The 104,488-nt window shown below is 38.6% G+C and overlaps 6 protein-coding genes across 9 annotated transcripts; all 6 read left to right on the top strand.

Annotated features, from left to right (window-relative positions):
* The first annotated feature begins 24,248 nt into the window (after window positions 1-24,248).
* On the top strand, window positions 24,249-47,166 carry LOC143360918 (uncharacterized). The gene is made up of 4 exons (XM_076800115.1): window positions 24,249-24,941; window positions 37,404-38,491; window positions 39,544-41,124; window positions 44,534-47,166. Exons 1-4 carry the CDS (start codon window positions 24,927-24,929, stop codon window positions 44,655-44,657), a joined length of 2,808 nt encoding a protein of 935 aa, XP_076656230.1. The 5' UTR covers window positions 24,249-24,926; the 3' UTR covers window positions 44,658-47,166.
* A 2,888-nt stretch (window positions 47,167-50,054) lies between these two features.
* On the top strand, window positions 50,055-63,977 carry LOC143361007 (uncharacterized). The gene is made up of 14 exons (XM_076800247.1): window positions 50,055-50,391; window positions 52,254-52,722; window positions 53,307-53,406; window positions 53,485-53,607; window positions 54,415-54,660; window positions 54,912-54,962; window positions 55,436-55,598; window positions 55,706-55,975; window positions 56,311-56,577; window positions 59,264-59,756; window positions 63,187-63,286; window positions 63,345-63,467; window positions 63,688-63,843; window positions 63,914-63,977. Exons 1-14 carry the CDS (start codon window positions 50,121-50,123, stop codon window positions 63,974-63,976), a joined length of 2,895 nt encoding a protein of 964 aa, XP_076656362.1. The 5' UTR covers window positions 50,055-50,120; the 3' UTR covers window position 63,977.
* A 555-nt stretch (window positions 63,978-64,532) lies between these two features.
* On the top strand, window positions 64,533-88,791 carry LOC143361008 (uncharacterized). The gene is given in 26 exon segments (XM_076800248.1): window positions 64,533-64,668; window positions 64,783-65,057; window positions 66,849-67,326; window positions 68,360-68,459; window positions 68,532-68,654; window positions 68,743-68,898; window positions 68,990-69,050; window positions 69,354-69,367; window positions 69,549-69,650; window positions 69,835-70,021; window positions 70,210-70,473; window positions 70,540-70,790; window positions 70,835-70,912; window positions 71,265-71,319; window positions 71,613-71,715; window positions 71,834-71,898; window positions 72,207-72,420; window positions 72,929-73,188; window positions 73,536-73,591; window positions 73,736-74,033; window positions 74,369-74,635; window positions 75,853-76,345; window positions 77,209-77,308; window positions 77,367-77,489; window positions 77,710-77,865; window positions 88,545-88,791. Coding segments are annotated over 25 exon segments (4,338 nt in total). The 5' UTR covers window positions 64,533-64,668; window positions 64,783-64,786; the 3' UTR covers window positions 88,608-88,791.
* Window positions 88,792-91,249: 2,458 nt separating this feature from the next.
* On the top strand, window positions 91,250-97,709 carry LOC143360925 (odorant receptor 13a-like). 4 transcript variants are annotated; one of them, XR_013083373.1, is made up of 8 exons: window positions 91,250-91,388; window positions 91,469-91,732; window positions 91,799-92,249; window positions 92,552-92,651; window positions 92,711-92,833; window positions 94,454-94,609; window positions 94,962-95,075; window positions 97,600-97,709. XR_013083373.1 is itself a non-coding variant. In XM_076800127.1 (7 exons), the coding sequence occupies exons 1-7, from the start codon at window positions 91,373-91,375 to the stop codon at window positions 95,016-95,018; spliced, it is 1,167 nt and encodes a 388-aa protein (XP_076656242.1). In that variant the 5' UTR covers window positions 91,250-91,372; the 3' UTR covers window positions 95,019-95,112. The 4 variants fall into 4 exon arrangements, 3 of the variants coding, with proteins under 3 accessions (XP_076656242.1, XP_076656244.1, XP_076656243.1); XM_076800127.1 differs by lacking the exon at window positions 97,600-97,709 and having other exon boundaries at window positions 94,962-95,112; XM_076800129.1 differs by lacking the exons at window positions 94,962-95,075; window positions 97,600-97,709 and having other exon boundaries at window positions 92,711-92,887; window positions 94,454-94,534.
* Window positions 97,168-99,941, top strand: LOC143360929 (uncharacterized). Its single transcript, XM_076800134.1, has 4 exons — window positions 97,168-97,736; window positions 98,993-99,104; window positions 99,331-99,484; window positions 99,612-99,941. The coding sequence occupies exons 1-4, from the start codon at window positions 97,560-97,562 to the stop codon at window positions 99,748-99,750; spliced, it is 582 nt and encodes a 193-aa protein (XP_076656249.1). The 5' UTR covers window positions 97,168-97,559; the 3' UTR covers window positions 99,751-99,941.
* Window positions 99,942-100,365: 424 nt separating this feature from the next.
* Prosalpha7 (proteasome alpha7 subunit) lies at window positions 100,366-102,025 on the top strand. The gene is made up of 4 exons (XM_076799926.1): window positions 100,366-100,537; window positions 100,618-100,700; window positions 101,145-101,536; window positions 101,609-102,025. Exons 1-4 carry the CDS (start codon window positions 100,517-100,519, stop codon window positions 101,875-101,877), a joined length of 765 nt encoding a protein of 254 aa, XP_076656041.1. The 5' UTR covers window positions 100,366-100,516; the 3' UTR covers window positions 101,878-102,025.
* Window positions 102,026-104,488: the final 2,463 nt, after the last annotated feature.

The following is a 104,488-nucleotide window of genomic DNA, read 5'->3' on the forward strand; positions in this document are numbered from 1 at the left end:
AGCGTCGTCAAGGTCGACAATGTCACGTGAGTATTCTCTTAATAGTTTGATGTATCGTTTCAAATCGCAGAGCTAAACGTCCCAGTGGCTGATCATGTCCCGGTATCCGGAGAGTAATACAAATTTCATTTATTTTTTACCTTACCTGTTAATATAATTAAAAACAAAAATTAGTAGCATAAAGTAGAAACACTCATTAATATAAATTAAAATAATCACTATATAAAATTAAAAATTATCAGTTAGAAATTATTATTTTGAAACATGTGTCATATCTATAACAAATCTTGAAGAATTTCTTAAGCTTATACTAAGAAATCTCGCCAATTTATTAAGGGAATGTTTCACTATATCTGATATTTTATGTTACGAAAATGCATTAATGTAATAATATGTACCTTAATATGTAAATCAATTATTCGAACGTGCAAGAAAATTAATTTTTTTACTACAAAATTATAAGATTTACATATCGAGACAACAGTTTCCTCAACGGGACCGTTATGTGATAACAATAATTGACCGATCAGCACGTGGCTTCACGTAGCATAGGTGAGTTTTCTTTTAGAAATATTGACGATTGAATTATGTTATACAGGATAGTGCGCCTAAATAAAGCCACCTAAATATCTCCTTTATTTTTGATGACATAACAAATGTTTTTCATGCAATATAAATGGTGTCACAAGGTGAATGCTATGCAAATGTTATTCGATTCTCAAGGTCGTTTTTTCTGGATTTTTCGAGGAAATCGACACTTTTTTTCTTATAAATGCATATTTTTTCCTTGTATATTCTAGTTGAAATATTCATTTCCATCGATATCACTGACATCAGTAGCGGTCACAGATTTATCACTGATATGGTCACAGTTTTAGTTTACTTATGCTTTTTCATGTCAATATTACCATTTTCGCGAAAGGTTTTCACAACTTCTGCATATGTACGACGCGATGGAAAGTTGCGGTCGGGAAATTTTTGTCTGTAAATTCCAAAACCATATCAATTCTCTCTTGCTTCAAGAAACTTATCATATCAGTTTATCATTACACTGAGGAAATATTTCAAAGTGATAATTTCCTCTAGATGTTTGTAGAGTACATTGTATTTACTTTCTTGTCCACATGTTCTCGTTCGTCGCTGCTAAGGTCGATTATATCAATGGAAATGAATTTCGTATCAAATTTCAATTTTGGAAGTCAGAGTTCACTTCAAGGTCATGTTACTAATATCTTTGAATGCGCTTTAATGTCAACTAGAATATACAAGGAAAAAATATGCATTTATAAGAAAAAAAGTGTCGATTACCTCGAAAAATCTGGAAAAAACGACCTTGAGAAAAAAATAACATTTGTATAGCATTCATCTTGTGACACCATTTACATTGCATGAAAAACATTTGTTATGTCATAAAAAATGAAGATATTAAGGTGGCTACATTTAAGTGGACCACTCTGTATAGTAAATTATAATAAATAGTGTCTATTTCTGACATCTGTGTATTCTTGAAATAAGTATATGTACAATATTTTGTACATAACCTTCAAATTTTTAATTCATATAAAATTAAACTTCATCCTTTTTCTTGTATAAATTAAGCATGGCAGAAACGAATAAACAAAAATATACTCAGGACCAATTAAAACAATCTTTTGAAGCTATATTGGAAGAGGTAACACGTAATGTTGTACATATTATGTGTTCGGTTAATGGGACAATGTAATTCAGATACTGGGACATAAACCTAACTTAAAAAGGTTGTCCGGTACCTGGGACATTGCACCTTTTCGTATAATCGTTAAAATAGATACGCCTAACATGATTTAGAGATTTGACTGTCGTAACTTTCAGTAATTACATTGTATTTGCTTCCAAATTAAACAAAACTGGTTTCATTTTATGGTAGTTTTACACGTTAAATAAAGAAATACCGTACCGCTATTCTTTAAGCGTCCGGATATTGGGACGTTTACCTCGTTTCTGTTATAAACGCATAAATTCCGCGGTTCTACTTACGATTAGACTTTGTCAACTGTGCAGCGTAATTCTGCAAAAGAACGAATTCTATCAACTGGTCTGACGAGTTGCCCCTTCAACAAGGTTTCGACGCTTATAGTCTCCTGCAGTTCAAGTCGTATGGCCCGGTGGGTCACGCGCGTACGCTTTGACCCGGAATCTACACGACTTGAATTTTGAATTTTGGTTTTGATTTCAGCCAGCCCAACATCGTCCTATCGAAATGGAGGGTCGCTGACCTGCCAGTGGAGCACAAGCAGGCACGAATTGCCGAGGAACAGTCGAACTCGAACGCCTGCGAGGAGAGATCAATCTGCGAGCTGATTTCTGCCGGTGGCGGGCCTGGATCGAGCGTGTTGCAGACCCTTCTATGGAACCTGGCCACCAGGTAATTCCGACTAGAAATTCTGGAATTGCAATTGGTCATTGCAGAAACCCTCCTTTAAGGATTCGGATCCCGGGAAAGTATCTCGCGGGGCGTAAATGATTCCGCACAGGTTACTTTCACGGCTTGTCTAGTTCGTATCTTCGGGGGAGTTTTCGTCGACTGCGAACGTCTGTTTATGCAAATGCATATCTTTGTAGAAAGCAATGGAACGTATTTTACGATTTCGGGAGTCTAAAAATGTATTCTCTAGTCTGCTGTCTTCACACGATGCACAGTGTGGTATTTGCCCCGAAAGTGCGGTCAAAGCGATTTCAATATTCGCTCAATATTTAAACTGCTATAACTTTGCTAAAATTTATCCAAATCTGATGAAAAAAAAACAAGCATTTTAAAGCTTGAGATTTCTACTTTTTGTGATATATACCTTCTTTACTAAAATAGGTGTTCTGAGTGCCAAATCTGTCCTTAAATCTGTCCTTAGATTATAGTCAATATTTTTACGTTATTCCTCTATTTTATGTACACTATCGAAGATATTTAATATTAGTGATGAAGAATAGATAGTATATGAGTACGTACCATTTACTACAAAACCCTCTATTTCTATTAATTTTCATCGAAACACAAGTGAAATTTTCTTAAAAGTATACCATACACTTAGCTAAAAAAGCTTCTGTAAAACAAAAATTTATTTAATTTATGTAAATAAGTTAAAAATTACTGATAGGTGAATTCTTTGAGAAAGGTAAGAGTGTTATTAGAATTTTAAACTTCCGACAAATCACAGTGCTTTATGGATACATGAATGAGAAAACAAATATTGATAGATTGTTCCTCAGATATTCCAGTAACTCAAGAATCAAAAGTTTTATAATTCACGTAGAATTTTTAAAATTGACTTTTGACCGCATTTTCGGTTCCTATACCTTACTGTGCGATGCTGCGCACATTTAACAGAACACTACTATGCACTATGACTGCAGATTGTATGCATTTATCGATCGATAACCGCTCGAATTTCAACAACCTTGTGTAAATGGCCTGTTTTTGAAGAATTTTTTTGAAAAATGTAAGGCGTAGATTGATTTAAAACTTGAGGTATCATTTATTAACGTCATAATGTAAACAAAATATTTTTTATTTTTAATCGTTAATATCAATCGTGCAATGGCGGCTTGAAAACGGCATCCCGGAAATGCGCCGTGCAGCGTACAGGGCACAAGAATGATCTGAAACAAAAAATCAAGATGGAATCGTTAGTTTATGCAAATACGCACAACATGAAATTCTTTTTTTATTAAAATCTACAAAATTGCAAAAATGACGATGTTAAAAAAAACGGATTTTCTGATATGAAAAATTGTTGATAACAATGTTTTAAATAAAAAATTAAAAAATTGGGGCTCGTCATGTTGTGGCCAATGATTTATAGAATATGTATACCAAGTTTCATGAAGATCGAGTAATCAGTTTTTGAGCTACGATGCACGGCGTGCGAAATTTTGCATTTCGAGAAAAATGCGTTTAAAGTTTGAGTAACAGAAAAATCGTGAAAAAATCTTATTTTATTTTCACTTACCACGTGTTTTTGCTAATCTACGATTCCAGGACCGTATAACAAATCTTGCTCTTCCTCAAAAAGTTGCACTTCAGCCATTTTTTCTTCTTTTCGAGAAGCACGAGCCTCTCCGACGAGAGCAATACAACCGTCCACTTTATTTTGAAAATAACATACAAGAACGTCTCTGATCACTTTCTAACTTTTTTTATCGTATTCCTGCGGAAATTTCCTATCGATATAAACAACAAAAAGTGCTCAAAAATTTCATTTTACACAAGGTTCCCCCTTTAAGTTGAAAATAATGTAACATTTAATGTAATATTTTTTCTGTTTCAAGTAACACCTATACAATTTTACAATAAATGCATAGAATCAGCAATTTAATTACGTCTTCGTGGCAGTGGCGGATTTAAGGGAGGGGGCTGCAGGGGCTATATCCCAAGGCGGCAAAATACAGGGACGGAAAATCTTCGGAAAAATACCAAAGGCATAAGTCACAACGATAAAAACAAATGAATAAAAATGTTGTCCAATTTAAAAATAAAAATAGTTTGAATGACCGTTGTATGAAATTACAAGAAATCACTTGAAGCCTACGGGAGGGGAATGGAGAAAGCAAGTGCAATCTTTACTCGATATATGTCCCAAATATCTAGCCGATAAAAGTCCCAGAACTATCCTCTGTGCCCCGTATCAAAGAATATTGTCTTCTAACCGATATATGTCCCTGGGTAGACCCGTGTTGTATATCGAGTAAACACTGCACCTGACTCCCCCACATCTGAAAAATAGGTTGAACAAAATTAGGGTAGTGCTAATGATTTCGTGATTTGTGCTATTGATAAACCTATTGGGAAGAAAGCGTGAAAGAGATCGAGCGAGGGAGTTGGCTTCTTCAATGAGAGCTGTGGTGTAGAGGTAGCCCCTAGGCGGCAAAAGTAATCCGCCACTGGTTCGTGGATCCTCTGTCCAAGAACAGACAATGGCCGAGTATTTCTCAATGACATTTTTAATTTGCAATTTAGAACGTCGACTCGGGTGGCCCGGGAGAACGGACTTCAAGAGGTGTTCGAGGCGGTGAAGAGGAAGGACTGCGCGAAATTAGTTTGCCGGGTTTAATTTCTTTGGTAATTAGAAATCGCGGCGAACCAAGAGGACGAGAGAAAAAAGTGAAACGTCGCGGCGCGCGTCCGATGAAATCGAGGTTGAGGATCCCCCCGGAAGAGACGGAGTTTCGGTGGGATTTCGAGCGTTAGAATAAAGAAGCATGGTGCTTCCGGTCGGAAGTTCGCGGCGTTTAGGAAAGTAACCATGAAAGAAAAATCGAGAGAAAAGGATGCGAATGGCCCGCCGGGAGGAGGGGGGGGGGGGACGATGAAGAGATTATTCGGGAATTCTTCGAACGAGCTCCATGTGTCTGGCCGGCGCAAGTGAAAGTAGTCGAGGAAGAAGTGGGTCGTTGTTATTCTATGCCGCCTCGACCCAGGAATTTATGTCTCCGCGATGAGATACGGGTTATCTGTGACTGCAACGAGCTTTCACGTGCATCCCGTGTGCTCTCGAACTCCCGGCGAGATATCGATTCTCCCGTGGAAATCCGTCTCCCTACTCTAGAGCACCCGACGTCCCCGTTGTTCCCGTTTCGAGCGATTTCAACGCTGGAAAAGCGAGCCGTTTGAAATCGAAATTGATAAATCGCCGTACAGAACTTTCCCTCTAATCGCTTAACACCGTCTCTGGAACAGCTTCCAACGAACAATATTTGTACGGCAAACTTGTCGATGCAGCTATAAATTCGCAACGGACGTTTCCACCGCAGATGTACACCATATTTACTGTGACTTTAACGATGGAAAATCGCTCGTTACGACTATTTTACGTTATTTATTTACAGATTGATTATTTATTGTCGATACGATTGTCGTAACCTACATATAAGCTTCGTTGCGAGTACAAGGATTATGTTTTAACCAGATAGCTGTTGCGACCTCTTTGAAAAATGTGTACCTAAATTGCGTCGGCGAGAATTAAACGATGACGAGTATACATACTGTGTGTGCGTGTGGCTGTTATAATTTGGAATCAAGTTGTAGACAGACGTGGACAAAATTTGGAGAAGAAATATTTAAAATACTATTTTAAATAGTATAATTTAATGTGGTTCAAATCAAATACTGCTTTAAATAGAACGAACAATTTTGGCAAATAAAATATTTTTATTTTGATGACCAGATATATAAAATAAAATATTTTATTGTTGTATTTCAAATATTTCCTTACAATGAAAATAAGTTGAGCAAATAGTTAATATTATAAATTATAATTTTTAATATAAGTAACTATAATACTTAACAAAGTATTATTTGTAGCTTAATTACGAATATTTGCATGTAACATGCTGATAAACAGACGACAATGTCGTAATAACCTTATGCGTAACAAAATATCAGAAAAGTGTAAGTTACTATCAACTATCTGAAATACTATTTTACACAGTCCTACAAAATAAGACTCACAATTTTCAATATTTTCCAAATAAAATACTATTTTTAAATAGTATTTCAAAAACTTTCTCTTATAAATAAAATAATTTATTTGCATGATTGTAGGTATGCTTTAAAAATAAAATAAACTATTTACTATTTTCTATTTCAAATACTATTAGATCCAGCACTGGTTGTAGAACATTGTCGCGAAGGAAAAAGTTATTTCAAAATGACCTTAGGAATCACCTCTTTCAAGGATGTACAACATTTTTGGAACACCCTGTATATGAACCCGTAATGGCTCCAAAAAAGGTAACAATACATTTACAAAAAAAAAATTCATACTATATACAGTTTTTTCATAATAATTATTTATATATTTTTATTTGTTCATTTTATTTCGTCTTGGCCTCAGAGTATTTCAAACACAGGGCCGGCCCAAGGCACAATGCAGGTGATGCACAGCATCAGGGCGCCTTACAAGATTATTTTTTTAAGTAAAATATAAGCAGTTTTTAAGATTTTTAAATGTCAACCTATCAATAATGTCAAAATGAATATTTTAAATAAGCTAGTTTGAAAATAAATTTAAAACACGTGCCAGTTAAATAAGGCTTTCATTCGCCAAATTACAGAGGAAATAAATTTGAACTCTTTAAAAGAAAGATTTAGTCAACTTAAAAATCACAATGATTATTTTCAAATTTTTTACGATGTCAAAGTGATAAAAAATATGGACAAAGAAATTTCAAGAAAACATTGTAACGACGCTAGAAGTATGCTTAAGGATGGTACAGACAAGTGTACAAGTGCATTAGAATTATTTGATGAATTGAAGGTTTTAGGTGACCGTAGATTTTAATATTTATTCAGACACAATTGACATATTAAATTTTATTGGTGCCAACAATTTGCAGTGTGTATTTGGAAATGTAACGAATCAGGTTCTACGAATTTTTGTAACTTTGCCTGTAACAGTAGTTTCCTTACAGTTTTTTCATAATTATTATTTATATATTTTTATTTGTTCCTTTCATTTCGTTTCGACCTCCAAATATTTCAAACATCTTGAAGTTTACGAATATATTTTAGTGTTCACAAAAATTGCAATTTAAACAGCAAATTGCAACTACTTTGTACGCATGACGAGTATACTCGTCATAACACAAAATATTTCCATTTCTTCATGACCAGTATACTCATAAAAAACAGCTAACTGGTTAAGTCTAATTATAAAGACTCATTTCTTCCGACTTAGAATATTTCCCTTCTATATATTTTTTTCATGTTATTCGTACAAAAATGGTGGAATTTACTCGTACAATACTAAAATGTTTAGTAATTTATTAAATGCAAACAAATTTAATAATGCAAAAAAAAATATTTTGAATAATGATATAGCAATTTTTATTGATGCCTTACAGTCGCCATTCGGGTTAAGAGGGAGCCACGCGTAGATTATAGAATCGATTGAACGTAATTCTGTACTTCATTGATAAGTGAAAGAGTATACAGAGTATATTTCGTTTATCTGAAAATGGAAATATCTCCTGACGCATTTGAGTTACGAAAAAAGTGTACAAAAATTGTTCGGTATGAAGGTAACAATCTTGTGGTGTAATTTTTTTCAGGACTCAAATGGGTGTGGGAGAAATTTCAGTCAAATTAATTTTTTTAAACGGAACCATATATTTTTTTTTTGTCATAACACGACACCATTTTCCAAGACGAATTCAACGACATATCACATTATGTTATTTACTGTCGCAGAACATTAGAAATTATATTATAAATTTGTAACTCCTTAAGTAGGTAATGGTAGTAAATATCTGATTGTCGGCTATTAGCTGTAAACAAAGATCGACCTTCTTATGTCTCCTTAAGTTTCTTAAATTACCGAAATAAATAAACATAAAATTTATAGTTCATATCCTTAGCAATTTTAGTATTGCATTTTCTCACCTAAAATGAATGAGACTCGAGACAAATAATGTAACTCTTCAAAACAAATGACAAAAAGGTCGATCTTTGTTTACAGTGTGCATCTGATGAATCCGTCGATTAACCTACATCCGTTTTCCCACGATCTATCCTCTGTAGGATCCAATCAGGATTGCTTTCAACATTCGTTTCGACGGCCATCGAGTGCGAAGGATTTTGAGATACGTTCTTTCCGAAACGCAATTCGTCGTCGGGCTAGATACTTGGAATTTCACTAAATTCATTACGGAGTTGCTCAACGCAAAAGAAAAGGACGAGCCGGAGGAGCAGGAGAAAAGAAAGTCCAGCAATTATACCCGTTTATCTCTCCCGTTAGAGGCAGCCTGTTCTCTCCTCTAATAAACACACTTTCGGAGTTTGTGTTCGCGTTACGCGAGATCGAACCGTTTCAATGGCAACGAAAGTGAGCCACTTTTTATCAACCGGGTCCCACTTTGACGGGAGAGTGTACCGGGCCACGGTCCCGAGATCGTTATGGTCGTTATGATCGATCGAAGTCGTAAAAAGGAAGCAACAACAGGTCTCCGGTTTCCGGTCAAGCCATACGAACAAACGTTTCAACCCTTTTCACCATGAATTTTGCTACCAGCTTCTTAAACTGGTCATTTAAAAATGTCCATCAAAGTAAGTGAGACTCTGGCCATTGAAACGTCTCTAAAAACGTGAAAAAATTTTTTTCCTGGCTGAATCTACAACAGTGTTTACTCGATATGTATCCACAACACGGGTCCAGCCAGGGACATACCCAGTAAACAACTTGCTATGAATTTGTCACCAAAATTTGTCTACAAATTCCTATCCATCTATTTCCGCATTAGGCTCGGTATTTGAGTGGAAAGTTTGCAGCCAAAATTCCATGCCAAATCAAGACCAAATCAAAGCCAAACCTTGGCTTCGTTATAGAGGGCAGGTCGGTCGCACTAAGAGCGAAACTAACCTTGTTTTAACGGAATCACATTATTGAAAATATATGAAACTTAAAATTGTATAATTTAGAAGTTTAAATAAAATTCTATTTTTCTTCCTACAGCAAGGTTTAATCCGATTTTTCCCGATATATACTCGCAGAGCAAGGACTCAGTGCGACCGACATGCCCTCTATAATGAAGCGAAGGTTTGGTCTCAATTTGGCATGGAATTTTGCCTGCAAACTTTGCACTCAAACTCCGATCCATCTGTTGTAATTGTCGACAAGTTTTGGTGCCAAATTCATACAAAATCGGGACCAAATTCTGCTCCAAGCAGGGTTTGGTACCAAATAGACAAGCCTTTTGCTCGCAAAGTGTGATAGGTAATTTTGGGAGAGACGCACCATAGGATGAGATGCACTAGTTTTTATTGTGGCAATAATGGACGATTCTCAACTCTTTTTCTGTTATCATTTATAACATTTTAACATTTGTAAATAATCTCAAAAGGAAGAACGCGCACATTATATTATTTACGTGCAACGGAAGTATAAAAACTTCTTAGTGCTCCAAGCTTCTGATGAAATATTTTTGTAAGTGGTCAGTACAAATGTTATTACCTTATTATGGTATAGTTTTAATTATCAGTATCGACTTAAATGATGACAACGGTTTCTCTTTTACGATTTTCATCATATTTTGACAAAATTTTTTGTACTGATTTTTGGTTTTGTATAGGTGCGTCTATCCCTCAATTTAGGGGGAGACGCATCATTAATGTATGTAAGTGTACTAGGTAGTTGTTTTTATAAAAACTGAAGCATCTCTTTTTTAATTAGTTAGAAAGCGATAACTTAAACCTGAGACTTGTTCTTTGCCACACCATTTGTTAACATCTTGCGCTTGAATTAATTCAAGTTAATTAATTGTAACTGTAATTATGTAAGTAAAAACAAGATGCTTCGTTTTTGACAAAAATGACTGGCTAGTAGATTCCAATAATTATTGTATTGATTGTTTAGAAGATTGAACCACATCTCAAGTCGATAGGATTTTTTGTTTAGAATGCCTGAAATGGCTCCATGAAATATGTACTATGTATTCTCCTTTGTGTAATATGTGGTAGGGAAAAAAAGAATACGGTAAGAGGAGTGCATCTAACCCCAGGCCCTAGGGAGAGATGCGCTTTTTCGAACTTTTTTAAACAGCATATTAATGTATTGAAATAAAAGTTTTACGCATTTAACTTTATGTATTATTCAAGAGATTTAAATAAATAATTAAACTATGCCTGCCTATACGTTCAATTATTTTCAATCAAATTTTTATAAACGGAAAACAAAATGTGCTGCATCTCTCCCGGATATACCCAACAAACATTGTGCAAAATTTGCTCGAAACAGCATTTCGCTAATTTGGTAGAGGGTACATAGATACCATGGAATTTCGTTTGCTGCCTAAATTCACTCTGAGGAGTGTACGATGGGGATGCACAATGATCTCGATTATATGTTCCTATCCATCTGTTTTCTCATTAGGCTCGGTATTTGATTGCAAAGTTTGCAGCCAAAACTCCATGCCAAATTGAGGCGAAACCTTGGCTTCGTTATAGAGGGCAGGTCGGTCGCACTAAGACCGGACCTAACCTTGCTCTAAGAGCAAATATTGGGCAAAATCGGAGTAAACCTTTCTGTAGGAGGGAAAACGGAATTAATTGATTGAAAATACGTGAAACTTCAAATTATATAATTTAGAAGTTTAAATAACATTCCGTTTTCCCTCCTACAACAAGGTTCACACCGATTTTGCCCGATATACTCTTACTTAGAGCAATGGTAGGTCTGCTCTTAAGACTTCGTGCAATCGACCTGCCCCCTATAACGAAGCGAAGGTTTGGTCTCAATTTGGCATGGAATTTTGCCTGCAAACTTTGCACTCAAATTCCGATCCACCTGTATTCGCATTTGTCTAGGCATTTGTCGACAAGCTTTGGTGCCAAATTCATACAAAATTGGCACCAAATTCTGCTCCAAGCAGGTTTTTGTACCACATGGACAAGCCTTTTGCTCGCAAAGTATGTGCATTTGGCTAATTGGGTATATCGTCTAGAAGATACTATTCTTTGATACACTGCTGAACGTAGAAAAGGACAGTGAAGCTTCTTGGCCTCTGACGAGTATACTCCGTGGCAATGGGGATAGTTCTGCGACTTTTATCGGTTAGATATTTGAGATATATTTGGAGTAGAGATTGTACTAGTTGGCCCGGACCCGGAGGGTGTAAAAACGCTACATACGAAGATACGGGAATGAAATACTGTCAGCAGAAAATTTTACCCTGTTTTTGTAGCGGTTATACACCTTCAGGATCCGGATCAATTAATATAACCACGACCCTTATGGTGGTACCGTAAAGTTGATTGCGTTCTTTTCGTTTAAAGCGCGGTAAAACGACTAGAAAAAATCATAGGTCATTTTTTAGACTGTCGTTGGAAACAATCTCGCTTGGATCTTCGAATCCATGTTAGGTACGTAGTCGCAAGCAATTTTTTTTAACGTTTTTAGAGCGAAATTACAGTTCGATCTGCTTCCGACGCGATAAAACCGCGGTGAGAACACGGACGAGAGATTCCTAACGACGATTAGGGTTTCTGGGACGCTCGCTCCGCTATTTTTTTACGTTGCCGTAAATGCGAAACAATTCCGCGATTCCGCGGATTCCTTACACGCTGAGCGGCCATTTTGTTTGATCGTCCATGAGACGAAAATCGATATTTCTAATTAAAAGAAGTTAAGTATTCATAACTTCATAGTTATATTAAGAACTAGCGGATGAGTCAAAATAACTTGCTTCTAATTTTTTCTTTTAGAAATATTGAAATTATAAATATGTTTCCATGAGAAAATTTTTTAATAAACTTCTTTTTAATAAAGAAATGCAGTTTTGTTGTTACGATATTATAAGGCAATGTATGCCAGTTGCAGTATAACGTTACAGTATTTTAACACTAAACCTACCGAGCCTTCAAAGTGACTGATACATGGTGACTTATAAAAATTACGGGATTGAATTTATTTCGATTTTGTGCGGTTCGTATTATAATACATGCTCTGCTAAATATACAGGGTGGCCCACATAACTCTGAACAGCTCAATATCTCGAAAACTATGCCATCGATTTTAAAGTTCTTAGTCTTAAATTGCATGGAACTGAAGGGCCTTTCTGACTACATAAACGTGAAGTGGCCTCCCTTCCCCTTTAACGGGGGAGGGGAGGTACCTTTGTAATTTTAAATGGAACCCCCTATAAAATGTTACATATTTAGATTCTACCGGAAAAAACAAGTCAATTTTGTCTGAAACATTTTTTTGTCAGATACTTCCATGATGAGATATAACAGTTTGAAGTTTCGAGTTGTAGGTACTTGAAGCGCTCGGAAATAGCGTTATCGAATTATACGCGCTTGAGTCCTTTGCTTATTCGTGAAGAAATCAAATGTACTTTAAATGAAATGTTCAAAATGTCCACCACGGGCTTGTAAACATTTATTTACTCGAAACATCAAAGTTGTTCTAACATTTTTTAACATTTCGGGAGTCACTGAAGCGCAAGCGTCACGTATTCTTTGTTTCATATCCTCTTTTGTCGTCGGTGGTTCAAACATAACTTTGTCCTTTACATATCCCCATAAGAAAAAATCTAATGGTGTTAGATCGGGGGATCGAGGAGGCCATTGACGAGGTCCCCCACGACTTATCCATTTGTTCCCAAATTTTTCGTTCAAAAATTGCCTGGTGATGATTACAAAATGTGGAGGAGCGCCGTCTTGTTGGAACCACATTTCTCTTCTAACGTGCAGTGGCACATCTTCCAAAAGCGCAGGCAAATGATTTTTTAAGAAATCACAATAACTTGCAGATGTTACAGTTTCTTGAAAAAAATAAGGTCCAATCACAAAATCTCCTATTAGGCCACACCAAACATTTAAAGACCATCGATGTTGAAAGGGAACACATCGCATCCAATTTGGGTTTTCCACGGCCCAATAATGCAGATTATGTCTATTTACATGCCCTGAATTCAGAAAAGTGGCCTCATCGGAAAAAAGTATTTTGTACAAAAAGTCGTTTTCCACAACACCCTGCAGCCACTCACAAAATCTTACGCGGTGATCGTAATCTGCTATCGAAAGCTCTTGTGATAAAACCATGTGATATGGATGATACTTTTGCCGTTTCAAAATTCGTTGAATTGATGAACGACTAATATGTGATGTTTGTGCAAGTGTACGTTGACTAATATGAGGATTTAATGTAATTGCAGCAAGAATACTGGCACTATTATTTTCATTAGTGACAGCTTTACTAAGCCGCTTTTCTAAATTATGAAATGTTTCTAAATTATGAAGCGCGTATAATTCCATAACGCTATTTCCGAGCGCTTCAAGTACCTACAACTCGAAACTTCAAACTGTTATATCTCATCATGGAAGTATCTGACAAAAAAATGCTTCAGACAAAATTGACTTGTTTTTTCCGGTAGAATCTAAGTATGTAACATTTTATAGGGGGTTCCATTTAAAATTACAAAGGTACCTCCCCTCCCCCGTTAAAGGGGAAGGGAGGCCACTTCACGTTTATGTAGTCAGAAAGGCCCTTCAGTTCCATGCAATTTAAGACTAAGAACTTTAAAATCGATGGCATAGTTTTCGAGATATTGAGCTGTTCAGAGTTATGTGGGCCACCCTGTATATATGTAATCATTTAATCAGATAAAAAATCTGTAATCGGTAATTTTGCCCGGCGGTGGTAGGATTAGTGTTAAGAGAAGAAATTTAATATATTTCTGTATTCTCGCGTTCGAACGCAGATTTTTCAGAATTCAAATTTAAACACTCTCTAGATCAAACAATTCAAATTCAAATTCGAATTCTCATATTTGAATTTAAATTGTGGATTTAACTCTCGATCTACGCTCGAATGGAGAAAGAACCTATTAAAAATCAAATAAATCATTCGGGTGTCATTTTTAGCACCGAAATTAAAAAACGAACACATAAATACGAATTCGTGTCTGACTTTGGTCTCTTCTTTTGCCAACAGGTTTACATATTTTCGACTCGGATGTTTTTCCCAAGATGAATCCTGAAGGATCCACGAATCATCGGATATTTTAAAGTCTCTCCTTGAATCCCGTTTGCCTCGAGAAGAATGACCGCGAAGAAACGTCGACTGTGGTATTCGCACTGTCTCCCTGGTCTTTTACAAGAATCTTAATTATCCTTTCCATGCTTTGTTCGCGTATTTTTTATAATTTTCTTTCCCTTTTTACCTACATAGTTTCTAACTTACGTATGGTTCGAATCGGGTTACAGATTCGTTACGTTTCCTTGTACCATCCAATCGGAGCTTGCGTAACGAAGAGATATCACACCTGTCCGAAGAAATATCGAATTTGCATTCCACATAGACGAATGACTAGAAACACCTGTTCCACGTCCAAAGAATGCCAGTTTACGGATGTAGTGCCTGAGGTGGGACATTTCCTATTCAAATGAGACAGAACTCACGTCGACGTTCACATAATTGAGAAGAAACTCCGTGTCCTGTTTAGCCGAAAGCGGAGAGGAACCACAAGGAAATAGGGCGTCGCTATACATAGCAACAGCAAACGTATTAAAGTACATATTTGGGTGGCTCCGCGGTGTTGATACTTTCACTTTCCTCGAGCTTTCTACGCAGACGGGTAGAAGGAGACTTCTGAATTAGCTGAAAAAGATGACACACGTGTGCTATCGTTAACATCTCAAAGATACAATCGCGGCCATTGTGTATCTCCTTCGTACACTCCTCAGAGTGAATTTAGATAGTAAACGAAATTGTATGGTATCTATGTATCCTCAACCCAGTTAATCAAATGCTGTTTCGAGCAGGGAACTGTTATAACCAAAAAGAAGAAAAGTCATGGAATAACAACTATTTCATCGACTAAAATCGTATTGGTTGCAAATAAGGATTATAAGTAACCGAAAATTTTTTCTCTTGTCGGTAAATGTTGTCGTTGAGAAAAATTCATTTCCAACACTTATAACAGTTATCAATGGGAGAAATTTATTTCGATCGCTAATAACAGTCATCGATGGGAGAAGTTCACTTCAATCGCTCATAACCGTTATTGATGAAGGAAATTTGTAATAGTTATTATGAAATAGTACAACCTTAAAATGTTAGACAATCAATTATTATTTAGTAGACAATCAATTATTAGTGACAAGCTCGAGTTTTTCCAAATTTTATCCTAACAAATTACACCGAAAATTATCTAACGTTAATTTTCGAGCGGAAAAGGTTCGTTCAACGCTAACCTGAGTTGCGGGCACAGCGTAAATTATGCACGCTAGTTTTGATAAATACGGGAGTCTATATTTCCGATTTTCCCAGTTGAAAACATGTTGAACAAATTTTGAAAAATTTTTTTTTCAGATTTTGTGTTGTTCTTATGGTCTGCTGACTCATTTTGTTGTAAGAAACCTTTTCAATAAATTGTATAGGCTTGCTCTATCCGAAAAAGAGTAGACAACTCAGTAGTTAAATAAAATGAAATCAAATGAATTTTCTCATCAATAATTATTATGAACAAGTGAAAAGAAATTCGATCATCGATAACTGTTATGAGCGATCGAAGTAAATTTCTCTCATTGATAACTGTTATAAGTGATCCAAATGAATTTCTCTTCTCGATAACTGCTTCGAGGAATCGAAACAGTTCTTCTTGATCGATAACAATTATCGAGGTGGACACTTATAACTGTTATTTGTAACCAAAAAGTATAAAAATCGATATTGTTTAATCACTACGTTCTTCGAATTTTTTTCTTTATACTTTGTGTAGATTATTTTAAATTTCAATAATAATCAACTTTTTAATAATGATTTTTATCGTAGAAAATTTTAGAATAACTGTTATTTTTGGTCCCTGGTTTCGAGCTAAATTTTGCGCAATGTTTGCAGGGTAATTCCGGGAGAGATGCAGCACATATAGTTTTCTGTTTATAAAAATTTTATTGAAAACAAATGAAAGTATAGGCAGGCATAGTTTACATAAAGTTAAATGTGTAAAACTTTTATTTCAATATATTAATATGCTATTTAAAAAAGTTCGAAAAAGTGAATCTCTCCCTAGGGCCTCATGCACTCCTAATTAGGGATAGACGCACTCCTTTCGTTTATACCTTCTTCTCCAACTAAAATGGTGCCATTTGAGGCATTCTAACAAGATATCCAATCTACTTGGGTTATGGTTCAATAGTAATGCATTTATGACAAAAGTGAGTAAGCACAATTTGAAGCAGACGATATATTAAGAAGATTTATGGGCACCAGTGTATTGGTTTTAGCTTAATAAAAGAAGTAAAAGAAGAAAGAAATTTTTATTTCGCTCCTGTGTCTTGCAATCAATGCAAATATTTTTTAGTTTGCATAAAGATCCGCAGTCTAATAATAACATTTGTACTGACCACTTACAAAAATATTTTATCCGAAGTTTGGAGCACTAAGAAGTTTTTATACTTGTGTTACACGTAAATAATACAAAGAGATTATTTACAAATGTTAAAAAGGAATACAGTTGAGGATCGTTCACAATTAGTACAATAAAAATTGGTTCATTGAACCCCATGGTGCTTCTCTCCCGGAATAACCTATCACACTTTGTGAACAAAAGGTTGGTCCATTTGGTACCAAACCATGTTTGGAGCAGACTTTGGTCCCTATTTTGAATGAATTTGGCACCAAAACTTCTCGACAAATTCCTAGCCAAATGCGGAAACAGATGGATCGGAATTTGAGTGCAAAGTTTGCAGGCAAAATTCCATGCCAAATTGGGACCAAACGTTAGCTTCGTGATAGAGGGCATGTCGGTCGCACTAAGTCCTTGCTCTACGAGTACATATTGGGAAAAATCGGAGTAAACCTTTCTGTAGGAGGAAAAATAGAATTTCATTTAAACTTCTAAATTATATAATTTTAAGTTTCATATATTTTCAATAATTTAATTCCGTTTTCCTTCCTACAAGCAAAGTTTACTCTTAGAACAAGGTTAGGTTCGCTCTTAGTACGACCGACCTGCCCTCTATAATTGCCTCTAAATCTGCCAAGGTTTGGCTTCGATTTGGTCTTGATTTGTAATGGAATTTTGACTGCAAACCGTGTACTCAAATACCGAGCCTAATGCGGAAATAGATGGATAGGAATTTGTAGACAAATTTTGGTGGCAAATTCATAGAAAATTGTTTACTGTGTACGTATATCCCCAAAGTTTCGCAATCGATTTTCTTTTAAAGTATTCTGAATTTTTTTTCCGTTTTTAAGTATTTCGAATCGATGAATTTATGGAAGCGCAGTTGGATTTGCAGTTCGTTTCAAGAGAGGACAGATTATGGTGATGGTGGATACTTACATACGTGGGTCGTGTTCGCTATGAGGACGCGTAGGTTCGTCTTCGAGGTATGTCAAGGAAAACGAGTGTGCAACAGAAGACCGACGACCGATATTGGAAAACGTCAAGAGGCCTTCGTCGGATCGCATCGAACACAATGGGACGTGTACGCGTTCATAATTCTTAATGACGAACGAGGTCGCCGAATTCTATCGAAGGCCACGAATCGATTGGCAAGACGACATGTTAGACAGACAGTCTACACTGAACTTTGCCGGTACCATTGACGATCCTTTCACCGACGATTCAGCGAAACAAAAATCAGATCTGCATCCAATCTTTTAACCCTTAGCACTCGAATGGCGACTGTAAGGCGCCACTAGAAATTGCTGTATCATTATTCATAATATTTTTTACATTGTTAAACGTGTTTGTATTTAATAAATTACTAAACACTTCGGTATCGTACGAGTATATTGCACCATTTTCGTATGTATAACATGAAAAATATATATATATAGAAGGGAAATATTCTAGGGCAGAAGAAATGTTTCGTTTTGGAGTGAAAATAGCTTCGAGCGCAAAGGGTTAAATCAGATTTTGAAAATGTTTGTAATACGGTTCCTGCAACCTCGTCGTTTCATATTCCAACGTAAACGAATGCATCGCCTGTTGTCCTTCACGCGTCCGATAATTATACCGACGATTAATTCCAGTCCATTTCATCGTTAACACTCTACTTGCGCGCGACAATCGTGATCTCGAACTTCGCGAAAAAAGAAAGTCAAATTAATTTCCTGCACGTTGTTATTCAAATTAATAACGCATGGCATGACCAACAACTTCTCTTCGTTCAATTTCGTTCGTATTTCACGAGAGGAATACAACATGAAGCGTCGCGCGCACTGTAACAGAAAAAAATGGCCGGTCGGAACTGCTGTAAAAATGAAATCGCTACCTACAACGCAACGGTGACAACGCACGAGTCTCAAACGGAATAATCGAAGGGGGCAACCAAAGATTTCGCCTTGGGCATGAGGTTACGCAGGTGTGCATCGTCTTTGGACTTTCACTGGCGGGTCTCTGAACCCGTCCAGCCAACTTAACGACGTCTCTTCCGGTCCGACTTGCCCGGGTCGTTGTTCGTGAACTTGAAAACCAGATTTCGGCCGGGGTTGCTGGCGAAAAAGTTTCGCCTCGCGCACACCGATCCCTTTTCCATTAACACTAGCTTTACGGAGCACTAAAAATGACTATTTTCCATTTCCTTATAAAAATAACATAAATATATCTATCAAAATCTGTAGCCATTTTTTTTTTAATGATATATACCTAGAGAAATCAATTTGTTAAATAATTCCTCATGGATCCATGTTTGCAATCTCAATATTCGTGAATTAAAAATATTAGAATCCGTCATTTTGACGGGTCCCGTAAATCTAGTGTTAAGGGGGGAATCTTGTGTAAATGGCTTGTTTTTGAAGAATTTTTTTGAAAAATATAATGCGTAGATTAATTGAAAATTTCAGGTATCATTTATTAATGTTGTAATGTGAAATCAATATTTTTTAGAAATTTTAATTGTTAATATTAATGGTGCAATGGCGGCTGAAAAATGGCATCCCGGAAGCGCGCCGTGCAGCGTACAATGCACAAAAATAATCCGAAACAAAAATATCAAAATGGAATCGTTAGTTTATGACAAAAACGCACAACATGACATTCTCCTTTTATTAAAATTTGAAAACGGATTTTCTGTCATGAAAAATTGTTAATAACAATGTTTTAAATAAGAAATTAAAAAATCGGAGCTCGTCATGTTGTGGCCAATTGTTTATAGAATATATATATACCAAGTTTCATAAAGATCGAGTAATCAGATTTTGAGTTACGTTGCACGGAGTGCGAAATTTTGAGTTTTGAGAAAAATGCGTTTAAAGTTTGAGTAACAGAAAAATCGTGAAACAATTTTAATTCATTTTAACTTACCGCGGTTTTTTGCTAATCTGCGATTCCAGGGCCGTAGAACAGATCTTCCTCTTCCTCAAAAAGTTGTTCTTCAGTCATGTTTTCTTCTTTTTATATACAACCGTTCACTTTATTTTGAAAATAACGTACACGAACATCTCTGATCACTTTCTAACAGGGACTAAAAATAACAGTTATTATTACATTTTCTACGATAAAAATCATTAATAAAAAGTTGATTCTTATTGAAATTTAAGATAATCTACACAAAGTATAAAGACAAAAATTCGAACAAAATGATTAAAAAATATCGATTTTTATACTTTTTGGTTACAAATAACAGTTATTAGCGTCCAAAAAATTGGATTCCCCTCGATAACTGTTATCGATGAAGAAAAACTGTTTCGATTGCTCGAAGCAGTTATCGAGGAGAGAAATTCATTTCGATCGCTCATAACAGTTATCAATGACCGAATTTCTTTTCACTTGTTTATAATAATTATTGATGAGAAAATTCATTTCATTTCATTTTATTTAATTATTGAGTCGTCTACTCTTTTTCAGATAGAGCAAGCCTGTACAATTCATTGAAAAAGTTTCGTACAACAAGACCAATCAACAGACCATAAGAACAACACAAAATCTGAAAAGAAAATTTTTCAAAATTTTTTCGACATGTTTTCAACTGGGAAAATCAGAAATATAGACTCCCATATTCATCAAAACTAGCGTGCATAATTTACGCTGTGCCCGCAACTCAGATTAGCGTTGAACGAACCTTTTCTGCTCTAAAATTAACGTTAGATAATTTTCGGTGTAATTTGTTAGGAGAAAATTTGGACAAACTCGAGCTTGTCACATTAAATTTTGATTCTAGCAATTAATTTTATGAATAAAAAATGTATTAAATAATTGATTGTCTACAATTTGAAAGTTGTACTATTTAATAATAACTATTATAAATTTCCTTCATCAATAACGGTTATGAGCGATCGAAATGAACGTCTCCCATCGGTGACTGTTATTAGCGATCGAAATAAATTTCTCCCATTGATAACTGTTATAAGTGTTCGAAACGAATTTTTCTCAACGATAACATTTACCAACAACAGAAAACATTTTCGGTTACTTATAATCCTTATTTGCAACCAATACGATTTCAGTCGATGAAATATTTGTTATTCCATGACTTTGTTTCTTTTTGTTTATAACTGTTATGGTCCCTGCTTTTTAACATTTTTTATCGTATTTCTGAGGAAATTTTTTATGGATTTAAACAAAAAAAGTGCTCAAAAAATTCATTTTACACAAGGTTCCCCGCTTAACACGTTTACGGTTTTCAACCGGAGCCTGTAGACATCCTTCGCAGACTGAATCCATAATAGATTCAGGGTGACGTTGCAAAGAGGATGCTTCGGATCTTCCAATCCGTGGTAGATTCGTTCGCGAACAATGTTGTTTCAAAGATTCTACAGACTGCACACTTTTTACAGATTGACACGCAAGCCGGATGGAACCGTTTTCTTCTCCTTTTTTCTTGTGCGCTAACACGGTGAAAGTGGCCGGGGAACACGATCATCGGAATCGGTTGAAAACGCGATTTTTCATCGCACCGTCGGGTTTCTTCGTCCACGGCAATCTAGATTCGTGTCGGTGGCCTTAATAATGCTCGCCGCGATCATCACGGAAGAGGATTCCCCAAAGTAGTCTTCTAAACGCGAGAAACGGATTCTGGTTCGCGAATCGCGAAGTGCAGCCAGTCGAATTTGATCGACGCGCGACGACGCAACGATGGTCTATTTACCTACTCAATACAGGTGGAATTAATTCGAGATTTTTCGGTTCACGAAATAACTTCGAATTGATGTTCTTGACAAGCTTATACGCTCCTGATAAGGAATCGGAAGGTTTTGAGTTTCGTTTGTTTTTTAAACAATTGCAATTTTTAACTGTTTCTCGTCTATTAAAAATACGCATCAGCCTGTCTCGATTTTGTCTCAGGTTCAGATACTAAATTTGTTACTTAGCGAAATCTATCTATTGAAATTTAGTAGGGATTCTTATAATACAGCTATTTCTGTTATTTTTTGTAAATTTGGAATTTCCAATTTCATATTTGACATGTTAGGTAGCGATACTGTTAGGTAGCGATAGTAGATTCTATTTCTTATGTAGGCTCATGATAAAAACGTTATAACTTTTTTGGTATGAGTAGGTATATTAAAATTTTTTCAGTAAATTCATTTTATTTGGTAAACATCATAGTTATGATTAAGTGAAAATTTATCAGCAGCGGCTTGCAGCTGTAAACGTGGAACAATTTTTTGTTTCAGAGAATCATTTGGTAATAAGTAAACGGTACCTATTTCATGACTTTTAATTCTTAATTATTTATTCATATTAAGTTATTATTTAGTAACATTTCATTATTATATTATTTAAAAATATTATATTTGGTATTAAACAATTATTTATTAATATATAAGTTCATCAATACTAGCGTGCATAATTCACACTGTGCTCGCAACTCAGGTTAGTGTTGAACGAACCTTCTCTGCTCTAAAATTAACGTTAGATGATTTGCGGTGTAATTTGTCAGGAGAAAATTTGAAAAAACTCATGTTTGTCACATTAAACTTTGATTGTAGCAATTAATTTTACGAATAAAAAATTTATGAAATAATTGATTGTCTACTATTTGAAAGTTGTACTATTTAATAATAACTATTACAAATTTCCTTCATCAATAACTGTAATGAGCGATCGAAATGAACGTCTCGCATCGGTGACTGTTATAAGTGATCGAAATGAATGTACCTCATCTATAACTGTTATGAGCGATCGAAATAAATTTCTCTTATCGATAACTGTTATGAACGATCGAAATAAATTTCTCTCATCGACAACTGTTATAAGCGACCGAAATAAACTTCTCCCATCGATAACTGTTATGAGCGACCGAAATAAACTTCTCCCATCGATAACTGTTATTAGCGATCGAAATAAATTTCTCTTATCGATAACTGTTATGAACGATCGAAATAAATTTCTCTCATCGACAACTGTTATAAGCGACCGAAATAAACTTCTCGCATCGATAACTGTTATTAGCGATCGAAATAAATTTCTTCCATCGATAACTGTTATTAGCGATCGAAATAAATTTCTCTTTTCGATAACTGTTATGAACGATCAAAATAAATTTCTCTCATCGACAACTGTTATAAGCGACCGAAATAAACTTCTCCCATCGATAACTGTTATGAGCGACCGAAATAAACTTCTCCCATCGATAACTGTTATTAGCGATCGAAATAAATTTCTCTTATCGATAACTGTTATGAACGATCCAAATAAATTTCTCACATCGACAACTGTTATAAGCGACCGAAATAAACTTCTCGCATCGATAACTGTTATTAGCGATCGAAATAAATTTCTTCCATCGACAACTGTTATTAGCGATCGAAATAAATTTCTCTTATCGATAACTGTTATGAACAATCGAAATAAATTTCTCTCATCGACAACTGTTATAAGCGACCGAAATAAACTTCTCGCATCGATAACTGTTATTAGCGATCGAAATAAATTTCTCTCATCGACAATTGTTATAAGGGACCGAAATAAACTTGTCGTATCGATAACTGTTATTAGCGACCGAAATAAACTTCTCCCATCGATAACTGTTATAAGCGACCGAAATAAACTTCTCTCATCGACAACTGTTATAAGCGACCGAAATAAATTTCTCTCATCGACAACTGTTATAAGCGACCGAAATATACGTCACCCATCGATAACTGTTATTAGCGATCGAAATAAATTTCTCTCATCGACAACTGTTATAAGCGACCGAAATAAACTTCTCTCATCGGTAACTGTTATTAGCGATCGAAATAAATTTCTCCCATCGACAACTGTTATAAGCGAGCGAAATAAACTTCTCGCATCGATAACTGTTATTAACGATCGAAATAAACTTCTCTCATCGACAATTGTTATAAGCGACCGAATTAAACTTGTCGTATCGATAACTGTTATTAGCGATCGCAATAAATTTCTCTTATCGATAACTGTTACGAACCACCGAAATAAATTTCTCTCATCGACAACTGTTATAAGCGACCGAAATAAACGGCACCCATCTATAACTGTTACGAACCATCGAAATAAATTTCTCTCATCGACAACTGTTATAAGCGACCGAAATAAACTTCTCTCATCGACAACTGTTATAAGCGACCGAAATATACGTCACCCATCGATAACTGTTATTAGCGATCGAAATAAATTTCTCTCATCGACAACTGTTATAAGCGACCGAAATAAACTTCTCCCATCGATAACTGTTATTAGCGACCGAAATAAACTTCTCCCATCAATAACTGTTATTAGCGATCGAAATGAATTTCTCTCATTGATAACTGTTATAAGTGATCGAAATGAATTTCTCTGAACGATAACATTTGCCAACAGGAGAACAAATTTTCGGTTACTTATAATCATTATTTGTAACCAATACGATCTTAACCGATGAAATACTTGTTATTCCATGACTTTTTTCTTTTTGATTATAACAGTTATGGTCCACGTTAAAAAGGAATGGTGCCTTTCTGACTCGTCGGATGAAAAGTAAGAAACCCGAGTGGTTGAAATTCGATCGATTGGCCTCGAGGGGGTTCCGGACAGTTTCGGAAAAGTTTTTCGGTTTGATCGTCGGGGGCGACGACGCGACGGTGTACGTCTGCGACGGAAGAAGGCGAAGGCGAACGCGGGAAGTAGGTCGGTGAGAAGTGTCGGTCCTTCGTCGGAGACACGAGGAGCCGCTGACTGAGCGCCTTCGTCAGTCTCGCGAAGATATTCCGGGAGTCAACAGGTGCGTAGGAGCAGGCCTCCTCTTTCTGCTCTGCTTCTGCCTTCAGCTTTTGTTCTTCTCATTCTGGTTCTTATTCTCCCTCTTCCTTGGTGTCTCTCTTCTTCTCGAACGTGATATCGACCGACCGTGGATTTCGTTGGACCCGTGCGTACCATGCGGATCTGAGGTGACTACCCTCTTCCCTTCATCTTACATCTCCTCACTTCCGGTTCTTCCGACCCTCTACATTACCGTTGGACCCGACCAGCTTGGAGAACACCGGCGAAGATCAGGAAACACGAAAATGGACAAATTCAAGGTATTTATCAATCTGACACGTTCACGATATTCTTCTCTTTGTTCAGTGCTATATTGCAGATTATAACATCTACTCTTCTATATTCTCGTAGCTTTTATATTCTTTCGATTCGTAACGATTAGACTGAAGATCTTCAGTGCGAAATGATCACGGTCCCTTAACCCTTTGAGGACGAATGCCGATATACCGAAGACAGTACATCCGGTTCCCGAAGCTGCGAACATATATAATTTAATTATGTACATGACAAGAGATCAGCAGTTCATTTTTCCTATTTGTGCCGGTGATTTTTGAAAGTGGTGTAAGTAAAAATTCCAAGCTAATTGATTTTTTTTGCTTGTTATGTATTGCGTCCGGTTGATTCGACTAATAATTGTTATAGTGAATTGAAAAATTATATGTATATTACATATTGGGTACTCCCTCTGTTCCATAATAATGGTAGCAATAGAAAATAAATATAGAACGCAACATTTATCATAAAAAAACTAGGTTAAATGAAACAATAAATTAAAAATATTACTCCTAATTTTTATTCTGAGTGCTCAGATAGTTTCTGGATTTTTCAATAATTTCGTTACTGCATTTTAAACTTGTAGGTAGGATCCCTTGGCTGCGAAGCTTTGCTTTCCCTATAATAGTGAGCTTGAAATTATTGGAACCATCGTTCTTCAAACTCTCTTTTTTTCATCTTACTTTTACAATGGATTGATATTCAACTGAAATAGAACAACTAATTCGTAATAATTAGGTTAACCTAAAAATTGAAAGATGTGTCAAAACAAATGACACACGTCATGAAACATTGATTTTGATTGAAGGCTTCGCAATTTTGCGCTATTAACATAACTTACAGCTGCATTCGCCAATAATTCCCGTTTAAATACTCACTGGCAACTATTATTATGGGACAGAAGGAGTATTAAATATCTCGAAGAAATGGGACACGACTTACTTCACTTTCATAATCACCGGTACATTTTTTTTTTTAAATTTTAAACAATCCGGTTCTTTAATGAAAATATTCTTAAAATGTTTATTCTAACAACTTTGAAACCGATGCAGAAACGTACATTCTTCCGACGGTTTTGCTCTTTCCGTGTTGCATCCACTTACTCTTTAGACAATTGTTAGACAATTGCGGAACAGACGATCCTGTTCTATTATCATTTTTACTGCGTTTCGGGTGTTAGACAAGAACGTCGCCGCGCAAACTTCTAATTAGCCCGTGCAAGGACAATGTACAGCAAGAGAGTTCCAGTTTAAAACTTTGATTACGATTTGCTTCGCGTGACTCCAAGTGAAATGAATACATACCTAGGGCTGTTATCAATAATTCATGTTTGGAGAAAGTGTACGCTCAAGCAGAATACGAGAGCTCTTTCGAAAAATCGAAAAGCCTGCTAATTGTTCGCTCGCTTATCGGAAGCACGATTTTCTTCGACATCGAATCGACGGACAATAATAGCTACAAGCTTCGTCGCGTGGGATGGAAGATAATTCTCTAATTGCATCGACGATGCGCGTTCCATTGTGTCGATTCATTTCCGTGCGATCGGCTCCGTTGTTCTTGCGAGAAAGCCCGCTTTCTCGACATCGGTGAATGAGAATCATTGATTTACAATTGATTGCGTCTGTTGCTCGAATGTCCCAGGAAATGTTTACGACGTTGCATTTTAACGCTAAACCTGCCGTACGTTGAAAGGAACTATGGTGTGCGTTGCATTGTAAAAATAATAGTTGTGCTTATTCAGAGTCCGCACAATTTCAATACGAGCTCGAGTAGGGTAATTTATATAATTACTACCAGACTGCGAATTTTTATGCAAAATAAACGTTTTATGTATTATTTGCAAGACACAAGAGCTAAATCAATGTCTATTTTTTTCCCCTAATAAATTGCTAGAGTTAAGAGAGCAATACAACAGTGATTCTAAATTCGTTAAATGTCTTTACTGTTTTGTATTTGATCTACAGCGTTTACTCGATAAGTGTCCGGAAACACGGGTCTAGCCAGGGACATATATCGGCCAAGAGATACTATTCTTTGAGAGGCTCCCCAGTTCATTCTGGGACTTTTATCGCCTAGGCAGTTGGGAAATATATAAAGTAAACACCGTACTCGGTTTTGTCTCAAAAATGCATAAAATCGGCAGTCTGATTATTACTTATGAGCACATGTTTATATGCAGTTTCGATATTTGTAACAACTGGTATGTTTATTGTTAAAGAAACATGTTTAACAGTATGTAAAAATACGTAGGCGGGGTTAAAGGGTTCTGTAATTCTTTCGATCTTCGGTGGAAGAGATATCGAGATCGATCGAAAATGTCTAAAGCTCGCACATTTGGCTAACGATCTCGTACCCGATCGATGATCGGTCAGCCTAGATCGATCTCTATCGGAGCCCCTCGTGCCAACCGGTCGCGGTTCTCTAAGCGAGTCGTTCGAGCATGAAATCGGGGGTGATTTGTGCATTATCGAGCTTATGAGAACATGGAAAATTGCAACATCGCCCGGACTAATGAACGGCGTATGCGATTAACGTGCGTTTCGTTCGTAGGAAGTACACAACGGCCTGGCCCCGTTCCGTGTCACACTGTATTTCCGCTCCAGAAAGCCCGCGGACGTTAATTTCGTGGCGATTAATGTGTATCCATCTTTTCCTCCATCTCTGTTTTTTTTTTCATGCTTGTTCGTGATTTTTTTTCCGCCGGCCGTTCGCGGTTTTGCGCGACAGCCTAATTAGAACGCACCGGAAGCGAATCTTCCAGTTATGATCTAACGGGCAAACTTAGGTCTGTCTGAAGATGAAACATTTCAGCGGGTAAACATCTATGTGGCTGTTGTATACTGTTTACTCGATTCATGTCCGAAACGCGGGTCTAGCCAGGGACATATATCGGATAGAAAGTACTATTCATCGTTCATTACGCAAGGAAATATCATCGGAATTATATCATATTTGGTGTCATGTTTATTAGAAAATTGCCACGAATATGTTGGTGAGAGGCCCATAAAACAATAATGAAAAATAAAGAAGTTTTGTTATTGGACTAGTAGTGGTCTCACACCCTACCTGTATTATGATCATACTCCTCAGCGACCGAGGACACTCGAGCTTCGCTGTACTTTTCTTATTCGACTTTGACATATAAAACATAGGACGAATATGTTTCAACACTCCGTATTTACACTCCTCGGCGGCGAGCATCGTTGTCCTTTTCTACGTTCACCACTGCATCAAAGAATAGTAGGATCTCGTCGACGGTATTTGTCGCTGGGACTTTGACTAATAAAATGTAGGACGAACGTATTTACACTCCTCGGCGACCGAGGACTCGGCGGCGAGCATCGTTGTACTTTTCTACGTTCACCACTGCATCAGAGAATAGTAGGATCTCGTCGACGGTATCTGCCGCTTTGACTTTGACTAATAAAATGTAGGACGAACGTATTTACACTCCTCGGCGACCGAGGCCTCGGCGGCGAGCATCGTTGTACTTTTCTACGTTCACCACTGCATGCATCAAAGAATAGTAGGATTTCGTCGACGGTATTTGTCGCTGTGACTTTGACTAATAAAATGTAGGACGAACGTATTTAGACTCCTCGACGACCGAGGACTCGGCGGCGAGCATCGTTGTCCTTTTCTACGTTCCACACTGCATCAAAGAATAGTAGGATCTCGTCGACGGTATCTGCCGCTTTGACTTTGACTAATAAAATGTAGGACGAACGTATTTACACTCCTCGGCGACCGAGGACTCGGCGGCGAGCATCGTTGTACTTTTCTACGTTCGGCACTGTATCAAAGAATTTTAGGATCTCGTCGACGGTATTTGTCGCTTTGACTTTGACTAATAAAATGTAGGACGAACTTATTTACACTCCTCGACGACCGAGGCTTCGGCGGTGAGCATCGTTGTACTTTTCTACGTTCACCACTGCATCAAAGAATAGTTGGATCTCATCGACGGTGTCTGCCGCTTTGACTTTGACTAATAAAATGTAGGACGAACGTATTTACACTCCTCGGCGACCGAGGCCTCGGCGGCGGGCATCGTTGTACTTTTCTACGTTCCGCACTGCATCAAAGAATAGTAGGATCTCATCGACGGTGTCTGCCGCTTTGACTTTGACTAATAAAATGTAGGACGAACGTATTTACACTCCTCGGCGACCGAGGCCTCGGCGGCGAGCATCGTTGTACTTTTCTACGTTCACCATTGCATCAAAGAATAGTAGGATCTCGTCGACGGTATTTGTCGCTGTGACTTTGGCTAATAAAATATAGAACGAATGTATTTACTCTTCTCGGCGATAAACGACATCAAGGCCGCCGTTGCTGACATATACCGAGAATTCACCGTAAGTCCGGCTTAGACTTACAGAATAGTACTGGCTAATTGTTGTCGATTCCGTCTGCAGTATTTGGAGAAAATTTTGTTCTACAATAATTGAATTATTTATCCTCGATATTCTCTGCTGTTCCGTGGAGTTGATATACAGTAAGGAGCATAACTGAACCATTAACCACAACTTTTGTGTAAATCATTATTTATTGCAAGGAATATAGGAGAATAACAAAAAATAAATATTATAATTATTTTATCATAGTTAGAAGTAACTGAAGAAATTTTTTTCAATAACTAATGTCTCCTCGTTTAGCAGTGACGAACAAAATAGATTGACTCGGTTTTGCACCGGTCCGTAGAAGAAATGTGTACGTGGAATGTTCTAGTAGTATGTTTACATCTAGCACTTTGGTATGTGTGTTTACAAAATATTCTACATCTTAACACTCAGTTCTTCGCAGTCAGTCGAACGGAAAAGCACGCAAGTGAAATAAGAATAAATATGAAATCAATTGCTCCAAATTGTTTAAAAAAAGTAATTTCTCTTTTGAATAACGGCGTAAGACGGCGAAAAATTGCAGTGTTAATCAATCGACAGTGCAGAGAATAAGAAAAAAATACTGTAAGGCTATGTTATTAAATGTTGGAGGAAGACCAAAGAAATTATCACCGCAGGATGAACGAAGGATTATACGGTTTGTCTCATCTGATGAAGCCTCAAGTGCCAATATGGCTGCAAAATTATTAAAAGAGGATACGAATATACAAATAAGTCAGTGGACAGCACGAAGAACCCTCAAACGAGGTGAGATTAGATGCATTAAGAAAGAAAAGAAGCCAATATTATCGAAACAAAATATTAAACTCCGTTTGGAATTTGCTGAAAAATATCGAAACTGGACAGCTACTGACTGGGAACGGGTTATTTGGTCCGACGAGAGCAAAATTAACAGAATTTGTTCAGATGGCATGTCTTGGTGCTGGATTCGTAAAAACGAAAGACTTAAACCACGATATGTGAAACAAACGTCAAAGCATGGAGGTCTAATGTATTGGGGGTGTCTAACATCATTTGGTGTTGGATCACTGCACCGAATTAATGGCATCATGAATCAATACATGTACAAGGATATTTTACAAGATCATCTTATAGATGCTGTTGAAAATATGCCTTTTGAAGAAAAAAATGTAATTTTCATGCATGACAGAGACCCTAAGCAAACTGCTAAAAGTGTAAAACATTGGCTCAGTACTAATAAATTTCCTGTTCTGGATTGGCCTGCACAGAGCCCCGACCTCAACCCCATAGAGAATCTATGGGGTTTACTAAAAAGACGGCTTCGGGATTCATGTGACTCCCAACCAACTTCAATCACAGATTTGTATGACAGAATTCAAGTACAGTGGGGAAAAATATCTCCGGATTATTGTAAAAAATTAGTAGAAAGTATGCCAAAGCGAATTAGTGCAGTTTCACAAGCAAAAGGTCTGTGGACGAAATATTAAAAATAAATAACATATTAAATATTGCCAAGTATTGAACGTGGTGCAAAACCGAGTCGATCCATTTGTTTTGTCATTGCTAAACGAGGAGACATTAACCCTTTGCACTCGAAGCCATTTTAACTCTAAAACGAAACATTTCTTCCGACCTAGAATATTTCCCTTGTATATATATTTTGTCGTGCTATACATACGAAAATGGTGCAATTTACTCGTACAGTAATGAACGGTTTAGTAATTTATTAAATACAAACAAATTTAATAATGTAAAAAATATTTTGAATAATGATACAGCAACTTTTCGTGGCGCCTTACAGTCGCGATTCGAGTGCTAAGGGTTAGTTATTGAAAAAAATTTCTTCAGTTACTTCTAACTATGATAAAAATAATTATAATCTTTATCTTTTGTTATTCTTCTATATTCCTAGCAATAAATAATAATTCACACAAAAGTTGTGGTTATTGGTTCAGTTGTGCTCCTTACTGTATTCGGCGAACGGAGTGCCCGAGCGATTCAAAAGAATGCTCGGATGCTAAAGTTCAGGAGCGATTGTTTTCAACTGTGAAGCATCCGTTGCATTCCTCTGTTGTTCGTTTGCTCGTGTCTCGGCAAAAGGGTAAGAATTTCCGCGAGATCGCGAGTTAAGGTCAAGAGACGAGAGTGCCACGGCTGCTCTTTAGCGGTCGCAGTGCAGAATTTCTGCCGAGGATCGCCGATCGAAAGTCACCGGATTGGAAAAAGTGGATCGTCCCGTGGCGGACGCGTGCTGTCCATACCCGTACCCATAGACGAGCGAGCGTGGATCGTGCGCGGGGGGCAAAACGTGCTCGGGGAAAGCATGTCGTTCCATTTCACTTGTCGACGGATCGGCTGCAGGTCCAGTCGGCCACTTTATTTCGGTCTTGTCTCTCCCTTTCTCTCTCTCTCTCTCTCTCTCTTTCTTTCTCTGTCTTTTTGTTCATTCCTCTCCCGTTCGAAAGTCATTCCAACCGCCTGTTTCTTTTATCCTTGTTTTTCCACGACGCCGCCGATTCTGCGAACTAGCGAAATCGAGGAAAACCGGACGCGACAAGCCTTTTTTTTTGTACCGATACCAGGTGATTCCGCTGATTGTTACTCCCCGGGGAACGTGCACAAACCATCGTAAGCGCTCGGACACGTTGCTGAACATTTGAACTATCAACATCGCGAACGAATCTATTTTTCTCAACGATTTTCCAACGCCCTAAGAGAATGAAATATGAATTCGCGATATATGTCGGCAACACCGGGCTTAAAGTCGTTTATTCACCAGTTCACTATTCTCTGATCCACGCCGAAAGAAAACTACAACGATGCTCGCCGTTGAGAAAAGTAAATACATTCGTCCTACACTTTATTAGTCAAAGTCACAGCGGCAAATACCGTCGACGAGATCCTACTGTTCTTTGCTGCAGTGCCAAATGTAGAGACGGACAACGATGCTCGCAGCCGAGAAAAGTAAATACATTCGTCCTATACTTTATTAGTCAAAGTCACCGCGGCAAATACCGTCGACGAGACCCTACTGTTCTTTGATGCAGTGTCGAATGTAGAAAAGGACAGCAACGCTCGCCGCCGAGGAGTGTAAATACATTCGTCGTACACTTTATTAGTCAAAGTCACCGCGGCAAATACCATCGACGAGATCCTACTGTTCTTTGATGCAGTGCCGAATGTAGAAAAGGACAACGATGCTCGCAGCCGAGAAAAGTAAATACATTCGTCCTACACTTTATTAGTCAAAGTCACAGCGGCAAATACCGTCGACGAGACCCTACTGTTCTTTGATGCAGTGTCGAATGTAGAAAAGGACAGCAACGCTCGCCGCCGAGGAGTGTAAATACATTCGTCGTACACTTTATTAGTCAAAGTCACAGTGGCAAATACCGTCGACGAGATCCTACTGTTCTTTGATGTAGTGCTGAACGTAGAAAAGGATAGCGAAGTTCGAGAGGACTGTAAACGTAATATCAAAATAACAAAACTTTTTTATTTTTCATCATTTTCTTTATGGGACTTTCACCAATACATTTATTTAATTTTTCTGATTAATGTGATACCAAACACGATACAATTCGGATCATATTTACACTAATTTTCCGTTAATATAATTGTAATGGGAAGTAATTTTAATCGTTCATAAACACAGAAAAATATCATAGGAATTATATTATATTTCATATAACTTTCATTATAAAAATGCCACGAATATGTTGGTGAAAGTCGCATAAAAAAAATAATGAAAAATGAACGAGTTTTGTTATTGGATTAGTAGTGGTCTCCTGGTCTCACACCGACATACCGATATACCCGACCTGTATTAATATGATAACTCCGCGACATTTATCATCCAGGCCTCGGCGACATATATCGCGAATTCGCTATAAATATTTCTGATACCTGAATCCACTGTAGACTCGTAAACTGAAGTTTCCATTTTAAATGGACACCTGAAAAATTCCTCTACCTACTTCTATCAAACTATGAAAAGTAGGCAACGTCTAAACGTTGAGAAACTGCGGATATTGAATTGCTTAGGAAGTTAATGATTCTCTGAGTAATCAATTTGTTACACCATCTTGTATCACAGAATTCGGTTACAGATCCGTAGAAAGTTCAACGAAATTTCCTGAACAATTATCATCTCAGTTGGTTCATCTTCGATGGCGACAGCAATTTCGCTGGTAAACTGAAACATCGCGTCTCGAAGATGGCACAGTCGTTAAGAGACTTATTAATAGGCTTCCGCTAGGCAATATTTCTTTAGGTCGCGGTTAGGCGATCGCAAGTCGAAACGGAGAAATCGTTCGCCGACTGAGATCATCTTAATGCAATCGATTTTTTAATCCACGTTTTCTGGGACATCCTAATAGCTCGCGGTTGCCATTAGAGCAAACACTCGTAAAGAACGATGAGACGGAAGCGGCGATGGAACAATGGAATCCGGAGGACATCTCGGCGTTGATTCATCTCGCCGATGAATAAATTCTCGACTTGATAATAGAAAGTCCACAACCGGTCGGTTACTGCATCGCTATTTTCTAATCTCGGGAAAGAATGTCGGCAATTTCAGCGAGCTATTAAATTTCTCTCGCCGCGATTACCTTCTCGGATCGAGCGGATTCTTTCGTTACGATGCATCGATTCTCGACGCCTCAGTTCCGGCAAACACCGACTATACTAATCGCTTATCAACCGAAATGAAAGTTCATCGAAATGACACCGGAACAGTGTTTACTCGATATATGTCCACAACACGGGTCTACTATTCTTTGATACACTGCCGAACGTAGAAAAGGACAGCGAAACTTCTTGGCCCTTGGCCAGTGGGGATAGTTCTAGGACTATTATCGGCTAGATATTTGCGACATATATCGAGTAAAGACTGTATATCCCGCGGTAGTGGGGATAGTTCTGGGACTTTTATCGGCTAGATATTTGCGACAAATATCGAGTAAAGACTGTATATCCGTCTTGGTCTTGATCCGACGGGTCCTAAGTCTGTGATTAAAACTGTCACATTTTTTGCTATGTATTATCGATATTATGAATTCTGACGGCAGAAACGTGCTTCAAGTTTGTTGGCTTTATTTTGCATTGAATCAAGACAAAATATAGCTGAATTTGTAGCTGGAGATATTTTCTAGCGCGCGCTACTCTCGATTTCATCCAGAAAACTCATCCAATGGCATAAAATTGCTTGGATTCCACGTCATGCACATCGTCAATTTTTGGCCTACTTCTAACGCTAATATTACCAAATATCTGCATAATCTCGTCAGCTCATGACCAGCGCGCGCTAGATTGAACCTTCCTCTTTCGAATGAGCCCTTTCGCAGCGAAAAATATGCTCATATAAGGTGAAAAGTTGAGGCACGTAAAACCATTTTTCGCCTATTTTTGTCGGTAACGTGGTCACTCTACCTTATCGCGAATCTACGTAATCTTGGCTCTTAACAAGCAAATATGATCCTTTCGTCACGTTTTCAGCTTTGTGTCGCATCTAATGGTCGCAGAATTGCTCTAACAGCACCCCCATTTATGGACAGTTCTCGGGACGAGCTAAAAGGGAACAACGCGAGAGAAAGTTCAGCGACTTGATAAGAAGACACAAGTTCGCCGGACCCTTCCCTTTTCCGTTCGATGCAACGACTCGCGTAGAAAGTGCGCGAGATTGCACTTTTTTTTTTATTTTAATGGCCTCGAAATCCCGCGGCCGATGACCAAGCACGCCGCTAAATTCGTGCCCGAAATGTCCCGCTTTCGAATCACCGAAATTTCGAATTTCGAAGTCGAAATCCAGCAGAAGCCATGCTAGAATCAGAAGTGGGTCAGGCGCGAAAGACGGTGTCTGCTGTTTCTGGTGATCGTTCGGCGCGCGTTACGTTCGCTTAGATCTCGAGGAAGGCACAATGGGCTTCCGGTTAGGCTTATTTCCATCGAGGTGCAGCCGCGTAACACATTAGTCGTTACATAAAACGGGTTTGTAATTAGCGAGTACGCATCGCGCTTCCTAGACGAGGCTAACGAGGACAGAAAGAAAGGAAGAATAGATTCCAGCCGCGAAACAATTTGTTCAATTCGGGTTGATAAGGTGATGAACAAAGGTGATGAGATTGCGTGTAGAGTAGCTGTGCTCCTAGCTAATATGACAGTGTTTTCGGTGGGAGGAGTTTTAGCTTAGGAGCATTAGGGTGGACCTTATTTTTCGACCATCTGATTTTTTTATGCGACCCCCTAGATCTGTTCCAGATAAAAAAAAATAAGTTCTGCAAAAGAAGAACTCAATTGGACAACAGGAAAGGGTGTCGCAATCGGTTTGAAGTTTGAAAATTTCAGTAATTTCCCTTTAATTTTACATGCAACTCAAATTTTATGTTTTAATGATAAGAGTTACTGTTATAACATAAAAATATCATCTTTTGGTTGTATAATAAGAAATTTTACTTGAAAGTTTCAACAATATTGTCAATATTTTGGTTTATTACATTACGGAGTAGAGCTATGAGCGCGCCAAACGGTCGCCAACAGGCCCGAATATTCAACTTTTTAAAAAATTTCAAAATAGTTGGCCTGAAATTAATAAAAATAATTACATCCCGGGAACGCACGACGATTACGTTCTGAAACATATTAATGATATACAAAAAAAATCGAAATTTTTAAAAATTACACAAAAATGAGTCACCCAAGAGATGACTACAAAGAACTTTTAGAATTAGCAATAATTTTTCTTGGGGGGATTCCTTTGGGTGGCATTTCATTCAAAATGCCTGGCGCATTTCACCATGCGAGGTGGATGGCTAAAATAATATACACTTTAAAAATATTTATTTTTCGAAACGAATTTCCTCTCAACCAGGAAGAGTATAGTAGCATTAGAGATACATGTGTATTTCTAATTAACATTTATATTGAGCCGTGGATTTTGACCCCAATGGCTGCTATGGCGCCACGTGTAGATCTAGAATTCATCAAAAATATAATTCCTTACAAAAATGTTAACGAGGAAATAATTAGCGATGTGGCATTAAAAAAAATTGTGAACCATTTATGGTACTTGTCACCGGAGAATGCGGCGCTATCGTTTTTTGATAAAAAAGTTTCAGTAGAAACAAAAAGGTCGATGGTGCAAGCACTACAAAATGTAAACAATAATAATAATTATAAGAGATACATGACAACGACTATAGAAATTAAAAATCTTGCGAATTTGGAAATACAACATTTCGTATCATCTGAATCAAATAATTTTTTCAAACGGTTCAATATAAATTCAGATTTTCTTTTAATTGATCCAGCACTATGGGAAACTAATAATAATTATACCGAAGCGATAGGTATTATAACAAAATTAGAAGTTGTGAATGACGTTGCAGAAAGAGCAGTAAAATTAATGAAAGATTATAATTTAACGTTATGCAAAAACGAAGAAGAAAAACAATTCATATTACAAATTGTAACCGATTATAGGGAAACATACCCAAAAATTGATAAAACAACATTAAGTACAGATTTTTAAAAATTATTTATACTCTTATTATAATTAGGCCTATAAACAAAATATTTAATTATAATTATTTAACTGTCTTTTTCCACTTTTCCTTATATTAATGTGAGATCAAATTTTATATTTAAAAAATAAATATTAAAAATTTTGCTTAAACAAATTCATTAAACAATTTAATTTTTGCTTTGATATAATAAGAATATTACATTAAAATAGTGTTTAATGACCAGTGGGATTGAAAAAATGTGTACTTTTTCATTTTTCGCAAAATTAAAATTTTTTGCATAAACAAACTCGTTGCGACACGTCTTCCCTTTGTCCGATCGACTTGAAATTTGGAGGGAATTAGTTTTTTACCGAGTAGAACAGATTGCAAGGGTCGCATCAAATGAATTTAAAAAAAAATTTTGCACAAGAGCAACTAAGGTCCACCCTAAGGAGCATTGCAGCTAGCAAGCATCATCTATCCGGGGGTTGGGCTAGCTCTTCGATGTCCTGACGAAGTTGACTGCAACGCTTGCGAAGCTTCTTTGACTGCGACGGCCTTTTCATCTCGTTACGTGTTCCAGGTGTCGCTTCTCCTGTGGTTCCTCGGCCTGGCCGTAGCGATGTCAGCGTCGGCCGACGTCCCGAAGCCTAGCTACGCGCGAACGATGTTGAAAGTGTCGAGGAGTCTTCCAGGCGAGACGGAGGAGCTGAAGGTGCGAACGAGCGAGGGTAGCGTGGCCACACTGATCGTGAAACGAAGGGAAAAACTGATTGTCGACAGTCCGACGGTCCACGACGCCTCTGGCAAGCCTCCGAAGACGAAGAATTTTTTGAACAAGCCGAACGAAAGCTCCGTAGAATCACCGAAACTCGGTAAGAACGAGACGAACAACAAGGAAGAGGTCAGGAAGCTCGAGGAGGCTCAAATCGAGCAGCTCAGGGCGAAGCTGTCCGACTCGCAATCGGACAAGAAGACAGCTTCGAGCACGGAGAGCAGTGCCGAAGAGGAAAAACCGCTTGCTCCTGGCAGAGAGCAGGCGGTCAGCGAGAAGAATATCGACTACGGTGATTGGACGCCTTTGGGAACCGATGGGAAAGCTGTACGCCTGCAGGAATCAACCACGGAAGAGTATCAGAGCTGGAAGCCTCTTCCCAGCACCCTGAAGAGCAACCTGGAGGAGAGAAACAGCTACGCGAGGTTCGACTCGCCGTTTCCGACCAGCGGGCTGCTCCTGATGAGACATTTTCAAGATAGGTCGCAGAGGAACCTGCCTGTCAACGACAAGCCTGACGAAACGACTCGGTACACCTTCCTGCCTCATCAGGTCCACCCAACCAGGACCAACATAGGCGCGAACCTCTCGAAGAACAGGAACGCGAAAAACGTGCCTTCGGAGGTGATCGTTCGCTCGGAGATCAACGTAAAGACCAGTCAGAAGAGGACTCCGATGACCATCGACAGGGACGGCACGCCTGTCATCCATGGGAAGAGGGTTCCCGACGAGCCCATCGACAAGGTGCAGACCTGGCGTAACGCTAGAGTGATCAACAACAAGCTGATCCGCGAAGGAACAACCACGGACAGCTTGGACCCCTCTTCGAACTTCTACCAGGCGGAGAACGAGGAGAAACAAGGATTCGAGAGGTTCTTCAGGAACGTTAACAAAAGGTAAATACACTACGGGCCAGTGTCACCAAGTGATACTCATTTGGGTATCTGTTTCCTCTCCCCCTTTTCCCCTTCCACTATCCCATTCGACCACCATGAGCACACTACAACGTCCCCCACTAAGGCCGTAGACTGGTCACGTGACGTGCCGCTGAGGCACTGACATATACAGGGTGTCCCACGTAACGGTTTTCACGATTTTTTAAGCACTTGCGATAATCTGACAAAAAATATTTTCAACAAAAGTTGATCAGTTTTCGATTGGCTATATATTGTAAGAAAGAAAAGTTCGAAAAACATTTTTTTTTATAGTATTGTCTAAGTCAACTTCATTTTTTATACCATAGATCGATGGAGTATCAAAATCTGAATATAAAAGCGTTGACCTTCATATGTCCTAAACCTAATGGTTAACGAGATATTGTCCAAAGAAGAAGGAAAATTATTTCGACAATATCTCGTTAACTATTAGATTTAGGACATATGGAGGTCAATACAGTTTTACCCAGAATTCGATAGTCTATCTAAAAAAAAAATAAAGGTGACCTTGAAATCTCCTAATATCATCGAAATAATTTTCTTTCTTCTTTGGACAATATCTCGTTGACTATTACGTTTAGGACATATGAAGGTCAACGCTTTTATACTCAGATTTTGATACTCTATCGATCTATGGTCTAAAAAATGGGATATTCCATTAAAAAAATGAAGTTGACCTTGACAATACTATAAAAATAAATGTTTTTCGAACTTTTTTATTGCAATATATAGCCAATCGAAAACTGATCAACTTTTGTTCAAAATATTTTTGTCAGATTATCGCAAGTATATATCAGTGTGCTGAGGCGACGCTTGGTGTCCCACTCAATCCCCATCGCGCACGCGCAACGTGTTGCATATTACTCTGGTCATCAGAGAGGGGGTACATTGTATTCCCCTCAATTGTCTCGACCTGGCAACACTGCTCCGGTCGTGTGCAATTGTTTTGTTGTACCCAACGCCAATTGTTACAACGAAAAGCGATTGACGCGTTTGCTCGTTTCGATTAACAGGTACGGCAAGGACGTGGACGAGGAGGTGAAGAACGTGTTCTTCGAGTGGGACCCGAGAAACTACAAGAACGAAGCGCTGAAGGCCGAGGTGTACGAGTCAAGGAACGACAACTACCGCGCCAGCGCTCACAAGAGGATGCTGCATCCCGATGGAGTGGCGGTGTATCCAGTCTCTCAGCTGTACACCCCGGAGAGCCAGAAGATTGCACCCGTAGCCTTGAAACCCGGCGCCAGGGCGCCTGTCCTTCAATACGCTCATCCCGAGTTAGGCGTGCAGCCGGCCAAGATCCTGAAGAACGAGAAGAAACGGCCGGACAACTTCCCCGAGAACCAGTACTCGTTCACGGAGCAACGGCAGAAGAAGAAGTACGTGTTGAACGACAAGAACATCGTCGACAGCTACACGACGAAGAACTACTACCCGAACGAGCACTTCTACGGTCTAAAGAGGCCGAACGACGCGCCGTTCTGGATGAAAATATCGGAGAACCTGAAGAGCCAGTTCTCGAACGGCGTGGAGAGGGTCTCGCAGTTCACCAGGCCGGTAATCGATCCTCTGGTGGAGGCCACGCACAAGATTTCCCAGAACCTTGGCCTGTCCAAGGGCAAAGAAGCTCAGGAGAAGGTTGGCACCGTTGCCTCCGGGACCAGCATCCTGATCCCAGCGCTGGGATTGGTGGCCTCCGGCGCTGCTTTGGGTATCGGGGCGGTGGCGGTGGGCAGGTACCTGGACGTTGACGTTCTGAAGCGGTCGAATAGCGGGATCGGGTCCGAGGTGGAGTATCAAAGAGCTCTGGACGATGACCGGTCATTTGTCAGCGAGGATCAACGGAACGGAGAGAGTCTCGGGGAGACCGTGTACTTTCTGGAGAAAGCGCCGAGAAACGAGGGTGCGAACGATAATCCCGGACCGTTGAACAACGAGGATGGTGTCCTGGTGATCCTCCAGGAAGATCAGAAGCCGCGAATGGAATCGAGGAGCAGGAAAAGGCGGAGCGCGGATTATCTGGATGTCTTCCAAGCAGACGGGAACCTGAGGAGTCTAGTACGGAGCAAACGGTTCCAGAGGAAGGGTGCCGATTCCATCAGCGAGATCGTGGAGATCGATCTGCCGGTTCGAGATGGGAGCATCGACGTGACCGAGCTCGTCATCCCGAAGAAAGGTCAGGCTCAGAGTCGGGAAACGCAGGATAAGAAAGACGCGTCGATTCTGGTGGTGGAAGACGGCTCTGTGCCCACGGAGCTCTTCAAAAATAGCTTCAATGTTGACGTTTCGAAGGAGGACGCACTGAACGGCGTCACAGAAGCGATCGACGGAGAGCATAGATCTACAGAGCGAGAAGAGAGGAACTCCGTGGACGGCAGGGACGAGAGAAGGCGAAAACGGAGCCTGGGGATTGATCAGGAATTGGAGGACGCTCTTCAGAATTTGGAGAACGCGGAAGTGGCCGAGGTGGCTCGCATAGACGGAGACTGGAACAATACTCCTTGCGCGAAGAGGATATTCTGCGACGCCATGATTCAGAGAGATTCCGACGCTGCCATCATGATGGAGAAGAAAATGGCCGCTCTTCTGGGCCTGTGAGTAGATACGCCGAGATCCTGAATACCGGTGAACGGGTGCCCGTGGGAATATTACTTTTTGCGAAAAGAACCGGGTCGAGCCGTTACAAAACAACCGGAAGTCGCGTTCTTCTGTCCTGGTGATATAATAATGCTGTCCCGGTTGGCATACAGCTGCATACGTATGTCCGTAGCTTACTATATTCGGCAGATTTCATATAATGGGCTTTCATTTTCACGGGAAACTTACGACCTGGTGGAAAAGAATGCCACCGAATATGGTGGTAGGCGAAGAAACAGGATCAATTTTTCTAGATACAGTGAACTCTCTATATATGTCGCCGAGCCATTGCCAATACATATCGTGGAATTATCCCCACTACCGCGGGGTATACGCCGTGAGGGGCAAGAACCTCGGGAGATCTCGGTAACAAAACTCCTTTATGTTTCATTATTTTTTATAGAACTTTTACCAATATATTCGTGGCATCTTTCTAATGAAAATTATACCAAATATGATATAATTCCGATGATGATAAACAACATAGACGATAAACGACATCAAAACCAGTCGATGACATATATCGAGAATTCACTGTAGACTAGCAATAAATAACCACTTAACGTTTTCTTCTTTATATATATCATTATTATTATACTGCGGATTTGGAGGTGGGGCACAAAACAGTGAAAATAGTGGATTACTATTGACTATTTAACTTGAGTAGAGAAGTTACTAGTAGGTATAATAGTAAATTCTGTTATATTCTGGTATATTGTGGTATATTCTAGTTTCTTCTGGCATATTCTGGAATATTTTAGTACATTCAAGTATATTCTGGAAAATTCTGGGGTATTTTACTATATTCTAGTATATTCTGCAATATTCTGCAATATTCTGGGTTATTCTAGTATATGTTGGGATATTTCTGTATTTTCTAGTATATTCTGGTATATTCTAGTATATTATACTATATTCTGGTATATTCTGGTATATCCTGGGATATTCCTGTATTTTCTGGTATATTCTCGTTTCTTCTGGTATATACTGAAATATTCTAGTACATTCAAGTATATTCTGGAATATTCTGGGGTATTCTACTATATTCTAGTATATTCTGCAATATTCTGGGTTATTCTGGTATATTCCAGTATATTCTGGTATATTCTGATATACTCTGGTATATGCTGGGATATTCCTGTATTTTCTAGTATATTCTGGTATATTCTAGTATATTCTGCAATATTCTGGGGTATTCTACTATATTCTAGTATATTCTGCAATATTCTGGGTTATTCTGGTATATTCCAGTATATTCTGGTATATTCTGATATACTCTGGTATATGCTGGGATATTCCTGTATTTTCTAGTATATTCTGGTATATTCTAGTATATTCTGCAATATTCTGGGTTATTCTGGTATATTCCAGTATATTCTGGTATATTCTGATATACTCTGGTATATGCTGGGATATTCCTGTATTTTCTAGTATATTCTGGTATATTCTAGTATATTATACTATATTCTGGTATATTCTGGTATATCCTGGGATATTCCTGTATTTTCTGGTATATTCTCGTTTCTTCTGGTATATACTGAAATATTCTAGTACATTCAAGTATATTCTGGAATATTGTGGGGTATTCTACTATATTCTAGTATATTCTGCAATATTCTGCAATATTCTGGGTTATTCTGGTATATTCTGGTATATTCTAGTATATTCTAGTATATTCTGGTATATTCTAGTATATTCTAGTATATTCTGGTATATTCTAGTATATTCTCGTATATTCTAGTATATTCTGGATACCAGAATATTCTGAACTAACTTGTTAAGATCATCGAGACGAGAGACAGATGTCTATGCAATGTTCCTTTTTATAGCAATCGACGTACAGAATTCTTATTTCGCATAAGGATCTGCGGTCTGATTATGATTTTCAAGAGAAGTACACAGGCTCACGAAAGTATTCGAAAGTCCTTTAAAACAGTATGACTGTCTTTAAATTGGACCAAACAACCCGACTTTTTTGAGGAATTAGAAGAATGGGTTTACCGAATGACGTGCGAAAAAGATTTTGAAAAAATTGCAATTGCTAGAATTTATAAGAGAAAATAAGAAAGGCACTGTCCAAAACTTTTTTATTTCAACCTGTAATGAAAATTTAAAATACGCGATTTGCAGATCTATGTCACACATACCGAAGATTTCATGGAAATCGGTTGATGCAGATAAAAACGGCACACATCGAAAAACGTTAGAATCGGTGGATTTTAAGCAGAAACTGGACCAAAACTCGTGAAAAACTACGATTTCCACCATTTTCAACTATTTGTGGTTACAACTAACATAGATCCACAAAACGCAAATTTTTAATTTTCATTGCATGCTCAAATAAAACAGTTGTAAAAAGTGCCATTTTTGTTTTCTCGTGTAATTCTTACCAATTGCCATTGTTTCAAAATCTTTTTTGCACATCATTTGGCATACCGATTCTTCTAATTGCCGAAAAAAAGTCGGACCGTTTGATCGAATTTAAAAAAAGTTATACTGTTTCAAAGGGCGTTCGAATACTTTCGTGGGCCTGTGTACATGTATCCCTATTTTTGGCAACCTTTAAATGTGTTCGATGTTAGGCCCAGTTGTACAATACACCTGTCGAATTGCGCGCAGTCCTTTCAAGACGGTGTGCAAAAATAGGAATGGGAACGGTTTCCGTGGCGGAAGAAGCCGCGAGCAACGCAACGCCTCGATTAGGAGCGATCCGTGCTCGTTTAATTCGCGGCGTACATTCACGGGCTTTTCCTAAGGCTGGCTGGTTCGGTGCGTGACATGCCACGCACTGCATGCACGGAGTGAAACTGTGCTAAGAGGTAAAAGTCGAATCAGTCAGTAGGACGTTGTCGGCGAAAGCTGGAAGAAAGTTATCTGTCTCTCGCTACGGTTTCGTATGGCCAGCGTGTGGCTCTTTCGATACCGATTTCATGTGTTCATCTCAATTTTGCTCGCGGAACATACGGACCGGGGATAAAACTCGCGATAGCAAGCATGCACCGTACAACATTAAATTCAAATTCTCCTCGACGCGAACCGAATCGGTGATCGTCTCTCAGAGTTCATTGACCCCGTCGGAAACGTCTCCACCGATATCTCCTGATCCTTCACGCCGATTCGATCCGATCCGATCCTATCGAACGTGATTCAATGCCAGCTTTCGACTCGGTGACAGCGCCTTTTTCCCGTCGGATAATTTATCAACAAGTTGAAACAGCAACTGCCGCCAATTACAAGGGGCATCGCCTTAGTCCGCCGGCTATCAATTATATCGCCCAACTGTCGTGTCCCGGCGTTTTGTTCCCGCGTGCTTTCTAATGAATTTCCATCGGCCATTAATCGCTCGCCGTTTGCATACCTTTGCAGAATTCAGCCGGGGGCTGCTGTCCAGGTGTCCAGCCACTTCCAGGAGGTCATGGACGCCGTGAGGAGGCACGATTGTTCCAGCTTTCTGTGCCCCCAGGCCAGGCCCGGCAACGTGTTCTTCTAAATCCGCTGAAAACGCCCCGATCGTGGAAAGCGACGTTGATGAATCGCAAGCTGTCTCCCGGGGCCGGTGAAAGCAGACCCGCACCGCGTTACGAGATTTCAAACGAATTTGATCCCCTTCGGCGCGACGCGCGATCGGTATCGTCGGGTCAAAGGTTCGATCGGAATCCCATGGCGGATTCTAGCCGCCAACACAGCGAACCTTCGATGCCGGACAGGAGAATAGGGCGCTGACGATCTTTCAGAATGAGTGCTCATGGAAAATTGATGGATCGGTAGATCGGCGAGGCCATCGGGGCCCCCTTTGCAGACGAAGCAGTATGGTTTTGGAAAAGGTTCCATAGAGACTCACTATAGTTTCATTTCGTCTTTGTAACTCGTCTGTAAAATTAATCGGGAGATTTCATTAATGAGTGCTCTTGGAAAATTGATGGATCGGTAGATCGGCGAGGCCATCGGGGTCCTCTTTGCAGACGAAACAGTACGGTTTTGAAAAGGGTTTCATAAACACTCACCATAGTTTCATTTCGTCTTTGTAAGTCGTCTGTAAAATTAATCGAGAGATTTCATTAAGGAGTGCTCTTGGAAAATTGATGGATCGGTAGATCGGCGAGGCCATCGGGCCCCCTTTGCAGACGAAGCAGTACGGTTTTGGAAAAGGTTTCATAGAGACTCACCATAGTTTCATTTCGTCTTTGTAACTCGTCTGTAAAATTAATCGAGAGATTTCATTAACGACTGCTCTTGGAAAATTGATGGATCGGTAGATCGGTGGGGCCATCGGGGCCCCCTTTGCAGACGAAGCAGTACGGTTTTGGAAAAGGTTTCATAGAGACTCACCATAGTTTCATTTCGTCTTTGTAACTCGTCTGTAAAATTAATCGAGAGATTTCATTAAGGAGTGCTCTTGGAAAATTGATGGATCGGTAGATCGGCGAGGCCATCGGGGCCCTCTTTGCAGACGAAGCAGTACGGTTTTGAAAAAGGTTTCATAAACACTCACTACAGTTTCATTTCGTCTTTGTAACTCGTCTGTAAAATTAATCGAGAGATTTTAGACAACCGAAAATCGGTATTACAAATCGGACCAATTTGTCTTTAAAATCGTACGGCGCATTTTGAAACACTCTGTACATCCGAAGGGGTCAAACTTCAGAAGAATCTCAGGAACTAACGACACTAATTTAGCCGAAGAACTACGGGGGAAAAATTGAGGGGACGGAACAAGCAGAATGGAGGAAATGGTCAATTTTATAGTCGCACATTTTCAAATTGTAATGCCGGCGTTTTGTAATTTAATATCGAGCTCCAATTGTGTACGCAGACAGATATTTCTGCCACTGGCTGTTTGTAGAATCGATAGTAGATTTATAAAATGATTGAAACCAACCGGGGACCATTTTCCATCGTTCTGCCTCCCGCGGAGAATTTCGGAGAAGAGACCGCGAACTGGTCTCGAGCCAAAAGTGTACATACCTGCCACTCTATTTAATGTCTGAGCTAATAATTTTAAGGGACCATAGAGTAAGAGAAATTTTCGAAAACGGCGATCGACTCGGAGACCCACGAGGACCTGGGTAGCCTAAACTTGACCTAAACCGTTTAGCCGGTAGATTAATTTCGCGCGCGTACACTGTGTGACGCGATTCGAACACGAGATTCGGGTCAAATTTGAGTTTCCCAATGGGTCTTCACTTTCACTCGGTCGCCTGGTTGTCGGGCGCGCGTTCATTTCAGGTGGGAACCTTGCGTAAATGGCCTGTTTTTCAAGAATTTTTTTTTGAAAAATGTAATGCGTAGATTGATTTAAAATTTGAGGTATCATTTATTAACGTTATAATGTAAACACAAATATTTTTTATAAATTTTAATCGTTAATATCAATGGTGCAATGGCAGCTTGAAAATGGCACCTCAGAAACGCGTCATGCAGCGTACAGTGTAGAAAAATGATAACAAACAAAAAAATCAAAATGTAATCGTTAGTTTATGCAAATACGCACAACATGACATTCTTCTTTTATTAAAATTTGCAAAATTGCAAAAATGGCGAAGTTTAAAAAAAAACGGATTTTGTGTTACGATTTTCTGTTAATAACAATGTTTTAAATAAAAAATTAAAAAATCGGAGCACGTCATGTTGTGGCCAGTTATTTATGGAATATGTATACCAAGTTTCATAAAGATCGAGTAATCAGTTTTTGAGCTACGTTTCACAGCGTGCGAAATCTTGCGTTTCGAGAAAAGCGCGTTTAAAGTTTGAGTAACAGAAAAATCGTGAAAAAATTTTATTAAAAATTCATTTTACACAAGGTTCCCCCCTTAACACACGGAACGACAAATGATACAAATTGTTGCAAATGATATTTATTTCGTTCCCATTGCATGCGCGAAGAGTTCACGTTTCTCAAAAAGAAAAAAAAAATGCATCGAATGTATGTGTAAGTTAGCAATAAATGTGTTTTTTTTTTTTACAGTGACGGACAAATAAACGTATCATTTTGTACGAAACCTTGATTTCTTCATGTTAAGCGTAAAATAATAATACTTACATGCACTTTAGAATTATCGACGTAGTATTAGTCATCGTTTTCGATGGCGTCTCTCCATTTATAAATTAGCACGTGTTTATGCTGGCGTAATTCCTTCGGCATTGGATACGTGTCTCGCAGACATTGCCCCAAGACATTTGCGGAGCAGACTGCATTTTCGTGACGACGGACGGACGAAAAGAGTTCGAATTGCAGGGTAGCCACCCTTCGCGAACTTCCAGATTGATGCAATTAGAACTTCCCATCGGAAAACGGTTTCGTTGCGAGAGAGATGGGAATGCGTAATGAGGTCCGTGTCCGGTAACGGGTTGCGCCGCAATCTGATAGTGTTTAGTTGCTGAAATACCCTTAGTCTGCGAACATTTGAGAAAACTACGTGAACGGTGAAATCTTTCGGAAATCTCCAAGTAGAAAAATCTAGTGAGAGAATTCCTTCTGTCGCGTTCCAATACAAATAATTTGAGAATTAACTGCATATAGTTAACACACACTTACGGTATATGTACAGGGTGTAACAAAATTTAGTGTCATGGTTTTGGCAGATGACTGTACTCCTTCGGATCGGCGGAGATTTGTTAAAAGAAATTGCCGCAAAATTGACTTTGACCTTGAAATTCAAGGTCAAATTTTTTATGCTTGTATCGCATTCTACTCGCCATGGGGACCAAACTTGTCAAAGGAACCCTAGGTCGCAACTCAACCGTTCTCTTATAAAACACTGTTAAATATTTCAACTCAAACATTAAATATTTAATATTAAATGTTAAATATTTTTGTCTTCCGTTCCTCGGGTTTCTCGTCCTTTGCCATAGAATAGAACCATCAAGGTTTATCGCTCTTAATAGTCGTGCTTGATCACCGGCTTCGATATGGCCACCATTATGACGCGAACAGATCCTTAGTCTTTCTTCCAAATTTTTGCGAACTTTTTCGTAAATGTTCGGTATAACCTGCACACGGTGAAAAGCGTCTTCGATTCGTGATTTCAATTGCTGCATAGTTTGCGAGCTAAGGTATAGTTTCCAAATGCTTCGTCAATAGCATGAAGCATCTGACGCACGTTATAACGATGCACGTTATAATTTCTTCCTCTCCTTTGCATACCTGACGTCTAACACTCACTACACAAGAGAGCAGAAAAGATTGTGATTATTGGCAGTGGTTATCTGAAAGTTATGATGTTTACTGTCCTCTATTCGTTTAAATCCGTTCTGTTTACGAAATAATGGTGGCCATATCGAAGCCGGTGATCAAGCACGACTATTAAGAACGACAAACCTTGATGGTTCTATTCTATGGCAAAGAATGAGAAACCCGAGGACCGGAAGACGACGTTAAAATATTTAACATTGTTTTATAAGAGAACGGTTGAATTGCGACCTACGGTCCCTTTGACAAGTTTGATCCCCATGGCGAGTAGAATGCGATACAAACATAAAAAATTTGACCTTGAATTTCAAGGTCAAAATCAATTTTGCGGCAATTTCTTTTAATAAATCTCCACCGATCCGAAGGTGTACAACCATCTGCCAAAACCATGACACTAAATTTTGTTACACCCTGTACACCTCCATCATAGTACAGTGACTTCTCTACCGGGTGGTTCACGAGAAACAGGCCACCTAACTAACTCGGTTAGGTTTACAGATAGAAGGAAATGTTAGAGAGAAAAGTGGTGCTGTTAAAGGGGGCAAATATGGTGATATAAAAAAATGTTCCGATTGTCGTTTTCAAGGTCTTTTGAAGGTCATCGGTGATTTTTAAATAGCACCATATATTTTTAACTTCACAGTGTTGTAGCTGATGTCAAGACGAGTTTAATGATGTGGTACACTGTGACCTTCAAATGACCTTGAAACAAAATAATTGGATCCTTTTTTATTCCCGGCACATTAAACACAATAAGATACTTTACGTTTTTAGAAGAAACATTGCCCATATTTTTAGAAGATATGCCTTTAAAAATTCCATGAGTACCATAAGAGAATTTCTGAACAATAAATTTGCAAATCGCTGGATAGGGCGTAATGGACACATACTATAGTCAGCTTGTTCACCTGATCTAACTCCTCTTGATTTCTTTTTTCTGGGAAACACACAAAGATGATGTTTATCGTGATCAACCTACAACACCAGACAACTTGCAAAAAAGAATAATTAGATCTTATAGATCAATTCCAACAGAAACAATTGAAAGTACAATTGATTGCCTTGTAAAAGGTCATAATTTCGAACATTTAATTTAATTCAAATAAAATGATTGCACATTTTGAAGTTATCACTGCTTTATCATAAATTTTCAAGTTCGAGGTCGTTTGAAGGTCATAGTGTACCACATCATTAAACTCACCTTGACATCAGTTACGACACTGTGAAGTTAAAAATATATGGTGCTACTTAAAAATCATCGATAACCTTCAAGAAACCTTGAAAACGACTGTCATTGGAACATTTTTTTATATCATCATATTTGCCCCCTTTAACAGCACAACTTTTCTCTCTAACATTTTCTTCTATCCCTAAGCTTAACGGAGCTATTTAGGTGGCCTGTTTCTCGTAAACCACCCGGTATATATGTCGCCACGACCTGGATGATAAACGTCGTGGAATTATCCCCACTACCGCGGAGTAAACACGGCTCGTGTATGTCTCTTGGACGATACACGACGTTGGCAAGACCCCTGTTGTTGACATATATCGAGAATTCACTGTAATATTATGACATTAGCATTTTCTAAGCACGAACAATTTTCTAATCACAGTACTGGATTTTAGGATACCAAATGTTTGCTTTCGATCGCAAGAAAATCCATTGCTAGCTTTACGAATATTAACGTCTCGCTTCCGGAATTGAGGTTTACGATTATGGCGCGGCGGAATAATTGAAAAGTGCCCGTAGAAGTAATCGGGAAAATGGATTTCGCAATGGGATTTACCAAATACAATTTGATTCTGATCGGTGTTTGGCCAGATCCACGAGTTACGGCAGAACGTTCGCGTCAAATATCGTCGTTCGTGTTCTGGTCGACGGTCTTCGTGACGATTATGTTTGTCTCCCTACCTCAGATGTCGTATTTGCTACTAAGATCGACGAATTTGGACGAGGCGATCGAGAATCTGTCGATAAACGCGCCGGTCCTTTTCTCGCTGTCCAAGCACGCCTCCCTGCGACGTCACCGAAAGAGTAAGGGCTACATTTTCCATTCTCAATCGTCCAAATAAGGGAGAGTAGCCTGATTTAGGCTTCGTCTATGTTAAACCACTTTGCATCCTACCAGAGAAAAATATTCACAATGTTAAAAGACTGGGTTCTCCGGCCGCTAGGAGAAGCTCGAAAGAGAATGTGGCACACTCGCAACGCTAGATCCGCATATTTGTAAATGTGGAGTCCAAGGGTCCAAGATTCCTCATGCCATTTCGCAATACAGTGATTTCTTTATATATGTCGCAAAGGCCTTTTTGTATCGTGATGAAAATGCACTACGCATCCCCGAACTATGTATGTGGGACTATGTGGGAGTCATCGGCGGTGTGTGCAATGCCTGGTATACCCACTAAACCCCACGCTGGCCTCCCTGAGCTAATTGGGAGGCGGTCGGGATCTCGAAATCGAATGCAACCGACCACCCCCCTGCCCTTGCCAACTACGACCCCATCCCGCGGGGAGAGAAGCTACCCCCATGTGATCCTACCCTAGTAGGACCCCGCGCGGGCCGCCACACGAGTCCCAGCTCGTGTCGTCCACGCCCCCCGGAGAACCCCTAATATACTCGAGGGGTGGAGAAGCCCCAAGGGGCTCCCCAGGGCCGAGAGAGGAGGTCTCCGCACGCGGTAAGGAGGGGCCAAAGCGAGTTCCGGCTCACCCAGTCCTCTCCGGCCCACCCAGTCCGTGACGCCCGGTACGGAGGCGGCAGTCGCATTGGCGGGACTAGGCGAGACGCTCTCCCGGCCCCGCCCCTGCGGCCGGCCCCGCCCCTGGGAGGAAGCCTTGTTGTAGTCCCCGCTATGCCGGCGGTGGGAGTATTAGTTAGTCCTACCGCTGCCATCACGTCTGCGATCCCTAACCGGGGGCCGCCGGCCTCTAGGGGGGCGTCATCCCGCCCCTCTTCGCCACCTCCTTCTGCGACATTACTTGTTCGCAGAAGGAAACGACCGCATTCCATGGCCCCTCACCGCCGACCATGCGGTCCACCACGGCCGGCAGCGAAAGGTCCGATGTCGCCAAGACCTGGATGATAATCGACGCGGAATTATCCCCACTACCGCGGGGTATACCCCGTGAGGGGCCGTGAATGTCGAGAGGCCTCGAACGTCGAGGAGTGTAAACATAACACGGCTAGGGTATGTCTTCTGTGCAATACATGACCCTGGAAAGGCCCGTGTTGTTGATATATATCGAGAATTCACTGTCATGCAAAGATGGTCCTTTTCCGTGGTCAAAAGCGATAGATAAAAGACAAATCTGGAGCGCTAGCCCCTTGAAAAGTCCTACTTTTACGTTTTCTACACGTAATCCGCAATATTCTAGCGTTGTGAGCGTGCGACACTCTCACTCGAGCTTCTCCTAGCGGCCGTTCATAGCGTGACGATCACCGGGGAACCCAGCCTTGTGTCACTTGACTTCTACATTTTGCCGAATATTGCATATTTCGTCTAGAAAACGCAAAAGTAGGACTTTTGGAGGGGCTAGCGCTCTAGATTTATCTTTTATCTAGCGCTTTCGACCACAGAAAAGTCCCATCTTTGCATTATTGCGAAATGGCATGAGCAATCCCGGACCCTTGCAATCCTCGTGTACGTATATGCGGATCTAGCGTTGTGAACGTGCCACACTCTCACTCGAGCTTCTCCTAGCGGCCGGAGAACCCACCCTTTAGTGGTATCAATAAATCAACATAAACGCTCAACAAATAGATTTGTTAGCTACAAAATTATACACATTTTTTGTTACATTTTCTGTAGAACTAGAACAGATCAATTTAAAAATTTTAAAAGATGACTTTTGACAGCTTCGGGAGAAATAGTGTTGAGCTATCGTCTTTCCAGCACTCTCGCTGTTGCTTGAACAATTGCTGGCCGACTGGTCCTCGCCGCATTCGAAATCGGATCATCAAGTGATGCTGAAGAACGCAAAAATAAGTCGATTGATATCGATCGTGTTGTCCAGCTTCACTTACATAATGTTTGTCGCATTCATGGCTCTTCAAGTAACCAGCAGCATTGAGAACACCTCGATGACCGATTCGAAGGCACTGCTACACCCATCGATCTTCCCCTACGACACGGGGAAGAGTCCGAATTTGCAGGTGACCTGGATGGGACAGATCATGGGCATGGCGTCCATGACCCTATGCTACTCCAGCTTCGACACTTTCCTGGCCGTCCTCGTGCTACATCTGTGCGGACAATTGTCCATTCTCAGGAACGCTCTTGAAGACCTGGCTAACAGAAACCATCAGACGAAGTTCAGGGACAGAATCGTTTACATTGTACACAGGCACAACGAGCTGACGAGGTTTGTGCATGCCATTCATTAGGAGTCTGCCAAGGGTAGTCACGTGACTTTTGCAGAGTCAGCAGGTCGGTAACTGATGTACAATTTCCGTTCACAGACTTCAGATACCAACTTAAGATCCGTTTTGGTCCTGATCCGACGGGTCTTAAGTCTATGACTGAATTTGTCACATTTTGTCGGTAACGTGGTCACTCTACTTTATCACGGGTCTACGGCGACATGGCCCTTAATAAAAAATTTTAGGCCCCAAAGAAAGACGACTTGGCCCCTAACTTTACCGGAGGAACATGATCTTTACGAATTTTGTTATGAAGAAATTAGTGGACGTATTGTTTCAACGTTTAGATAATGCAAAACTCTTGCTTTATCTCAGGACTTGTAACTTTTTTCCGATGAAATATTGAAAATTGAGTTACAGCTTTGGTCCTGGAAGTTGTTTTTTGAAAAAGAACATCTGCATTTTGGGCAAGACTTTGAATGTTGATAGCCATCTTATATCGATTGTGATCTTTTAGGAATTATTACTGTAAAAAGGGATATCTGCCAACGGTAAAGATGTCTGATTCGGAAATTTTGTGTTCAAGGTTTGCAGTGACTGTGGAAGAATGCTTCAATCTGATGCTGCTTGTGCAAACCGTGATGTGCACGTTGATGTTCTGTATGACCGGATATCGTTTGATAAACGTACGTCCATGGACGCTAGATTGAATTATTGTTTCACGAAGACAAATGTTAGTTGCACATACTTATCTTATTTTATAGTCCGTAGACCAAGAGGAGGACAAGGTATCCATTTTTGAGATGATCTTTTGTTTCATGCACGTGACAAACTCGATGCTGCACTTCTTTGTTTACTGTTACGTTGGGGAGATGCTTGTTCAAGAAGTGAGTAGACAACAATTACAATGTGAAAAAGAGTTTTAAATTATATACTTGATTATTAATTCATCGTCAGAGCAATACTCGAGGCAAATTCAATGTTCTACCGATACCTCGATAAAAAATGAATTTCACTATTTTTCTATAGTATACCGGGTGGTTCACGAGAAACAGGCCACCTAAGTAGCTCCGTTAGGCTTAGAGATAGAAGAAAATGTTAGAGAGAAAAGTTGAACTGTTAAAAGGGACAAATATGGTAATATAAAGAAATGTTCCAATAGCAGTCGTTTTCAAGGTTTTGCGAAGGTCATCAATGATTTTTAAATACCACCATATGTGGAGAACACTCAAAGATGAGTAAATCAATTCCAACAGAAACAATTGAAAGTACAATTGATTGCTTTGTAAAATGTTTAAATGTTAGTGTTACTGCTCAAGGTCATAATTTCGAACATTTAATTTAATTGAAATAAAATGATTGCACATTTTGAAGTTACCATTGCTTTATGATAAATTTTCTGGTTCAAGGACAGTTGAAGGTCATAGTGTACCACATCATTGAACTCATCTTGACATCAGCTACAACACTGTAAAGTTAAAAATATATGGTGCTATTTACAAATCATCGATGACCTTCAAAAGACTGAAAACGACTACAATCGGAACATTTTTTTATATCACCATATTTGCCCCTTTTAACAGTACAACTTTTCTCTGTAACATTTTCTTCTATCTCTAAGCCTAAGAGGTGGCCTATTTCTCGTGAACCACCCGGTATATGTCACAGTACAGTAACAATATTCCAACTTTTAGAGTACCGGAATAGCTCAATCGGCGTACGATTGCATTTGGTACGATCTACCGCCGAAACAGGCGGCTTTGATGATCACCATAATACATCGGGCAGGAGAATCGTTGAAAATAACTGCTGGAAAATTTAGCCCTCTCTCCTTTGAACTTTTTAACGCTGTGAGTTTCCAACAAATTAATTACAAATATTCCTCCTATGCCAGTAACAAAGATAATATATGTCTTACACACCGAAAAATTAATAATAAATGAATACTTGTGCGTGTTCGACTACAGGTGGGAGAAAATTTAAGGGGTGGTTCGTGACAATATCAGACGAAAACGAAGGGTAAAAAAATTGTGACATCGGCTTCATATTTTAATTATTAACAATTAAAAATCCGCCTAAAATGCGGCAATCCGGCCGACAGTCACGAATCATGTGACAGATACTCCGTGTGGCTCGCTAGAAGTCACCTGGCAAAAATTCGGCGTGTTGGGTCATTCCACACGCATTTTAGGTTCTAAACGAATTATTAGCTATAGTGAGGACGTCAAAGCCTAATCGTTGGGTGCAAGCCAGGACCCCCCTTGACACGTGACTATATGACGCGCCTTTATGACGTAAGCAACGTACACCTCTGATGGCCGGGTTGCCGCATTTTAGGCAAATTTTTAATTGATAATAAGTAAGAAATAAAGGTTATATTCTCTTAAGCTAAAATCTTATATTCTCTTGGAGCACCACCCCTTAAATTTTCTCCCACCGGTAGTCGAACACCCTATATTATACGATGCCAAGTGTACTGTATATATGATTAGGTCAAGAGTTACAAGATTTACAAGATTACAGTTCTTTTTTTTCAGGTAATGAAGACTTCCGCCGGATACCTGTCCGTTTTATTGGCCATGAAAGATTAATAAATAAATACAGTCCATCTTGTATTGATTTTTTATGAACGTTTTGGTATTTAAACGTATTACTTGTAAATACTTATAATAATCCACGGAAGTCTGGTGTAACTGCATTTATGAATTAAAACAGGGCTTAATCAAGACACTTTATTCGAAGCACAGTCAATTGCAATGTCTACGAAGATCCTGTTATTGTCTTAGCTGTTCACAAGTGTATAACTATAAGAAACGTACTACGTCTCACCGCCAAGAGGACATCGCGCAGTTTCAAGAGCTTATAGTAACTACAGCTCGTAACCTGTATTTCTTTACCACGATCGTTCCAAGTCTATCAATTAAACAGACAGGAGAATATACTTTCGGAGACTTTCGGAGCGTCTTCAATAATCAACGAATTCATGAACCGTTGTACCTACACGAAGTTCCAATCGATTGCTAATTTTTTCATCGGAACCACAAAAGAAAACTAGCAAACTACGCGGAAAGGCTCCCTCCTACTTGACTTCGTGCACTTTCTGCATGGGGTGGAAACGAACTTTCTTACAAAAAAAAAAGCATAAAAAGCGAGCATGCGTCCTTTCGATGAACTGCGCAGACCAAGAGACTCAGAAATTTCGTGGTCGTCAGTTTGTCGCGTGGTCTAGTAGGGTGCTAATGGATTTCGAACGAGGTACTCCACAACCCCCATCGAATCCGAATTGAATAAGCCTCGATACTAAACGATATACAGAAAATACAATCAAGATCGCGACTCTCTACTGAACGGGGATGTATCCAATTTTCATTACCAAAAAGCTGTAGATTACTCAATTTTTATTAACATTAGAACTACTGAGCAATAAATACAACCATTTTTATTCTAACATGTGCTTCAATAAAGAAGTTCATTCAAAAATTTCTGACGAGAACATTTTTATAATTTCAGTAATTGTGAAAGAAAAAATTAAGAACCAGTCATTTTGACTGAATGCGAGCAATCGTCGTTAACGATCGCCGATGTTCTAGATTTAAGAGACGCGATCGGATGGAATCGTTTCAATCTCCGTATAGTTGGAATCTGGCCAGAACCAGCGATGGTACACGAACGTATAGCGGATTTCCGAGCTTTCGTATCCGTCTTCTGTGTAATGATCTTTGTCAACGTATGGCAGAGCGCGGATCTGTTCATGGTGGGTAACGATCTCAGTCAGATCACGTCCATCTTGTCGCTGGCCAACATCCCAGGATACAACTCGGTTATCAAGTTAATTTTCGTCTGGTATTATCGAAAAGGTAAGCCCACAAACGGATCAAGATCGGACCAAGATCTTGCAAAGATCCGAGCCCTAAGAAAGACATTGTTCTCCTCTAAGAATGTACCAATAGTTTTCTCTGCGTGAGAAGAAGCCACAATAAATTTCTTATAAGATTATAAGTATAATATACAGGGTGAGTCACCTAACGTTAACACCTCAAATATCTTTCTTGTTATTAAAATATGGTAAGGACAAAGTTGAATGGTACAATGGGGCTGACACGATGCCAAAAAAAATTTTGTTTTTATGTCATTTTTTTAGAGATATCAAGGTGACCTTCACTTTTTTAAATGGCACCACCCTTTTTTAAACACCTACAATGATAGTCCCTTTCATTAGGAATTCAGTGGCAATAATTATTCCAAGGTCATTCAAGGTCACCGACAGAGAAAACGTATAAGATTTAGAATATGTAAGCAGAATACGTTTATCACGGTTGAGACTTGTAGTAAATAGTAAACATAGTATGGTCGTAGTTAAAGTAAACATATTAAGGTCCTTCAATGTTATTGTTATTCAGCATTCTTATTTACTGTTTCCAAATGCGATTCCGTCTTATTCAATGACTGAAAAGTGTGATATGATCACGACTTACTGTGAATGTAGATAAAATGCAGTGCAGGCCCGATTACATTATGAAGAAAGGTACCCCGAACGAAACACTCCTTCGAGACAGACTTTCATTAATACGTACAGGTTGTTTCGAAGTACTGGAAGTGTACATACAAGACAGCACAAACGGAAGAATCCCACGACTAATGAAGACAATGAAATTAATATTTTAGCAGCAATCGCTGTCGATCCTCACGTGAGTACGAGAAAAATTTCCCGGAAAGCAGGCATAAGTCAAAGTAGCGTAATACGAATTCTGGCCCGACATAAATTTCATCCGTTCCACATATCGCTCCATCAAGAATTGCACGGGAATGATTTTCAAAATAGAAATAACTTTTGTCAATGGGGATTGCTTCAAAATCATTCATTTTTTTCTAATGTCTTGTTTACGGAGGAAGCAACATTCACTAATCATGGCCCAATTATACATTTATAAAATACAGGTATTCTGCTTCCATATTTTAGTTTCATACGTTTTTTCTGTCCTTGACCTTGAATGACCTTGGAATAATATAGTCACTGCATTCCTAATGAAAGGGACTATCATTGTAGGTGTTTAAAAAAGGGTGGTTCCATTTAAAAAAAAGTCAAGGTGACCTTGATATCTCTAAAAAAATGACATAAAAACAAAATTTTTTATGGCATCGTGTCAGCCTCATTGTACCATTCAACTTTGTCCTTACCATATTTTACGTATCTTTAGAAACAACAAAGATATTTGAGGTGCAAATGTTAGGTGACTCACCCTGTATGTACTAAATATACATTACTTACGAGTACATGTATAAAAGTATACAAAAATAGATATGGTGGAACCTCGATTATCCCAATCAAACAGAAAAACCCCGTGGGTTCGTGTAATACACAAGTTTCTTCGTTACAAATTCAATTGTTATTGATTTATACAATAAGTAACGTTTGCATATAGCTTTAGATTGAGCTACTTATACACAGTGATCGACTACAGTTGGGAGAAAATTTAAGGAGTGGTTCTCCATGACAATATAAAACGAAAATGAGGAATAAAACAAATTCGATTTCGGCTCCATTTTTCAGTTGTTGACATTTAACCCTTTGCACTCGGCGCTATTTTCAATCCAAAACTAAATTTTTCTTCCGTCTTACAATATTTTCATTATATTCATACGACACTGATCCGATTTCTACATATAATATTTAAATGTTTAGTAATCTATTAAATACAAATTCTGTAATGTAACAAATATTTTCTAAAATTTCTCGTAATTTCTTTGAAATATTGCCACAACAATTTCTAGTGGTGCTTCAGAGTCACCACTCGAGTGGAAGGGGTTAAAAATCCGCCTGGAATGAGGCAACCCTACCAACAGAGGTGAACGTTACGTACGTCATAGAGGCGCGCGACAGTCATGTAAACAAATATGTTCATTTTTGTGAATACTTGCCCTTGCGAGGATTTCTTTCAATATTGATGGACATAATGGATATATGGAAACCATTTTATAGTGACCACGAGTAAATTAATTATGTGAGTCTGATTGTAGATTGAAAAGGCGTTAATCCCTTCTACTCGATAATTCCGTAGGGCGGATATTAGAAATGCCCTTGTGGATTTTAACACGTAGGCAGGTTCAATGTCGTCCAACGATTAATTTGTGAATTCTTAAAATATTTCACCACGCTGAGACCACAACTAAGAACCAAGGTAAGCATGTATTTGTCACTTGATACGTGACTGTCGCGCGCCTTTATGACGTACACAACGGACACCTCTGTTGGTCGGGTTGCCGCATTTTAGGCGGATATTTGATTGCTAATATCTAAAAGACGAAGTCAAAATCGCAAATTTTTTATTCTTCATTTTCATCTTATATCGTCATCGAGAATCACCCTTCAAATTTTCCCGCATCTGTAGTCGAACACCCTCTATACAAAGTATGTTGGGATATCGGAGACTCTAGACATCAGATGATCCAGGTTCTACTGTAGACTGAAAGAAATCTCAAGATTAATTTACACGTAAGATTTTGTCCAAATAAGTTTGTATTAATTTTTATCAATGTCTGCAGACCTTCAGCCGCTGATAAAGTCATTCTACGACGACTGGCACGCACCGAAGACCGAGGAGGAGAGAAGAACGATGGTGGACAGCGCGAAGCTTTGTAATAGTTTGTCGATTTGGTGCACCGTTCTGACCCAGTCGATGTTGGTCGCATACATCGGCACCCGATCCTACGCGATAGCCACGTGCGACATAAACACAGAACCGTCGGATCATTTGACCATTTACCCTGCGTACTACCCCATCGACCTGAGGCGGACACTGTTCAGGGTGGCAGTGAACGTGGCGCAAGTAATCGCTGCCTACTGTGCTGTCATCCCTTATACCAGCGTTGACATTTTCATAGCCACGTTGGTATTGCACACGTGCGGACAGTTCACGAATCTGCACAGGAAACTGGAGAATCTGATGGATGAATCGAATGGGAAAAATGTCAGGAATTCTAGCGACATTCGGGAGGAGCTGGCCTCTATAGTGAAGCGGCACGAACACTTGAACTGGTGAACAGATAGGGTTCGAGCGGGGTTGATTGGCTGATCGAGATCTGTGCAGAAAGTTTCTCACTTTTCTTGTACACAGTCCCGATAAAATATATTTGTAATTAGGACATTGTCAAAAATGAAAACGTTCTCGGCCTAATGAAACGTCCAGGTTCAGCAATCAGAATATCTTACAGATTTTTAATTCTTCTATGGAGAAAGATTAACGTGAGGTCATTCCTTGCCAAATCGATCACTTATGACCTCACCATTGGCGATTTTGTTCTAATTGAAATAAGTTCCAATTCCATGTGAAATTAGGGGCGGGTTTTAAAACAACGTTTTGCCGGTTTGGAATTTGTGTAAAAATTACAGGGTTTCGAATTTTGCAATTTTTGCCGGTTTTTGGGGAAAATGCACTTCACTTACGAATTTTGATCTCCGGAACTATTTGTGTGATCGAGCTAAATTTTTCTTGCTTCATTCAGAAAAGTTTTGGGTATGTAAAATAATTTTTCAACCTGTGTAATTAAGTTTATAATGTCGCAAATCGTTAACGAATTCTTTTTTTATGAGGCGCCAAGGTTTTTCAAATTTTGAAAAAATATGATCAGGTTCCCTGAAGTTTTCCCATCAAAATGAGCCCTTGAAAAAGATGGTGTCTTGAAAATTGACGTCACAATGAATGGGAATGACGGGGAATGAACACAGTGTGTCCCCATTTTTGGTAGGGGAGTCGTGCTCTCCGCTATACAGGACTGAATGAAGAACTAAGTCATAATCTTGTCATAATTTCTGAAAGTTTAGAACATAATATACGTTCCGTTCATATTTTTTAAAAGAAGTTAATGGACTATCTTAAGGGCCCGGGGTAGTCACGTGACTTTTTAATTAATAATTTCCATTCACAGCCTTCAGACACAGACTTAAGATCCGTCTTGGTCTTGATCCGACGGGTCTTAAGTCTGTGACTAAACTTGTCACATTTTTTGCTATGTATCATCGATATTATGAATTCTGACGCCAGAAACGTGCTTCAAATTTTCGCCTTTATTTCGCAACAAAATCAAGACAAATTATAGCTCAATTTGTAGCTGGAGTTATTTTATAGTGCGCGCTGGTCTCGACATCATCCAGAAAACTCATCGAATGGCATAAAAATGCTTGGATTCCACGGCATGCACATCGTCAATTTTTGACCTACTTCGAACGCTTATATTGCCAAATATCTGCATAATCTCGGCAGCTCCTGACCAGCGCAAACTAGATTGAACCTTCCTCTTTCGAATGAGCCCTTTCCCAGCGAAAAATATTCTCATATAAGGACGAAAACTTGAAGCACGTGAAACCATTTTTTGACGGTAATGTAGTCACTCTACCTTATCACGAATCTACGGAGACCGGCCCCTTAAACACATACAGGGTGTTCGACTTCAGTTGGGAGAAAATTTAAGGGGTGGTTCTCCATGACAATATAAGACGAACATGAAAACTAAAAAAAATTATGATTCCGGCTTCATTTTTTAGGTATTAACGATTCGAAATGCGCCTCGAATGCGGCAAACCGACTAACAGAAGTGTACGTTGCGTGCGTCATAGACCATGCGCGTTGGTCACGTATCAAGTGACAGATACTCCGCGTGCATCACAGGAAGTCATCAGGAATAAGGCTGTAAACCGACCGATTGGATCATTCCACACGCAACTTCGGTACTAGCCGAATTATGGACTAAAGTGTGTGATCACAAAGCACAAGCATAGGGTACGAGCGAGATCCCCCTTTAATACACAACTGACGCACACCTTTATGACATAAGCAACGTACACCTCTTTTGGTCGGGTTGCCGCATTTTAGACGGATTTTTTACACTAGGTTTACGGAGCACTAAAAATGACTATTTTACATTACTTTATAAAAATAACATGAATGTATCGATCAAAGTTTATAGCCATTTTTTTAATCATATATACCCAAAGAAATCGATTCGTTAAATAATTGCTCATGGAATCATTTTTACAATCTCAATAGTCGCAATTTAAAAAATACTAGAATCCGTCATTTTGACGGGTCCCGTAAATCTAGTGTTAATTGATAATAACTAAAAAATGAAGCCTAAATCGCAATTTTATTATTCTTCATTTTCGTCCTATATTGTTTTGTAGAACCGCTCCTTAAATTTTCTCTCAGCTGTAGTCGAACAACCTGTACATCTGAAAAAACATAAAAGAGATTATATACTTTTCTGACGGGGCATTAAGCATTAATTTAACTCATCATTTTAACGATTTCGGTGTTCCTGCTGAATGACATTTTTTGCAACCGCTCATGGTAAGGGCCCATATGGCGGTATTAGAGGAAGCATTAAAAAACTAACAATGCGCACAAGCTTACAAAGACCATTGTAAAATTAAATTCTCAACCCTAAAGATTTATTATATTACCAATTACATGCGCTAGAAGCTGTAATAGCTTCACGCTATTATCAAATAAAGAAGCACTATGTAAAACTTGCTCGTGCGATATGTATTGCTCCGTGTTTAGTGTAATGAAATAGTTTTCATTATATTTGTTCTCACAATCCCCAAGTCCACCACACTCAATGATTCTATCCATACTTCTGACCATAACCCCTCCATACCCAATCCCGATGGAAGAAAACCACCATTTTCTCGTGGTTTCCATCGAGTAATAGCACCTCTTTTGTAGAACATATTCAATTAGTATAGACATTGCATATATAAATGAAGTCATGGTTAAAAAGATGTCGTTCGCCATGAGTGGTTATTAATGTAGTTCTTGATGTATAAATAGAGTCATTTAGTCGTGTACGAGATCTGCCGGTGTTGCTTTGGATCCAGCAGTATAGGCAGCCGACCATAATAGCAGAACGCACGACTCGCCTACCTGAAACGGGAGTACACCGCGCCATTTCCCAGTTCATTGGGACGGCAATTTCAAGTCTCCATCTTTTGAAGGGCTCCTTTCGATGAGAAAACTTCAAGGGATCTGATGAAATATTTTCAAAGCTTAAAAAACCTTGGCACCTCACCGAAAAAAACGAAAAAAAAAGGATTCGTTTATGTTTTTCGACATTACAAAGTTTATTATCCAGGTTGAAGAATTCATTTACAATAGCCCAATACCGTCTGAATACAATAAAAAAAAATTATTTCGATCAGGCAAATAGTTCCCGAGATAAAAATTCGTACGTGAAGTGCATGTTCGCCAGAATGGACAAAATTTGCAACATTCTTGATGACTCAAACCCTGCTACCCCTAACTTCACATGGACTACAACATATTTCAATTAGAACAACATCGCCGCTGGTGAGGTCAAAAATTGATCCCGGATGTGTCAACTGCCTCGAGCAGACAATCGATATTATTACCGCGATAATAACAAATTAAGAAATTGCTGATAATGGCGACGCGTGTTTTCTTTTACCAAAGGGCTGCTGCCAGGATCGACGACTGCTTCAGCATGCTGTTATTTCTTCAGATGCTATTCAGCACAGTCGAGATATGTTTCCAGGGATTTCTGTTCTTCAATGTAAATAATCAAAGCGAGAAACAAATCGACAGATCTTAACTGTGCTTATTTGTTACAGGTGATACTGACAAGCGACGAGGGCATGCTGAACTTTCAATTGGTCTTTTTCGTGCTTTTCATATCGTTCGTTATAGTACACATGTTCGTTTATTGTTACGTGGGCGAACTGCTTCGCGTCCAAGTGAGTGGTCTTTAATCTCATTTTTATAAATTAGCTCGTACTTCGATGCAATCCACAATCGAATGATGTTAACACGTGCTGGTATCCCGGTTCTCCAATTGTTAACGAATCGCAATTAATATCCAAGCGAGCGAAGCATGATCGGAACAATGCTTACTGTTCTTCCGAAGGCAATGGCTCCTGGCGAGCAGATTCCGAGTGAGAAAACGCTATGTTGCAGAGCTCCAACATGGCCGTCGCCGCCTACGAATCGAGATGGTACAACGTAGCACCGCCAGAAGCGAAGTGTCTTGTATTCGTCATGCTGAGATCCAAGCGACCACTTTGTCTGACAGCAGGCAAATTCGGTACCTTCTCCATGGAAATGTTTAGCACCGTAAGATCACCTCCGCGTCCACTAATACTATTCCAAGAACCAAGATGCAGAAGGTCTTTTTCAACTTCAGATTCTGAGAACAGCGATGGGCTACCTGTCGGTTCTCGTAACAGTCTCGAGCGTCGACAACTGATCATCTCAGACGAAAAAACAACCTAGAGGTTTATAGTTTGAACTACTATAATGCCATTTACGAAAGTTCACCAATACCCCCTGCACGCATCCAAAATGTTAGGTACATCGGAGTTTCTATATCCCCACGAAGACAAGGCAAGAATTCACCCTGTGGCAAACAATTTGAGTGCGCTTTCTTTTTTTTTCTGTCCTCCCCTGGATAGTTATTATTCGATATCGAAGCGGTCCATTGTGCGTTTTTGTCCATGCTCGAAAGGAAGGATGGGAAAGTGTTCGAACGACAGGGTGCAGTTCCGAGCGAACTTCCAGATTGCGGCAATTAGAACTTCCTATCGGAAAACGTTTTCGTGCTAGCTATACGAATGCGTAATGAACAGCGTGCTCGGCAACGGGTTACGCGCGCAATCTGCCAGTTCAGTTGACGAAGTATCCTTGGACAGCAAACGTTCGAACAATCTGCGGAACCGATTGTCAAAATCGAGCATTTTAGCCAGACCACAAGGAGATAAAACATATTATTCTTTGGCGTTGTAATCTAGTCTAATCTGTGAGATGAACGTTGAAAATAAAGCATAGTTGATGCGCTATCGTAGGTCGACACCGTATCGTCGTTTGTAATTTTGAGTATTTCCGAGTATTGACATTCTTTTCGTTGCATCGATGGAATCTAGAAGTCGTTTCTAGCCTCGAGTAAGCAGTGAAATAGATTATTATGTGTCACGAGCATTTATCTTGGCTCGAGTTTCCAGGATGATCGTGCGAGTAGTTGTGTCCATTAATCGACGTCGATTTAAATGTGAAAAGGAAAATGGAGTTCGCGATGGGATGGAATCAATTCAACTTGATTCTGCTCGGCGTCTGGCCAGAACCAAGGGATATTTCGGCACTTTCCCGTCGAATATCGGCCTCTGTGTTCTGGTTCACGAGCATCGTCACGTTCACGTTCATCTGTGCACCGCAAACTGCGAATCTGATTTTGAAATCGACCAGCTTGGACGAGGTGATCGAGAATCTGTCGATCAACGTGCCGATCGGTTTCGCTTTGGTCAAGCAGATCGTTCTACGCTACCACAGAAAGGGTAACACCACTGGACTGTGGATAATTTTCATTTCAACTGGCGATGTTATCTCGCAACAACGAATTTCATGCTTTTACGACGAAAATGAATGAAACACAAAACTAGAAAAAGTGATTACAAGAACTTCTAAACACTTTGTTGTTATATATGACCCCCGACTTATTGAAATTATTACAAGAGTAGATCTAGTGTCATTCAATTTCTGTCTTCTATGTAGCACATTTTACATTAAATATCCGTTGTCTAGCTTTAACGTGTTCCTTATTTTACGCGTTAAATTGTATTAAGTTCGCAAGAAAGTAATTTCGGATTCTTAATTTTTTTATACAAATAATGAACACCAAATATTTTCCATTTTGTTCTGGTCCTTATCAACAAAAATCTGAACAAATGCAATTTCTGGTAATAATTGTTAGCGACAGTTTTACCATTCAGAGAGTTTTGCAAAAATTCGAAATTAATGGTAATTTGATGGTACAAGATCTGGGTTGTATGGTGGATGTGACATCACTACCCAACCAAGCCCCAATAATTTTTTACAAATTATCAAAAATGTGTATGACCTAGCGTTATAATGGTGGAACGCGATTCCTTTGCGATTTGCCAATTCTGGCAGTATATCTTTAATTGCTTCTTCCAGTCTCATTAGTTGTTGACAGTAAACATCTGATTTGATAGTTTGGTTTCATAGACGCAGCTCAAAATACACAACTCCTTTATAACCTCACCAATTAGACGGCATCATCTTTTTTTTTATGCATATAAGCTTTCAAGCTAATTTGTGCTGGTCATCAAACTTGAACCATGGTCGTTGTCAAACGCTCAATTGTTAGTCAAACTCTGCTTGGAGCAGAATTTGGTCCCTATTTTGTATGAATTTAGCACCAAAACTTGTGGACTTTCTAGCCAAATGCGGAAAGAGATGGATCGGAATTTGAGGAAAAAGTTTACAGGCAAAATTCCATGACAAATTGGGGCGAAACCTTGGCATCCTTATAGAGGGCACGTCGGTCGCACTAAGTCCTAAAAGCGGACCTAACATTGTTCTAAGTAAGAGTATATCGGGCAAAATCGGAGTAAACCTTGTTGTGGGAGGGAAAACGGAATATTATTTAACACGTTCCGTTCCAAGCCGTTTTTGCTTGATTTGTCGTTCAGGCCATTTAACGTTTGGCCATTAAATAAATATGTCTGCGTGTACCATCGGTGGTACACGTGGCCTGAAGATCAAGTTTAACGTGTACCACCGATGGTACACGTGACACGGAACGTGTTAAACTTCTAAATTATATAATTTGAAGTTTCACGTATTTTCATTCAATTAATTTCGGTTTCCCTCCTACAGAAAGGTTTATTCCGATTTTGCCCGATATTTGCTTTGAGAGCAAGGTTAGGTCCTTTCTTAGTACGACCGACCTGCCCCCTATAACGAAGGTTTGACCTCAATTTAGCATGGAATTTGGCTGCAAACTTTGCTATCAAATAGCGAGCCTAATGCGGAAACAGATGAATAGGAATTTATAGGCAAATTTTGGTGCCAAATTCACAGCAATTTGTTTACGGGACAGTTATCAAATTCAAATGGAAAAAATCACAACCTTAACAGAAGATATTGCAACAAAACGCAACGCCAACAATTTGTGAAAGCCGAAATTACTTTACTTTCTTGCTAACCCAAATATTATAGAAAAGACTTGCTTCCGTTTAGTTTGCTCTGAAGTACGAAAATAGAATTCACCGATTACCGATTGCGTTTAAGTTATCCATTTGGTAAAGCAGCTATCCTTCCAGCCCTGACGTTCTTGGTCAGTGAGATCCTGGCCGACTGGTCGCAGCCACACGCGGGCCCAGACCATCAGGCGATGCTGAAGAACGCCAAGCTGAGCCGTATGATCTCCATCGTCTGTTCCACCCTGACGTATTTAATGCTTTTCGCGTTCTTGTCGTTGCAAATCTGGAGCAACGCGCAAAGCGCTTCCGAAGTTGATTTAGGTGGCCTTTTGCATCCAGCCACCTTTCCATATGACACCAAAAAGAGTCCCAACTTCGAGATCACCTGGCTGGGACAGCTCATGGGCACAGTGCTCACGGCAATTTGTTATTCTTGTTTCGACACGTTCCTGGCCGTTCTCGTGTTGCATTTGTGCGGGCAATTGTCTGTTCTTAGAGCGACCATCGAAAACATTGCTGACACCAGCAGCCACGGCAATTCGACGAAGTTTCACGAGAGACTCGGTTACATCGTCTTCAGGCACAATCAACTATCGAGGTACTCTTCCTTCGTGCTGGAATCGAATTAGAATTACTCTATACAAGTCCAAAATGCCTAGCCGATAAAGGTTCCAGAACTATCCCCACTGCCACCAGGTAGACCCCGTGAGGGGCCTTGAACCGAGGCCTCTAGAGCTTCGCCGTCTTTTTCTTCGAATGACGTGGGTCAAAGAATAGTATGACCAAAATACAGGGTGTTCGACTACAGCTAGGAGAAAATTTAAGGGGTGGGAGTGAAAAAAATTCCGATGTCGGCTTCATTTTTTAGTTATTTTACAATTAAAAATCCGCCTGAAATGCCGCAATCCGACCATCAGAGATGTTCGTTGCGTACGTCATAGAGACGCGCGACAGTCACGTATCAAGTGACAGATACATGCTTACCTTACGCGTAACAAACGCGAATTACTTTTGCGCTGTCCCGCCACGTATATTGCATATGTGGATTTTTGTGAATACTTACACTTGTGAGGAATTCATTTAACATTTATGGACACAACGAATATAAGGAAACAATTTTATAGTGGTCATGAATAAATAACATCTGCGAGGGCCCGATTGTAAAGTGAGAAAACATTGAACCCTTCTTCTCGATAATTTCATAGGGCGGATCATAGAAATGCCCTTCTGGATTTTAACGAGTAGGCAAGTTCAAGGGAATCCAACGGTTAATTTGTGAATCCTCAAAGCATTTTCAGCTCGCTGGGGCTCCAAATGAAAGTCAAGGTAAGGATATATCTGTCACTTTATACGTGACTGTCGCGTGCCTTTATGAATAATTGTTAATGACTAAAAAATGAAGCCGTAATCGCAATTCTCTTATTCTTTATTTTCGTCTTAAATTGTTATGGAGAAACACCCCTTAAATATTCACCCACCTGTAGTCGAACACCCTGTATGTCCCTGGCTAGTCCCGTGTTTTGGACATATATCGAATAAACACTGTAAACCTTTAACGCTGGGATAGCGTGTACAGACATAATGTGAATGTTCTTTTAAACGTAGCAATTCTGATCTGATTTTCATTGAAGGTTCGCCGTGGTAGTGGAAGATTGCTTCAATCTGACATTGCTTGTGCAGACTTTGATCTGCACCGCGATGCTCTGTCTCACGGGATACCGTATGATGACCGTACGTTCACGAAAATTACGTTGAATAATATCGTTTGTTCGAAGAATGTTTCGTTTCATGATTTTCTTGTAGTCTGTGGACCAAGGAGAGGAAGACGTGCCCGTCGTAGGGATGGTGTTTTTTATCATACACGTGATATACACAATGTTGCATTTGTTTATCTATTGCTATGTGGGAGAAGCGCTTGTCGGCGAAGTAAGTTGTCGAATTTTTCAAACAAATGAGTTTTCTATTGTTTGAATTCCGAACTGTTACAATTGAAAGACAATAATTCAATTTGTAGAGTACCGGAGTTGCTCAGTCTGCGTACGACTGCATCTGGTACAATCTACCGCCGAAACAAGCGGCAACGTTGATCATGCTAATATGTCGATCGAGAATATCGTTTCGAATAACCGCTGGGAAATTTAGTCCCTTCTCTCTCGAGCTTTTCAACGCTGTGAGTTAAGCAAAACATTACTAAGTATCAAGAAATAATTATTTACTCACCGGTAATCGCTTGTTCAACTAATAAACAAAATTTCATTTAGGTAGTGAGAACTTCCGCCGGATATCTGTCTGTGTTACTGGCAATGAAAGAGTAATTGGTCGGTGAAACATAGTAATAAAATCATAACAAACAACCGAGAAATAATAGTAGAACTATTTATCTACATGTTTTATATCCAGTTGACAAATAAAATTGTATTCGGTATGGTACTCGATGGAAATATTCACACTTCACAAAGAAATGATTAATTAAATAAAGTAGGTACAGTTGGAGTACGGAGTATTCGTATAACCTTCATAAACAAATGACGTGTTTAAAGGTGGACCAAACGGCTTGAATTTTTTGGAGATGTTAGAAGAACTAACTTACTGAGTAATGCATAAATATCTTTTACCGATTTCCAGGAAACTTCGTGCATGTATGTAACTTAATTATATCTACAAAGGGCACTTTTTAAATTTTCAGTACAGACACAGATAAAAAACTTAAAAATCGTGACTCTTACTTTTTTACAATTACGACCAATGGCAATTTAAGAAGAAAATTATTTATGCATTACTTAGTAAATTAATCCTTCTAACATCTCCAAAAAATTCAAGTCGTTCGATCCAATTTTAAAACGTTATTGGTTTATAAATGGTGAACGAATACTTTGTACACCGACTATACTTACGGAAGTGGAGGCGAAAGTAGCGGATCGAGTACGTTTAATTACCCTACAAATGTGTACAAATAATTCATTTTTATGTTGATTGTCTTTGTCGAGACTTTTTAAGAATATTTTTCGAAAATAAACCACGGTCCTTCAAAACTGTAAATTCCGCATTATACACAGGATGAATTACACAATTCCTAAATCACTATAATAATTACGTGATACTGTAGAACCAGTTGAAATTATGTATTCGCAATTCTTTTTCGAGCCACTTGTTTGGAATGTCACGGTTGCTCTACTCTTACATATTTATAACCTGTTCTACCTACGCGAATTCGTCCGATGGGACTGCGGTGCTTCGATCTCCCCGACTCATACTGATCTATAAGCGACCTCCGCGTCGCGTAGAATTCTCTGGTAAGAGCATGCGCGAAAAAAGAGAGACGGTGGCAGGTTTTCGATAAGAGAATAACTTATCATTTGTTAGGAAACTGTCTCGCATTGTTGCGATGTCGGTAGAAAAGGGTTTGTAATTTAAATAACAAGTAAAGGGTGTATGCAAAGGCTTTCCCCTATTATTTCTCCATTTTCTAACGTCGGTGTAGACTTGAGGTACGTGTACGGATGGAACTACTACACGGTGAGATTCATTGGGATCTGGCCGGAAGAGAGAAAATGGTACCAACCGTCGAGCTACCATATCCTGATCCCGGTCCTGGCGATGTTCTTCTTCGTCACCGACCCCCAAACCGCCAACATCCCGAACGTTTACGGGGACATGTACATGCTGATGGAGAACCTGTCGATGGGGAACATCACGATCACGATCTCGATGCTGAAGACGATCGCTTTTTGGTTCAACGGGAAACGTAAGTAGAGACGGCGGCGCCGGATGCTCGGCAGTCGATCCACCGATTGATCTTCTCGTTTGCAAGCATTGAAGTCTCTGCTGAAGTGCATGGCCAGTGACTGGAGCATCAAGGCGAAGCCCAGCGATCGCGAAGCGATGATGAACGTCGCGAGGATCACCAGGAAAACGATCGTGACGAGCACCGTGATGGTGAACATCGTGGTTTTCGCGTATGTCATCAGATACTCCCTAACGGCGAAGTACACGGATCGCAAGCTGTTCTTCCACGCTTCATTTCCGTACGACATCGACACCAGCCTGAACCTCCAGCTGACGGTTTGCGGACACGTTCATTGCTGGTTCTACATATCTGCGGACAGCTGGCCATTCTGAGGCAGGACATAATGAACCTTCGGGAAAACGGGGACGAGAAGCTGATGGTCGTCTTGAAGAAGATGGTTCAAATACATGAGTATATCAACACGTCAGTGTCTGAAAGTCTTCATCTTCCTTTTCATTTTCGTTTTGCTCCTTCTTCGACCCAGGCAGAAGCTTCGAGACATCAGAGTCATTTTTCGATACATAAATTCTGCTTAACAGAGAAATTAGAACGACCCGATTGAATGTCATCCAATTACTTTTTTGTTCTGAAGGAAATAAGTTGTAGTTAATGTGAAATTAGGTGGGGGGGGGGGGTTAAGTCATCATTTCGCCGGTTTAAGTATTTGTTTAAAAATTACAGGCCTTCGAAGTTTGCAATTTTTGCCCATTTTGGCGAAAATGCGCTTCACTTACGAATTTTTATCTCAGAAATTACACACCTCAAAAGAGTTAAAGGGTTACCTCTACGAACCCGAGAAATTGGGTGAATTTCAAATGATCATAATTCCGGAAAGAATTGTTGTATCGAGAACGTTAAAGAATTATTTGAAAGCTTGAAGTCTCTTTTCAAATTTTTAGCTGTGTTGCTTTTGAACACAGTTATAGCATTGTAAAGAAGACTCTGAAAGTTACAAAAAATTTTGTTTAATTACCAGGTCTTAGTACCAGCTCAATACCACCATCTTAAGGTTCAAACTGGCGAGATCCTGCCGATTCGATTCAGCACCTGATGAACCCACTGCGAGAATTTTTCACCTATGGAAATTGTGTTTAAAGTTAGCGATTCGCATAAAATGAGACTAACAGCGCTAGTTCGTCACGTTGGCGTTCGGTTGAAGCGTGCTCTCTTAGTCGCAACCCACCTACCGACGCAAGTGACGTAAACACCCGAAGACGAGCCGAGGTACGCCGACATTACCTTATGTCACAATCATTACATTCTAACTCAATCGAATAGGCAGAATCTCAACCTCAAGGTAGTCACGTGACTTTTGCAGAATCAGCAGGTCGGTATCTGTTGTACAATTTCCGTTCACTGACTTCAGACACAGACTTAACATCCGTATTGGTCTTGATTCGCCGGGTCTTAAGTCTCTGACTATACTTGTCACATTTTTTGCTCTATATTATCGATATCTCTAAATTCTGAGAAAGTTAGAAAGAAAACCAGAAAGTCATTCGGAAACCGTAAGAAACTTTTTGGCTTTATTTCTCTGAGAATCAAGACAAAATATAGCTCAATTTTTAGCTGGAGATTTAACTTTAACGCGCTCTGCATTGAACCATCCTCTTTCGAATGAGCCCTTTCCCAGCGAAACATATTTTCATATGAAGGCGAAAATTTTCCTCCCGTGAAAACATTTTTCCTAGAATCTGTCGGTAACGTGGTCACTCTACCATATCACGGGTTTACGACGACTTGGCTCTTAACATTACCGGAGGAACATGATCTTTACAAATTTTGTGATGAAGAAATTAGTGGACGTAATGTTTCAAAGAGTCGTCTCACTTACCAAGAAAAAGGCTTACGTGCGATGCTTGCTGATTACTGGTGGACACTTATTATTGAAAATCGGAATACCATGTACAAGCGTCAAGCGAAGCGAAATCATTTTTAAATTTGTTTACACCAGAAATACGTTAGTTTTTGCATTTAATTTTCTTTATTAAGCATTTCCACAATAAAATATGAATATAACTCGTATTTTTATAATTTTGTGTAACGATTGGCACCCAAAAAGACAACAAAAAATGTATGTAATTAAGCATAGTAGTTTTTCACATAAATACAAAAATAGTGCGTATAAAGTAACCGCGTCGGCTCTTTTTCAAACTTTAACAACCATTTATAACTGTTAGGAAGTACATAAAAATATAATTAGCTATATGGATATGTAGAGGAGAGTCCCCTCTATCTTTCAACTCAAACCTGAACTTTCTCGCATGTTTAGCTTTTGCGTAACACGTAATTTTTTAATCCAAAATCATGCATTTGTACAAAAATCAATATTTTCGAGAACGTTGCGTGATAGAGCAATTCTACTTTCGGATTTGGTTTTAGGATGACAAAGTCTATAAGAATCACCCAAAAGGCAAATTCAGTGTTCTACCGATACCTCCTTAAAAATCAATTTCACTATTTTTCTACACTATATACATAACAGTACAGTAACAATATTCCAACTTTTGGAGTACCTTTTGGATCTACCGCCAAAACAGGCGGCTTTGATGATCACCATAATACATCGGGCAGGAGAATCGTTGAAAATAACTAATGGAAGTCCTCTCTCCTTTGAACTTTTTAAAGCTGCGAGTTTCCAACAAATTAGTAACAAATATTCCTCCTATGCCAGTAACAAAGATAATATATGTCTTGCATACCGACAAATTAGTAATAAATAAATGTTTTCATATTATACGATGCCAAGTATACTATATATATATATTATTTGATCGAGTTACAAGATTTAGAGGATTACATTCTTTTGTTTTCCAGGTAATAAAGACGTCCGCCGGATAGCTATCCGTTTTATTGGCCATGAAGATTAATAAATAAATACAGCCCACCATCTATTGATTTTTAACGAACGTTTTGATATTTACCCTATCACTGGTAAATACTTATACTAAACCAGGGAAGTCTGGTGTATCTGCATTTATGAATTAAAATAAGGCTTAATCAAAACACTTTATTCGCAGCACAGTTAATTGTAATGTCTACGAAGATCCTGTTATTGTCACAGCTGTTCACAATCGTATGACTGTAAGAAACGTACTACGTATCACCGCCAAGAGAATATCGCGCAGTTTCAAGAACATATAGTAACTACAGTTCGTAACATGTATTTCTTTACCACGATGATTCCAAGACCATCACTTAAACACACAGGAGAATATAGTTTCGAGGCCTTTCGGAGACTTTCGGAGCGTCTTCAATAATCGACGAAGTGAAGAACCGTTGTACCTTCACGAAGTTCCAATCGATTGCTAATTTTTTCATCGGAACCACAGAAGGATCCCTCCTACTTGACTTCGTGCACTTTCTGCATGGGGTGGAAACGAACTTTCTTACAAAAAAAAAGCATAAAAAGCGAGCATGCGTCCTTTCGATGAACTGCGCAGACCAAGAGACTCAGAAATTTCGTGGTCGTCAGTTTGTCGCGTGGTCTACTAGGGTGCAAATGGATTTCGAACGAGGTACTCCACAACCCCCATCGAATCCGAATTGAATAAACCACGATACTAAATGATATCCAGAAAATACAATCAAGATCGCGACTCTCTACTGAACGGGGATGTATCCAATTTTCATTATCAAAAAGCTGTAGATTACTCAATTTTTATTAACATTAGAACTACTGAGTAATAAATACAACCATTTTTATGCTAACATGTGCTTCAATAAAGAAATTCATTCAAAAATTTCTGACGAGAACATTTTTATAATTTCAGTAATTGTGAAAGAAAAAATTAAGAACCAGTCATTTTGACTGAATGCGAGCAATCTTTGTTAACGATCACCGATGTTATAGATTTAAGAGACGCGATCGGATGGAATCGTTTCAATCTACGTATAATTGGAATCTGGCCAGAACCAGTGATGCTACACGAACGTATAGCAAATTTCCGAGCTTTCGTATCCGTCTTCTGTATAATGATCTTTGTCACCTTATGGCAGAGCGTAGATCTGTTCATGGTGGGTAACGATCTCAGTCAGGTGACGTCCATCTTGTCGCTGGCCAACATCCCAACATACAACTCGGCTATTAAGTTAATTTTCGTTTGGTATTACCGAAAAGGTAAGCCCACAAACGGATCAAGATCGGACCAAGATTTTACAAAGATCCGAGCCCTCAGGAAGACATTGTTCTCCTCTAAGAATGTACCAATAGTTTTCTCTGCGTGAGAAGCCATATTAAATTTCTTACAATATTATAAGTACAATATATGTTTTATACATACGTTGCTTACAAGTAAATGCATAAAAGTGTAGTGTATTGTATATAATGCAAAAAATGATATGGAGGAACCTCGATTATCCGAATCAAACAGGAAAACCACGTGCTTGTGTAATACAGAACAATTTCTTCGTTACGAATTCAATTGTTATTGATTTATACAATAAATAACGTTTGCATATAACTTTAGATTGAGATGCTACTACAGAGTGTCCGACCAGAGGTGGGAGAAAATTTAAGGAGTGGTTCTCCATAACAATATAAAACGAAAATGAGGAATAAAAAAATGTCGATGTCGGCTCCATTTTTCAGTTGTTGACATTTAAAAATCCACCTGAAATGAGGCAACCCTACCAACAGAGGTGTTCGTTATGTACGTCATAGAGGCGCGCGACGGTCACATAAACAAAAATGTGTATTTTTGTGAATACTTTCCCTGCGAGGATTTCATTCAATAGTGATGGACACAATGGATACATGGAAACCATTTTATAGTGATCACGAGTAAATTACTTATGTGAGTCGGATTGTAAATTGAAAAGGCGTTAATCCCTTCTACTCGACAATTCCATTGGGCGGATATTAGAAATGCCCTTGTGGATTTTAACATGTAGGCACGTTCAATGTCGTCCAACGATTAATTTGTGAATTCTTAAAATATTTCACCACGCTGAGGCCACAAATGAGAATCAAGGTAAGCATGTATTTGCCACTTGATACGTGACTGTCGCGCGCCTTTATGACGTACACAACGGACACCTCTGTTAGTCGGGTTGCCTCATTTTAGGCGGATTTTTGATTGCTAATAACTAAAAGACGAAGTCGAAATCGCAAATATTTTATTCTTCATTTTCATCTTATATTGTCATCGAGAATCACCCCTTAAATTTCCCCGCATCTGTAGTCGAACACCCTCTATACAAAGTATGTTGGGATATCGGAGACTCTAGACATCAGATGGTCGAGGTTCTACTATAGACTCAAAGAAATCTCAAGATTAATTTACACGTAAGATTTTGTCCAAATAAGCTTGTATTAATTTTTATCAATGTCTGCAGACCTACAGCCGCTGATAAAGTCATTCTACGACGACTGGCACGCCCCGAAGACCAAGGAGGAGAGAAGAACGATGGTGGACAGCGCGAAGTTTTGCAAAAATTTGTCGATTTGGTGCACCGTTCTGAATCAGTCGATGTTGTTCGCATACGTCGGCACCCGATCCTACGCGATAGCCACGTGCGACATAAACACAGAACGGTCGGATCATTTGACCATTTACCCTGCGTACTATCCCTTCGACCTGAGGCGGACACCGTTCAGGGTGGCAGCGAACGTGGCGCAAGTGGTCGCTGCCTACTGTGCTCTCATCCCTTATACCAGCGTTGACATTTTCATAGCCACGTTGGTATTGCACACGTGCGGACAGTTCACGAATCTGCACAGGAAACTAGAGAATCTAATGGATAGATCGAATGGGAAAAATGTCAGGAATTCTAGAGACATTCGGAAGGAACTGGCTTCTATAGTGGAGCGGCACGAACATTTGAACTGGTGAACAGATAGGGTTCGAGCGGGGTCGATTGGCTGATCGAGATCTGTTCAGAAAGTTTCTCACTTTTTTTGTACATAGTTCCGATATAATATCTTTGTACTTAGAACACTGCTAAAAATGGAAACGTTCTCGGCCTAATGAAACGTCTATGTTCAGCAATCAGAATATCTTGTAGATTTTTAATTCTTCTACGGAGAAAGATTAACGTGAGGTCATTCCTTGCCAAATCGATCACTTTTGACCTCACCATGTGCAATATTGTTCTAATTGAAATATGTTATAGTCCACGTGAAAATATGGGGCGGACGAGTTAGGTCATCGTTTCGCTGGTTTAGAAACTGTTTAAAATCTCTTTAAAGTCTCCATCTATTGCAGGGCTCATTTTCATGGGAAAACTTCAAAGGATCTGATCAAATTTATTCAAATCTTGAAAAACCTTGGCACTTCATCGAAAAAAGAACGATAAAAAAAGAATTCGATTACATTTTTCGACATTATAAAGTTAATTATCCAGGTTAAAAAATTATTTTACTATAGCCCAATCCTTTCTGAATAAAACAAAAAAAATGTAGCTTGATGAGACATAATTTCTGAGATAAAAATTCGCAAGTGAAGTGCATTTTCGCCAAAATGGGCAAAAATTGCAAACTTCGAAGGCTTGTAATTTTTAATCAAATTTAAACCGGCAAAATGATGACTTAAACCCCCCTCCCCCTAATTTCACATGGACTACAACATACTTCGATTCGTGAAAGTGATGCCGGATATATCAAGAGCCTCGAGCAGACAATCGATTTTCATCGCGATAATAGCAAATTAATATATTGTTGATAATTGCGACGCGTGTTCTCTTTTACCAAAGGGCTGCTGCCAGGATCGACGAGTGCTTCAGCATTCTGCTACTTCTTCAGATGCTACTCAGCACTGTCGAGATATGTTTCCAAGGATTTCTGTTCTTCAATGTAAGTAACCAAAGCGAGAAATAAATCGACAGACCTTAAGTGTGGTTATTTGTTGCAGGTGATGTTGAAAAGCGACGAGGGCATGCTGAACTTTCAATTGCTCTTTTTCTTGCTTTTCATATCGTTCGTTATAGTACACATGTTCGTTTATTGTTACGTAGGCGAACTGCTTCGCGTCCAAGTGAGTGGTCTTCAATCTCATTTTTATAAATTAGCTCGTACTTCGATGCAATCCACAATCGAATGAGGTTAACACGTGCTGGTATCCCGGTTCTCCAACTGTTAACGAATCGCAATTAATATCCAAGCGAGCGAAGCATGATCGGAACAATGCTTACTGTTCTTCCGGAGGCAATGGCTCCTGGCGAGCAGATTCCGAGTGAGAAAACGCTATGTTACAGAGCACCAGCATGGCCGTCGCCGCCTACGAATCGAGATGGTACAACGTAGCCCCGCCAGAAGCCAAGTGTCTTTTATTCGTCATGCTGAGATCCAAGCGACCACTCTGTCTGACAGCAGGCAAATTCGGTACCTTCTCCATGGAAATGTTTAGCACCGTAAGATCACCTTCGCGTCCACTAATACGATTCCAAGAACAAAGATGCAGAAGGTCTTTTTCAACTTCAGATTCTGAGAACAGCGATGGGCTACCTGTCGGTTCTCGTAACAGTCTCGAGCGTCGACAACTGATCATCTCAAGTGAAAAAAATAGAAAAAAAAAATATAATATAGTCTAATCTGTGAGATGAACATTGAAAATAAAGCATAGTTCATGCGCTATGGTAGGTCGACACCGTATCGTCGTTTGTAATTTTGAGTATTCCCGAGTATTGACATTCTTTTCGTTGCATCGATGGAATCTAGAAATCGTTTCTAGCCTCGAATAAACAGTGAAATAGATTATTATGTGTGACGAGCATTTATCTTGGCTCTAGTTTCCAGGATTATCGTGCGAGTAGTTGTGTCCATTAATCGACGTCGATTTAAATGTGAAAAGGAAAATGGATTTCGCGATGGGATGGAATCAATTACAAATAATTAATAATAATAATAATAATAAATAAATAATGATTGTTTTATCAATTTTTCATTTAATTTTCTTTATTAAGCATTTCCACAATGAAATGTGAATATAACTCGTATTTCTATAATTTTATGTTACGATTGGCACCCAAAAAGACAAAAAAATGTATGTAATTAAGCATAGTAAGCACAGACACATTTGAGTGGTACCAACGTCGACTACGCTTAGCGACGGCCCTGGCGAGTCGAGAAAAGGCTGCAATGGCCGTCTGGCGCGAACGCGTCACACACAAACTATCAATGAACATTTTCTTAACCTGCTCATATACTAAGGGAACCAAATACTTTTCGTGAGTGGTTGCTTTACCAGAAATGTCTGTAGTATGCATTCCTGTATAGTAAATTCCTCCTAGATAAAGGATTTTTCACATAAATACAAAAATAGAGCGTATAAAGTAACCGCGTCGGCTCTTTTTCAAACTTTAACAACCATTTACAACTGTTAGGAAGTACATCAAAATATAATTGGCTATATGGATATGTAGAGGACAGTCCCCTCTATCTTTTGACTCAAACCTGAACTTTCTCGCATGTTTAGCTTTTGCGTAACACGTCATTTTTTTTTAATCCAAAATCATGCATTTGTACAAAAATCAATATTTTCGAAAACGTTGCGTGATAGAGCAATTCTGCTTTCGGATTTGGTTTTAGAATGACAATGTCTATAAAAATCATCCAAAAGTTATTGCAAAATAAATTTGGTGTTGGACAGCGTTATTATTTCTACGTCAGAGTAATACTCGAGGCAAATTCAATGTTCTACCGATACCTCGTTAAAAATGAATTTCACTATTTTTCTACAAAACAGGCGGCTTTGATGATCACCATAATACATCGGCCAGGAGAATCGTTGAAAATAACTGCTGGAAAATTTAGTCCTCTCTCCTTTGAACTTTTTAACGTTACGATTTTCCAACAAATTAGTAACAAATATTCCTCCTATGCCAGTAACAAATATAATATATGTCTTACATACCGACAAATTAATAATAAATAAATGCTTTCATATTATACGATGCCGAGTATACTGTATGTATATTATTTGGTCGAGTTAAAAGAATTAGAGGATTACAATCTTTTGTTTTTCAGGCAGAGTTGGGCAAAGAATTATTTTAAAATTTCGAATACAAATAACTGAAAGCTATCTTTTATTCGAACTCATTTCTCTCGGATACATATTCACCACAGTTTATCCGTCAGATACTTTTCACGATTTTCATTTGTCGTCCGTGGGTCATCCGAATCTCGAAATAACGTCTATGCGTATTCGACGCCTCTAGCGGTGAGAATTTATTTGAGAGAATTTATTCGAAGATACAGCTGATGAGTTTCAAAGTATCTTTGACTTTTATTCGAGAGTTCGAGGCAGCGCCACCATTTATTCGACGGTGAATTTCGTCAGATACTCGCAACTCAAATGTATCTTTGATTTTCGTCGTACGATTTTTCGCGTAACTTATAAATTTATTCGAAGCTCGATGTAGGGAAGATGATTTATTCAATTTTTTATTCGAGACGAGCATGAGGAATAGATGAAAATCAAATGTATCTTTTATTCGAAATTGTATTCGAAGCTCGGATAAAAGACCGAGCGACGTTGCCAAGTCGTAATATTTACGTTATAATATGCAAGTACGTACTATGGAATAGTGACTCCCATTAATATTCGAACACTATTTATTACTTAAACGATTGTTTAAACAAACAAATTTTTATTACTTATACAATTTACATCACCTTTTGCAATGAGTAAAAGTCTTTATAATAAAAGGAAAAGTCATTGGGTTTCACCATCGGTACTCTGCTGGATATTAAGTTATTAAGACAATTTTATAAAGAACTCTTTACATTACGTATAGATACACGTACATGGGCCTTGCATGTAATGAATGCATTTTTCTGTCTACGGTTCTAAATTACCGACTCTTTAAAAAATGCAGAAATTTAGAATCAGAGACATCGATGATCTCAATTATCTGGGACAGTACTAAATAAATAACAAGTTAACCATTTGCAATATTATTTTAAGACAATGAAATTGAAACAACGAATTAAAAAATGATTAATGAATTTTAATGAATTTTACTACAAATTTCATCCTGATATCTCTTACAGTTCAACATTTATTGTAAAATGTCACGAAATTTCTCGACCCAGCACAATGTCCGGCCGTCCAAGGCTGTATATCGCGATGCAGCATTCGCTTCAGATAATTTTAATTGCGTCAATTTTAAAATGTTCATCTTCTTAAAAACAGGTCTGTAAAGAGGACACTTAGGACTATATCCTCATTTTTTTGCAAATTTTTAATAAGTTCCCTTCTATGACAAGATTGCTTTTGTTGAAAACAACGCACACCTTCAGCCAAAAGAAAGTAACACATGTTTCGTTCTTCTACTCTCGGAATCATTCGGCAGGGATCGACGTCTGGCGTTGCACACATATGCATATGTATATCGTCGTCTGTGATTGCACATATATATGTATATATTTGTGGCCGCTTCGACTGCGGCGAACGTAGATAGAAAAGGACAGCATGCAAACACGGCCGCGTGGCCGAAGGCGCAACAAAAAGGCAGCACAACCCGATGATATTATTATCCGATTTGTACCGTGTTTGGGCTTATTTTGTTCAGGAAAACATTTTCAATCGGTAGGTAATGATATCATTATGATAACGTTAATAAGAAATAATATTAGGTATAGTTGGTAAACGCCAATACGCTACTGGTTACAACGTTGCCTCTGATACTGAATCACGACCATATGGAACGTCGCGTCGTGTGCCGCCTGGAGACAACAATGTAAGCGTTTCACCATCACTTATTAATAACAATAAAATGTTTGTTACAATTCATAATTCTGCCATGGGAACATTATTAATCGTTTGCAAATAGTTTGCTGATGAAAACAAGTCTAAACACACCACAAATCCGAAAAGTTAGACGGTGCCAGTATTGAAACGTTCCCTTCGAAGAGATCATCAACGAATTTTATTTCAATAACTGACCGTTACATTTCGATAGAGTCCGCTGCCGTACCAGAGCATGTTCTACAGAGTCGGTGTACGTGTATCTGTACAGAATACATAATTTAAAGAGTTCTTTATAAAATTGTCTTAATAACTTAATATCCAGCAGAGTACCAATGGTGAAACCCAATGACATTTCCTTTTATTATAAAGACTTTTACTTACTGCAAAACGTGACGTAAATTGAAAAATGTGTTTGTTTAAACAATCCTTTAAGTAATAAAAATGTACTGGTTTAAACATTTGTTTCAATAATACAAATGTACTGGTTTAAACATTTGTTTCAATAATAAAAATTTATTTGTTTAAACAATTGTTTAAATAATAAAAATTTATTTGTTTAATCAATTGTTTAAATAATAAAAATTTATTTGTGTAAACAAGCGTTTAAGTAATGAAAATGTACTGGTGTAAACATTAGTTTAAATAATAAAAATTTATTTGTTTAATCAATTGTTTAAATAATAAAAATTTATTTGTGTGAACAAGCGTTTAAGTAATGAAAATGTACTGGTGTAAACATTAGTTTAAATAATAAAAATTTATTTGTTTAAACAATTGTTTAAATAATACAAATTTATTTGTGTAAACAAGCGTTTAAGTAATAAAAATGTACTGGTGTAAACGTTTGTTTCAATAATAAAAATTTATTTGTTTAAACAACTGTTTAAATAATAAAAATTTATTTGTGTAAACAAGCGTTTAAAGTTTAAACGATAAAAAGTGTTCGATTATTAATGGTGGTCACTGTACCGTGGTACGTATATACGTATTACGGCTTGGCAACGTCGGATAAAAAGGTCGGCTATCCGAGCTTCGAATAAAATTTCGAATAAAAGATACATCTGATTTTCATCTCTGCCAAATACTCGTCACGAATAAATCCTCAAATAAATCGTCTGGCCAAATCGAGCTTCGAATAACGAATAAAAGTTACGGATAAATTTCGAAGCGACATCTGAGTTCGAATACATTCTGAAATTTATTTTTATTTGGCGACTAAAATCGGTCGGATACTCGGCGTCACCGAGTATCTACAAATAAATCCGTCGAATAAATGGTGGCGTTGTATCCGACTCTCGAATAAATCCCGTAGATAGCCAGAAAATCATCCGGAGGCACGTCGAATACAAATCTCGAAACCAGACGCTCGACGAATAAAGGCCGTTGCACACTAGACCGCACCGCCGCTTGACCAGCACCGCACCGCCGCCGACGTTTTGACATTCTTCTATGTAATTTAAATGGGAGTGCGCACATACGATCCGGTGGTGTGCTGGTGCTGTGCTGTTGCCGTTATATGTGCGCACTCCCATTTAAATTACATAGAAGAATGTCAAAACATCGGCGGCGGTGCGGTGCTGGTCAGGCGGCGGTGCGGTCTAGTGTGCAACGGCCTTAAGGATGCAGATAACTTCTCGCGATTCATTCGACTTCGAATAAAAACAAAAGATACAGAGTCTCTGTATCTGAAAGCTATTCAAATAATTTTTTATTCGGATACTGCCCAACTCTGTTTACAGGTAATAAAGACGTCCGCCGGATAGCTATCCGTTTTATTGGCCATAAAAGATTAATCAATAAATACAGCTCATCATCTATTGATTTTTAACGAACGTTTTGATATTTACCCTATTACTGGTAAATACTTATACGAATCCAGGGAAGTCTGGTGTAACTACATTTATGAATTAAACTAAGGCTTAATCAAGACACTTTATTCGCAGCACAGTTAAATGTAATGTCTACGAAGATCCTGTTATTGTCCCAGCTGTTCACAATTGTATAACTGTAAGAAACGTACTACGTCTCACCGCCAAGAGAACATCGCGCAGTTTCAAGAACTTATAGTAACTACAGTTCGTAACATGTATTTCTTTACCACGATGATTCCAAGACTATCAATTAAACACACAGGAGAATATAGTTTCGAGGACTTTCGGAGACTTTCGGAGCGTCTTCAATAATCAACGAATTCATGAACCGTTGTACCTACACGAAGTTCCAATCGATTGCTAATTTTTTCATCGGAACCACAAAAGAAAACTAGCCAACTACGCGGAAAGGCTCCCTCCTACTTGACTTCGTGCACTTTCTGCATGGGGTGGAAACGAACTTTCTTACAAAAAAAAAAGCATAAAAAGCGAGCATGCGTCCTTTCGATGAACTGCGCAGTCCAAGAGACTCAGAAATTTCGTGGTTGTCAGTATGTCGCGTGGTCTACTAGGGTGCAAATGGATTTCGAACGAGGTACTCCACAACCCCCATCGAATCTGAATTGAATAAGCCTCGATACTAAACGATATACAGAAAATAGAATTAAGATCGCGACTCTCTACTGAACGGAGATGTATCCAATTTTCACTATCAAAAAGCTGTACATTACTCAATTTTTATTAACATTAGAACTACTGAGTAATAAATACAACCATTTTTATGCTAACATGTGCTTCAATAAAGAAGTTCATTCAAAAATTTCTGACGCGAACATTTTTATAATTTCAGTAATTGTGAAAGCAAAAATTAAGAATTAGTCATTTTGACTGAATGCGAGCAATCTTCGTTAACGATCACCGATGTTATAGATTTAAGAGACGCGATCGGATGGAATCGTTTCAATCTACGTATACTTGGAATTTGGCCAGAACCAGAGATGCTACACGAACGTATAGCAAATTTCCGAGCATTCGTATCCGTCTTCTGTATAATGATCTTTATCACCTTATGGCAGAGCGTAGATCTGTTCATGGTGGGTAACGATCTCAGTCAGGTCACGTCCATCTTGTCGCTGGCCAACATCCCAACATACAACTCGGCTATTAAGTTAATTTTCGTTTGGTATTACCGAAAAGGTAAGCCCACAAACGGATCAAGATCGGACCAAGATTTTACAAAGATCCGAGCCCTCAGAAACACATTGTTCTCCTCTAAGAATGTACAAATAGTTTTCTCTGCGTGAGAAGCCAGATTAAATTTCTTACAATATTACAAGTATAATATATGTTTTATACATACGTTGCTTACAAGTACATGCACAAAAGTATATATGAAGAATACAAAAAAAGATGTGGAGGAACCTCGATTATCCGAATCAAACAGGAAAACTACGTGTTCGGGTAATACAGAACAGTTTCTTCGTTACGAATTCAATTGTTATTGATTTATACAATAAATAACGTTTGAATATAGCTTTAGATTGAGATGGTTATACAGAGTATTCGACTTCAGGTGGGAAAAAATTTAAGGGGTGGTTCTTCATGACAATATAAAGCGATAAGGAAGAATAACAAAATTTCGATTTCGGATACATTTTTCAGTTAATGACATTTAAAAATCCGCCTAGAATGCGGCAACCCTACCGACAGAGGTGTTCGTTATGTACGTCATAGAGGCGCGCGACAGTCACGGAAACAAAAATGTGTATTTTTGTGAATACTTGACCTTGACAGGATTTCATTCAATATTTATGAACACAATGGATAAATGAAAACCATTTTATAGTGATCACGAGTAAATTACTTACGTGAGTCCGATTGTAAATTGAAAAGGCATTGATCCCTTCTACTCGATAATTCCGTAGGGCGGATATTAGAAATGCCCTTGTGGATTTAGACATGTAGGAGGTTCAGTGTCGTCCAACGATTAATTTGTGAATTCTTAAAATATTTCACCACGCTGAGGACACAAATGAGAATCAAGGTAAGCATGTATTTGCCACTTGATACGTGACTGTCGCGCGCCTTTATGACGTACACAACGGCCACCTCTGTTAGTCGGGTTGCCTCATTTTAGGCGGATTTTTGATTGCTAATAACTAAAAGACGAAGTTGAAATCGCAAATTTTTTATTCTTCATTTTCATCTTATATTGTCATCGAGAATCATCCCTTAAATTTTCCCGCATCTGTAATCGAACACCCTCTATACAAAGTATGTTGGGATATCGGAGACTCTAGACATCAGATGATCGAGGTTCTACAGTAGACTCAAAGAAATCTCAAGATTAATTTACGCGTAAGATTTTGTCCAAATAAGTTTGTATTAATTTTTATCAATGTCTGCAGACCTTCAGCCGCTGATAAAGTCATTCTACGACGACTGGCACGCACCGAAGACCGAGGAGGAGAGAAGAACGATGGTGGACAGCGCGAAGCTTTGTAATAGTTTGTCGATTTGGTGCACCGTTCTGACCCAGTCGATGTTAGTCGCATACATCGGCACACGATCCTACGCGATAGCCACGTGCGACATACACACAGAACCGTCGGATCATTTGACCATTTACCCTGCGTACTATCCCATCGACCTGAGGCGGACACCGTTCAGGGTGGCAGCGAACGTGGCGCAAGTAATCGCTGCCTACTGTGCTGTCATCCCTTATACTGGCGTTGACATTTTCATAGCCACGTTGGTATTGCACACGTGCGGACAGTTCACGAATCTGCACAGGAAACTGGAGAATCTGATGGATAGATCGAATGGGAAATATGTCAAGAATTCTAGCGACATTCGGGAGGAGCTGGCCTCCATAGTGAAGCGGCACGAACACTTGAACTGGTGAACAGATGGGGTTCGAGCGGGGTCGATTGGCTGATCGAGATCTGTGCAGAAAGTTTCTCACTTTTCTTGTACATAGTCCCGATATAATATCTTTGTACTTAGAACACTGCTAAAAATGGAAACGTTCTCGGTCCAATGAAACGTCCAGGTTCAGCAATCAGAATATCTTACAGATTTATAAATCTTCTATGGAGAAAGATTAACGTGAGGTCATTCCTGGCCAAATCGATCACTTTTGACCTCACCATGTGCAATATTGTTCTAATTGAAATATGTTGTAGTCCACGTGAAAATATGGGGCGGAGGGGCAAGGTCATCGTTTTGCTGGTTTAGAAACTGTTTAAAAATAACAGGCTTTCGTAGTTTGCAATTTTTTACTATTTTGGCGAAAATGCACTTCACCTACGAATTTATATTAAATTTTTACATTTACTCAATTTTTTTTTTGCTTTATTCAGGAAAGATTGGGCTATTGTAAAATAATTTTTTCAATCTGGATAATTAACTTTACAATGTCGAAATACGTAAACGAAATCTTTTTTTTGCGTATTTTTCGATGAGGGACCAAGGTTTCTCAAATTTTGAAAGAAATATGATCAGATTCCTCGAAGTTTTCTCATAAAAATGAGCTTTTCAGAAAGATGGAGACTTGAAAATTGGCATCACAATGATCTGGAATAGGAACTGGTATACCCCTTGTTCGGTGGTCTATACCGCTGGTCTCAAAGAAATACCAGCAAACCTCGTACACGACTAAATAAAGAAAGTAGCCATAATTTTGTCACAATTTCTGAAAGTTTAAAGGATAATATATTTTTCAAAAGAAGTTAACAGACTACCTTAAATATATACAGGGTGATCGACTGCAGGTGGGCTTCATTTTTTTAGTTATAACCGATTCAAAATTCGCCTATAATGCGGCAACCCGACTAACAGAAGTGCACGTTGCATACGTCACAGACCGTGCGCGACAGACACGTATCAAGTGATCCCACACGCAATTTCGGTTCTAGCCCAATTATGGGCTAAAGTGTGTGATCTCAAAGCCCAAGCATAGGGTACCAGCGAGAACCCCCTTTAATACACAACTGTCGCACACCTTTATGACATAAGCAACGTACACCTCTTTTTTAGAACAGGTTCAATTAGTATAGACATTGCATCATCTTTTATTGAAAAGAACTTATGATTAAAAAGGTGTCGTTGGCCAAAAGTGGTTATTAATGTAGTTATTGATGTATAAATAGAGTCATTTAGTCCATAATAGCAGAGCGCACGACTGGCCAACCAGAAGCGGGGGTACACCGCGTCATTTACCAGTTCATTGTGATGGTAACTCTCAAGTCTCCATCTATTGGAGGGCTCATTTTGATGGGAAAACTTCAAAGGATCTGATCAAATATATTCAAAGCTTGAAAAACATTGGCACTTCATCGAAAAAAAAGAATTCGATTACATTTTTCGACATTAGAAAGTTAATTATCCAGGTTAAAAAATTATTTTACTATAGCCCAATCCTTTCTGAATAAAACAAAAAAAAACGTAGCTTGATGAGACATAATTTCTGAGATAAAAATTCGTACGTGAAGTGCATTCTCGCCAAAATGGGCAAAAATTGCAAACTTCGAAGGCTTGTAATTTTTAAGCAAATTTAAACCGGCAAAATGATGACTTAAACCCCCCTACCTCTAATTTCACATGGACTACAACATACTTCGATTCGTGAAAGTGATGCCGGATATATCAACAGCCTCGAGCAGACAATCGATTTTCATCGCGATAATAGCAAATTAATATATTGTTGATAATTGCGACGCGTGTTCTCTTTTACCAAAGGGCTGCTGCCAGGATCGACGAGTGCTTCAGCATTCTGCTACTTTTTCAGATGCTACTCAGCACTGTCGAGATATGTTTCCAAGGATTTCTGTTCTTCAATGTAAGTAACCAAAGCGAGAAATAAATCGACAGACCTTAAGTGTGGTTATTTGTTGCAGGTGATACTGAAAAGCGACGAGAGCTTGCTGAACTTTCAATTGCTCTTTTTCGTGCTCTTCATATTGTTCATTATAGTACACATGTTCGTTTATTGTTACGTAGGCGAACTGCTTCGCGTCCAAGTGAGTGGTCTTCAATCTCATTTTTATAAATTAGCTCGTACTTCGATGCAATCCACAATCGAATGATGTTAACACGTGCTGGTATCCCGGTTCTCCAACTGTTAACGAATCGCAATTAATATCCAAGCGAGCGAAGCATGATCGGAACAATGCTTACTTTTCTTCCGGAGGCAATGGCTCCTGGCGAGCAGATTCCGAGTGTGAAAACGCTATGTTACAGAGCACCAGCATGGCCGTCGCCGCCTACGAATCGAGATGGTACAACGTAGCCCCGCCAGAAGCGAAGTGTCTTCTATTCGTCATGCTGAGATCCACACGACCACTCTGTCTGACAGCAGGCAAATTCGGTACCTTCTCCATGGAACTGTTTAGCACCGTAAGATCACCTCCGCGTCCACTAATACTATTCCAAGAACCAAGATGCAGAAGTTCTTTTTCAACTTCAGATTCTGAGAACAGCGATGGGCTACCTGTCGGTTCTCGTAACAGTCTCGAGCGTCGACAACTGATCATCTCAGGCGAAAAAACAACCTAGAGGTCTATAGCTTGAACTATTATAATGCCATTTACGAAAGTTCACCAATACCCCCTGCACGCATCCAAAATGTTAGGTACATCGGAGTTTCTCTATCCCCACGAAGACAAGGCAAGAATTCACCCTGTGGCAAACAATTTGAGAGCGCTTTCATTTTTTTCTGACCGCCCCTGGATAGTCATTCGATATCTAAGCGGTCCATTGTGCGTTTTTGTCCATACTCGAAAGGAAGGATGGGAAAGAGTTCGAACGACAGGGTGCAGTTCCGAATGAACTTCCAGATTGCGGCAATTAGAACTTCCTGTCCGAAAACGTTCTCGTGCTAGGTATACGAATGCATAATGAACAATGTGCTCGGCAATGGGTTACGCGCGCAATCTGCCAGTTCAGTTGACGAAGTATCCTTGGACAGCAAACGTTCGAACAATCTGCGAAACTGATTGTTAACATCGAGCATTTTAGCCAGACCACAATGAGATAAAACATATTATTCTTTGGCGTTGTAATCTAGTCTAATCTGTGAGATGAACGTTGAAAATAAAGCATAGTTGATGCGCTATCGTAGGTCGACACCGTATCGTCGTTTGTAATTTTGAGTATTCCCGAGTATTGACATTCTTTTCGTTGCATCGATGGAATCTAGAAATCGTTTTTAGCCTCGAGTAAGCAGTGAAATAGATTATTATGTGTCACGAGCATTTATCTTGGCTCGAGTTTCCAGGATGATCGTGCGAGTAGTTGTGTCCATTAATCGACGTCGATTTAAATGTGAAAAGGAAAATGGAGTTCGCGATGGGATGGAATCAATTCAACTTGATTCTGCTCGGCGTCTGGCCAGAACCAAGGGATATTTCGGCACTTTCCCGTCGAATATCGGCCTCTGTGTTCTGGTTCACGAGCATCGTCACGTTCACGTTCATCTGTGCACCGCAAACTGCGAATCTGATTTTGAAATCGACCAGCTTGGACGAGGTGATCGAGAATCTGTCGATCAACGTGCCGATCGGTTTCGCTTTGGTCAAGCAGATCGTTCTACGCTACCACAGGAAGGGTAACACCACTGGACTGTCAATCATTTTTATTTCAACTGGCCATGAAAATTACGTTGAATAATATCGTTTGTTCGAAGAATGTTTCGTTCCATGATTTTCTTGTAGTCTGTGGTCCAAGGAGAGGAAGACGTGCCCATCGTAGGGATGGTGTTTTTTATCATATACGTGATATACACAATGTTGCATTTGTTTATTTACTGATATGTGGGAGAAGCGCTTGTCGGCGAAGTAAGTTGCCGAATTTTTCTAACAAATGATTCTTCTATTATTTCAATTTCGAACTGTTACACTTGAAAGAATATAATTCAATTTGTAGAGTACCGGAGTTGCTCAGTCTGCGTACGACTGCATCTGGTACAATCTACCGCCGAAACAATCGGCAACGTTGATCATGCTAATATGTCGATCGAGAATATCGTTTCGAATAACCGCTGGGAAATTTAGTCCCTTCTCTCTCGAGCATTTCAACGCTGTGAGTTAAGCAAAACATTACTAAGTATCAAGAAATAATTATTTACTCACCGGTAATCGCTTGTTCAACTAATAAACAAAATTTCATTTAGGTAGTGAGAACTTCCGCCGGATATCTGTCTGTGTTACTGGCAATGAAAGAGTAATTGGTCGGTGAAACATAGTAATAAAATCATAACAAACAACCGAGAAATAATAGTAGAACTATTTATCTACATGTTTTATATCCAGTTGACAAATAAAATTGTATTCGGTATGGTACTCGATGGAAATATTCACACTTCACAAAGAAATGATTAATTGAATAAAGTAGGTACAGTTGGAGTACGGAGTATTCGTATACCCTTCATAAACAAATGACTTTTTTAAAGTTGAACAAAACGGCTTGAATTTTTTGGAGATGTTAGAAGGACTAACTTACTCAGTAATGCATAAATATCTTTTACCGATTTCCAGGAAACTTCGTGCATGTATGTAACTTATTTATATCTACAAAAGGCACCTTTTAAATTTTCAGTACAGACATAGATAAAAAACTTAAAAATCGTGACTATTACTTTTTTACAATTACGACCAATAGCAATTTAATAAGAAAATTATTTATGCATTACTTAGTAAATTAATCCTTCTAACATCTCCAAAAAATTCAAGTCGTTCGATCCAATTTTAAAACGTTATTGGTTTATAAAGGGTGAACGAATACTTTGTACACCGACTATAGTTACTGAAGTGGACGCGAAAGTAGCGGATCGAGTACGTCTAATTACTCTACACATCTGTACAAATAATTCATTTATATGTTGATTATCTTTGTCGAGACTTTTTAAGAATTTTTTTCGAAAATAAATAACGGTCCTTGAAAAATGTAAAATCCGCATTATACACAGGATGAATTACACAATTCCTAAATCACTATAATAATTACGTGATACTGTAGAACCAGTTGAAATTATGTATTCGCAATTCTTTTTCGAGCCACTTGTTTGGAATGTCACGGTTGCTCTACTCTTACATATTTATAACCTGTTCTACCTACGCGAATTCGTCCGATGGAACTGCGGTGCTTCGATCTCCCCGACTCATACTGATCTATAAGCGAACTCCGCGTCGCGTAGAATTCTCTTGTAAGAGCATGCGCGAAAAAAGAGAGACGGTGGCAGGTTTTCGATAAGAGAATAACTTATCATTTGTTAGGAAACTGTCTCGCATTGTTGCGATGTCGGTAGAAAAGGGTTTGTAATTTAAATAACAAGTAAAGGGAGTATGCAAAGGGTTTTCCCGATTCTTTCTCCATTTTCTAACGTCGGTGTAGACTTGAGGTACGTGTACGGATGGAACTACTACACGATGAGATTCATTGGGATCTGGCCGGAAGAGAGAAAATGGTATCAACCGTCGAGCTACCAGATCCTGATCCCGGTCCTGCTGATATTCTTCTTCGTCACCGCCCCCCAGACCGCCAACATCCCGAACGTTTACGGGGACATGTACATGCTGGTGGAGAACCTGTCGATGGGGAACATCACGATCACGATCTCGATGCTGAAGACGATCGCTTTTTGGTTCAACGGAAAACGTAAGTAGAGACGGCGGCGCCGGATGCTCGGCAGTCGATCCACCGATTGATCTTCTCGTTTGCAAGCATTGAAGTCTCTGCTGAAGTGCATGGCCAGTGACTGGAGCATCAAGGCGAAGCCCAGCGATCGCGAGGCGATGATGAACGTCGCGAGGATCACCAGGAAAACGATCGTGACGAGCACCGTGATGGTGAACATCGTGGTTTTCGCGTATGTCATCAGATACTCCCTAACGGCGAAGTACACGGATCGCAAGCTGTTCTTCCACGCTTCATTTCCGTACAACATCGACACCAGCCCGAACCTCCAGCTGACGGTTTGCGGACAATTGATAGCTGCCATGTACGCTGCCAGCAGTTACACGGCGGTGGACACTTTCATTGCCATGCTGGTTCTACATATCTGCGGACAGCTGACCATTCTGAGGCAGGACATAATGAACCTTCGGGAAAACGGGAACGAGAAGCTGATGGTCGTCTTGAAGAAGATCGTTCAGAGGCATGAGTATATCAACACGTCAGTGTCTGGAGGTCTTCCTCTTCCTTTTCATTTTCGTTTTGCTCGTTCTTTGACCCAGGCACAACTTTCGGGACATCAGAGTCATTTTTCGATACATTAATTTTGCTTAACAACGAAATCAGGACGGCCCGATTGAATGTGATCCCCTAAAATTTACACATTTCGATCGGTTTATTTGTCCATCTTCAACAGTCTTTCCAAATGAGATAAATTGGGGAGTGTTAGAGGTGATGTTTGATATAGATTTTTGCGACTATGTCGAGTTCGATTGAAAAGGGAAATGGATTTTGTGGGTGAAGGTTCGCGGCAACGATAGAGAACTGTTTCAACATGATGCTCCTGCTTCAGATGCTTGGTTGTACGCTGCAACTTTGTTTTCAGTGTTTCCAAGCGATCATGGTACGAACAATGCTGTCCATTTATGACACTACAGAAAATAACCGATATTTTACTTACAGACATTCGGCGGCGAAGAAAAGAGTCTAATGTACATTCAAATCTTCTTTCTATCGCTCTACGTAGTGTATGTTATGGCGCAGTTGTATTTATATTGTTACGTGGGAGACAGACTCACAGTCGAGGTACATTTGAACGAATAAACAATAGTGACATCCATGTTTGCGAATTTCTGAACCGTAGAAAAAGTTTTAGAACATTTTGAAGCTTTACAGAGAATCGAACGAATAAAATCCATTTGATTGCTTGTACACGGTATTCGACCACAGGTGGGAGAAAATTAATGGTACATTCTCCAGATTCAAGTATATTCTGGTATATTCTAGTATATTGTAATATATTTTTGTATATTCTGGTGTATTCCAGTACACTCTGGTATATTCTTGTATATTCTAGTAAATTCTGGTATACTCTAGTATAGTCTTGTATATTCTAGTATATTGTATTATATTCTAGTAAATTCTGGTATACTCTAGTATAGTCTGGCCTATTCTAGTATATTGTAGTATACTCTTGTATATTCTGGTATATTCTAGTATACACTGGTATATTCTGGTATACTCTAGTATAGTCTGGTATATTCTAGTATATTGTAGTATACTCTTGTATATTCTGGTATATTCTAGTATACTCTGGTATATTCTTGTATATTCTTGCATATTCTAGTATATTCTAGTAAATTCTGGTATACTCTAGTATAGTCTGGCCTATTCTAGTATATTGTAGTATACTCTTGTATATTCTGGTATATTCTAGTATACACTGATATATTCTTGTATATTCTTGGATATTCTAGTGTATTCTAGTATATTCTGGTATACTCTAGTATAGTCTGGTATATTCTGGTATATTCTAGTATAGTCTCGTATATTCTAGTATATTGTAGTATACTCTTGTGTATTTTGGTATATTCTAGTATACTCTGGTATGTTCTTGTATGTATATTCTGGTATATTCTAGTATACTCTGGTATGTTCTTGTATATTCTGGCATATTCTAGTATATTGTAATATATTCTGGTATATTCTCGTACCAAAAATGAAGAATCAAAAAATTTCGATTTCGGCTTCATTTTTCAGTTATTAACAATTTAGAATCCGCCTAAAATGCGGCAACCCTACCAGCAGAGGTGTACGTTGCGTGTGCGTCACAGAGGCGCGCGACAGTTGTGTAAACAAATATGTGCATTCTTGTGAATGCTTGCACTTACGAGGATTTCATTCAATATTTATGGACACAATATGCAAACCATTTTATAGTAATCACGAATAAATTACTTATGTGAACCTGATTGTAAAGTGAAGAGGCATTGATCCCTTCTACTCGATAATTCCATCGGGCGGATATTAGAAATGCCCTTGTGAATTTCATTTTCATTTGTGAATTCTTAAAACAGTTTCACCTCGCTAGGGCCCGAAATGAGAACCAAGGTAAGCATGTATTTGTCACTTGTCACGTGACTGTGGCGCGCCTCTAAGAAGTACACAACCGACGCCTCTGTTCATCGGGTTGCCGCATTTTAGGCGGATTTTTAATTGTTAATAACTAAAAGACGAAGTCGAAATCGCAAATTTTGTATTCTCCATTTTCGTCTTATATTGTCGTAGAGATCCACCCCCTAAATTTTCTCCTACCTGTAGTCGAACATCCTGTATGAGTAAACGAAGAGCGTTCATGTGAAGTTTTCTTTTACAATCATTGTAGAATTTAAGTTTACGAAGGCATTTATTGTTACGTTTTTATAGAGCAGAGAGATAGCCAATGCAGCGTATAACTGTGCCTGGTACAATCTGTCACCTAGTAACGCCAAGTTATTGATAATAATCATGTGTCGTGATATATTGCCATTGCGAATCACCGCGGGCAGGTTCTGTTCTTTCACTTTGCAGCTTTATTCCGAAGTAAGTGGAAGAATCCTTTTCCAACACCTTTTCATTGTAACTTAACACTAAAACCTAAACATATAAAAATGAAACGTCTTATAGAAGGGAGAGGATTGAATTTACTTAAATTTTGTACGATTTTCATTATAATAAGTGCTTAAATAAAGAAATGAATTCAATAATTTCCTATGAAAACGTTTTTATAATTTCAATAATTGTGAAATAGAAAACCGGTCATTTTGACCGTGCTAGGTTTAGTGATAAAACAAGCATACTTTCAAAGAAAAGAAGAACTTTTATACGTTCATATTTTTTCATAACTCAAAAATTTTAAACGTCTCGTGTCTGGATAGATTCTCCTGTGTTTCAGATTTTAAAAAGATCGATGGGCTACATTTCTGTTCTGTACACGATGCAAAAAGAATAGAAGAAATCATGTTAATTCGGGTGTGCTATGTCATCTACAGTCCAACGGAAATTACAGGTAGAATTGTATTTAACAATAAATTAAAAAGAATTATCTGTCATTCAGTCTATTATGTTATTTCCGCTAAAAGAGCTCGAGTAAATTGTGATCGTTCGCAAAATGAAAAAAAAAGAGAAAACGGAAGTTAAATAGTTGATGCGTTGAACAAGGATCCGAGGTAACAAGATCGAAAGTTCGCGGAAGTAATAAAAGTATGAAATATTAACAAGCCGTCGATGCACGCGTGATCTAACTATGCATCAAACCCTCCAAGATAGTATAGTTTTTCTGCCCACAATTCTGCTCTTGAATATCGAAAACCCTCGGGTGCATACTCGAGCAGGTTTTAGCTTATTTGCAGGCGATTGCTTATGGAGGAGCCGAGGACACGCGAGCTCCTCTTGTCGATGAATATTTCATCGGATCATCCCCTTCGAACAGCCTTCAATTGCAACTATTTTCGAAAATACAATACATAGTTGCGACAGCATTACCTCGGAACTAGTGTTTCTTGCGGTTCCCGTATTTCACTGTCGGCACACGATCAATTATGCGATCTTGCGCAGACAATTCTCGCGAACGCGCGTATTCTATGAATAATGCTATGTACTCATGTTCTCCCGTATCTGATAATCGTGATATTATTATTAACACGGTCGCGCGACCGAATAGGACATCCATCATAAATAGACTGCGGATCTTCAGGCACTTATCAAATTGAGAAATGTTTAAAATACTAGAAAATATGGAGTATTAACATGACAGACGTTACCTTTAGTCTTGTGGTAAAGAATATTTTTGGGGGTGCAATACACTCCACAAAAAAATTAAGGGATCACCTCTGGGTCATTCCATGCCATATCGATCACTTTTTGACGTCACCATCGGACCACCATTTTGTTCTAAATGAAATATGTTGTAGTCCATGTGAAATTAGGGCAGGTTTAAGTCATCATTAGACTGCGGATTTTATGCATTTATGACAAAAATGAGTCGGTGTAATTCAAAACAGTGAAAAGATTAAAGGAGTTTAACAATGTCGACATACCATTTTTAACATATAAAAATTATTAATGTGTAAAATAAATTTTTACTTGGCTCCTGTAGATTGCAATTGATGTATAAAAATTTTATTTTGCATAAAGATCCGCAGTCTAGTCATCGTTTTGCTGATTTAGAATTAGTTTAAGAACCACAGACCTCCGAAGTTTGCAATTTTTGCCCTTTTTGGCGAAAATGAGCTTCACTTAGGAATTTTTATCTCAGAAACTACACTCCTCAAAAAAGTTAAAGGATTACCTCTACGAACCCGAGAAATTCGAACAATTTCAAATGATCTAACTCCGGCAAAAATTGTTGTATCGATATCGTTAAATAATCATTTCAAAGCTTGAAATTTCTTTCAAATTTTTAGCTACGTTGCTTTTTAACACAATTGTGGCGTTGTAAAGAAGACTCTGAAATTCAAAAAACAAAAACAAAATTTTTTGTAACTTCCAAAGTCTTCTTCATAACGCCATAACTGCGTTAACGGTCCGGAAGTATTTCAAGTTTACTTCCCACCAGGTCCAAGCTATTATTCATACAATGAGAAACTGTGGACTCAACACTTTTATATCAAGTATAGAAAGGAGAATATTTATATTTTAGTGAAAATTTATTAATATATATTCAGAGTAATAGGATAACAAGATGATTTAAATTTGATTTTTCAAAACAAATGCCGCCATATACGTGGCATTGGACCCAGTAAGTAAAAGTGCCATGGCGGCATTGGTCCATTAACGGTTAAAAAGCAACGTAGCTAAAAATTTGAAAAAAGACTCCAAGCTTTCAAATGATTATTTAACGAGATAGATACAACAATTTTTGCCGGAGTTATGATCATTTGAAATTAACCCAATTTCTTGGGTTCGTAAAGGTAGTCCCTTATTTTTTTTAGGCGTGTAATTGTATCTCTATTCTTGATTCCATAAAATAATTTGCGAACAGTGTTGATTCTAAAAGTCTTCTTCACGGCTTAATCCGCATGCCGAGGATAGGAATTAACGCGATTATTTAAGCAATAATTGAGGAACGCTTAACTGGTGCAAGTAAACGAAACAGAAGGTTGACATTGTCTCGAAGTAAAAGTTCACGGACATGGGACTTTCACCGCTTATTTCCGTCACCGGCGAAGAAAGAAAGAAAGTGGCCGGGATCTCTCTAATAAACGTTATTAATGATTGTGCGTGGATATCACCGTCACAATAGGAGAAAACCAACGCACTGTCCAACCCTCGGTTTGATGCACACGAATGACAAACGAGCAGGCTTCACGGTTTGTTGAGAGAACAAACCGCCTTATAAAAATGACCGAACATGCGAGCCACGGCATCATTTTCTTCCCTTTCGACAAAGGATCTATAGCGATCGATAGTCCCTTGTCTGTTCGTTCTATAAAAGTTTGCGAAATCGGCACGCGCGAAAGATTCAGAAAATCGAACCCGGTGGACGGAAAAAATGACGTTGAACGCGAAGTTTTTGATTGTTATGGCGTTAGTGATTTATGGTGTTCTTGGACGAAACACAGACAGCAAGTACGACTTTTTTAAGAAGACCTACAACAAGAAACACACTGGTTCCATGCTGATGGAGATCGCGAAAGAGCTCGTGCAAAGATCTTCGAGCACCAGTCAAGTGAGTATTGCACTCCTCAAAGTGCAATTGTGCCCATAATTATGAAAGTGGTCTAAGTCAAAATTAAAAAAAAATGAGTTTATCAGTTATTTCACACCACATTGTTTTAAACTAAATTTATTCAATGTAATTTTTACGATATAGTCAAAAATGAACCATTAGATAGTGGTTGTAATTTCAACATTATATGGAATTGATTTAGTGTTAATTATGAAAGTGGTCTAAGTCAAAAATCAAACACGTAATAGCTTACAGTGATGCTTGTTCAGGCCAAAATCGTAACGTTAAAGTAGCATTGACATGGATGAAAATTGCTCAGTCATCAAATAATAATATTGAAACGGTAGACCACAAATTTTTGGTATCGGGTCATTCCTTTCTACCGAATGACCGTGATTTTGGGTTGATAGAAATGAAAATAAAAAAAGCAAATTACTTATACAACCCTGAGCATTATTATGAATTGATAGAAAAGTGTAGAAGAAGAAATACATTTTCGATAAAACGAATGTCGCAGCCGGATTTTATTTCAACGAAATCACTAGAAGAGTCAATAACAAGAAGAGTAAAAAATACCGCGGGCGAATCTGTTTCTTGGCTGCAAATTCAGTGGATGAGATTCTTGAAAAATGAACCTTATAAAATGATGTATAAAACTTCTTTAGATGATTCTAAATTCCACGTTTTGAATCTTTCACCTAAAAGAGGAAGACCAAAAATATACGGAAATATTAAATTACTTCCATTATACACCACCACTAGACCAGTAACGGAAGAAAAACATAAAGATATTATGTGTTTACTACCATACATCCCTCCAGTTTTTGAGGAACATTTTAAGAATCTTAAAAACTCGAAATGATAAAAATGGATTATTTTTTAAAAATAATTAATAAATGTTCATGAATTATTTCATTAAAGTTATTGTTTCAAATAAAACTCATAGTTCTTTATTGCTTTAAGTCATTTATAGGACATTCAGTCAATTTTGAAAATGGTCTGTCAGTCCAAACTTTAAAAACAACATTTTCGTGTGAAATTCACACAAAATTGCATATTCATAATAAATTTCTATTAATCAAGACTAATAAAATTATAAATTAAAATGTCGCATAATGTAAAAATATTTTTTAATTTATTCAAATGCAATTCATTAAATATCTCGAAACAAGAAATATATGACTTAGACCACTTTCATAATTATGGGCACAATTCTAAACGAAACATTCTAATTCTTCAAATTTCCTGCTCGTTAGGTGCTGAATCTAAATCTATCAAATTTGCTGCTTCTTTTGGTGCTGAAAGCAGTGGTGTTCGGTGCTGGATACTTGGGACACAATAGCCACAAAGGACGCGAGCTTGAAGAAGGTTCTTATAACTGGAAATAATAAATAAACCACGAATATTCGTGTAACTTGCATAAAATAATTTGTGAAGCTGTGAATTTAAAAAAATATATTTTGTTTTACAAAGAGAGAGAGGGAGAGTCCTATCGAATGAAAAATGACCTATAGAAGCTTTCATTCCTGTTTTATCGTGTGCTACATGCTTGTGTCATAGCAAACGGGCTCTAATATTGATTAATTTTTTTCAGAAAATGTTGTGTCCGAAGGAGAGATAGCTTTGGCTTTAGGTTATTTAATGGGTGACACCTGCTTGTATAGAGCAGCCTGCGAAGATCCACAAGTCGCAAAAGAATATCTCGGAGCAGCTGAAATGATTATTGAAACTGTGAAACTGTTGCCGCAGTGAGTGATTTTTAAATTAAGGAAAATGTCCACCCCTCATTCCCTTTTGCTCGAATTTATTTTCTAAACTGAACGCCAGTTGCCAGTGAACTATATGTGTAGGTTTTTAGTGCAAATTATTTTTCAGAATTCCTCCTATAGAAGGGAAGTATGAGAAAACAATGGCGGAATTCCGGAAGGCCATTGAGCACGGTGTCACAGACGGATGTCCGCCCGAATATACTTGTAAAAAAGAAAACATCCGAAACTTTTTGACAGAAGAATGAAAAACAAATTCATAGTCGATAAATAGATCATCTTTGCGCAGAATAACAATTTTCTGAATTAATTGTAAAAACCGAAATCGAAGAAAAATGTATTCCTTCTGTTAGTATCTTTGCAGTTTGATATTTCACATTTTTATTATAAATGCATCAAAATCCGCAGTCTAGTGATAAATATTTAAGAATAAGACGAAGATCCATCGAAAGATAAATGTTTAGACGAATAAATCGTTATCCAAAAATATATATTTCGCCATTTGTTATTTTGGTGGAACCGAAAACCATTTCTATTTAAATCTCACTCACGCGCCCTTTGTAATTTCAAAAAGCCTCGCGCATTCTAAACACTATAGTATATTTGAATTTGAATATTTCGAACAACCCGCCCTTGTTTCTGGCGCGTACTATTTAAATATTCAAATATTCAAAGAAAATTAACATATGTATATTTATTTCTTATGCATAACATTCTATTTTCATATATTATAATTAATCATATGGGACAGGAAAGGAATTTTAAGGGGATTGTGTATTTTTCCAATTGTTATTAGCAATAATTTGAGTTGGCCTGTAAAGCGCTAGAAGGTTCTGACAATCATCGTGAGATGTCAGTTTTGAAACAATCACCTAACCTAACCGTGGACGAGCAAGCGAGCAAGCGGCGCTGACGGTCGAGTTTTGATTTTCGCTTATTCACGCCGTTTACGCGTATAAACAATTTTTCCTATTCTAAAATACTACAGTATTCGTAGTTGCAATCGAAAGAAGAATGAGTTCAGTAGGAACAGGGGTAAATATGTATTATATCGATTCCGAAATATTCGCTGGAAAACTGCGACGAGCGAAAGCTAACCTCCATTGTGATTTCAGTATGACTTGTCCGCCTCTCAATTTTCGCCGGACGGACGCGTATTTCAAGTAGAATATGCACAGAAAGCTGTCGAGAACGGAGGGTAAGCGGAATTAATTCTATTTCACAGTTTTCATTAATATTATATCTCAATGTTGTTACCTAACCTGTCCACAACTGTCCTGTCATTTCGTATCTACTCGGAGTATTTGACTAAATTACTAGTCAAAATTTACTTTGACTTATCTTCATTTCGTATTACAACTTTTATTTATTAGTCCAAAACGAGTGTTCACAATTATTAGTTTAGACCTATCGTTTCCATATAAGATATTACCAAATAACGCTTTGAATACAGGGGAATGTAAGGTACATATCTCAAAATTTTGTTTCTGTACTGTACCCGAAATGTAAGTGTCAAATGACCTAGTATCCATTGTGCAAACGCTGGCAATTGGATACTTTACATTTTACTATATAAACTGCTTTTCCCATAGTACATTCGCATAAGCAAGGTCGCCCTGCAAACAAGATTATTTTTTTACAGGACGGTGATAGGTTTACGTGGGAAGGATGGAGTGGTATTCGCGGTCGAGAAAATTATTACTTCGAAGCTGTTCGAGCCTGGAGCAAACAGAAGAATATTCAATATCGATCAGCACGTGGGCATGGCAGCTTCTGGACTGATATCGGATGCTGGACAGATCGCGGAGACTGCCAGATCTGAAGCTGCGTACTATAGATCCGTGTATGGAGTCGGTATTCCCCTGAAACGTTTGAACGAAAATGTGTCCATGTACATACATGCGTACACTCTATACTCGGCAGTAAGGCCTTACGGTTGCTCCGTTATACTTGGTGCCTATGAAAACGACGAACCAGTAATGTACATGATCGATCCATCTGGTGTATCTTATGGATACTATGGTTGTGCCATTGGTAAGCATAATCCAGACGCGTTCATTGTTTTACTCCAACATTTATTGTATAACTTTTCCTTCTATTCCGTAGGAAAAGCAAAACAGTCGGCGAAGACCGAGATCGAGAAGCTGAAGCTCTCCGAAATGAGCTGCCCGGAATTAGTGAAGGAGGCTGCGCGAATTATCTACCTAGTTCACGACGAATTGAAAGATAAGCAATTCGAGCTCGAAATGAGCTGGGTGGGTAAACACACAAACGGTAGGCACGAGCGTGTGCCGCAAGATATAAAAGCGGAAACGGAAGCTAAAGCAAAGCAGGCGATGGCGGAAGATTCAGACAGCGAAACCGAAGACATGTAAATCGAAAATAGTCACTGATACATACGCATTTTGTACTTGTAAGTTATCTAATTTAAGTACGTGAAAACACAGCATTGTGGGAATCTTTTTCTGTCTGCGGAACGAACCGAATAAAGCCTGAAACCTGTTGTTTAAGAAAACACAATAATACCTTGTGTTTCCCTTCTTTTCTACCGTGTCGATTTTTCTGTTGGAAACGCCATTATGTAAACATTCCCGGCAGATTGATTTTCGTAACAATCGTACAGTGACATAACATGTTTTTGATCCGCGAGGAAAAATCTGGACTAGCGCCTCGTTTATTTCACGTTCTCTTTTATCGAGGCCCGTTTATTAAACGCGCACCGACACCGAATATCGTGACTCGTAATAATCCATGAATAATGGGAAATATCCTCCTTTGTGTCCTTAAAAGGATTTTCTTTGGCTAGTGGAATTTTCGTTCTGGAAAATGCCGGAACACGTGGAAATTGATCGATCACACAAAGGAAAAAACTGTCACGTTTAATCCGTTCATTTTTTGCATCCTTTTTCATCGGATAAAAAGATCAAAACTTATTTCCAAGCCGCCCCCTGTTCTGTAACATCGAGCGAGTCACGCGGTAAAGGCTTTCAATTGAATTTCATAAAAGCGAATTGCTTATTTAAGACAACGATCATTTGCATATTGGACGACGTTGTTCGCGAAATTTTCTTTGAATGTAAAAAAAGTACAACGGTATGATCGAAGTCGAACTAAAACTTCCGGATACCGTGATCATAAATCATATCTTGTTGAGAAGTTTGAAGCTGGCAACGAGAGTTTTACAATTCCTCCACAACAAAATGTAAAACAAATATTTTTCTCCGGGAAGAGGGAACACGTAATTATCCTTCATATCGATTTTTATGGAAGCGTACTTCGGAGGAATTTATTAGCCAACTTCGTCGATTGATACAACAAGCTGGGATAGAACTTCGCTCTTCCTGTTCGCTCCGTCAATCATCCGAAATCATCGACAAGAAAAATCATTTAACTTATTCTATAATATTAAAGCGAAAGCAAATAACGAAAACGAGATATTGCAGGGTTCAACGTCGCTCAACTCGAGAGTGAAAATTGTATCATTGTAGGTCGCGGAACGACAATATTATTTCAAGAAACTACAGTAGAATATCTCGTTAACAATCCGGTTTTAGTTGGATTAAAGTCAATATTTTGTTACTTAGAATTTGATACTTATCCAAGCTGTGGCACGAGAATAGTAAAACTAATGGAACGGAATACAAGTGTTTACTCGATATATGTCCACAGCACGGATCTACCCAAGGACATATATCGGCTAGAAGATACTATTCTTTTTTAGTATCTTAACATCTTTTTAGTAATATCTTTAGTATACATATATCGGACATATATCGAATAAAGACTGCAATTGAGCCGTTTATTTTGAAAGTGGCCTAAGTCCATTTATACTTAAATTGAGATATTTAAGGGTTTGTGTTTCAATGCAATTAAAAATATACGTACAGGATACTAATGAGTCACACTGGTTAAGTGTATCTAAAGGAGTTAAATGTATAGTTTCTATTAAAATAATGGCAATTATTAAGTGAATAATATGCGTTTTCTTACCAAGAATGGAGTTAGGCCACTTTCAAAATTAACAACCAGATTCGTTATAAAATTTGAAGGAGCTCAAGTCCATTCAACATAATTTAAGATGATTCAAATCGAAAAAAACAATACTTAATTTATTTTTTATATCTTTACAACACTTCAAAAACATAATTTATGCGATTCAAAACATTTTTTAACTACATAAAATGGTAGTATAAGTAGTACACTAGTAGTATAGTATATATTAATAGTATATTATTTAACCATACGCCCACGTAAATCATTTCCTACATTTGCAGAGTTTAATACACGTTTTAATCGTCCTTCACTTACTTTAAAGGTATCCAAAAAGAAATTTTTACAGACGGGAACTTTTCCGTTTTTAGAATTTAACAGATACCTAAAACTCCAATTTCTTGGCGAACCTTTTCCGTTTTTTTGATGTCTTCATTTCACAGTTTTGCGCTCAATAGCTTCGTAAAGCAATACATTTTGTTTATTAAAATCTCCCAAATACCAAAACTTCTAAAAAATATTCTTTCTTTCTTCTTCTTCGTAATGTTTTATGCAAGTTTTTCGACAACGACAATCTTTGTTTTGGAAAACTTTTAAAGGTACAATATTTCCGGTTTGCGTACAATATCTTTTTCCTGAATTCCGTTTAATCTTTCGCACTTTTTGGGTGTATGTTTCATCAATCTTTTCTCCATTATTATCTGTATCTTCATCCCCTGACGACGAATATTGTTCTATAATTCCCTTTCTTTTTCGATTTTCCTTGAAATCATTAGTTACTAATTCTTCTTCACTATCTGAACTAAATGGTCTTGTCGTTTTGTTCTTCCCCGTGGGTGAAATAATTTCTAAAATTTAATATTAAATTTCAAGTTTTATATTTAACTGTAACTATGTACATTGCGCAAATCTTTTTTAACTGCATTAATTAAACGTACTGATTCTTCAACCAAAGCAATTGCCCAAAAACTGAGGTTAACTTGTTAAATACTAATT

Source organism: Halictus rubicundus, chromosome 14 (genome assembly GCF_050948215.1).
Source record: "Halictus rubicundus isolate RS-2024b chromosome 14, iyHalRubi1_principal, whole genome shotgun sequence".
In the NCBI taxonomy this organism is placed as follows: Eukaryota; Metazoa; Arthropoda; class Insecta; order Hymenoptera; family Halictidae; genus Halictus; species Halictus rubicundus.

Coding starts and splice junctions, on each gene's coding strand:
- LOC143360929 (XM_076800134.1), top strand. CDS start 97,560: ATGACGTTGAACGCGAAGTTTTTGATTGTTATGGCGTTAGTGATTTAT. Junction 99,105..99,330: donor AGGACGCGAGCTTGAAGAAG/GTTCTTATAACT, acceptor AATTTTTTTCAG/AAAATGTTGTGTCCGAAGGA. Junction 99,485..99,611: donor ACTGTGAAACTGTTGCCGCA/GTGAGTGATTTT, acceptor ATTATTTTTCAG/AATTCCTCCTATAGAAGGGA.
- LOC143360918 (XM_076800115.1), top strand. Junction 38,492..39,543: donor TTCAGGAACGTTAACAAAAG/GTAAATACACTA, acceptor TTCGATTAACAG/GTACGGCAAGGACGTGGACG. Junction 41,125..44,533: donor ATGGCCGCTCTTCTGGGCCT/GTGAGTAGATAC, acceptor ATACCTTTGCAG/AATTCAGCCGGGGGCTGCTG.
- Prosalpha7 (XM_076799926.1), top strand. CDS start 100,517: ATGAGTTCAGTAGGAACAGGG. Junction 100,538..100,617: donor TGAGTTCAGTAGGAACAGGG/GTAAATATGTAT, acceptor TTGTGATTTCAG/TATGACTTGTCCGCCTCTCA. Junction 100,701..101,144: donor AAAGCTGTCGAGAACGGAGG/GTAAGCGGAATT, acceptor ATTTTTTTACAG/GACGGTGATAGGTTTACGTG.
- LOC143360925 (XM_076800127.1), top strand. Junction 91,733..91,798: donor TTTTTGGTTCAACGGAAAAC/GTAAGTAGAGAC, acceptor CTCGTTTGCAAG/CATTGAAGTCTCTGCTGAAG. Junction 94,610..94,961: donor CTTTGCAGCTTTATTCCGAA/GTAAGTGGAAGA, acceptor CCTGTGTTTCAG/ATTTTAAAAAGATCGATGGG.
- LOC143361007 (XM_076800247.1), top strand. CDS start 50,121: ATGGATTTCGCAATGGGATTTACCAAATACAATTTGATTCTGATCGGT. Junction 52,723..53,306: donor AGGCACAACGAGCTGACGAG/GTTTGTGCATGC, acceptor TTTGTGTTCAAG/GTTTGCAGTGACTGTGGAAG. Junction 56,578..59,263: donor CGTCTGGTATTATCGAAAAG/GTAAGCCCACAA, acceptor CAATGTCTGCAG/ACCTTCAGCCGCTGATAAAG.